The sequence below is a fragment of the Dendrobates tinctorius genome, unplaced genomic scaffold, assembly GCF_039654945.1.
Source record: "Dendrobates tinctorius isolate UK_male_01 unplaced genomic scaffold, ASM3965494v1 ptg000004l, whole genome shotgun sequence".
NCBI classification, from domain to species: domain Eukaryota; kingdom Metazoa; phylum Chordata; class Amphibia; order Anura; family Dendrobatidae; genus Dendrobates; species Dendrobates tinctorius.
In genome coordinates, this window is record NW_027361672.1 from 32,678,682 (window position 1) to 32,822,860 (window position 144,179).

General features: G+C 44.8%; 1 protein-coding gene across 2 annotated transcripts; it reads right to left on the bottom strand.

The window, feature by feature from the left end:
* Positions 1-13,115: 13,115 nt before the first annotated feature.
* LOC141082815 (N-acetyllactosaminide beta-1,6-N-acetylglucosaminyl-transferase-like) lies at positions 13,116-95,593 on the bottom strand. 2 transcript variants are annotated; one of them, XM_073566784.1, is made up of 4 exons: positions 94,495-95,593; positions 39,290-39,379; positions 20,185-20,259; positions 18,895-19,002 (listed from the first exon to the last, which is right to left on the bottom strand). In XM_073566784.1, the coding sequence occupies exons 1-3, from the start codon at positions 95,468-95,470 to the stop codon at positions 20,189-20,191; spliced, it is 1,137 nt and encodes a 378-aa protein (XP_073422885.1). In that variant the 5' UTR covers positions 95,471-95,593; the 3' UTR covers positions 18,895-19,002; positions 20,185-20,188. The 2 variants fall into 2 exon arrangements, with proteins under 2 accessions (XP_073422875.1, XP_073422885.1); XM_073566774.1 differs by lacking the exon at positions 20,185-20,259 and having other exon boundaries at positions 13,116-19,002.
* Between the last annotated feature and the right edge of the window lie 48,586 nt (positions 95,594-144,179).

The window sequence follows — 144,179 nt, forward strand, 5'->3', positions numbered from 1 at the left end:
CTGTATTGCAGTCAAGAAACCCCATTGGCGAACTAAAATCATTAGGCCTAATTTTGGGGTTCAGCCAGGAGGCCCCATTTGCTAATCAAAATCGTTAGGACCAATAGTGTTGTTCAGGCACACTATCTAAGAAAATAAATACTGATTGTTCATTTAATGACAGGTCTGGGCCAAGCTTTTGAAATAGCAGGTTAAAAGAGGGGAAGGGTACATGCAACATGAGGGGGAAAAAGCAAGATTGTGGTGGAAGGGGGAATAGGCTTGGTATTCAACGTGTACGTGAGTTAGGTGTTAATGTTAATGAAAGGTCAACTGAGCAAACACTGTATTGTTCTATCCAAAGACAACTGACAATATCTGTTACTGGATGTGCTGCTCAACTCCCTTTCTTTGGCAGCCGCATCAGAGGTACGCCATGTAGATTAAGGTCAGAAAGAGCATGTGCTCCAGTGGATGGCAAGTGCTGCATCAAGTAACATCTCCTCTGCTTCCTCCACCTTAACAACACACAGTACAATCCTCAGAGGTGGAGGGTGACTCTCGGGGCAAAGAGTGGGAGAACAGAGAGGATGACGATGAGGTTATAAATCCCACTTGGTGTATATCAAGAGGCATGCAGCTGAGTAGCTCAGCAGAGGAGGTGGAGGAGGAGGAAGATGAGGAGGTTACGTTGCAGCTTGTCACACAGACACGGAGTTATGCATCTTCAGCCACAACTGTGGGTGTTGTCAGGACTGGTTGAGAGTCTGTAGTTTGCAGGGGTGGCAAGGGTTGCCATTTTTAGACTGCAAAGGATGGCCCAACTCATGCTATCTGCCAAATTTGCAAAAAAAGACTCAGTAGCAGCAAAAATTGTAATAATTTGACTATTACATACATGGACCACACATGCACGATCAACTTGCCTTAGTTTAGGAATCTCATTGCCCTAAATTATGGACTAGCGGGCCTCGTCAAGCACCGGCTGTCCCATCAACCACATCTGCTGCTTCTTCCTCCAACGTCACCCTGCCAAGTGTTCTCACACAGGTCTCCAGCAGCAGAAACTCCACTTGTTTACTCCCTACAGTTGTGGTGAGTGTGAGCCCGTCAGCTGTTATGGAAGTGAACATGCCTGCTGGTTTTGTTTCACCAAGCACAAAACATCTTTCTCAATCCAAAATATTATCTCTGCCTGCAACTCTCTCACAGTAACACAGAAAAAACACAGTATGACAAACGTGCAAAAATATTCTGTTGTAAAAAATATATATAACAGTAAACAGCAAGTGCTAGTAAAAAGATTATAACAAAAACAGGGTATTTAGTTGATACATTTTTTGCAAAAAACGTATACTAAGCCACCCCACCAATGTCACGGTATACCCATCTCGGAGCAGATGTATTTAAAACCTGATCATGTGAACAGTATCTATATGAGCAGGATTCAGAAAGGCATTGCCTGATACGGGCACGCTGTGCAAGACGGTTTTTTATGTGCATGTCTCACAAGAGAGGGGTGGGAATCTCCCAAAACTTGCATAAGCAAGAAACTAATAGATTAAAAACACATGAGACATGCACAAATGTGAACAAGTCGGTCAGACAGTGTTCACACCACCCAAAGACTGAAACACAGAAAGAACACAGTATGACAAACGTGCAAAAATACTCTGTTGTAAAAAATATATATAAAAGTAAACAGCAAGTGCTAGTAAAAAGATGATAACAAAAACAGGGTATTTAGTTGATACATTTTTTGCAAAAAATGTATACTAAGCCACTCCACCAATGTCACGGTATACCCATCTCAGAGCAGTCCTATCTAATGTATTTAAAACCTGATCATGTGAACAGTACCTATATGAGCAGGATTCAGAAAGGCGCTGCCTGATATGGACACGCTGTGCAAGATGGCTTTTTATGTGCATGTCTCACAAGAGAGGGGCGGGAGTCTCCCAAAACTTGCATAAGCAAGAAACTAATAAATTAAAAACACTTGAAACATGCACAAATGTGAACAAGTCGGTCGGACAGTGTTCACACCACCCAAAGACTGAAACACAGAAAGAACACAGTATGACAAACGTGCAAAAATACTCTGCTGTAAAAAATATATATAACAGTAAACAGCAAGTGCTAGTGAAAAGATGATAACAAAAACAGGGTATTTAGTTTATACGTTTTTTGCAAAAAATATATACTAAGCCACTCCACCAACGTCACGGTATACCCATCTCGGAGCAGTCCTATCTAATGTATTTAAAACCTGTTCATGTGAACAGTACCTATATGAGCAGGATTCAGAAAGGCGCTGCCTGATATGGACACACATAAGCAAGAAACTTATAGATTAAAAACACATGAGACATGCACAATTGTGAACAAGTTAGTCAGACAGTGTTTACACCACCCAAAGACTGAACACACAGAAAGAACACAGTATGGCAAACGTGCAAAACGTCCGACCAACTTGTTCACGTTTGTGCATGTCTCATGTGTTTTTAATCTCACAGTCCAGCAGTTTGTCCTGTTCACCCTACTCCACCCACCCTCTCTCAGCACAGCAGCCAGCCCTCATCCCGCAGCTGTGGGCACTTAAAAGAATGTTTCCTCCTACAGATGCCGAAGCTAAGAGCTTGAACTCCAATATGTTGGCCATGGAAATGCTGCCTTTCTGCCTGGTGGATACAGATGGTTTCAGAAAGTTGATAGCCATTGCAATGCCCCAGTACCAGCTGCCTAGTGACCATTACTTCTCTAAGAAAGCTGTGCCTGCACTACACCAGCATGTCACAGCCAACATCACCTGTTCCCTGAAAAAATCTATGTATGCCAGGGTGCATTTATCCACTGACACCTCGATGAGCAACCATGGGCAGGGGTGTTACATCTCATTGACTGGGCACTAGGTGACTCTGATGGCTGTGGGGGCAGGTGGTCAATGGGCTGCTCCACAAGTCTTGGAAACCCCTAAGCTTGCGAGACAAACCTATGTATATAACACTTCCTCCACTACTTCTGGCTCCTCCATCTCTTCTAGGGCCTCCACCTGTGCCCTCAACCTTTCCCTTAATTAGACACATGTTCCAACAATGCAGAGAGAAACCCCCCCACATTCTTGCTGCGCAGCCAGGACTCACTGCAATCAAGCAGTGTTTAAATAAATGTGCCTTGTTGATCGCAGTTGCACAGCTCAAGAGTCATGGACAGCTATTCAGGCTGCGTTAGAGCAATGGCTGTCTCCACTGAACCTCCAGCCAGAGAAGTCCGTGAGCGATAACGGTGCAAACCTACTGTCGGCCTTTTGCCAGGGCAACCTAAATCATGTGACTTGCATGGCTCACGTCCTCAACCTGGTGGTACAGCAATTTCTCTACCAGTATCCCCCCGGCATGGATGCGCTGCTACAGAAAGTCTGGCCGCTGCATGCTGACTGCTGATGATCGCATCCCACAGATCATTGACGTTCATTGGTACAGAGGTCTTTCGGCCTACTGGTTAACCATTTGATTCTCTATCTTCCGACAAAGTGAAATTCCACTCTGCACATGTTGCAGCGACAGTGGCAGCAGCGATAAGCCCTGGTGCAGTATGTCTTTTTGCATAGCCTTGGCCAATGCAGTACCGACATGGTGCAAATCATGTTTGCAGAGTGGGCACAGATGAAGGACCTCTGCATACTTCTGCACAGTTTCTAAATGGCTAATAAGATGGTTATTGCTAACAATGCTGTCATCAGCATCATTATTCTGGTTATCTACATGCTGGATCACACTTTGAATAGTCTGTGTGATGAGGTGATGGTCCCAGAGGAAGAGGTGGAAACAGAGGAGGATGCATAAGGGATAACAATATCTCTAAGTTCCGGACTGTTGTTGCAGTCAAGTGCCATGGGAGGGTGGTTTACAGCGATCCAGGGGGCTCATGGTACCAGACAAACTGTTAGTGCAGGTGCAAGAGCCAAGGAACAAATGGAGGTGGACAAGGATGAAGAGGTGATAGACGAGCAACAGTCAGGAGATGAAGAGTATAACGATCCCCCCTCTGTTGTCCATGGTTGGTGGGAAGGGATGGAGGAATCAACCTTAAGGGTTATCCATGCCACCAGCACACCATGTAATTGGACGGAGTCCCCTGACTGACTCAGCAACAACCACTACTGCTTGTTTCAGGAAAACACCCATGGAGTCAAAATTGTCAATACTCCTGTAGATTCCCAAAGGTGTATAATTTCCAAAATGGTGTCACTTGAGGGAGGATTCTGTTTTTCTAACATTAAGGGACTCTATATGGAGTTCACAAACTATTTTAGGAAATCTGCTCTTCAGGAGGCAAATAGCGCTCCGTTCCTCCGACTCTCACCGTGTGGCTAAGCAATACTATACAGCCACATATGTGGTATTTCTACATTCAGCAGAAAGTGTGGGACAAATTTTGGGGCCATTTTTACCCATTTTACAGTATGAAAATGTAAAATCTGAGGCTAACACAAAATCTTGGTGGTAAAAATGTAGTTATTTTTTCTCCACTGCCCAATAGAATAAAATCCTGTGACACACCTGTGGTGTCAATATGATCACTTATGCCCTAGATGAATTCATTGAGAGGTGTTGTTTGTTAAATGTGGTTACTTATGGGGGGGTTCTACTGGACAGGCACCTCAGTGGCTCTACCAATGTGACATGGGACTCTCATACCAGTCCAGCTAAATCAGAACTTCAATATGGCACTGCTTCCCTTCTGATGTTTGCACTGTTACTCAGTAGTTTTTGACATCATGCGAGGTATTGTCATAATCAGGAGAAATTGCACAACAAATTTTGGTGTCCATTTTGATCTGTTTCCCTTGTAAAAATTCAAAATTTAGGGCTAAAAAACATTTTTATGAGAAAATATTATTTTTTTTATTTTTAAAGCTCAACATTATAAGCTTCTATGAAGTATCTGGTGGTTCAAGGTGTTTTAGCAAACATCTAGGTAAGTTCCCTGATGGGTTTAGTTTCCAAAATGGTTTCACTTATGGGGGGTTTCCACTGTTTTTGGCACATCAGGGGCTCTCAAAATGAGACATGGAGTCCTCTAATTATTTCAGCAAATTGGGCATTCAGAAAGTCGAATGGAGCTCTTTCCCTTCCAAGCCCTGCCATGCACCCAAACGCCAGTTTTACTCCACATATTGGATAATGTTGAAGAAATTGCACAACAAATTGTATGATGAAATTTCTCTTGTTACTCTTATGAAAATGCAAAATTCATGGTTAAAAAAACATTTTTGTGGGAAAAATTTGATTTTTTTTTTCAATGTTCAACGTTGTAAACATCTGTGAAGCACCTGGGGGTTCAAGATGCTGAGATGTCCAGTTTCCAACATGGTGTCACTTGTTGGAGATTTCCATTGTTTAGGCACATCAGGGGCTCTCCAAATACCACATGGCGTCCACTAATTATGGCAACAAAGTTTACATTCAAAAAATCAACAGTGGTTTTACCCCACATATGGGGTATCAGCGTGCTCAGGAGAAGTTGCACAGCAAATTTTGCAGTACATTTTTTCTGTTACCTTTGTGAAAGTAAAAAAAATGGGTCTAAAGGAACATTTTTGTGAAAAAAGTTAAATGTTTATTTTTTCCTTTAATATTCCATTAATTCCTTTGAAGCACCTGAAGGGTTAATAAACTTCTTGAATGTTGTTTTGAGCACCTTGAGGGGTGCAGTTTTAGAATGGAGTCACTTTTAGGTACTTTCTATCATATAGGCTTTTCAAAGTCACTTCAAATATGAGGTGGTCCCTAAAAAAAAGTTTTGTATATTTTGTTGTGAAAATGAGAAACTGTTGCTCAACTTTTAACCCTTATAACTTCCTAACCAAAACATTATGCTTCAAAAATTGTGCTGATGTAAAGTAGACATGTGAGAAATGTTATTTATTAACTATTTTGTGTGACCTGACTCTTTGATTTAGGGGCAAATTAGAAGTTTGAAAATTGCAAAATTTTCTAAATTTTCACCACATTTCCAATTTTTTCACAAATAAAAGTAAGTCATATCAAAGAAGTTTTACCACTGTCATGGAGTATAATATGTCAGGAGAAAACTTTCTCAGAATCATTGGGATTTGTTAAAGCGTTTCAGAGTTATTACCTCGTAAAGTGACAGTGGTCAGAATTGAAAAAGTTGGTCTGGTCAGGAAAGTAAAACAGGCTTTGGGGTGGAAGGATTAAAAGACTGTGGTTTCATCACAGGGCTAAAAACATATTCAATTTACTCCAAGTAGAACTCAAAGTGCGCTATACATATTTTCCAGGCAATTGGAAGCATTATAATTAAGCGATTTATGAAAATTTATTCAACGAGAATCAAACTTTTGGGGAAAATTCAGCGAAGACAGCAAATTCAAATAAAAAAAAAGATCATGGAATCTTGAACTTTATCAGAAGAATCTCAACTAAAGAGCCCGTTACACATAGCGATATCGCTAGCAATATCACTATAACGTCACTGGTTTTGTGACGTAGCAGCGATATTGCTAGCGATATCGCTATGTGTGATACTTACCTCCGACCGGCTCCCCCAATGGTTATCATTGATCGCGCGAGAACGTCCTGGGCCGTTTCTTGTCGGCCACTTCCTGCGGCGCCGACGAGTGACGCGTGGACGCGGGCGGGAGGACGTATTCATCGCTGCATCTGACAGGTAAGTAGCGACCGCCGACCGCTGCTATGTCACTGGTGAGATCTGCCTGTTTGGCAGCTCACTAGCGACCACTTAGCGATGCACCAGCGATCCTGACCAGGTTGTATCGTGGTCGGGATCGCTGGTGCATCGTTAAGTGTAACAGTACCCTAAGTTCCTGTAAAATCTAGCAACGATAGAGGCATTTTACTACTGGATGCCTGCTACTACTGAGACAATATAATAACTGCTCATGTGGAAGCTGGACAAATGCCACTCACTAATAGTTGACTGGTTTCTGGCATAAAGCTAATCAAGGAACCATTGGTTACAAAATTACAACAAATGTTGTGCAAGATAGTGGTCTCAGTCACCTAGATACAAGAATCTATAATATACAGTATATCTGAAGTTTTTGATCTATTTATCCCACTCACTTCCTCATTGTACAGCTCGGAGACAGTCCCACTTTATGTTAACTTGTGCACTCTAGTGGCAGATGTGACAAAATACATTAAGGTTATGATTTTAAAATTAAATATATCTGAAAACCCAGATATAATAATGTCCCAAAAGCAATATCTGTACTGACCCCTGTATTCAGGTGGCGTCTGTACGTATCTAACAATAGACTATTAGAGCAATGGAGTGCACTAAAAAAATATTTTAACCAATGTGCACACTTTGGTAGGTAAGCACTTTTAGGATTATCATGATTTCTCTTTGAAAATATCACTTACATTTCTCAAAATACAGGAATCACACTTTCAGCGACACACACGTTTTGAATTCAAAATTTGGTTCTAGTTGCACAATTAGCAATGAGGGGTTTATTACAGAACCACCTTGCTTGTATTGTGTGAACATTGAAAAACAAATTCAGCTATTAATGTACTTCTACTGCAGTAAGTCACAGATCAGTCAATTCAATCACACTGAGTGACAGCATGCCCCTACGAATAAGTTGAATCTCGGGTTCCCATTCATAGACTGAAATTCTCTCTCATTTTCAATCTGGTCCATCAGCACTAAAGTAGTACACCACAATCACATTAGATCTTTTTCCATTCCTATGTTTTTCTATCAGCTCTTATCTCTACACAGTACAAACATAAAATGGTGTTCCTTGGTTGGCCCTATATTTTAAGATACTGTCACACTAAGCGATATTGCTAGCAATATCGCTATAACTTGTGACGTTATAGCGATATTACTAGCGATATCGCTGTGTGTGATACTTACCTACAACCTGCTCCCCCGCTGGTAATCGCTGATCGCGCGAGAACGTCCAGGACTGTTTCTCGTAGAATCATAGAATCATAGAATCGTAGAGTTGGAAGGGACCTCCTGGGCCATCTGGTCCAACCCCCTGCTCAAAGCAGGATTCGCTAAATCATCCCAGTCAGATGTCTGTCCAGCCTCTGTTTGAAGACTTCCATTGAAGGAGAACTCACCACTTCTCGTGGCAGCCTGTTCCACTCATTGATCACTCTAACTGTCAAAAAGTTTTTTCTAATATCTAATCTGTGTCTCCTCCCATTCAGTTTCATCCCATTGCTTCTAGTCTTTCCTTGTGCAAATGAGAATAAAGTTGATCCTTCTACAATGTGACAGCCCTTTAGATATTTGTAGACAGCTATTAAGTCTCCTCTCAGTCTTCTCTTTTGCAAACTAAACATTCCCAAATCCTGCAACCTTTCCTCATAAGACAGGGTTTGCAGACCGGTCACCATTCTGGTCGCTCTTTTCTGAACTTGCTCCAGTTTGTTGATGTCTTTTTTAAAATGTGGTGCCCAAAACTGGACACAATATTCCAGATGAGGTCTGACCAAAGAGGAGTAGAGGGGGATAATGACTTCACATGATCTAGACTGTATGCTTCTGTTAATACATCATAGAATTGCATTTGCCTTTTTTGCTGCTGCATCACACTGTTGACTCATATTCAGTCTGTGATCTATTAGTATACCCAAGTCTTTTTCACATGTGCTGTCACTTAGCCCTATTCCTCCCATTCTATATATGCTTTTTTCATTTTTATTGCCCAGATGTAGTACTTTGCATTTCTCCCTGTTAAAAACCATTCTGTTAGTTGCTGCCCACTTCTCCAGTTTATTTAAATCTTTTTGAATCCTCTCTCTCTTCTCTAGTATTAGCTATCCCTCCTAGCTTTGTGTCATCAGCAAATTTAATCAGTTTACCCTCAATTCCTTCATCTAAATCGTTGATAAAGATGTTGAACAATACAGGGCCCAGGACAGAGCCCTGTGGTACCCCACTTGAGACATTCTTCCAACTGGATGTGCAGCCATTTACGACCACTCTTTGGGTCCGATCACTAAGCCAGTTATGAATCCACCTAACAGTTGCCTTGTCCATTCCATACTTAGTCATTTTTTCAATAAGGATTGTATGAGAGACTTTGTCAAATGCTTTGCTGAAGTCAAGATATACTATATCTACAGCATTTCCTTGATCCACCCAATCAGTGATACCATCATAGAAGGAAATTAAGTTAGTCTGACATGACTTATTAGTTACAAACCCATGCTGACTCTGTTTAATCACTTCATTCTTATCCAGGTATTGACATACATGTTGTTTAATAATTTGTTCAAAGATCTTTCCTGGTATAGAAGTCAGACTCACCGGCCTATAGTTGCCTGGGTCCACCTTTTTCCCCTTTTTGAAGATAGGAACAACATTTGCTCTTCTCCAGTCTTCTGGCACTTCTCCTGTTCTCCAAGAATTTTCAAAGATTATGGAGAGGGGTTCAAAAATTTCTTCTGCTATCTCCTTCAGTACTCTGGGGTGTAATTCATCTGGACCTGGAGACTTGAATTCATTTAGGTTAGCTAAGTGTTTCCTCACTATCTTTCTGTTTATAGATATCCTGGATTCTTCTATTCCCTTAATAGGACAGTGAATAACAGTTGATGTTACATTTCCTTTCTGAGAGAAAACATATGCAAAATAGGAATTTAAAAGTTCAGCCTTCTCAACATCATGTCTTACCATTTCATCATTTTCATCCTGTAAAAATCCTATAGCATCTTTGACTTTTCTTTTACTTTTGACATATCCCCAAAATCCTTTAATATTGCTTTTGACATCTCTTGCAAGCCTCAATTCATTTTCAGCTTTTGCTAATCTGATTTGTGCCCTGCAGGTTCTGCAGACAGCATTATATTCTTCTTTAGATATGCCTCCCTCTTTCCATTTTATAAACATTTTTTTCTTCCTTTTTAGCATGTGCTTAAGTTCTGTGTTCATCCATCCTGGTTTCCTTAAATGCTTCCTATTCTTCCCTCTTTTCGGAATTGTTAACAACTGTGCTTTGAGAATTTCAATTTTCAAGATTTCCCATCCTTCCTGGACATTTTTGTCTTTAAGGATATCCAGCCATTGGATCCCCCCAATTCTCTTTCTGAATCCTTTAAAATCTGCCTTTCTGAAATCTAAGCTTGACGTCTGAGTCTTCACAGGTCTTCCGCCTCTAGTTATCCAAAATTCTAAAATAGCATGGTCGCTACCTCCTAGGGTCCCAGCCACTTTTACCTCCTCAACCATTTCCTCCCTGTTTATAAGGATTAGATCCAAGGTAGCAGTTCCCCTTGTTTTCTCCCTTACCTTTTGGAAGATAAAGTTGTCAGCAAGAGAGGATAAGAATTTCCTTGACCTGTTAGTTTTGCCTGAGAGAGATTCGTCGTCAGCTTTCTGCTGGGCTTCCTGTGGAGAGACGAGCGACGAGCGTGGAGCCGGGCGGGAGGACGCAGGATCCCCTAGTGTGACAGGTAAGTAGCGACCCCCGTCCCCAGCGATGTCGCTGGTGAGATCTGCCTGTGTGGCAGCTCACTAGTGACCACTTAGCGATGTACCAGCTATCCTGACCGCGTCATATCGCTGGTCGGGATCGCTGGTACATCGCTAAGTGTGACAGTTATAGTTGCTGTGATATATTTCCCTGTTTAGTTGGGCTAGACAGTGTAAAGTAATTGCTGCCGGGTGCTGCCGCACCTAATGTCATTAACCCAGTGAATGAGTCTTCAGCAGTGTGTGAAATGGTGCTCGGCGTACATATATTTTTTTTGCTCATCCTCGCTAATTGAATTGTAGATTGTTCCACTTTTCGTGGAGCCATGGATTTAAGGAGATTCAAATCAAACTCGATCCTCTGCCGATCGATCCACTCATCTCTATTAATCAGTTGAGTTGGGATTTGTCAACATGGGACCTTCATCAGAACCCTATCTAACACTCCTTGTTTAAATTCCTGTAAAACCTAGCAACCATAGAGGCATGCTACTGCTGGATACCTGCTAATACTAAGACAATATAATAACTGGCATGTGCACGCTGGACAAATGCCACCCAGTCATAGTTGCCTAGTTTCTGGCAGAAAGCTAAACAAGCAATCACTGGTAACGAAATTACAGCAAATGTGATTGTGCAATATAGTGGTCCTGTAACCTTAAAACAGTCATCTATAAGGAATTTCTGAATTTTTCAATCTATTTATCCCACTCACTTCCACATTTTGCAGCTCGGAGACAGTCACACTTCATGCTGACTTGTGCACTTTAGTGGCAGATGTGACAAGATACATTAAAATAATGATATTAAAATTAAATGTATCCCCGATTCACCTCTATCAGCAGAAAAGATCACATATTTTAATTTTATCATTTAGGAATTTAGTGGGTTAATATATAATAAATACTATAAAGGTGACCATGAACTTTAGATAGCTGTTGGCTGCATGCTCATTTGACTGACATGACAGCTATTCAGTTCAACTTCCTATTTAGTCATTAGAGTTCAAGTCCTCTTCCTTTCTGGAGAAACAATTTGCAAATTATATTTAGTTAAACATGCATGTGTTTTCAGTTGAGAGAAGAGAAAAAGTTGGCAGCATTCTGACTCCATAACTAGATTGCGTGTGTGGAGCACTTGAGAGACTGTTTCTGCGGCTCTCTATGTACCATTACTCACGGAGTGATTTCATCAGCTAGTTTGACTTTACTGTAGAGGCGCATATGAAGATTCCAGAAGAAAACTTATTTTCTAACTGAATTCTTGAAGTTCTGTACAATTAGAGTAGGTAAAGAGAACTTATTATGAACCAGAGATGCAAACACACGTGCTTCTTAACATGGCTGACATCCCCAATAAGGAAGAAGGAAGTCACATGGAAAGAGGGAGTGCAACTTCTAAAAGGGGAAAACCCTACTGCAAGGCAGTATAGCAACAACACAGTACTAAAACAATACTGTCTGTATGATTCCTAAATCATGGGACATGACTGACAGGATCAAGTAGTGACTTATCCCCCATGGAAATCCAACTTTTTTTTTTTTTTCATCTGCCAAAATGGTAGTGTCAAAACATCTCCTCATACAGTTGTATGTAAAAGTTTAGGCACAACCTGGTTAAAATACTGATATTGTGAACAATTAAGCAAGTTGAAGATGAAATGATCTCTAAAAGGGCTACAGTTAAAGATGACACAATACCTTTGTGTTTTAGGCAAAAAAAAATGTCATTTTTTGCATTGTAAAAATTGCAAAAAGAAAAATTGGCTGAATGCAAAAGTTTGTGCGCCCTTGGAGATTTGTGTGTTCAGATAACTTTGACCATGGATTCAGACCTTAATTACCCTGTTTGAGTTATGGCTTTTTCACTATCATCATTAGGAAAGGGCAGGTGATCTAAATTTCACAGCTTTATAAAGCCCCAGCCTTCTCTAACCTTGTGCCAAAAAAACAATAGCCATTGGTTCTTCTAAGCAGCTGCCTAGCATTTTGAAAATGAAAATGAAGGAGGCCCTCAAAGCAGGAGAAGGCTATAAAAAGATATCAAAGCATTTTTAAGTTGCCCTTTCATCAGTCCAAATTGTAATTAAGAAGTTGACATGAACACTAGAGGTCAAGATAAGGTCTGGAAGACCAAAAAAAATTTCAGTGAGAGCTGCTTATAGGATTGCTTAGAGAGGCAAATCAGAATCACCACTGAACTGCAAAAGAGCTTCAGAAAAATTAAGCAGACTTGGAGTTGTGGTACAGTACATTATTCTACTGTTCAGAGACACCGAAACAAATATGGCCTTTTTGGATAGGGTGGAAAAATTTTGGCTAAAAACTGGAGTAAACTGCTTAGTTAATGTGGATCATTGTTTTTACAAAAATTATTACACTTATTCTTTTTACCTATTTTGCCTATTATTTTATTTTGTTGAAGAATAAAAACAGTTCCTACCTGGAAACCATCCACAAGCAGACTAACTGATGATACTTTATTATTATTATTTTTGTAGTACATGCGTGATCTTCCAAACCCTGACTCTATATTTACATTGATGCGTGATCCCAAACAGGTTACTGTACTGTTCATGACAAGGCAATGAAAAAGCAAAATATTTACCTATGTACAGTGTATTGTCACCTTCAAGCTGGTCATTAAGGTTATTATTATTATTTATTTATATAGCAACATTGATTCCATGGTGCTGTACATAAGAAGGGATTACATACAAATTACAGATATCACTTACTGTAAACAAACTTACAATGACAGACTGATACAGGGGGGAGAGGACCCTGCCCTTTCCAGCTTACATGCTACAGGATGGTGGGGAAGGAGACAGTAGATTGGTGGATTGCAGCAGTTCCGGTGTTGGTTGAGGCGATATCTCCGGTAGTGGTGAGGAGGTAGTGGGGTCATTGCAGGCTGTAGGCTTTCTTGAAGAGGTGGGTTTTCAGGTTCCGTCTGAAGGATCTGAATGTGGTTGATAGTCGGACATGTTGGGGCAAAGAATTCCAGAGGATGGGGCTATTCGGGAGAAGTCTTGGAGGCGGTTGGGTGAGGAGCAAATAAGTGTGGCGAGAAGGAGGACTTGGGATGACCGGAGATTACGTGAGGGAAGGTATTGGGAGATTAGTTCAGAAACATATGGGGGAGACAGGTTATAGATGGCCTTGTAGGTCAGTATTAGTAATTTGAACTGGATGCGCTGAGGGAATGGAAGCCAGTGAAGAGATTTGCAGAGGGGAGAAGCGGAGGAGTAGCGAGGAAAGAGATGAATTAGTCGGGTGGCAGAGTTAAGGATGGACTGGAGAGGTGCAAGGGTGTTAGCAGGGAGACCACAGAAAAGGATGTTGCAGTAGTCGAGGCGGGAGATGATGAGGGCGTGCACAAGCATTTTAGTAGATTGAGGGTTGAGGAAAGGACGGATTCTGGAAATATTTTTGAGCTGGAGGCGACAGGAGGTATAAAGAGCTTGGATGTGTGGTTTGAAGGACAGGGCAGAGTCCAGGGTTACTCCGAGGCAGCGGACTTCCGGTACTGGGGAAAGCGTGATGTCATTAATTGTGATAGATAGGTCAGGTAAGGAAGATCTGTGAGATGGAGGAAAGATGATGAGTTCAGATTTGTCCACATTGAGCTTGAGGAAGCGAGGATATGGCTGATAGACACTCCAGGATTCTGGACAGCAGAGAGGTGACTTCTGGGCCAGAGAGGTAGATCTGAGTGTCGTCAGCATAAAGGTGGTACTGGAATCCGTGGGACTTTATGAGTTGACCCAGGCCAAGGGTATAAATTGAGAAGAGTAGGGGTCCTAGAACAGAGCCTTGGGGGACTCCAACAGAGAGAGGGTGGGATGAGGAGGTAGAGTGGGAGTGGGAGACGCTGAATGTGCAGTTTGAAAGGTATGAGGAGAGATCCAGTATAGGGCTAGGTCTTTGATGCCAAAGGAGGAGAGGATCTGTAGTAGGAGGCAGTGGTCAACTGTGTTGATTGCAGTGGGCAGGTCTAGAAGCAGGAGTATAGAATATTGTCCGTTTTCTTTGGCTGTAAGTAAGTCATTAGTAATTTTGGTCAGGGCTGTCTCAGTAGAGTGATGGGGGTGGAAACCAGATTGTAGATTGTCAAAGAGCAAGTTAGATGGGCGGAAAGTTCAGCATGGACATGCAGCTCCAGGAGTTTGGAAGTGAATGGGAGCAGTGATATTGGACGATAGCTGGACATAGTGGTTGGGTCGAGGGTTGGCTATTTAAGGATAGGCGTGATTGTGGCATGTTTAAAAGCGGAAGGGAAGGTATCGGACATTAGTGATAGGTTGAAGAGGTGGGTTAGGGATGGGATAAGTGTGGTCGTGAGGTTGGGGAGGAGGTGGGATGGGATGGGGTCAAGTGCACAGGTTGTGAGGTGCGATTTGGAAAAGAGGCGATTAAGCTCCCCTTCAGTGATGTTGGCGAGGGAGGTTATGGGGTTTGGGCATTGGTCTGGTATACAAAGGGGTTGTGATGGATGAATAATGAAGACTTGCCTTGTTTGGTCGATCTTATTTTTGAAGTGCGTGGTAAAGTCCTCAGCAGAGATGAGGGAGGTTGGAGGGGGCAGTGGTGGATGGAGGAAGGAGTTGAAAGTTTTGAATAACTGTTTGGGATTGTAGGATAGGGAAGATACGAGGGTTGTGAAGTAGGCCTGTTTGGCAGAGGCGAGGGCAGATTTGAAAGCGAGTGTTGCCTGTTTGAATGCAATGAAGTCATCTTGCAAATTTGTTTTCTTCCAACGCCGCTCTGCAGCCCTGGACACTTGCCGGAGCTTTTTAGTGGTGTTATTGTGCCAGGGTTGTCTGTTGGTACATCGCATTCTGCCATGAACGAGAGGGGCGACCGTGAGCTGATGCGAGAGTGGCATTGTAGAAAGCAGTGGCACTACCTGTGTCTTAGAATGAGGATATGGTTGCCAGTGGTAAAATAGAGTCAGAGAGCACGTGGGTGTCTAGGTGTGCAAGGTTTCTGCGGGGATGCGCATGTTGCTGGACATGGGTGCCAGGAGATGAGGACAGGGATGAGAAAGTGAGTAGATGGTGGTCAGATAGGGGAAGAGGGGAGGTTGTGAAGTTAGAAAGAGAGCAGAGGTGGGTGAAGACCAGGTCTAATGTATGTCCGTCTGTGTGGGTGGCTGAGGAGGACCACTGAGTAACTCCAAAGGATGAAGTAAGGGACAGGAGTTTGGAGGCTGCTGACTGAAGGGTTAACCTTTTGCCTCAATATGCTGTTATATCTGTCAAGAGGCATTCAAGAAAACATTTTTCGAATTAAGAAAAAATAATTCATATCCTATTAAATATTGTGTATTTGCATTGCCCAATATCCATATTTCTAGGATGATGGAAAACAAAATGCTAATATTTTAGAATTTAGTTCTAATAATTGAGAACATTTTTGAAGTATGAACAATAAGTAATGAAAAAATCTGTTTTAATGCTGTAATAGCCACCAACATCCAACTACTCTAATCAGTAGATGCATATCTAATATTGTGTATTTTGTCATAATATATTAAATGAAATACGAGAAACATAACCTTATGCAAAAGGATACATGCAGGCAAAAAATAGACCAAAGGACACTCACTTGGCTATTGAAAATCACGTTAAAGCTAAAGTACTGAGCAAAAGTTTTAGGCAGGTGTGGAAAAAACTCTACAAAGAATGATTTCAAAAATAGAGGTGTCTGATAGGTTTCAAATTTACTCTGCTGGAGAACAATGATGCCAACATATAGCCAGAAGCACTCCCATTAATATTTTTGTATATGTTTATGTATTGTAGTGTGTATACTCACCTAATGCAGCTTTCACCAGGATCCAGCACTGCGTTGCTCCACTTCTCAGTGACGTCGCCGCTCTGCAGATTTTCTGGGTCACGCTGCTGAAATGGCTTTTCCTATGTAAACCTATGGAACATCAAGACTTACATTGTAAAAGAGACTTCCCGCTGAAACATAGAACATAGAGTGATCTGGATAGACTGCAGAGCGGTGACATCATTGACAAAAAGAGCAGAATGGTGCTGAATCCTGGGGATAGCAACAGTAGGTGAGTATATTAATATACTCACAAGATTCCCTATACACATATACACACATTTAATGAAAAAAAAAAAGATTCATGGGAGTGCTTCTTTAAGAACAATCTTCACTCTATAGAAGTACAAGGAGTCCTGGAAGAGATGATATGGCCCCCACAGAGTCCGGATCTCAATATCATCGAGTCTGTGTAATACAACATGAAGAGGCAGAAGGATTGACAAGCCTATATCCACAAAAGATCTGTGGTTAGATCTCCAAGATATTTGGAACAATCTCCCTGTCAAGTTCTTTCAAAAACTGCATACAGGTCTTTTTAGAAGAATTGCTGCTTTGAAGGCAAAGGGTTTCACACCAAAGATTGATTTGATTTAGTTTTCTCATTTGATCATTCACTTTGCAATTTGTTTATTGCTAAAAATAAACTATTAACACTTCTATTTTAAAGCATTCTTACTTTCCAGCATTTTTCCACAACTGTCTGAAACCAATTAATGGATTGAAGAATACTCACTTTTTCTATATCTGAGTAATCCAACAAGCTCTTGCAGATAAGAATTTTTATGTTCAAGACACAGAACATGCTACTGAGGTGCATTTTCAACACGTATTGTTCACGGTCTGCAACATAAATAAAGCGCCACTCCAGCATTTTTTTATTGCTCCATTGGAGTGGTTTTAAATTTAATTCCCCTGCCTCCATTATTATACTTACTTGCCGCATATCTACATTAAATGGAGGCACATATATAAAAATTCTCCAATCAGTCATATAGCGCTATACACCGGATCAAGGCTCTTTGTGAGCAGAAACATGTTGTGTACCCACGCTATATGTTCCCACTTTTTATGACGCTTGTCATTTTTAGCAATCCCTTTTAATGGACATATAGGGTTTTTTTGTTTATTTTTACTTGTAACCTTTGTGAATAAACCAAACCTTTTGGAATAGCAAAATGTACCCCACCAGTTTGGTTATTCAGTTGGAGACCAGATTGGACCACACACTGGGATTAAACCTTCAAATGGAAGTGCCTCTGGAATTTTATCCATATAATTCTTTATCATTGAAAGATATGTTCTTGAGTGACCATTCCGTGCATCTGAATGGATTTGTTCCTGCAGCAAGTGCATAGATTTCTTCAAAGCCTATTTATTGTAGATGAATGGGACAGATACAGAAATTTGCATCTTTTGCATATGAATATACCCAAAGGCTCTCATCACTTCAAAATGAAAAATAGATGATACATTTACGTGAGTAGCAAACAAGGAGGATTAAGGCAAATGTCCAGTAACAGCTGATCATCCTAGAAGGCAACAGAGTGGTCAAAGAGGCTGCACTAGGAAAAGATAGCTAAAGTAGAGGCGTACATCCATATTGCCTGTGCCAGAGGTGGACAGATCATTGGTGCAACGCGTGCGGCCGCACTGGGGCCCAAGTGGTGAGAGAGTCCATGTATACCTCCAAAGCATGTGCAATTTTGCATTTTTAGGAGATCTTGCACTGCAAATAGCACAAGTTCTTGCACAGTGGCCCTTTTCTGTCTGTGTCCACCAGTGGCCTTTGCAGCTTATTCAAGTACATGGGGACTCAGGGACAGATGGGGTCCCAGTTTAATCTCACAGGGATTTGAAGGCTTAGACCTTTTGCTGCCTTGATGGCCATGATGGTAATAGCTGTCTTTATGTTCCAACCATGTAAGGTGCAAAAACGGTTAAGGACAGCTGTGATATGTTGTTTGAATACCCCAACAGAAATTAATGAGAATTACGGAAACAGTGTAGCAAAGTGAGCCTCACTGTTAGCATACCTCCAAAGTTGCTAAAACAGCCTAGCTCACTGTGCTAAGCCATTTCCAGAAGATGCTAAATGCTTACTCTGTAAAGTGCTGCCATAAAGGTGCTCATAGACATTAGACTTTATTTGAAGAAAATAAATTATTTCAACCAAAACAATCATTCATCAGGTAACACTGATCATGGCCAATGCAGCAAAATGTCAAATAGAGTATATGACTGAAACCAGCTACATTTTCACCCATCCGAGGGCGCTATTCTCTTATTTCTCAGGTCAATAAAAAGGTGTATTGGCAATTGTTAAAAAAAGATCAAGGCAAAATTGAGTGTATGAATACAACCCAAAATAGATTGCTAAGATTAAACAGACAAGACCAACAACATAATAATAAAAATATTAAATATTTATATTTGTACACATTTTGCTAATATTTTACATTTACTTTCCCATCTAAACCAATATGTAATGTTTTTTATAGTAGTTAAAAGAACCAGCTGGGTTGCAGTGTTGTTTCGCTCTGAGATAATGTTTTGCGTCGTATCCTCAGCTCCAGGCATTCCATAGTAGGGGGATAACTAGACAGCTCAAATTTATTGGCAAAAACTCTTGTGGAGTTATACAGCCACGGCAAATCTCCTTCCCCATATACACACACTTGTCTGACATATCGACCTGTAACAATGAGAAACAATGCAAAATATCAGTTATTTACATAGCTGTTAGTATACGATCACTATAACCAGGTCTTGGGAGATTAGAGCTAAGGGATAGTCATACATATAGCAAAATCCCCTCCTCCCCCCTCAAAAAAAGGAAATGTTATTTTATGGTCATTTTGTAGAGTTTATTAAAATAAAAAAATTGGGTTTTGATAACATTTGAAAGTGTAGCTATGAAATAATAAAAAAAATAAGTGTGTGGTATGTATAAAGGTGACATTTAATGATGAGCGGACCCGTGGATGTTCAGGTACGGCAGGTTCGACTAATATAAAGTTAAAAATTGGTTCGGGTCCGAATTTGACCCGGAATCCAAACCCAATACAAGTCAATAGGGACTCTAAATTTAGTGCTGTAAAATGGCTGTAAAATGTTCGTAGTAAGGGCTAGCGGGCTGTAAAAGGAAGCAAAATGAGGGTAAGAGCAGTGCAATTGCAATGCAAACAAAAGGGTATGAGTAGGAAAATGACTCAAATTCCTTAAATTAGTCCATAAACATTGAGGTAATTAGTTTACCCAACAGGCTGGGTAGAATCAATAGAATGCTGTCAGAAGGCTAGATAACACACTGTCCAAAAACAACGTAAAGGCCCCTTTACATTTAGCGATGCACCAGCAATCCCGACCACGATACGACCCAGTCAGGATCGCTGGTGCATCGCTAAATGGTCGCTAGTGAGCTGCCACACAGGCAGATCTCACAGTGACGTAGCGACGCAGCAGCAGTCGTTACTTACCTTTCAGACGCGACGATCCTGACGTCCTCCCGCCCGCGTCCACGCGCCGCTCGTCGGCGCCAGCAGGAAGCCCAGCAGGAAGCGCCCGACGAGAAATGAAGCTGCATGATCTCGTGCGATCAGCGACAGACAGCGGGGGAGCTGGTCCGAGGTAAGTATCACACATAACAATATCGCTAGCAATGTCGCTGCTGTGCCACAAAATCGGTGACGCTTTAGTGACATTGCTAGTGATATCGCTATGTGTAAAACCCCCTTAAGTCAATGTAAACTATTTTTATCAATTGCATGTGTAAATATCCATCCATTCATTGGAACCCACCCAGAGTTAAATCATATTAGTAAGAAAAGCAGATAGCTGTGAGTTGGTGTTATTATTCTCAGAAATTACACCTTACCTGTTCAAAAAGAATCAATGTAGGGTGCACACGTCGTCAAAGTTGTTGGTACCCCTCGCTTAATGACAGAAAAACCTACAATGGTCACAGAAATAACTAGAATCTGACAAAAGTAATGCTAAATCAAAAATCTATGAAAATAAACAAATGAATGTCAGACATTGCTTTTCAAACATGTTTCCACAGATTTTTAAAAAAAATAAAACTCATCAAATAGGCCTGGACAGAAATGATGGTACCCCTGAAAATAATGTGACAAAAGGGACATGATAAATCAAGGTGTGTCCACTAAGTAGCATCACAGGTGTCTAAAATCTTGGAATCAGTGAGTGGGCCTGTATAGAGGGCTTCAAATACTCACTGTGCTCTTTGGTGACATGGTGTGTATCACACTCAACATGAAACAGAGGAAGCAAAGGAAAGAGTTGGCTCAGCAGATTAGAAAGAAAATTATAGACAAACATGTTAAAGGTAAAAGTTATAAGACCATCTTCAAGCAGCTTGATGTTCCTGTGAATACAGTTGCACATATTATTCAGAAATGTAAGCTCCATGGGACTGTAGCCAACCTCCCTGGACGTGGCCGCAGGAGGAAAATTGATGATAAATCAAAGAGACGAATAATACGAATAGTAACAAAAGAGCCCAGAAATATTCTAAACAGATTAAAGGTGAACTTCAAGATCAAGGAACATCAGTATCAGATCACACCATCCGTTGTTGTAAGAGCCAAAGTGGACTTCATTGGAGACGACCAAGGAGGACACCATTATTAAAAGAAAATTATAATAAATCCAGACTGGAAACTACATGTTGACAAACCACAAAGCTTCTGGGAGAATGTCCTATGGACAGATGAGACAAAACTTTTTGGCAAGGCACATCAGCTCAATGTTCCCAGACAGAAAAATGAAGCATATCAAGAAAAGAACACTGTCCCTACTGTGAAACATTGAGGAGGCTCTGTTATGCTTTTGGGCTGCTTTGCTGCATCTGGCACAGGGTGTCTAGAATCTGTGCAGGGTACAAGACTATCAAGAGTTTCTAGAGAGAAATGTGCTGCCCAGTGTCAGAAAGCTTGGCCTCAGTTGCAGGTTATGGGTCTTGCAACGGGATAATGACCCAAAACACACAGCTAAAAACACCCAAGAATGGCTATGAGGAAAACATTGGACTATTTTTAAGTGGTCTTCTATGAGCTCTGAGCTAAGTCCTATTGAGCATATTTGGAAAGAGGTGAAACATGCCGTCTGGAAAAGACAACCTTTAAACTCAGGACAACTGGACAGTTTGCTCTTGAGGAGTGGGCCAAAACACCTGTCGAGAGGTGCAGAAGTCTCAACGACAGTTACAGGAATCATTTGATTGCAGTGATTGCTTCAAAAGTTTGTGCAACAAAATTATTAGGGAACTGGGGGGTCTGCAATACCAAGATAAGGTTATTACACTTGGGGTTATTTAGTTTGGAAAATCGAAGGCTTCGGGGTGATCTTATTACAATGTGTAAATATATGCGGGGACATTACAAAGACCTTTCTAATGATCTTTTTACTCTAAGACCTATGACGGGGACAAGGGGGCATCCTCTACGTCTGGAGGAAAGAAGGTTTAATCATAATTACAGACGCGGATTCTTTACTGTAAGAGCAGTGAGACTATGGAACTCTCTGCCATATGATGTTGTAATGAGTGATTTCCTAGTAAAATTTAAGAAGGGACTGGATGCCTTTCTTGAAAAGTATAACATTACAGGGTATATACACTAGTTTCCTTAATATTGCGTTGATCCAGGGAGCTAGTCTGATTACCGTATGTGGAGTCGGGAAGGAATTTTATTCCCCAATGTGAAGCTTACTGATTGCCACATGGGTTTTTTTGCCTTCCTCTGGATCAACATGTTAGGGCAAGTTAGGATATGATATGGGTTGAACTAGATGGACTTAAAGTCTTCCTTCAACCTTAATAATTATGTTACTATGTTACTATGTTAAAATATTAAGGTAAGGGTACCATCATTTCTGTCCAGGCCTATTTCATGAGTTTTATTTATTTATTTATTTTAAATACTGTGGAAGCATGGTTGAAAAGCAATGTCTGACTTTCATTTGTTCATTTTCATAAATGTTTTATATATTATTACTTTTGTCAGATTCAAGTTATTTTGGTGACCATTGTGGGTTTTCCTGTCATTAAACGAAGGGTACCAACAATTTTGACCACATGTGTATTTTAAACTTATTTACAAATTGTCACAAGGGTACTGATAGCTCAGAACTAATAGAAAGACTACATAGTGACCAAGAGACACATTGCGCTTTTAGTTTCAACGATTTTATTGAAAACATGAATATCTTTTAACATGACAGACATTGATATCAAAGCACGAGGGTCCCCTCACAGGGGGACATATATGAGAGAATAAATGGAAAAATACACAATATCTTCATTATCATAGACTTAGCTTTATAAAACTATAGAATACCAGTCTTAACACAACTAAGTTAGGGTTAATGGGGAAGGGGGGTGTCACGATGACCCGCCCTGTGTGACGCGACCCGCAGCCGGTAACCGAAACTACAAGACACGGCACGTGATACTGTCCTGTGTGACACGGCCAGCTGGCCAGTACTACAACAACAAGACACGGGGAAAGGGGAAACAGTTACAACGGTGGGCCCTGCGATAGGGAAAGGGGGCGTGGAGACATCCTGCACTCCCCTGAGTCAGTGTCCCTAACGCTCCTAATGTTCCCTATGCCGGTTCCGCACCGGGCGCTGATCAGGAACCTGTCGCCCTAGCACACCCTACACCTATCCCTTGCTAGGGAGCTGGGTGGCGCAGGCACTGGCCCCACCGCTGTACTAATACACACTAAGGAAAAACACCAACAGGAAAACACCACTTAGCTTTACTCTGTTGCACTTGCTCCTGGCAACAGAGTCCACCACCAGAATCCAGCTCTCCTCCTGAATAGCTGCCACCAAGCTCTGTCAGAGCTACAAGGAAATCCCCTCTGACTCCATCCACACCAGCACTAAGACAGTGCTGCAAGGAACGCTCTCCAGCTCCTTCCTCCACCAAGGATGGCTGAAATGAACACTATCACCAACACTGATTGCAACACCTGTGACTCTTTTATAGCAGAGCCAGAGCACTCACACCTGCATTATAATCATGTGCACTAACTAAAGAAACCAGAGTGCAATGACGTTCACCACCACCACCAGGGGCAAATTTAGAACAAAAGACACCACAGTGCAATAATCCTAATGGTCACCGGGAGCAAAAACCAAACTTAAGCACAGCTTAAGAAAAAAAAAGGTTACCTGTGCTTTTTATCAGCCCTGATCCAGCATGGATCATGACAGTACCCTCCCCTTAATGAGGGGCCTCTGGACCCTCAAGACCACTCCTCATCAGGGAACCACCCACAGCAGAGACTCCCAGACCCAGAGTTCACCCCAGCAACTACCTGCACGTCAGGTTGATGAAAAACGAGCCTGCTGGAATTGGCAGCATATGTTCTGGAGGCACCACACATCTCTGAATCGCTGAGCTGGGGAACGAGTGGTGTATGTGTATGTTTGGTATGAACTGGTAACACTCCACAACACACTTCCACTGGATGTTTTTTGGTGGCCACCCATACATGCTCGTTCACACACAGGTCCAGACCTGAACGTTTATTGCCACTCGTTCGTTTGTCACCATTTGGAGAAATCTTTCTGGGATTGATAACAGAGGCGTCCCCCATGTCACCACACTCACACCCCCGCACTTCACCAAGGGGTACACCACCCTCCAACCCCTTCCACCACTAGGCCTGCGCCTCCCAGGGTTGGCCAATTGTGAGGGTTGAGACTTGCCCCTACTCTCCTGCAGCACATCTGCTGCTCTCAACGGAGAGGAAGGGGTCCGTTGAGGAGAGACGGCAGAGACATTAGTTCCTAGGCAGCAGCCCTCACACGACTGCCCCCAGCTGACCACTTCCCTCACCCGCCAATCTATTACCGGGTTGTGTCTTTTCAGCCAAGGGAGGTCTAAAATAATAGGTACTGGCATTCCCTCCAAGACGTAGCACGACAAGGACTCCTCATGATGTCCTATACGTAGATGGATATTCTCTACGACGTGGGTCAAGCTCCCCTGGCTCTGTGAAACCAAGTTTATGGCCTGGACGCTAATAGGTTGGGCCAGCGTCCTACACCTCAGACCATGAGTCTGGACAAAGCGAGCATCCACCAGACTGACTCCTGCTCCACTGTCCACAAGCACTGGTATCACCTCCGGTACCCCGCCAGCCAAGACCTCTGCTGACATGGTACCTTGGGAGGGCAAAATGGAGGAAATGTATACTCCCTGGTCACCTCCCTCCAAGCAACCAGGGGAATGCGGCTCCGCAGATGGCACAGATAATTTGGCGCGCAATGGGCAAGCTTCAGGCCATGACCTGTCTACCCACAGTACAAACATGCAGACACCACTCCCCAAACCGCAGGCAGCTCCGAATACAAACTAGCTCCTCCTACTTGCATAGGTTCGTCTGGAGACTTGGCATGAACTGGGCAGGCTCTCATAAAATGGCCAGGCTTCCCACAGGAAAAGCATACCCCCACCATGACGAGCCGCAGACACCCCATTTTTGTATCAACAACACCGGGCTGTCTGGGTTCCTCCGTCCGCACTGGTGGGTCCTCCTCCCTAGCGAGGAATTCAGGGGGCACTGTTATGAATGAGTCACCGAGGAGGAAAAACAAAAACAAGCTAAGCCACAGAAAACCAGAGAGGTTGGTAACTAAGCGGATTGCATACCCCTGAACCTATCCACACAACTAGCAGTAGCCGTGGAGCGTACGTACGATGATCCTAGATGCCTCGTCACAGCCGGAGAACAAACACAGATAGAAAAATAGGCTGAGAAAACGATGGGGCCCACACTAACTTGAAAGGACAGGAAAGGAAAGATGCTGTCTGCAATCATGCACAAAGTCCTGCCAAAAAATGTCCAACACTTTCTGATAACAAAAACCCTGAAGTCTCTAGACTTCAATTCCCTATATCAGCACTCTGGTATATTCTGAAGACAGAGCAAAAAGAAACCAATCTGATCAGGGACAAAAAGCAAACTGGCATAAACAGAGACATAAGAATGGAATTTCAGCAAAGCCCCAGCAGGGGCTGGCTGACCACCAAAACTGAGTAAACCAGACCAAATCTCATGTGAAAAAATAGCAGAGCACACTTAGCTTGAAAAGGCAGGAACAGAACTGGAAACCAGAACCTCAGAGCAGGAAAAATCATCAGCACAAAATTAGGGAGTCGGCTGTCTTAAATCCAGAGACTCCTGATGTCCACTCACAGTCCTCCTCCTCAGGTGGCAGGTCTCTGCAATTTAGATCAGCTTTATTACCTACTGTCACCACTAGAGGGAGCCCGGATAGAGAACTCACGACTCCTCTGTCAACACAGCCAGCTCCACCACCCTCACCAGAAGCCAGAGGTAAACCAGAAAATGAGTTCACAACAGTACCCCCCCTGAGGAGGGGTCACCGAACCCTCATCCATGCCACCAGGCCGATCAGGATGGGCCCAATGAAAAGCACGAACCAATCTATCGGCATGAATGTCAGAAGCAGAGACCCAAGAATTGTCCTCCTGGCCATAACCCTTCCACTTGACTAAATACTGGAGTCTCCGTCTAGCCAGACGAGACTCCAGTATTTTCTCTACCTCATATTCCACATTACCTTTAACCAACACAGGGTCAGGAGCTGCCGCCATAGGAACCACTGGCTCAACAAACCTCTTCAACAGAGACTTAAGAAACACGTTATGGATCTTAAACGTAACTGGAAGAGCCAATCGAAAAGAAACCGGGTTAAGAATCTCCAAAATCCTATAAGGTCCAATAAATCTTGGCTTGAACTTTGGAGACGCAACCTTCATAGAGATATTTTTTGACGGCAACCAAACCATATCACCCACTTTAAACCGGGGACCAATGGTTCTATGCCGGTTGGAAAACCGCTAGGCCTTTTCTTGAGAGAGGGACAACTTATCCACCACTTGGTCCCAAATCTGCTGCATTCTCTCTACCACAGTGTCAACACCTGGGCAGGCTGAAGATTCCACTTGCCCTGAAGAAAATCAAGGATGAAACCCAAAGTTACAGAAAAAGGGCGACATCAATGTGGCAGAACTAGCTCTATTATTCAGGGCGAATTCGGCCAAGGGCAAAAATGAGACTCAATCATCCTGATCAGCAGATATAAAACATCTCAAATAGGACTCCAAAGTCTGGTTTGTTCTCTCAGTCTGCCCATTGGTCTGTGGGTGAAACGCAGAGGAGAAGGATAACTGAATTCCCAGCTTGGAATAAAAAGCTTTCCAAAATCTGGAGACAAACTGGACTCCTCTGTCCGACACAATGTTCTCAAGAATCCCATGCAACCGAACATCTGTTGTAAAAACAAGGGCACCAACTCTGAGGAAGATGGCAGCTTTGGGAGTGGTACAAGATGGACAATCTTACAAAATCTAACACAAATTACCCAGATAACAGTCATTCTCTGAGAGACAGGAAGACCAGAAATAAAATCCATTGAGATATGGGTCCATGGCCTCTTGGGCATCGGCAAGGGCATCAACAACCCACTAGAACGAGAACAGGGTTTAGACCGGGAACAAGTCCCACAAGACTGCACAAAATTCCTGACATCATGAGAAAAGACCGACTCACCAAATGTCTGGTTCCAAAAATACCTGGAAGACCAGCCAACGCGGAGCAATGAACTTCAGACATCACTCTCTTCCTCCATTGGTCAGGAACATACAATTTTCCCATAGGACTACGCTCAGGTTTGTCCTTCTGAAATTCTTCCAGGGCACATCTCAAATCGGGCGAGATGGCAGAAAGAACTACCCCCTCATCTAGGATGGTAGTAGGTTTAGTCACAATAGGAGAATCAGCAAAGAAACTCCTAGAAAGGGCGTCTGCCTTAACATTCTTAGTGCCCGGAAGAAAGGAGACCACAAAATCAAAATGCGTGAAAAACAAGGCCCACCTAGCCTGTCTAGGATTCAAGCGTTTGGCCGACTCCAGGTAAATCAAATTCTTGTGGTCAGTGAGGACCACAACTTGATTTCTAGCTCCCTACAACCAATGTCTCCACTCCCCGAATTCCCACTTCATGGCCAACAATTCCCGATTCCCCACATCATAGTTGCATTCAGATGGGGAGAACTTTCGGGAAAAGAAGGCACAGGGATTCATTTTAGAAGTCACCGGATCTTATTGTGACAAAACAGCTCCTGCACCAATCTCCGAAGCATCTACCTCTACCTGAAATGGAAGTGAGACATCAGGTTGCCGTAAAACCGGAGCAGAAGTGAACCTCCGCTTCAGCTCCTGAAATGCCAAAACAGCCTCTGGAGACCAATTCAGCACATCAGCGCCCTTCTTGGTCAGATCGGTCAGTGGTTTGGCAATACCAGAAAAATTAGCTATAAATTTACGATAAAAATTAGCAAAACCCAAAAACTTCTGGAGAGCCTGCAAAGAAGTGGGTTGAACCCAATCATAAATGCCTTTACCTTGGCCGGGTCCATTTCAGTAGTTGACGGAGACAAAATAAATCCCAAAAATGAAATCCTCTGTACACCAAAAAGGCATTTCGATCCCTTAACATACAGGGAATTCTCCCTCAAAATCCGGAACACAGTCCGAACATGTTCCACATGAGAATCCAAATCACTGGAAAAGATCAGCATATCATCCAAATAGATGATCAAAAACTTATCCACAAAGTCATGGAAAATATCATTCATGAAGGATTGGAAGACAGAAGGGGCATTAGTGAGCCCAAAAGGCATCACCAGGTACTCAAAATGTCCCTCCAGAGTATTAAACGCCGTCTTCCATTCATCCCCATGCTTGATGCGAATAAAATTATACGCCCCCCTGAGGTCAAGCTTAGTAAACCAGCAGGCACCTTTAACTCTGGAGAATAAATAAGAAATCAGGGGTAACGGATACTGATATTTAACCGTAATCTTGTTAAGGGAACGATAGTCAATACAAGGCCTTAATGAACCATCTTTCTTAGCTACGAAAAAAACCCCAGCACCTAAGGGTGAAGAGGATGGTCTAAAATGACCCTTCTCCAACGACTCCTTAATATAAGATCGCATAGCCTCGTGTTCAGGTACAGATAAGTTGAAAAGCCGACCCTTGGGAAATTTACACCCAGGCCTCAACTCAATTGCACAGTCATAACTCCTATGAGGAGGCAGGGACGCAGACTTACTCTCACTAAATACATCATAAAAATCAGCCAAATAGTCAGGAACATCATGAGACTGGGGAGAGGTGGAGAAAACAGGAGTGTCACCAAGAGCACACCGACAGCCCCAACTCACCACAGACACAGATTTCCAATCCAAAACTGGATTATGGATTTGCAACCAGGGAAAACCCAGAACAATAGAATCATGCAAATTATGCAGTACCAAAAATCTACAATTTTCTTGGTGGTCTGGGGTGACCCGCATTATCACCTGGGTCCAAAACTGAGGTTTATTCTCCGTCAAAGGAGCAGTATCAATACCCCTCAAAGGAATAGGCGTCCACAGAGGTATCATGGGAAAACCACAACGTTTAGCAAAATCCAAATCCATCAGATTCAAAGCCGCTCCTGAATCCACAAAAGCCTTGGCGGAAAATGTGGATAAGGAGCAGATCAGAGTAATTGCCAAAAGAAACTTAGGTTGTACACCACCCTCGGCATATGTGTGTGCAAAACGTTTCTCTCGTTTAGGGCAGACAGATATAATATGAGAGGCATCTCCACAGAAAAAACACAGCTTATTACGCCTTCTATACTCAAGACATTGCACCCTAGACAAAACTCTATCACATTGCATAGGTTCAGACGTTTGTTGAAAAGATGGCAACACCTCTCGTGTAGTTTTACGTTCACGTAAACGCCGATCAACTTGAATGGCTAATGACATACAATCGTCAAGACCAGAGGGAACAGGAAATCCCACCATAATATCTTTTACGGTTTCTGATAAACCCTTGCGAAAGAGAGCTGCCAAGGCACCATCATTCCATGTAGTAAGGACCGCCCACTTTCGGAATTTTTGACAGTACATCTCTGCAGAATCCTGACCTTGGTTCAATGCCAAAAGGGCTTTCTCAGCTTGATCAATAGCATTAGGTTCAACATACAACAACCCCAAGGCTTGAAAAAATGCATCCACATTAGTCAGAATAGGATTTTCAGGTGTCAAAGAAAACGCCCAATCCTGGGGATCGCCGTGCAGCAAGGAGATTACAATTTTACCTGCTGCGCAGAGCTCCCCGATGAGTTAGGCTTCAAGGCAAGAAATAATTTAAAATTATTCTTAAAATTCAAAAATTTAGACCGATCCCCAGAAAACACATCAGGAGTAGGGATTTTTGGTTCAACAGCATGTGATTGAGCGAGATAGGCGGAAATTCCCCGCACTTCAGCAGCGAGCTGCTCCACACGATCAGACAATTGCTTAATCTCCATTAAGGAAAAAATCCTCCTACGGCCCCAGAGAAAAAGAGGAAAAAATACATATAAAAAAAAATTCTGACACTTTTTTTTTTTTTACAATTTTTTTTTCCTGCTTTTGAGTACCCTAGAATCTGCGGTATGGCTGGTGATTCTGTTATGAATGAGTCACCGAGGAGGAAAAATAAAAACAAGCTAAGCCACAGAAAACCAGAGAGGTTGGTAACTAAGCGGATTGCAGACCCCTGATCCTATCCACACAACTAGCAGTAGCCATGGAGCGTACCTACGATGATCCTAGATGCCTTGTCACAGCCGGAGAACTAAATGAGCCTAAAGCAAGAAAAGGGGAGATCTAAACTGCCCCAGAGCAGACCCCAAAGCAATAGACAGCCCCCAATCATGTATTGTCGGTGAGACAAGATGAAAACACAAACACAGATAGAAAAATAGGCTGAGCAAACGATGGGGCCCACACTAACTAGAAAGAACAGGAAAGGAAAGATGCTGTCTGCAATCATGCACAAAACCCTGCCAAAAAATGTCCAACACTTTCTAATAACAAAAACCCTGAAGTCGCTAGACTTCAATTCCCTATATCAGCACTCTGGTATATTCTGAAGACAGAGCAAAAAGAGACCATTCTGATCAGGGACAAAAAGCAAACTGGCATAAACAGAGACATGAGAATGGAAATTCAGCACAGCCCAGCCCCAGCAGGGGCTGGCTGACCACCAAAACTGAGTAAACCAGACCAAATCTCATGTGAAAAAATAGCAGAGCACACTGTTATGATTGAGTCACCGAGGAGGAAAAAACAAAAATGCAAGCTCAGCCCAGAAAATCAGAGAGGTTGGAAACTAGCAGATTGCAGACCCCTAATCCTATCACACAAATAGCAGTAGCCGTGGAGTTTTCCTACGGTGATCCTAGACACCTCGTCACAGCCGGAGATCTAATCTAAATAAGCCTAAAGAGAGAAAAGCGAAAAACTGACTGCCCCAGAGCAGATCCCAAAGCAATAGGCAGCCCCCAACATATAATGACGGTGAAGCAAGATGAAAACACTAACACAGATAGAAAGATAGGATGAGCAAACGATGGGACCCAAGCTAACTAAAAAGGACAGGACAGAAAAGCTGCTGTCTGCAATCCGAGAAAACCCTGCTAAAAATATTACCAACACAACTGATAAGCAAAAAGGACCCTGAAGTCACTAGACTTCAACCCCTATATCAGCACTCAGAATATTCTGAAAGCAGAGCAAAAGACAACACTGATCAAGGAATAAGAATCCAGCACACCCCCAGCCGAGAATGGCTGAACTCCAAAACAAGGTAAGCAAAGCCAAAACTAATAAGTTCAATAGCAGAGCAAAAACTTATCTTTGGGAAGCAGGAATCAGACTGGTCTCCAAGAATCCAGCAGAGAAATCACCAGCCACTCAGAAGGGCGTCGGCTGCCTTATATCCAGTCTGAAGTTCCTGTTACCCAGTCACAATCCAACCGATCAGGTGTTTGGTTTCTTTCATCCAAATCAGCCTCACTACCTTCCTTCACCAGAAGAGGGAGATCCTCGGACACAAAAGGTGAATGAACAGATGAGCTCACAACAGCACACTTAGCTTGAGAAGGCAGGAACAGAACTGGAAACCAGAACCTCAGAGAAGGAAAAATAAATTAGGGAGTCGGCTGTCTTAAATCCAGTCAGAGACTCCTGATGTCCACTCACAGTCCTCCTCAGGTGGCAGGTCTCTGCAATTTAGATCAGCTTCATTACCTACTGTCACCACTAGAGGGAGACTAGATGGAGAACTCACGACTCCTCTGTCAACACAGCCAGCTCCACCACCCTCACCAGAGGTAAACCAGAAAATGAGTTCACAACAGGGCACTTTTTGTATACGTCTTTCCCTGAGGCATCTATCCACCCGGATGGCAAGGGACATGGCGGCCTCCAGCGACCTGGGGGCAGCGTACTGCACCAGAGTATCCTGCAACTTTGGAGACAAACCCTGCACAAATTGACTCCTAAGTGCAGGGTCATTCCACTGAGTGTTAGTGGCCCACCTCGGGATTCCGCCAGGGTGACGCCATCAGGATCCCCATACACAAGCACCAAAGCTGCAAAAAACTCGTCCACGGACACCAATGATGGAGAATCGTCCGGTAGGGAGAAGGCCCAGGATTGGGGATCCCCTTTAAGAAGGGACATAATGATTCCCACCCATTGCTCTTCACTCCCTGATGAACGAGGGCGCAGCCTGAAATATAATTTGCAGGCTTGTTGAAACACCAAGAATTGATCTTTCCCTCTAGAAAATTTTTCATGGAGGGATATCTTGGGTTCTGGCTGAGCCTGTCTCTCAACCAAGCCCCCAAAGCCCACCAACTGCTGCAGTTGCTGCACCAACTCACCGCACAGCCCCCTAATCTCCTCAGTAAGGGTCTGCAGCATTTGGGCAAAGGTCTGAACTGGGTCCATGGCTCAGCAGAAAAAAAAAGTTGTTGGTTGGTGATAATGTCACAATGACCCGTCCTGTGTGACGCGACCCGCAGGCCGGTAACTGAAACTACAAGACGCGGCACGTGATACTGTCCTGTGTGACACGGCCAGCCGGCCGGTACTACAACAATAAGACACGGGGAAACAGTTACAACGGTGGGCCCTGCGATAGGGAAAGGGGAAGTGGAGACCTCCTGCACTCCCCAGAGTCAGTGTCCCTAACGCTCCTAACGTTCCCTATGCCGGTTCCGCATTGGGCGCCGATCAGGAACCTGTCGCCCTAGCACACCCTACACCTATCCCTTGCTAGGGAGCTGGGTGTTGCAGGCACTGGCCCCTCCGCTGTACTAATACACACTAAGGAAGAACACAAACAGGGAAACACCACTTAGCTTTATTCTGTTGCACTTGCTCCTGGCAACAGAGTTCACCACCAGAATGCAGCTCTCCTCCTGAATAGCTGCCACCAAGCTCTGTCAGAGCTACAAGGAAATCCCCTCTGACTCCTTCCACACCAGCACTAAGACAGTGCTGCAAGGAACGCTCTCCAGCTCCTTCCTCCACCAAGGATGGTTGAAATGAACACTATCACCAACACTGATTGCAACACCTGTGACTCTTTTATAGCAGAGCCAGAGCACTCACACCTGCATTATAGTCATGTGCACTAACTAAAGAAACCAGAGTGCAATGACGCTCACCACCACCGGGGGCAAATTTAGAACAAAAGACACCACAGTGCAATAATCCTAATGGCCACCGGGGGCAAAAACCAAACTTAAGCACAGCTTAAGGAAAAAAAAAGTTACCTGTGCTTTTTATCAGTCCTGATCCAGCATGGATCATGACAGGGGGAAAGGGGGAGGATGGACAATGAGTGCTGTTATTAAGAAATGAGTCGATGCGAAATAGTGGAACAATCGTTTCAAGTCCTATGTTCAACAGTGATAATAACTATATTTATATATTACATAGATAAAGATATCATTCTAGGAAGATCATCATTATTTTGCGCCTGGATCCAAGGTTCCCAGATACCTCTGAAAACATCAAAATAGTCAGATCTAGTGGCTTCTTTTTTTCGTACAGCATAATTAGGTCAACTCGTATTTTCACCTGAAATATTGACAACATATTAGTTTTCCATTTACTGGCTATGTGGTTTCTAGTTGCCACAGTGATAAAATCAATAAGTCGGCACGTTTTCTTATTGGCATGAATTGGCCTATCCCCTAGAAGTAACACTGTCGGTGTTAGTAGTAGTTTCTTGTTTAGGACAGTGTTGATTGAGGTCACCTCAGTTCACAGGCACTGGTTCTAACGAGTTCAGTTTGAGTACCAGACTGATGAGCAACCTCGAGTCCGGCACTCGGCACTCAACAGTCCAACACTAGACTAATGAGCCTGTGAGCTTCATGTCAATGGACATAAAACAACTGGCATTATCCCCAAAACACTACTTCACTTGCCAACGCAGCAAGGCAAGCGGGAAGAGCCATGGCTAAATGCCAGAAATGGCGCACCTAATGGATCTAATGCATCTTATGGATGCACCATTTCTGTGCGGCTGGAGGCTGGTGTTATAATTCTCAGAGGAGGCTAAAATCCATGGCCTTTTCCAAGCCTATCAGCCCACAGATGACAGCATAGTCTTTGCTGATTATTAAATATAGGGGGTACCCCAAGTCATTTTTCTTGTCCCCTATTAACAACCAGTAAAGGCAATGCAAATAGCTGGGAACTGATATTAATAGGCTGGGAACTTTTATGTATTCTGGCCCCTTTAAAGAATAATAACACCAGCTTACAGCTGTCTGTTTTCCCTCAGAAGGTTTAAAAAATTAAATTATTTATTTATTTTACACAGTCAGGCAGGGTCATGTGTTGCTCCAGCCAATCACAGCCATGACATTACTTGACATGGCTGTGATGGGATGGAGCCAGAAGTGCTCACAGCCTTATTGCCTGTTGATTAGCTGTGCTGCAGGCTTTAAACAAGCTTTATTAGGATCACATACCCAAACAGGAAATCAGACATGCAGTAAGTAGTTCGTGTTCGGGGTTGGGTACCAGATGCTAGAAGTTCAGTATGGTGGGCCGTGACTTCAGCATCCCAGGTTTCCTTCGCTATATCAAGGAGACCCTGTGGATGTCAGCCATACAGAAGTTTGAACGGAGAGAACACAGTAGAAATCTGTGGAACGTTCTTAATAAAGAACAGCAGATATGGTACGAGACAGTCCCAGTCTCAACCATCCTTTTCTATGACCTTCCTAAACATATTCTTCAGTGTTTTATTGAATCTTTCCACAAGGCCGTCCATCTGGGGATGGTACACTGACATCTTCAGTTGTGTAATTTCCAGGGCCTTACACAGTTCCCTCATCACCTTTTTAGGAGTGGCAGAAGGCACTAAAAAAAATAAATAATTAAAGTGCCTTCGCCACTCGGGGTCCACCGTGCGGTGGATGACAAAACCGCTGCTGAGAGAGGCAGAGCACAAAAGCGGTAATATGCACAGGGTTCTAACTCACCCAGGTGCAAAAAGGCAAGCTCTGTTAAATGACACAGAGCTGCAGGGAAAAGTAATACCAAAAGTATCACTGAGCCTGTTAACCGCACAGGATCTCAGCGGCACACGAGCGGTAGCTGGAAACCGGAGTAGTTAAATACAGTCACTACAACCGAGCGGACTTATCGTGTACACGTGTGCTCGGCATCGCAACTGCGCACACCTGGACAGGCTGCAACCGCAAATATCGCAAGCGCGATGCAGGACGCTAAGCTGCTGGAAAGATGGAGCTTGTGCACGCTGGCGCTAGCGCAGGTGCTGACAGAATACCACTCACTCACACAGACGTAATAACCGAGGAAAGGGGTTTCTTAATGAATCAGTCACCATTCCAAGCATCCGTCACCATACACACAGCAGCAGTATAAAATACTAGCGCATGGCATAACGGCCATGCGCACTTTTTATAGCATACGGGACCTGCCGGAAATCTCCAGAGCCCTGAGCTAAGCCAATGAAATCAGGAGCAGGACCTGAGCACCTGACTCCTGGACTCCAATGGGAACTTGTCCCGTGGGCATGTTCAGAAGCTGGGAAAAAGGACTTAGCCTCTGGAGACAAATGTGTGAATCTGGATTCCCGCATAGGCATTATAGAACCCAGATTCCTAACACACCTTCCTGATAAAGGGTGTTCCTTGGTCAGTCAGGATATCCCTCGGTAACCCTGTCTGGGAAAAAACGTAGACCAATTCACAGGCAACATTTTTCGCAGAGGAGCTTCTCTGGAGAACTGCTTCTGGGTATCATGTAGCATAATCAAGTATGAATAATATACATTTATGCCCATGAGTAGATTTAAACAGGGACCAACCAAGTCCATGGCAATTCTCTCAACCACCACTTCTATGATGGCTCATGGCACAAGGGGGCTTTGAAAGTGAGAGGTGGTGGAGGTTAGCTGACCGGTGGGAAAGGACCTGAAATACTTTTCAGCCAATAGAACCTCTCTATGACCCATTCTTGAGTATTGTCATTCCCCAGTTGGCCACCCAAGACATGTGATTGGGCGGTGTCCAACACCCTCTGTCTATAGGGTCTTAGAACCAATAACTCTTCCACTATCTCCTCCTTCATTTTCGTAACCTGGTACGATAAGTCTCCACTCAACATAAAATAGGGAAATCTGGTGTCAGCCCCCAGCTCCTGCAAGGGGTTTATCACTGTGATAAATCCAACAGTGGACCCACTGTGCCCTGACAGTAATTCTCACCCCCAAGTGTACCAAAAGTTCAGTTTTCAGCTTGACATATTCCTTGGCATCTTGCAAGGGTAAGTCATAGTAGGCATTCTGGGACTCCCCCATTAAGTATGGCGCTGGCACTTTTGACCATTGCTCTGGCAGATGCTTCTGCCTCTCAACGAACCTTTCAAAAACAGTCAAAAGGCCTCTATTTTATCACCCTCAGTCATTTTCTTCATTGCTCCTCTTACTGCCTTCTGGATGAAAAAATCATCAGTTCACGTTCGAGTTAGAGTTGCCACCACGGCACAAACCGCCTCTGCCAGTATATGAAACTGCTGCTGCTGTTGGTGAATCTGTTGCAGATGCAGTTTATTTGTCACCTGCTGTGTCAGCTGTTGTTATTGGCTTTCACAAGGTGTTTCACCAGGCCCACCATGCTGTCTAACATTATTTGTTGGCTTATGGCCACCTTCATGCACGACATGCAGCACCACTGTAGCCATCACACGTGTTCTTTGGGAACCCTGCCTGGACTTTTAACGCTGATTGTGGGATTGCTACTCACTTGGGTGCATCGTAAGGCAACACAGGAAGCGTTTCCATTTAAATTTCCATGCTGGTTTATTGGTGCTTCATAAACCAGCCACAAGCAAAGGAAAAGTAAACGGTCTTTCAGTGCAGGCAAAACAAAGTAAACAATTCTTGACAAAGTCTCTTTAGAGCCAGTCCTTGTCACACAGCTCTGTCTGGAGATAACACACGAGGCCTTTTTCCTCCACACACACAGACCAAGGGGTTCTAACAACAGATTCCATTTTAACACGTGAACCACACCTAGAGGTGGTATAGATGGCCAGCCAGACCCGCCCATCTCTCAGACTGCCTGTAAAACCTGGCCCAGATGCATCAAATAAGCCATTTAGTACTATGTGCACTAGAGCCATACACCAGGATTACATCACAGATGACAGCAATCTCTGTGATACATACATCCCATCAACTATTTGTCTGATAGCCACCTCACAATATATATATATGTATATATGTATACAGTATATAATTTTTTTAATAAACTGTTGCAGAAATATTAAGAAATCCTAATACTTAAAGGGAATCTTTCAGCAGGTTTTTGCTATGGAATCTGAGAGAAGCATGGTGTAAGGGGTAGAGATTGTGATCTCAGCGATGTATCACTTACCTGGATGCTTGGTGCAGTTTTGATAGGATCCCTGTTTTCTCTGTTGTAGACGTAGCAGTGGTCAGTATGCTGAGTTGTGTATAACCCCAACCACACCTCCAATTGGCAGCTTCCTGTGTACACTGCACAATGTTAGCAAACTGCCAGTCAGTGGTGGGGGTGAGATTATACAGATTTCTGAATTGGTTTGCATGAAAACTAGTCCTCTAATGATAATCTTTTGTTGATAAAACACTGATTATATCAGCACACAGCTTAGTTAGCACCACATGCCTGGAATCAGGTTCTCTGCACCTACATTATTTTGCTCTCAGATTAAAAATCAAAATCCTGCTGACAGGTTCCCTTTAACAAAGTCAACGACTTACTTTAGAAGCCCAAAATTATGTTGCCTTTGTGTGTGTAATGCAGTGGCGTAACTACAAAGTTATGGGCCCCGGTGCGAACTTTCAAATGAGGCCCCCCATGCCAAAATACACGCACATCTCCGCTCTGTACACCTCGTACACACACGCGGCTCCACTCCGTACACCTCGTACACACGCGACTCCACTCTGTACACCTCGTACACACGCGGCTCCGCTCGTACACATCGTACACAGACGGCTCCGCTCCGTACACCTCATGCACACACAGCTCCACTCCGTACACCTCCTACACACACGGCTCTGTTCCGTCCAAAATTGTACACACACAGCTCTGCTACATCTACCCTGTAACCCTCCCTAATCCCACACATAAACTTACCCTCATCCAGCACCATGGCAACCAGCACAGCAGAGTCCTGCAGACATCGAGGCCCCTGACCATGTGACCCCTGACTCCTCTCCTCCTGTGACCTCATCACAGGTCCTGTGCACGCACATTAGAAAACAGCCTAGCGACGTCATTGCAGGCTGTGAGTGGCTGCTGTCAGTGCAGTGGGTCTCTGTGGGAGGGTGAGGATGGGGTGCATGGGGGGGCGTGGCGGCTCAGTGCAGTGTGGGAAAAATAGACTCCCGGGTGGGACGCGGGTGGGGGGGTCAAAAATGGGACTGTCCCGTGAGAATCGGGACTGTCCCGCGAGAATCGGGACGGTTGGGAGATATGCCTGCCAGGCCCCTGACTTCCCCCGGACCAAGTCGCAGTGGTGACTGCTGCGACCGTGGTAGTTACGCCCCTGGTGTCATGCCATTGTTCAAGTGTATGGCAATATACAATACATATCTCATCTTCAGTAGGAGATGTACAGTGTGTCAAGAAGAAACAGATGGATTTGCATCATGTATGTGTTTCCATATGTTATTTGTGGAAATTTAACCAATCTGTCTCTTATACACGGAGCGAAGTCCAATGGTGCATGCTGCAATTTCTGTACATAGTCACATGGTCCGTGTGGATAATCGGTCATGTAAATAGCGCCCCTGACTATTGGGGATATTTTGTGGATGAAGACAAAACATGGATGGAAAGTATGGTTGTGTAAATTCAGCATATGTCAGCAGTAATTCCTCATGTATGCCCGATGTACACCTGAAAGCTATGATGTATGTCACTCATAGTCAAACAATAAATTCCCGGGATGGTCTCATTGTAAAAAAAAGACAAAGTATATTTTTTACTGCAAGGGTATTTATAAGAACATGAAGCAAATCCTGCTTTCCTAAACACTAAAAAACAATCCATGCATATAGACTTTGGTGACATTACACTTTTTGGGGAATTGTAGGGTAAATGGGTTCTCTGGATGCATCCGGATTATTCCCTGGAGTGCTCCAAATGTGGTGACAATATAAGCTGTAAAGCCCATAATGAAATATTACCTTAAAAAGACAATATAATAATCACGTTTTGTTGTCCTGGTGTTTTATCAGTTATAACACAATAATGATATTTTCTAAGAACTTGAGTGATGACCAATGTAATAGTGTAATGGAAGACAGTTGTCAGTCAGCATCGCACAAGCAGGTGCACATCAATAGTTGAAATTTTAAATAGGCATTTCAAAAAGAAGCCACGGCTCCACCCGGAGGATCAGTGATATCCTGTTCTGCTTTGGTATCAAGTGTCCTGTTATCTTTGACTTTCAAACTACTGTAATAACAATGAAAGTACGTTACCATGGCAACCATCGTGACTGCTGTCATCGCTCCATTTTATCGCTCTGAGATTACCTTCCCATTTAGCGTCTGGCATGGACCCTGGAAAATCTGTTGGAAAAGGAAAGAAAAACATTGTCATAGGAAGAGTACATCACCAGTGCGTATAAATCAGTTGTGTGAAGGAGTTTCCTTTTTCAAAGCAAAAATAATTACATGTGATAAAGAGTAATGCTGTAGATGTCAGCTATCTAGAGCAGTGGCTGGAGCTGAGTTTGATGTGTTTAATTTAACTAAATTAATTTAATAAAATGAACCTTCAACAGTGATTCTTAAATGCAAAGTGTGTCGGTGCTTATGCAACAGAATTGATGGAAATCGATTGGCCACCCATAGTGATGGGCGAACCCAAACAGTAGAGTTTGGGGTTCTTACCGAACACCTAGTGTCTATGCATGGACCCTGAACACGGACTTCTCCAAGTGAGCCAGCAGTTGCGATCTTTTTAACCTTTTTACTGTCGGTCACAGGCATCAGGTGATGAATAAAGAACTGCTCTCATCAGTGTACTCCTGCTGTCATTGATAGCAGCAAGACCAGATAAAGCTGATGAGAGTATTCATCATCCGTCACCTGTGCTATAAATAATTTAAAAAATTACATGGAATCTCTCCTATTCTGGGTAACCAGCGCAGGCAAAACCAACAGCTTCGGGCTGCAACCCCCAGCTGTCAGCTTTATCAGCAATGAATTCCGCTGACCTTATTCATGTAACCGCGAGACTCTGTTGCTGGGCTATCACACGTAGCTCAGTGTCTCTGCTGGCTGCCAGGCTGAACGCTTGCATCATGCCAACGTTCAGCATGGCATCTAGATGTAAGAGAGTTAGACTCGTTGAGGAACAACTGGGTTATGTTCTCCTCGGACAGGTGAGGAATAAGGTTGTTTATTATTTTTGGTCTTTTATAGGAGACATGGAGATCTTAGGATTATCTTCACATTGGACAGGTGATGGATATGGTTGCATGTTATTTTTGGTCTTTTACAGGAGACATGGACATCAATGGATTAGGCGTAAAGGTGAGTATAACTTTGCTTTTTTATTTTTATTTCAAATAAAGGAGTCAGTGTATTTATTTTAAATACAGGTTTTTATTCTTGCTGTGTGATTATTTCAAAATTTACTATGAGGCTACTAAACCCTTCGCTTGATGTCAGCTAACAATACAAAGCTGACATAAACCCTAACCCTATTACTCCACTTGCCACTGGGCAAGTGGGAAGAGTGAGGCTAAGTACCAGATTTGGATGCACCATTTCTGTGGCGGCTGAGAGCTGATGTTTTTAGTGTGGAAGGGGGCTAATATCCATGGCCCTTTCCTAGGCTAATAATATCAGCTTGCATCTGCCTGTTTAGCCTTTGCTGGTTATTGAGTATAGGGGGATCCCGTGTTATTTTTTTGTGGGGGGTTTCCACTATAATAACCAGTAAAGGCTAAGCAAACAGCCATAAACTGATATTAATAGCCTAGGAACCTTTATGGATATTGTCTCCTACCCAGAATATGAACCTCAGCCCCCAACCATTGGTTTTCCCTCTACTGATTATGAAAATAGTGGGGGACCCCCATACACTTTTTATCAATTTTGTTTTATTTATTAACAAGAAGAGTAAGGACACCTGAGTTCATAGCAGCTGTTTCTCTTGCTTTACAAATGCCTGTGCCAGACTGATGAACGCCCACAAGTTCGACACTTGACCCTCCAATATTCAACAGTTCGGCACTGTAACTAGAAACTGAAACTAGATGGCTTGAACTCAAGTAACCTCAGGTTACCAGAGTTCACAGCCACCGGGATTCCCAGCAACTGCGAAGCCCGGAAAACTTACGGGAAAATTTCATGGACATTTTAAGGTTACTAAAGTTTCCAGCTGCTGGAACACCTGGAGGCTGTGAAATAAGGTTACCTTGAGTATGTATTTTACTGTACTTGTTAATAAATAAGAAAAGCAAAAAAAGTCATGGGGTCACCTGTAATTTTCATAAACAGCTGTGGAAAAGCTGAAGGCTGAGGGCTGATGTTAATATTCTGGGAATGGGCAAATTTCCATAAAGGTTCCCAGGCTATAAATATCAACTGACAGCTGCGGGCTGATATTAATAGCTTAGGAAGGGGCCATGGCTATTTGACCCCCTTCTAGAATAAAAAACATTAGCTCTCAGCAGGTCCAAAGATGGTGCACCCATATGCCAATTATGGCACTTAGCCTCGTGCTTCCCACTTGCCCTGTGGCGGTGGCAAGTGATGAAACAGTGTTGGGGTTGATGTTAACTTTGTATTGTCAGCAGACATCAAGCCAAGGCATTAGTAATGGGGAGACATCTATAAGACACACCCATTTCTAACCTCATAGTTAGATTGTAAAAAAAAACCAGCCTAAATAATGTTCTTTAATTGAAATAAAGACACTGCCACCTTTATTTGAATTAAAACTAAAAAAGCAAAGTTATACTCACCTTTACACCTAATCCACTGAAGCCCACGTCCACTGTAAAACATTACAAATAATAAACCACCAAGTTCCTCACCTGTCTGACGTGAATATAATCCTCTGACGCCCATGTCCCTTGTAAAAAAACAAAAATAATAAACAAACATAATCTTCGCCTGTCCGACGAGAAGATAATCTGTGTCTGTCCCACAAAGATCCGGATGATTTGGATAGCGTTCACATCAGTGACGGGACTGCTATCCACACCAACCTGCTCACAATGAGACAGGAACATAATCACGCTCCTGCAGTGTGTAGCGCTGAGCTGAAGTAAGAAAGGTCGCCGGGGTTCATAGATGATCAACCCCACTCATCTCACTAACGGCTCCGCTCACTGGGTGATAAAGTTCTTATGGTTTGATGTCAGCGGCCATAAAACAGCTGACATTAACCTCAAACCTATTATTCGACTTGCCCCATGCACCAGGGCAACTGGGTAGAGTCGAGAAAAGCACCAGAATAGGCTCATCTAATAGACGCACCTTTTCTGGGTTTGCGGGCTGCTATCTTTAGACTGTAGGGGCCCCTTACAGTCTGTTAATTCCTGCCCACAGTTGTCTGTTTTAGGCTACTTTCACACATCCGGTGTTTTGTCTCCGGCGCCATGCGGTGAAAAGCCGTACTGTCGGATCTGGGCTGCAGCGCTGACACCGGATTTACATGCGTCACCTGATACGGCTTTTGCCGGATTTAAAGGAGCCAGCCGCAGAAAGGTATGCTGAACCGGGGGACGAGAGAGTGAGAGAGAGAGAGAGAGAGGGAGAGAGAGAGCGAGAGAGAGAGAGGGGGAGAGAGGGAGGGAGAGGGAGAGAGAGAATTTTGCATTCGCTGGGCACTTGTGGGGTTAAAACTCACAGTGTCCGGGCATGCGCTCTTTAAAAAGCCGTTCTGGCGTTGCAAGAAAACGTATCAGGGAACGTTTTTTGCAGACGCCGGACGGGCATGTTTGCCGTATCCGACAAAAACCGGAGGCGCCGCATGTCCATCTGGCACGATGCGGCGATCATTACATTCTATGTGAAAAAAACGGATCAGATTCCGGATCCGGTTTTTACAATTTTCGCCGCATCGTGCCAGATTACAAAAGACGGATGTGTGAAAGTAGCCTTAGCTTGCATGTTTTCAAAAATGGGGGGAACCACTCTAATCTTGATAACCAGTTATGATAAAACAGACAGCTGAGGGTTGCAGCCTGTGGCTGTAGGTACAGTCATATGTTAAAGTTTGGGCACCCCTATTAATGTTAACCTTTTTTCTTTATAACAATTTTGGTTTTTGCAACAGCTATTTCAGTTTCATATATCTAATAACTGATGGACTCAGTTATATTTCTGGATTCAAATGAGGTTTTATTGTACTAACAGAAAATGTGCAATCTGCATTTAAACAAAATTTGACCGGTGCAAAAGTATGGGCACCTCAACATAAAAGTGACATTAATATTTCGTAGATCCTCCTTTTGCAAAAATAACAGCCTCTAGTTGCTTCCAGTAGCTATTAATGAGTTCCTGGATCCTGGATGAAGGTATTTGTGACCATTCCTGTTTACAAAACAACTCCAGTTCAGTTAAGTTTGATGGTCGCCGAGCATGGACAGCCCGCTTCAAATCATCCCACAGATGTTCAATGATATTCAGGTCTGGGGACAGGGATGGCCATTCCAGAACATTGTAATTGTTCCTCTGCATGAATGCCTGAGTAGATTTGGAGCGGTGTTTTCGATCATTGTCTTGCTGAAATATCCATCCCCTGCGTAACTTCAACTTCGTCACTGATTCTTGCACATTATTGTCAAGAATCTGCTGATACTGAGTTGAATCCATGCGACCCTCAACTTTAAGAAGATTCCCGGTGCCGGCATTGGCCACACAGCCCCAAAGCATGATGGAACCTCCACCAAATTTTACTGTGGGTAGCAAGTGTTTTTCTTGGAATGCTGTGTTTTTTAGCCTCCATGCATAACGCCTTTTTGTATGACCAAACAACTCAATCTTTGTTTCATCAGTCCACAGGACCTACTTCCAAAATGTAACTGGCTTGTCCAAATGTGCTTTTGCATACCTCAGGCGACTCTGTTTGTGGCGTGCTTGCAGAAACGGCTTCTTTCGCATCACTCTCCCATACAGCTTCTCCTTGTGCAAAGTGTGCTGCATTGTTGACTGATGCACAGTGACACCATCTGCAGCAAGATGATGCTGCAGGTCTTTGGAGGTGGTCTGTGGATTGTCCTTGACTGTTCTCACCATTCTTCTTCTCTGCCTTTCTGATATTTTTCTTGGCCTGCCACTTCTGGGCTTAACAAGAACTGTACCTGTGTTCTTCCATTTCCTTACTATGTTCCTCACAGTGGAAACTGACAGGTTAAATCTCTGAGACAACTTTTTGTATCCTTCCCCTGAAAAGCTAAATTGAATAATCTTTGTTTTCAGATCATTTGAGAGTTGTTTTGAGGAGCCCATGATGCCACTCTTCATAGGAGAATCAAATAGGAGAACTACTTGCAAGTGGCCACCTTAAATACCTTTTCTCATGCTTTGATACACCTGGCTATGAAGTTCAAAGCTCAATGAGGTTACAAAACCAATTTAGTGCTTCAGGAAGTCAGTAAAAAGTAGTTAGGAGTGTTCAAATCAAGAAAATGATAAGGGTGCCCATACTTTTGCACGGGTCAAATTTTGTTTAAATGCAGATTGCACATTTTCTGTTAGTACAATAAACCTCATTTGAATCCAGAAATATAACTGAGTCCATCAGTTATTAGATATATGAAACTGAAATAGCTGTTGCAAAAACCAAAATTGTTATAAAGAAAAAAGGTTAACATTAATAGGGGTTCCCAAACTTTAACATATGACTGTATCAGAGGTGTTTCTAGGCTTTCTGGCACCCAGGGCAAGAATTCGGTTTGGCACCCCCCCAAGCACACATGGGATTTGCAGACTTAGTCATGTACCAACGAGCAGCTCTCCCTTATGGTCTCAATGTTCAGTGAAAAACTGAGAGAAGCAAAAGAGAAGCTCGTTGTCACAGGACCATAAGAATGAAAATCGCAAATGAATGAACTGTCCATGTGATGACCACTGGAACCTGCAGAGCTGAATCTTGGCATTGCAGGCTTCTGAATTCTCACAACAAATGCACTGTACAGTTTTTAGGGTTCTCCCTTACCGGTGACAAGAGTACATGGTCATGTCAGCACAAGCATGTGATTTATATACTTCTGGCCACATTCCGACTAGACGTGCCCGGCTTCGCTCCGCTCATTTTCATTGAGTGAGGCCACACATGTCTAGTCAGCATGTGACCGCATGTATGTAAATTACCTGCATGAGAGAATCCTAACAGCGTTCAGTGAGCACTGTGAGAATTAAGAAGTCTGCAGTCACATAGAATGACTGCAGACTCATCACAAACCTGGACAACCCCTTTAATGCTCCTAACATAAATAAAAACATGAGAATAAGTCTGTTTCACATATAATATTTACATTCAGGTACCTTATAGATGACGTCGTCTCTGGAGTCGTTCTCCTTTTCTTCATCTTGTCCAGACCCCATGGTGAGTTTTCTCATCTACAACTGTCTCTGCAGACTTCCGTCTTCTCCTGTCTTCTGCAGCAAATCTCCACATGATGCCCTTAAAGAGAACGGTGTCATTAAAATGCTCCTGAATAAAAATATCTGCAGTACATTGAGCCCCTGAATAAATAATTGCCCCTCACTATATTGTCTGGACAAAATATGACCCCACACTGTCCCTCTTTTGGTACATGATCTTCATACTGACCTCTCCTTTCCAGACTGGGATACCTTTTCACACTGTCCTCTCACACTGTGTCCCCCTATAGGGTCCAGTATATACTGTACTCTCTTATCAAACACTCCCTCCTTGGTATACTGTACCCTCCTGGCTGTACCCTTACACTGTTCCCCCATGCTACTCCCCCACTACTCAGTCTCTATTCTGTGCCCACTCACTTTTCTCCCCCCATACTGTCGCCTCACACTATTCCCCTCCCACTATTCCCCTCCCTCCTCATATTGCCTCCTCTCACATCACCCTGTTCACCATATTGCCTCCTCATATATTTACCCCCTCATTCTCTATACTGTCTGAACCCATCCCCCACTCACCATACTGTGTCTGCACCCATCCCCCATACTGTTTCTTCATACATGCCCTCATACATACATGCTCCTTATTTTGTATCCTCAAATCTCCCCACACCCATTAAATCCCCCATCCCCACTCCAAATTCCCCATACATATTAAATCCCCCATCCCCACTCCAAATTCCCCTACACACATTAAATCTCACTATCCCCACTCCAAATCCCCCATACACATTAAATCCCCCCATTCCCACTCCAAATCTCCCCACACATTAAGCATCCCCCTACTCTACTCCAAATCTCCCCACACATTAAGTAACCCCCAACCCCACTCCAAGTCCACCACACACATTAAGTATCCCCCATCCCTACTCCAAATCTCCCCACACATTAAGTATCCCCCATCCCCACTCCAAATATCCCCACACACATTATATCCCCATCCCCACTCAAAATCTCCCCAAACATTAAATCTCCCCATAACCATGCCAAATGCTGCCACACATTAAGTACCCCCATCCCCACTCCAAATCCCCCACACATTAAATAACCTCCATCCCCATTCCAAATCCCCCCACACATTAAGTACCCCCCATCCCCACTCCAAATCTCCCCACACATTAAGCATCCCCCCATCCCTACTCCAAATCTCCTCACACATGAAGTATCCCCCCATCCCCACTCCAAATCCCCCCACACACACATTATGTACTCCCCTCCTTAATCTTCGGTGGTTTCTTCAGCTCCACAGTGGAGCACTTACCAACGATGCTCTTCGCGCTTCTGGGTGCCGGCGAGTGACGTCAGGAGCATGATCACATGACCTGATTATGCTGCTGGCGTCCCAGTGGTTAGAGCTTCAATTGTAATTGCGTCTGTACAGACACGAGTACAGTTGATCTCTGGGAGCTGGCACCCTGCAGAGGTGACAGCTGACACAGAGAACGTCCGACTCCCAGTCCGGGTGGCGGCAGAATGCAGCCGCCGGGGGAGACACTGCGGACCGCTGCATTAGTTGGCCCGACTGCGACCCCAGCCAGCTGTGCCCGGTGCATATGCCCCGACTGTCCCCCCCAGATACGCCTCTGGTCAGTATTGCCTGTGCTTTTTAGCAAGAATAGAAGAGATCCCAAGTCATTTTTTTATTTATTTATAGCATTGGTACTGGCTAATGAATACTCTCCTCACCCTCGCCTGCTCTCGCTGCTATCAGCGACAGCAGTCATACGCTGATGAGAGTGGTACTCTTTTATCAGCAAGTGCTGTCACAGCTGCTGGCTCACATGCTGTCATCTGCCAGCATGGAACCCCAGCGCTCTGAGCAGCACTAAAGATATTACCAGAGCCCGTGTTTGCCGCATTGTCACACAGATGACAGAGGGGCAAACAACAGATGTTCGGGCCCCCCTTACATTTCAAAGAGGTAGCGGTTCAGGTTCGAGTTGGGGTTCTGTCCTGTTACCTCAACCAAACTTTTTTAAATTATTGGCTGGACCCAAACATCGACGGGTTCGTCCATCACTGGTTACCTACTTTTCGTCCATCACTAGTAACCTGCTGAAGTATCTAATGCTATCTTGGTACTCTTCTGCAGATCAGTCACAAGCTAAGGGCCCCGTCACACATAGCGACGCACCAGCGATCCCAACAACGATATGACCTTGTCAGGATCGCTGGTGTGTCGCTACATGATCGCTGGTGAGCTGCCAAAGAGGCAGATCTCAGCAGCGATCAGGACAGCAATGACGCTGGTAACAAGCGCGCACGTCTCTTAGTTACCCGCTGTGTACGTTAGATACCAGCGCGCTGGTGCAGGGAGCTGGTAACCAAGGTAATCAGTGGGTTTCTAAGCGCCGCGCAGCACTTAGAAACCCACTGTTTACCTTAGATACCAGCTCCCAGCACCAGCGCACTGGTATCTAAGGTACACAGCGGGTAACTAAGTGACGCGCGCCCATAGTTACCCGCGGTTTACATTGGAAACCAGCGTCCAGCTCGCTGATCGCTGGTCTTCTGCCTGCCACACGCAGCGATGTGTGCTGGCCAGTGGGAGACCAACGATCAAAAAAAGGTCCAGGGCATTCGAGCACGATCAGCAATACCCGGCGGGGGGGCCGGTCGCTGATACGTGTCACACACAGCGATATCGCTGGTGAGATCGCTGTTGCATCACAAAACTTGTGACTCAGCAGCGATCTCGCTAGCGATCTTGCTGTGTGTGACGGGGGCTTAAGCGTCATAGGATTTTTACTATATACTGCAGTCCCATGGTGTTGTAGTATACAATATAAGCAATCGACTCAACTTTAGCAACCAGTGCCAGGTAGCTGTTGCCAAAGCAAATAACAACATGGGATTCAGGTGCAGGTAGAAAAGTTAAACTAAGGTTATCAAGGGAATGGGTGGACTGCAGTATCACGACAGGTTAACAAACATAGGAGTGATTCAGTTTCGAAAAAGACAGCATAGGAACAGGATCATATTACATGTACAAAAAATGAATGGACTGTATGTAATTGTCTAATTATCTTTTTACAAGGGGGATTTCTCAATATCTATTCTAGAGGAAAGAAAGTTTTACCATCATCACAGTCTGGAATTCTTAAGCATAAGAGCAGTGAGATTATGGAACTTCCTTCCATATGTTGTTGAGATGGATGATTCATTGAAGAATTTCAAGGAGAGCCTGGATCCCTTTGATGAAAAATATAATGTTACATGTTATGGCCACTAGAATTCTGGTGAAGTGATATTGACAGTGATATAGTCTGACTGCTATATTTGGAGTCGAAAAATATATTTTTCGCCAGTAGGACAATTAGCATCTGTCTCATGAGATTTTTGCTTTCCTTTGAATCAACACTTTGGGATTAAAGGTTGTACCTGATAGACTTGTGTCTTTTTACTCCCTTATTAACTATGTAATTAGGAAGCCCAGATATATTTTAAATGTGCGGAATTCCTGAATTTTTAAAGAAAATTGAATAATTGTGTAAATGCATTGCAGTTGAAATCAGTTGAAATTAGATTGTGAGTTGCTTGTTCCTTGTATCTTTGCACAAAGCTGGCTTCGGTGACATAAAACAATGGCCATTTTTCTTGTTTACACACATTGGAGTGCAGCACACGATATTGTATTATAGGATCTCAGCTAATGTGTGTAAAAGTCACTTTTTAATGTAATTTCTGTATATATATATATATATATATATATATATATATATACACAGTGCCTTGCAAAAGTATTCGACCCCCTCGAACTTTTCAACCTTTTCCCACATATCATGCTTCATAGTAGATACCAAATGCAAATTTTTGGTGAAGAATCAACAAGTGGGACACAGTTGTGAAGTTGAATGAAATTTATTGATTATTTTAAATTTTTGGGGAAATTCAAAAACTGAGAAGTGGGGCCTGCAATATTATTCGTCCCCTTTAACTTAATACTTTGTTGCTTCACCTTTTGCTGCAATTACAGCTGCAAGTCGCTTGGGGTATGTCTCTATCAGTTTTGTACATCGAGAGACTGAAATTCTTGCCCATTCTTCCTTGGCAAACAGCTCGAGCTCAGTGAGGTTGGATGGAGATCGTTTGTGAACAGCAGTTTTCAGCTCTTCCACAGATTCTCGATTGGATTCAGGTCTGGACTTTGACTTGGCCATTCTAACACCTGGCTACGTTTATTTGTGAACCATTCCATTGTAGACTTTGCTTTATGTTTGGAATCATTGTCTTGTTCGAAGACAAATATCCATCCCAGTCTCAGGTCTTTTGCAGATTCCAACAGGATTTCTTCAAGAATGGTCCTGTATTTGGCTCCATCCCTCTTCCCATCAATTTTAACCACCTTCCCTGTCCCTGCTGAAGAAAAGCAGCCCCAAACCATGATGCTGCCACCACCATGTTTGACAGTGGGGATGGTGTGTTCAGGGTAATGAGCTGTGTTGCCTTTACGCCAAACATATCATTTGGCATTGTTGCCAAAAAGTTCGATTTTGGTTTCATCTGACCAGAGCACCTTCTTCCACATGTTTGTTGTGTCTCCCAGGTGGCTTGTTGCAAACTTTAAACAAACACTTTTTATGGATATCTTTGAGAAATGGCTTTCTTCTTGACACTCTTCCATAAAGGCCAGATTTGTGCAGTGTAAGACTGATTGTTGTCCTATGGACAGACTGTCCCACCTCAGCTGTAGATCTCTGTAGTTCATCCAGAGTGATCATAGGCCTCTTGGTTGCATCTCTGATCAGTCTTCTCCTTGTTTGAGATGAAAGTTTAGAGGGACGGCAGGGTCTTGGTAGATTTGCAGTGGTGTGATACTCCTTACATTTCAATATGATGGCTTGCACAGTGCTCCTTGAGATGTTTAAAGTTTTGGAAATCATTTTGTATCCAAATCCGGCTTTAAACTTCTCCACAACAGTATCATAGACCTGCCTGTTGTGTTCCTTGGTCTTCATGATGCTCTCTGTGCATCAAACAGAACCCTGAGACTATCACAGAGCAGGTGCATATATACGGAGACTTGATTATACACAGGTGGATTATATTTATCATCATTAGTCATTTAGGACAACATTGGATCATTCAGAAATCTACAATGAACTTCTGGAGTGAGTTTGCTGTACTGAAAGTAAAGGAGCCGAATAATATTGCACGCCCCACTTTTCAGTTTTTGAATTTCCACAAAAATTTTAAATAACCAATAAATTTCATTCAATTTCACAATTGTGTCCCACTTGTTGTTGATTCGTCACCAAAGATTTACATTTGGTATCTTTAGGTTTGAAGCATGACATGTGGGAAAAGGTTGAAAAGTTCCAGGGGGCTGAGTACTTTCGCTATATATATATATATATATATATATATATATATATACACACACAGTATATACAGTTGTGCTCAGAGTTTACATTCCCTGGCAGAATTTTTGCTTTCTTGGTCTTTTTTCAGAGAATATGAATGATAACACCAGAACTTTTTCTCCACTCGTGGTTAGTGGTTGGGTGAAGCCATACATTGCCAACCTACTGTGTTTTCTCTCTTTAAATCATAATGACAGCTCAAAACATCCAAATGACCCTGATCAACAGTTCACATACCCTGGTGATTTTGGCCTGAAAACATGCACAGAAGTTGACACAAATGGGTTTGAATGGCTGCTAAAGGTAGCTTGTAATCAGACGCTTGCATCTTTCATCCAGCCACTGACGCTTATGGATTATGAGTAATGGGAAAAGCATAAGAATTATCAATGGATCTACGGGAAAAGGTAGTTGAACTGTATAAAACAGGAAAGGGATACAAAAAGATATCCAAGGAATTGATAATGCCAGTCAGCAGCGTTCAAACTGTGATTAACAAATAATAAAGGTTTGAAGTGTGCAGACTCTCAGATTTAATTTGAAATTATTCACATCCTAATTGAAGTAAGGGTTCAGGAATTACACCTCTTTAATATGTAGCTGCTAGTGGACTATTATCTTTTTAATCCATCGTCAATTAAGCAAAGGTCTGGAGATGGTTCTAGGTGTGGTATTTGTATTTGGAAGCTGTTACTCTGAACCCACAACATGTGGACAAAGGAGCTCTCAGTGGAAAAGAAACAGACCATCATCAGGCTGAAAAAAAGCAATAAATCCATCAGAAAGACAGAAGTGTTAGAAGTGGCCAAATCGACAGTTTGGTACATTCTGCAAAAAAAAAGAGTGCACTGGTGAGCTTGGGAATTCAAAAAGGCCTGGACATCCACAGAAGACTGTAGATGATTATAGAATCCTTTCCATTGCGAAGGAAACCCCTTCACAGCATCCACCCAAATGAAGAAAGTAGGTGTTTCAGTATCTAAGTCTACCATAAACAGAAGGCTTCATGTATAATATAGAGGGTTTACCACATGGTGCAAACCATTGGTCAGCATTTAAAATAGAAAGGCCAATTTAGAATTTGCCAAAAAACATCTAACGCCCCAGGGCTCACGTGAGATTGTTATGATACTTGATCCCTGTGTCCAATCAGCACCATTTTCACTGTCCCCCCCTTCGGACTTATAAGTAATCATGAGAGGGTGAGAGAGCAGCTGCAGCTCTAACTTCCTTCATGCTTCAGAAAGAGAATGTACTGTGAGTGCACATTGTAAGGAGAGAATGTGGCAAGCAGAGACCATTCAGGCCCCTGGAAGTGACATCTGTTTGGGGAACGGGCCTGGTCTCTCCTCTCCCTGCTTACTGCGTTCTTTCCTTACAATGTGCACTGACAGTGCGCTCTCTTACTGGCTCATGACTACTCATTAAAGTTGATGAGGGAGCACACTGTCACTGTGCACTGAAAAGAATATGGTACAGTTAAAATGAAGCTCATATTGAGCAAAAGTTGGAATTGGCAACTGATGCATGCTCAAAAGAGCAGGAATTAGCCAAGCCCTAGAAATGTACATCATTGATGCTTCATTTCAGGTTGGAGACGGGGGCGCAAAGAGTGGAATGTCATCAGAATGGAAATAGGCAAAAAAATATATACAGCATATGTGTTAGGCGTCGGGTTCCTGCAGTGGATCAGCAGGAATCCAGAGCCTCACATTCTGCAGTCTCTCAACCACAGAGGAGATTGCTTAGCAGTCTCGGCATCCCAGACACTTTGCCCAGACCTGCTTTGTGGGTCTGGCTGTTGCTGTCGCCTTCGGGTCAGCAATAGCAATGCAGGCTGCTTTACAGCAAAAAGCTCCAGAGACTAAGTCCTCTCATTGTGCTACTGGGCATGCTCACGAGATGATCTCCCATTGGGGAGCAGGAGGCACATGCTCAGGTCCTTCTCCTGATCTCATTGGTCCATCTCAGAGATCTGGAAGGTCTCGGAAGCGCACGCCTATGAAAGGTCCGCATGGCCGCTCGGCCATGGGCTAGTATAGTCTCTAGTTGCTACTGTGTGAATGATGATGGATGCATGAAGCTGCGAATGACTCATTAAGATCCCCTCCCTCTGATATTACGAGTGTTTATAGGGACTTAGCTTTAGAGCCAGTGGCAGGCTACAAGCCGCAACAGCATCCTCCACAGTGCTAGCGTCCGACAGTGCACCTGCTACTGGGCATTGTCGATTAGTGGCAGTGTCTGTCGCCGCTCTGCAGTCTGCAGCTCCTCTCGGCATCCGCAGTTGCGACGCCGCACGCACGGTAGGTCTAGACGGACTCTGACCCTCTGCCTAGGGCCCAGCTCCTGTGACCACATACCGTGCGTGTACTTCTCTGAGACCTGTGAGTACAACAGGCTTAGTATTTATGTTAATGCCTTAGGCGTCTCTGTGAAGCCAGCAGTGTAGCCCAGCGCACACCAGGTGACGTCCAACCCGCGAGCAATAATCCCGCCATATTTAGTGTCCGCCATTATTTAGCAGCAGTGTTAACACCGTCTGCACGGTGGACCCCGAGCGGCGAACGCACTTTATTATTTATTTATTTAGTGCATTCCGCCGTTCCTAACAATATGTATATGGGTCGCCCTCCCAGGGCCGTGGGGTACTCGGTACCGGGCCGGTGTCGGCGGGATGTGCCACAGCAGCGTCGACCCGGTCCGTGACCCTGGGTGCCCAATTAATAGGGGAAGTTTGAATGGTGGAATGTAGTTAATGGAATAGTTTGTGACGCCACCTGTGGTGTTTGGCAAGTGAGGTGTTAAGCCAACGCTGCATGCAGATCCTCTGGGACTGGTGGTGTGGTGCAGCCAAGATGGTGTAGCTCCCCACAGGTGGAGCTGTAGTCCCAGGGCAGTGTAGATGTAGGGGTAGAGGAGAGGCACAAGCGGTGTAGAAGCTGGTACCCAGATGTAGCGATGCTGGGTGCGTTGGCGCAAGAATGAATGGAGAACATCAGGGCTTGTAGTTCCAAAGCTTTACTCACAGTCTGTAGTACATACAGGTGCCTGCCTCCGTGCTGTGTCCTCCAGGTCAGGGACTCAATCAACCTTCAGGCCAGATGGAATGCTCCCTTCCAACGCTCCGCCAACATGTGCCTTTCTGAACGTCTCCTCTTATAGCGCCTTTAAGTGTGAAGTACTCCTAGTACTGAGTTACACTGGAGTGCCTCCTGTCAGATGTTCCCAAGAACTCTACTTGAACGGCAGACAGCTGTAGCCTGCTTCAGGGACTCCTTACTCCTGAGTCCAGGCTCACTTTCCAAGTTGCTGTTGTGCCCCCAAGTCTTAGATGTGAGTAGTGCATTTACAGCTCACTACTCCACCGGTGTCTGCTGTAGGACCATTAGTATCCATACAACCTCGGGGACCGGGCCCCGGCCTTGCATTTAGAGCTTCTAGGCAGGGTTCTCTCCTAACCCATGTCCTCTGTTCCCTTTTACTCCTTCGTTCCGTACTAATCTCTCCTTCTTATGGAAGATCAGGTTTCGGTTCAATGTCTTTCTCCTTCTTTCCTTTCCCGTGCCAGCAGACCCAGGTCACTGAGATCTGCTGCAGCACCTCCTTCCTCCATCCCTCTCCCAGGGATCTTCTTTCCTCACTCCTCTCTGAGTGACTCTCTGACTGACTGACCCGAAATCCTAAACCTTCACGCTCTTTTATGTATTCTAACTCCACCCACCTCCCAGCACGTTTTGTGTTCCAAGCAGGGAGCCACCAAAGGTGCTCTGCTACACTCCAAGCAGGGAGCCGCAAAGTGGCTTTGCTGAACTACCGTGTTGTGTGGGATGCAGGTGTTGGAGCGTGGTCAGGAGCTTCCAACCTACCTGGATGGTGGGGCACCACACCTCAGGAGGAGGTGCAGTACCTCTGTGGCGACTGAGCCTCAGGGGCGCCACATACTCCCTGTGATAAAACACTCTGGGATCGCCTTTGCTGGGGTCAAAGGTCACGTGCGTTCAGCATGAAACCCAGGCGCACAGTCGGGGTCCGGGTATAACTGACACTGGGTCAGGTTTATTAAAGGTGAAAGCAATGCATAAAGGAAATAAAAACATAAAACAAATCCTTGCCTGTCCGGCACTAACTAAACAAGGTACAACCTAACTACCAACTGGCGGGCTTCTCCTGTCCAGCCAAACCACAGTTACGGTGGGCACTGCTTTCATTCACGTGTGTCTCTCACACAGACAGGCTCTTTGTGTCCCCAGGCTGAGACACTCACACAACCACCTGGCATCCTTTTATATCCGCCTCCCATTATTCATTAGTAACCAGGTGATATACTGACCAGACTAGGCCACATAGAAAAGGTATCTGGGCGAGATATACCTGCCCTCATCCACTATTCCCACATGATTCTCACATATCCCCCCCCTCTGCTCAGACCGCTCCGGTCGAGCAATGACACCCGCCAAACAGTGCACTCGGGACAGGGCATCTGCATTCCCCATCTGTACCCCTGGGCAGTGCTCCACCGTAAAAGTGTAGGCCTGCAGGGCAAGGAACCACCAGGTCACCCGGCTATTTTGTTCCTTGTGCAAGTGCATCCACTTGAGAGGGGCATGGTCCGTGATCGGCCTGAACTTTCGGCCCACCAGGTAATATTTGAGGGCCTCTAGAGCCCACTTAATGGCTAGGCACTCTTTTTCTACGACTGCATACTTTTGCTCATGTTTATTCAGCTTCCTGCTGAGATAGAGGACTGGGTGTTCCACTCCGTCCCTCACTTGTGACAGTACGGCCCCGATACCGGTATCCAAGGCATCCGTTTGTACCACAAACTCGCTGCAGAAGTCCGGAGTCACCAATACGGGTTGAGAGCAAAGTGCCCGTTTTAGGCTATGGAAGGCTTCTTCAGCCGCTAAATTCCATTTAATCATGACGGAGTCTTTCCCTTTGGTAAGATCCGTCAGGGGGGTAGCGATGGCTGCAAAATTAGGTATGAACCAGCGATAATAGCCAGCGATCCCCCGGAAGGCTTGCACCTGCTTCTAGTTGACAGGTTGCGGCCAGTCCTGAACCGCTTGAATCTTATCGACCTGGGGTTTAACAATACCCCTCCCAATTACATACCCCAAATACCGGGCTTCTTCTAGCCCGATGTGACATTTCTTGGGGTTTGCGGTTAGACCTGCCTCCCACAGGTCGTCAATCACAGCTTGTACTTTCTGGAGATGAGTCTCCCAGTCCAAGCTGTAAATGACAATGTCATCCAAATAGGCCGAAGCGTACTGCCTATGTGGCCTCAGGACTCGATCCATCAGTCTCTGGAAGGTCGTCGGTGCTCCGTGCAGTCCAAACGGCATATACACATACTGAAATAAAACTTCCGGCGTAGCAAATGCCATCTTTTCTCTGGCAGCCTCCGCCAGAGGGATCTGTCAATACCCCTTTGTTAGGTCTGGGGTCGTAATATACCGGGCTTTTCCTAACCGATCTATTAACTCGTCGACCCGGGGCATAGGGTAGGTATCAAATTTTGAGGTCGCATTCAGTTTCCTGAAGTCATTGCAGAACCGGATGGTGCCGTCCGGTTTAGGAATTAACACAATCGGGCTGGAGCAAGCACTGTGCGATTCCTCAGTGACACCTAACTCTAACATTGCCTTCACTTCTCGGGAAACGGCTTCATGGCGCGCTTCCGGAATTCTGTAGGGTTTCACGTGAACGGTGACACCAGGTTCCATTGCGATGTCATGTTTCATTAGCGTAGTCTGCCCGGGATTTCTGAGAAAAACTTTTGGTTGTGAAGTAGAAACTGCCTGACCTCAGTCTTTTGCCGCTCCGAGAGAGTCTCTGCAACCCGTACCTCCGGTACGGTATGCGAGCAGACGGGACGGGCCAGCTCCGCTGACAAGGCAGACCGATCTTTCCATGGTTTTATCAGATTTTCATGATAAACCTGTTCAGGTTTCCGTTTACCTGCCTGGTATACTTTGTAGTTTACTTCACCAACTCTTTCCTTAATCTCAAAGGGGCCCCGCCACTTTGCTAGGAACTTACTGTCCACTGTGGGGACCAGGATCAACACCCTATCTCCGGGTGCAAACGTACGGATCTTGGCGCCCCTATCATAGATTCTTTTTTGGGCTCCTTGAGCCTGCATCATGTGTTCTTTGACGATAGGCATAACAGCCGCAATACGGTCCTGCATTTGGGATACATGATCTATCACCGTTTTAAACGGAGTGACCTCACTCTCCCAGGTTTCTTTGGCGACGTCTAACAGTCCGCGAGGACGTCGGGCGTACAATAACTCGAAAGGCAAGAATCCCGTGGAAGACTGGGGCACTTCCCTGATGGCAAAAAGCAAATACGGAAGTAAATAGTCCCAGTTCTTCCCATCCTTGTCTATCGCCTTTCTCAGCATCTGCTTCAGAGTTTTATTGAACCGTTCGAACAACCCGTCTGTTTGAGGGTGATACACGGATGTGCGTAACGGTTCGATTTGTAACAAGCGGCAGAGCTCCATCATTACCCTGGACATAAAGGGAGTCTCCTGGTCGGTGAGTATCTGTTTTGGTATACCGACCAGACTAAACACATGCACCTGTTCCTTGGCAATCGTCTTGGTGGCCGTGTTACGCAAAGGCATGGCCTCCGGGTAACGAGTGGCATAATCCAAGAGGACCAGGATATGTTGGTGTCCACGTGCAGACCGTGAAAGGGGCCCAACTAAATCCATCCCAATCCTCTCAAACGGGACCTCAATAATAGGTAGGGGTACCAAAGGGCTACAGAACCGGGGCTTAGGCGCAGAGGTTTGGCAGTCAGGACAAGACTCACAATATACACGAATATCGTGATGCATGCCTGGCCAAACAAAACAGTGTAATATCCTTTCGGTGGTTTTCTGGACTCCCAGGTAGCCTCCCATCACATGTCCGTGGGCCAGGTCCAGCACCTGCTGCCGGTAGGGTTTTGGCACGACTAATAGTTGCACCGTGTCTTCCCCCTTTTTCTCTATCTGATATAGTAAATAATTCTCCAGGACCATGTAAGGATATGCCAGCCTTGAGCCAGGTTCTACGGGTACCCCATTTATCACTTTTACATTTGTCCTAGCCTGAGAAAGGGTAGGATCCTTTATTTGCTCGCTTTGGAAGTCATCTTTCTGAACTTCCAAATCCGGCAAACGGGGAGGTGGACGGCTGTCGGCCTCCTCCTCTTCCCTGGTCTCCTCTGTATCACCCGCCATGACTGAAAATGGGAACTGCAGGTAATTTCCAGCAGACTCTTCCCCCGAGTCTTCCGGGAGGACCTCATCCAGGGGAGCGGGACCCACATGCGCCCTGGGAAAACAACTATGTACACTATTACCCTGGGGCATCAACTGATTCACCCACAATTGCCAGAAGTGGGGAAAGTTCCGGCCCAAGATAACATCATGCAATAACGCAGGGACGAGTCCCACTTTATGTTGCACAGACCCATAGGAAGTAGTAATGCATATGACCGTGGTGTGGTACGAACAGGTGTCTCCATGCACACACGTTACAGAAAATTTGTCTGATGGTCCAGTCGGGGCTGACACCAGACTGGCCTTCACCAGAGTCACCACACTTCCCGAGTCTAACAATGCCACCACATTTTTGCCATCAACAGTTAAATCACACAAGTGTTTTTCCACATCCTTTTGTCCGGCATTCACACTCACTACCCGTGAAACCATAGACATGCGGTTTTTAGAGTCTGTGACGTCGCACTGCATGGGTTCAGTAGTGACCGGACAGTTCGCAGCAATGTGGCCCATCTCTTGGCAGCGGAAACACCTAACGGGCCCCTTGCTTAGACCATAGTTCGTCACTCTCTGTCTCGCATTGCGGGCAGTCCCGGTTTCCTCCCCCACTGTCTTAGGGATTTTTCGTTCTCCCCTACTCCCTGGAACAGTCTTACCGGTTCCACGTGGAGATGATGAAGAACGAGGAGGGGTAGCGTCGTCTCGGAGTCCTTCCTAACGTTCAACCAGATCCACCAGTTGATCTGCCGTCGTAGGATTTCCATGGCTTACCCACTTCCTCAGGGCTGGCGGTAGAGCTATCAGGTACTTGTCCATGACGACTCTCTGGATTATCTCTGGCGCTGTCAGCACCTCGGGTTGTAGCCACTTCTTCGTCACATGGATCAGGTCGAACATCTGTGACCGCTGTGGTTTATCCGGGTAAGTCCATTGATGCACTCTCTGTGCACGGACAGTCGTCGTCACTCCCAGCCGGGCCAAGATCTCGGCTTTCAGTTTGTCAAAGTCCTGCGCGGCTTCAGGTTCTAAGTCATAATAAGCCTTTTGGGCCTCACCGGAAAGAAACGGGGCAATCAGGCCGGCCCATCGTGCCTTCGGCCATTTTTCTCACACCGCCGTCCGTTCAAACGTGGTCAGGTATGCCCCGACATCATCTTTGGTCGTCATCTTCTGCCAGTACCAACTCACGTGAATCACTCTCGACACGGCTTCCAGGTTAACCTCAGGTAAGCTTGCCAGGCGCTGCGCCACCTGCTGGAGAAGCGAACTATCGGTAGCTGTCATGTCCACCAACTCCTTCAATTGGGCCATCATCACCCGATTAGCTTCTTGCTGGACGGCGGTGGACTGTACCAGCGCTTTCACCAGGTCCTCCATGCACATGCTTCCAACGTGATGCTCGCGTTCTCCACCACAATGTGATAAAACACTCCGGGATCGCCTTTGCTGGGGTCAAAGGTCACGTGCGTTCAGCATGAAACCCAAGCGCACAGCCGGGGTTCGGGTATAACTGACACTGGGTCAGGTTTATTAAAGGTGAAAGCAATGCATAAAGGAAATAAAGACATAAAACAAATCCTTGCCTGTCCGGCACTAACTAAACAAGGTACAACCTAACTACCAACTGGCGGGTTTCTCCTGTCCAGCCAAACCACAGTTACCGTGGGCACTGCTTTCATTCACGTGTGTGTCTCACACAGACAGGCTCTCTGTGTCCCCAGGCTGAGACACTCACACAACCACCTGGCATCCTTTTATATCCGCCTCCCATTATTCATTAGTAACCAGGTGATATACTGACCAGACTAGGCCACATAGGAAAGGTATCTGGGCGAGATATACCTGCCCTCATCCACTATTCCCACATGATTCTCACACCCCTGTTAAACACAGCACGTCCGCGGGCTGCAAGGCAAACAAAGTTGACAATACAGGAACATACAAAATTTTGTAATGCTGAATAAACATTTCTTATACTAAACTTCTCAATATGAGAGGCACTCATCCTTGAACGTTGCAAACAATTCTTAGTTAACTATCTAAAGTCTTATTTCAAAAGTGCAAGTTTCATCATTAACCTATTTCTTCATTCATCTTTCCTTTTTCACATTTTCTACCCTTCTGTCATTAGCTTAAAGTGATAACCGCTGATACCTGGTTCATCACCTACATTTTCCAAATCTTCATTCTTTATTCAAATCTCTCATCTCTTTATTAAAACATTCCTACATCTTATATGAAAGCTATCATAAAACACATTATCAAATACTTCACATTAAAACTTTCAATAATTCTTGTAAGTGCTGGACACCGCTCCCAGCCGGGATCTATTGCAGTGTCCTTTGATTGGAGTCATGCTCCAAAGGAGGTAGACATTATCTTCACAAAGTGTCTATGTAAAACCAAGAGAGGGCACCTAAAGAGGTGCAAACTATGTACAATAACAGTTCTGGACCATTCAGCGTTCATGATCTCTGCAGTTTAAGTGTGAAAGCTGCCATTATAACTGGGCAACAACTGGGAAAACAAAACTAAACCATGATGATCAAAAAATAGAAAACAAAAGGCACAATGGTGCAAATATCCTCCTGGGTAACGAGAGTTATTTTAAAGAAGCATCTTGACTAGTTGTTGTCCCCTCCTGGGGTTTTTGGACTGGAACTGCTCCTAGGGGAAATATTTGGGTGGCTTCATCCTGTCGCTGGTTGCTTGCCATAGGGCATGGTGGTGGCAGCTGGCGTGATTGCCACCTAGGGCTTTGGAGCTGTGGTAAAGAGAACCCATGATGCATATCAATGCCCATCAGCTGTTGCTCATCGGTGGGTGGTTCCGCTGCTCTGGTACGAGGCCTGACATCTGGGGAAGACGCAGCCTGTTGGCGCTGGTAAGCGGCTACGCGGGGGCTTTGCAGTCATGTAATCCCAATGTCACTATCCCAAAGCGACCTAGACTCCTCCAAGCCCTGAAGATGCCGGATCGTGTGCGCCTGTTCTAGCCGTACCCTTCTCAGTAGGGACCTCTTCCACCTCCCCATCTCCGACAGCCTAGTGCCCCCAGCTGACTCTTCCAACTGACCCATTTCAAGTTCCCACAAGCCAGCCTCTGACAACGTGAATTCAGGGGGCAACCCATTAGGAGGGCCGGGGTATATACCCGGTGCGTCCAAGTGGTGTGGTCTCTGCTCCGGTGCAGGCATAGTGGCGGTGGACGCCGTTCGCTGGGATGCCGGGGACGGCAGTGGAGCTAATGGTGGCTCTGGGTCTGCAGGGGTCTCTGGAGGGACCGGCGTGGCCGTGCCAGGTCCGGACGGGAGCTCTTCTTCCTCCGCTTCGGCTCCCAGGGCCGTATGCAACTCCTTTGGTGGTGGTGGCAGAGAGGGAACACTATCCGCTGCCAGTGGTATGGCAGCGATCGCAGGCTCCACAAGGTCTGCCTGGAAAAGATCCAGTGCAGCAGCGGCGGGTACTGGTGTCGTGGGTACCGCAGGTGTAGGCCCCTCCTGGGCGCGCTGCAGATTCAAAGTCCATAGCGCTTCATGCCTCAGTTGCAGGCGGCGCGTCAGCTGGGCTATTTCGTCCTCCAGCTGCTGGCGGTACATCTCGGACACTGGGTTGGAGCCTTCAGCCATGGCGCCAGGGAGGTCCAGCATAACCTCCTCGTGCTCCGCAGGCCTCCTCCCTTCTCCTTCCAAGATGGCATTCTGGCGTTCTTCCTGTCTGAGCTCTTTTCCCGCCACTAGCTTCCGTTCCTCCTTTTGGGGCGGCGTCTTCTTCCAGCTCCTCCATACCAAGCCAGTATACGAACCCCTTGGGGGGTGGGCCATGTCGCTATCGCATAGTAATTCAGGCAGGGGAGGCCCAGGACAGTTCGCGGTCTTTTCTTAGGACCTCCCAGGTTGTCACGCCCTTCTTCACCACGCTAGCGGCCATTTTTAACATTCATTTCACAGTCTATCAAATTGGGTCTTCTGCACATTTTCAAAAACTTTAAGTCTCAGGCACACAGAACCCGATGGCATCGGGTCTCGTCATCCTGTTCGTGATGCCAAGTTGGGTCACCCTCCCAGGGCTGTGGGGTACTCGGTACCGGGCCGGTGTCGGCGGGATGTGTCACAGCAGCGGCAACCCGGACCAGGGCCCTGGGCACCCAATTAATATGGGAAGTTTGAATGGTGGAATGTAGTTAATGGAATAGTTCGTGACGCCACCTGTGGTGTTCGGCAAGTGAGGTGTTAAGCCGACGCTGCATGCAGATCCTCTGGGACTGGTGGTGTGGTGCAGCAAAGATGGTGTAGCTCCCCACAGGAGGAGCTGTAGTCCCAGGGCAGTGTAGATGTAGGGGTAGAGGAGAGTTACAAGCGGTGTAGAAGCTGGTACCCAGATGTAGCGGTGCTGGGTGCGTTGGCGCAAGAATGAATGGAGGACACCAGGGCTTGTAGTTCCAAAGCTTTACTCACAGTCTGTAGTACACACCGGGGCCTGCCTCCGTGCTGTGTCCTCCGGGTCAGGGACTCAATCAACCTCCAGGCCAGATGAAATGCTCCCTTCCAACGCTCCACCAACATGTGCCTTTCTGAACGTCTCCTCTTATAGCGCCTTTAAGTGTGAAGTACTCCTAGTACTGAGTTACACTGGAGTGCCTCCTGACAGATGTTCCCAAGAACTCTACTTGTACGGCAGACAGCTGTAGCCTGCTTCGAGGACTCCTTACTCCTGAGTCCCGGCTCACTATCCAAGTTGCTGTTGTGCCCCAAAGTCTTAGATGGGAGTAGTGCATTTACAGCTCACTACTCCACCGGTGTCTGCTGTAGGACCATTAGTATCCATATAACCTCGGGGACCGGGCCCCGGCCTTTCGCTTAGAACTTCTAGGCAGGGTTCTCTCCTAACCCACGTCCTCTGTTCCCATTTACTCCTTCGTTCCATACTAATCTCTCCTTCTTATGGAAGATCAGGTTTCGGTTCAATGTCTTTCTCCATCTTTCCTTTCCCGTGCCAGCAGACCCAGGTCACTGAGATTTGCTGCAGCACCTCCTTCCTCCATCCCTCTCCCAGGGATCTTCTTTCCTCACTCCTCTATGAGTGACTCTCTGACTGACTGACCCGAAATCCTAAACCTTCCCGCTCTTTCATGTATTCTAACTCCACCCACCTCCCAGCATGTTTGGTGTTCCAAGCAGGGAGCCACCAAAGGTGCTCTGCTACACTCCAAGCAGGGAGCCGCAAAGTGGCTTTGCTGAACTACTGTGTTGTGTGGGATGCAGGTGTTGGAGCGTGGTCAGGAGCCTCCAACCTACCTGGATGGTGGGGCATCACACCTCAGGAGGAGGTGCAGTACCTCTGTGGCGACTGAGCCTCAGGGGCGCTACATATATATAACAGTTAGATAGATGAAAGAGGGAACAGTGGGGACTTTCTAATTAAAGTATATTAGAAGAACAATTACATTATTACAATAAATAGACATTTAGGATTACAATCAATATTAGTTTTGGACCACCCCTTTAAATGTGCCCTCAATTATGATTACAGGAATAGACCAAAGGATCTGCGCAATCATAAATTCGCAGAAGATCTGTATTTAGTTCTCTAAGATGTTTGGAACAACATTCCTGTCGAATTACTTCAAAACCTGTGTCCAATCATACCTAAAACAAATGATTCTTTGATACTGTTTTGAAGACAAAGAGTAGTGACTGACAACAAATGTTAATTTGAATTAGATTTGTGTTTTGTTCACCCACTTGCTTTTTATTTTTTTATTTGATCAAAAGGAACTATTAGCACTTCTATTTTTTAATGTGTTTTTACTTTGCCTCATTTTTCCACACCTGCCTATAATACATTTGTGGCGCCCCTGAGGGTTCAGTCGCCACAGAGGTACTGCACCTCCTCCTGAGGTGTAGTATCCCACTTCCCAGGTAAGATGGTAACACCTGACCAGCCTCCATCACCTACATCCAGCACAGACACCATAGAACAGCAGAGCACCCTTTATGGCTGCTGCTTTTGTTCATGAACAGTGCTGGGTGGTGGGTGGAGCTTAGAAACACTAGAGGGGAAAGCTGATAGGAAGTTAGTCAGAATCACCTGAGAGGGAGAGGAAGGCAGAAGTACCCCGCAGGGGGGAGCAGAGAGGAGAACTCTCAACTGTGATAATCCCTGGCGGAGGGATAGGGAGAGAACGTGTTTGCAGCAGCCTCCTGTAAGGTAGACCTGTTGGCAAGGGAAGAGAAGGACGAAAGATCAGTTGTTAGGAAGGAAGATAGATAAGCACGGAACGTGAGGAGGAGAGAGACTGGGGACGAGGTTTAGTGCAGAGCCTTTCCCTAAGTTCATTGCGTCAAGGCCGGGCGCCGGTATCTGAGGCTGTTTGTGATACTAATGATCCTGCAGCAGAAACCGGAGGAATAGGAGTTGAGACCGCTCTATTCCCAAATACTCGAAGACACCGTGGCAACGTTGTGTGAGCCGGGACATGATTGATGGAGTCCCCGAAGCAGACTACAGCCACCTGTCATACGAGTGGAGTTTAAGTAACATCAAGAAGGAGGTACTAGAGTGTAATTCAGAACTGCAAGTACTTCAGATTAGCACTAGAAAGGAGATGTTCAGAAAAGGCACACGCAAGCGAGTGCTGGAAGGGTTAATTTCATCTGCCTGGGAGTTGGCTGAGTCCCTGACCTGGAAGCTGCGTCATTGAAGCGGGCACCTCTCTGTGCCAGAACCGTAAAAGAATTGGAACTGCATTCAGCTGTGTCATTGTCTTTCTCCTGCGCTAACCCACTCAGCACTGCTACATCTCTGTGCCTAACACTACACCATCTACCTCAACGCCTATTACTACTGCCCTGGTACCACAGCTCTGCCTGTGGAGAGCTATTACATCTTTGCTGCGCCCTACCATCTGTCCCAGATGATCTGCACCGCAACGTCGGCTTAACACCTTCCTTGCTGGGCACCACAGGTGGCGTCATGAACTACCTGCCTATAAACTATTTCATTCCACCCATTTTACATTGGCCGCCCAGGGCCACGGACCAGGTCACCGCCACCGTGACACGTCCCTCTGAGACACCGGCCCGGTACCGAGTAATCCCACAGCCCTGGGGGTGATCCACATACCATCACAAAGCTGATATACAAAAATTATACATTCCCTCCATTGTGCTTTGTAATTATAGTACTCATACATTTCAGTAAAGCTTTGAATTTCTGCTACATGATTACACAATTCTGAATGACACAATACGAGTTTCAAGAAGATTTTCTCTCTTCAACACATATTTGCCTTCTTACTGAAAGAATGTCATTTAACTTGCAAAAAGTAAGCTGTATGCTATTTTTGATGTTTTAGGTATATAGAAATATGTATTTTTCTATGATAAATTCACTAGAAAACTGCTTAATATCCTTGAAAAAACAACAGGCAAATATGTTTCTCTGAATGGCTTTCCTACAAAGTCATGTATTTGCATGATGTTGCCTAGCATTGTGACTTGGCTCCATTTATGGATGACACTTTTATTCCTAGTTATAAACTTATAAAATGTATTCATCTGCTCTAATCAAGAGCAGAAGCAGACATAAACAGGCCTGACACCAACAGGCGTGAAACTGGATTGAAGGTAGAGCCCCTCGGCACCAGGAGCCCACTATGCCCAAGTTACAATTGGTGATACCAACTGAACATGTAAGATGGATGTGCGTACTGCATGTATGGAGGGGATTCTGAAGCTAATTCTGATTGCAGCAATTTAACCCTTTAGATGCCATTGTTGTGTCAAATATATGCCAAATATATAATCTAGCATGAGCCAGTGTGATAAATATGGTGCATATGTACACCACCTAGTCTAAATATACTCTAACTATTTGAACTTATGGATTGAGTTAAATCAAGATAAATCAAATTTCAAAATAACTGAAGCATCCTACCTTTGTGTAGATGCCGTAAATTAAAAAAGTTTCTGTAAGGGCAAACTTTTACCGTATACTTCCTCATTAGCATGAAGCTGTTAAATTATGCAGGAAGAAATAATGGTCCCTGAAGTAGACTCATCAATAGCATACCAGGCATATAACATATCACAGGAAATGCAATATTTCCATGCCATATCGATAATAATATTATATCAACACCATCCTCAGATATAATGTGATCAGGGGACATAATCAATTCTGTGGGATCAAACTCCAGGATTTTCGGCCTTGGGGAACCACAGAACTGTAGTATCAGCACAAATTATTAATATGTCATAGTTGTATTTGGTGTGTCTATGATTTTGGAAACATATCGGTAATATTATTCTTACATTCTTTTACTGTTTTGTTTACCCGAAATTCTTCAGCAAATGGGACAATGTGATATACAAATACATCTGCAACCTGTTTTACGAGAATGTGAGGCAGAGCGTAAGTTTACAGAATGACAGGCCAAGTGAGAGGTTGCCAAGTGTATGGCCAAGTGAGAGACAGCAGAACCTCAGTCCAAGTGAGCTGATTCAACTGGCCAAGTGAGAAGCTGCAGAGTGACAGGTTTAGGCCAAGTGGGAGTACAAGTTGGAGTTACAGTTGTGGCCAAAAATATTGACACCCCTGCAATTCTGTCAGATAATACTCAGTTTCTTCCTGAAAATGATTGCAAACACAAATTCTTTGTTATTATTATCTTCATTTAATTTGTCTTAAATGAAAAAACACAAAAAGAATTGTCCTAAAGCCAAATTGGATATAATTCCACACCAAACATAAAAAAGAGGGTGGACAAAAGTATTGGCACTGTTCGAAAAATCATGTGATGCTTCTCTAATATGTGTAATTAACAGCACCTGTAACTTACCTGTGGCACCTAACAGGTGTTGGCAATAACTAAATCACACTTGCAGCCAGTTGACATGGATTAAAGTTGACTCAGCCTCTGTCCTGTGTACTTGTGTGTACCACATTGAGCATGGAGAAAAGAAAGAAGACCAAAGAACTGTCTGAAGACTTGATAAACCAAATTGTGAGGAAACATGAGCAATCTCAAGGCTACAAGTCCGTCTCCAAAGACCTGAATGTTCCTGTGTCTACCGTGCGCAGTGTCATCAAGAAATTTAAAGCCCATGGCACTGTGGCTAACCTTCCTAGATGTGGATGGAAAATAAAAATTGACAAGAGATTTCAACGCAAGATTGTGCGGATGTTGGATAAAGAACCTCGACTAACATCCAAACAAGTTCAAGCTGCCCTGAAGTCCAAGGGTACAACAGTGTCAACCCATACTATCCGTCGGCGCCTGAACGAAAAGGGACTGTATGGTAGGAGACCCAGGAAGACCCCATTTCTTACCCCGAGACATAAAAAAGCCAGGCTGGAGTTTGCCAAAACTTACCTGAAAAAGCCTAAAACGTTTTGGAAGAATGTTCTCTGGTCAGATGAGACAAAAGTAGAGCTTTTTGGGCAAAGGCATCAACATAGAGTTTACCGGAGAAAAAAATAGGCATTCAAAGAAAAGAACACAGTCCCTACAGTCAAACATGGCAGAGGTTCCCTGATGTTTTGGGGTTGCTTTGCTGCCTCTGGCACTGGACTGCTTGACCGTGTGCATGGCATTATGAAGTCTGAAGACTACCAACAAATTTTGCAGCATAATGTAGGGCCCAGTGTGAGAAAGCTGGGTCTCCCTCAGAGGTCATGCGTCTTCCAGCAGGACAATGACCCAAAACACTTCAAAAAGCACTAGAAAATGGTTTGAGAGAAAGCACTGGAGACTTCTAAGATGGTCAGCAATGAGTCCAGACCTGAATCCCATAGAACACCTGTGGAGAGATCTAAAAATGGCAGTTTGGAGAAGGCACCCTTCTAATATCAGGGACCTGGAGCAGTTTGCCAAAGAAGAATGGTCTAAAATTCCAGCAGAGCATTGTAAGAAACTCATTGATGGTTACCGGAAGCGGTTGGTCGCAGTTATTTTGGCTAAAGGTTGTGCAACCAAGTATTAGGCTGAGGGTGCCAATACTTGTGTCTGGCCCATTTTTGGAGTTTTGTGTGAAATGATCAATGTTTTGCTTTTTGCTTCATTCTCTTTTGTGTTTTTTCATTTAAGACAAATTAAATGAAGATAATAATACCAAAGAATTTGTGTTTGCAATCATTTTCAGGAAGAAACTGAGTATTATCTGACAGAATTGCAGGGGTGTCAATACTTTTGGCCACAACTGTAGGACTAGAGATGAGCGACTTTGCCTTTTATAGGGTCGAGTCGGGTTTCATGAAACCCGACTTTCTCAAAAGTCGAGTCGAACGAAATCGGCCGACAATTGGGAAAGGTCGAAGGTCCGACTGAAACACGAAACCCAATGCAAGTCAATGGGGAAGCAAAGTCGGCAGGTAGTGGAGGACAGTAAACACACCTACATGCCGGACCACTTTTTTAAAATGCGTGAAAACTCTCTCTCCCTCTCCGGACGCTGCACATGTCATCTCGCTTCCCACATTGTACGTCCTTGCTTAGTGGCTGAAAAAAGTCACGTGCAAGCATTCTGGGAAATCCGACTTTGGAGCTCGTTTTGCCGACCGCATGGCCGACTTCATGCTGTGGTCGGGTTTCGGTCGGCGAAACCCGACTTTGCCATAAGTCGACGACTTATGAATCTGGCCGACCTGTTTCGCTCAACTCTAGTTAGGACAACTCCAAATGTAATGTACTACCCCACAGAATATCTAGTCCTGTAAACCCTCCAGCTTATACCCCATTTACAGCACTTTCCTGTTATGGAAAAAGACTGGGACTTGGAGACTTTTCTTAGAGGAGTTAAAAAGACTCTGCAGACAGTATCAACTGCCCATTGAGCAAGGGACCAGGTCCCGAAAACCAAGGGTAAGATGCCAAGCCCTGGCCCTGGAAGTTTTTGCCACTCTTCCTTGAGACAATGGTGGAGTCTATGAGGCCTTCAAACAAACCTTAATGCACAAATATAATCTCATCATGGAATTATACAACAAAAGATTCCTGACCTTTCAATGTGGACATAACACAGCTACTTGGCAGCAGTGGATTCAAGGACTATCCATTTCTACCTTTGAGGACCTAAAGGACCTGATGCTTAAAGATTAATTTTGAACATTTGTCCCTTGGAAGTGCAACAGTTTGTCATGGACCAGGAACCCAAAGATGGAAAGTGCAGATTGCAGATGGTTATGTTGCCAATCGAACACCCAAGATGCAGAAGCCAGCAGTTTCCAGTTGGAAAGGGGTTCTACCAATATCCAACACCCTTATCTGTGCCATATGACCTTTAACAGGTCTTGCCCCAGCTCCCATCATTAGGTCTGCATTTGTTTTCCAATGATGTTTTCTGTGCCACAAAGTTGGTCATGTCAGTACTATCTGCCCATATAAAATGAAGAGTACCTCTCCCCCCAAGCCCCGTGTAATTTCTCCAACTTTTTTGTTTGTGGGTGGTAGACAGTAGTGATGGGCGAGCACTAAAATGCTTGGGTGCTCGTTGCTCAGGTCAAGCAAATTGGAATACTCGGGTACTCGGACAGAACAACGAGCCCAATGTAAGTCTATGGGACACCTGAGCAATTTTACCACGATCCCCTCCGGGGTCCTTTCAAGGCCTAAAAACGTCAGAAAATGATGGAAACACTGGTAAAATGCCACGGGAACATCATGGCAACTGCCCCTGGAAGCATTTCTCACTCATAGGTCTCAGCTCTAAACAATGTTGTCAGAGTTTAACGCCCTTTTCACAGGCGCATCAAAAAACCTACTAAAACAAAACCAAAATGGATTTTGCTGGGAAATATGTTAAGGAACATCCTTTCGCGGCTTACTAATTCTCCAACGCATGAAGACGGAAACTCCCTCGACTTGGTCTTCTCTCGGCTTTGTACAGTGGATGATTTTGCAAACTCCCCTCTCCCGCTCTCTGACCACAATCTTCTTTCATTCTCTATCAAGAACTGCCAGGCTGCTCAGGTCACCCCCATTGTCCATATTTATAGAAACATACATGCCATTAACACCCAGAAACTTATGAAGAACTTGCAGTCATCATTGGCCCCTATCTCCTCCCTCTCATGTCCTGATTCTGCATTGAAGCATTACAATGAAACACTTCAAAGTGCCCTGGATGAATTTGCACCCCCTATAAATAGAACACCACAACACAGATGGCGACAATCCTGGCACACCCTGCAAACACACTTCCTGCAGCGGTGCTCCAGGCGCGCCGAACGTCTGTGGAGAAAATCCAATCTACACGGAGATTTCATCCATTATAAGTTTATGCTTCGAACATACAACACTGCCCTTCACCTCTCCAAACAAACCTATTTCAACACCCTCATCACCTCACTGTCTAATAACCCGAAACGTCTCTTTGACACTTTTCATTCTCTACTCAACCCAAGAGTACAGGCCCCAACCACGGAGCTCCGAGCTGACGATCTGGCCAATTACTTCAAAGAAAAAATTGACCAGATTTGACAGGAAATTATCTCCCAATCACCTCATACCATGCACTGTCCTCCCTCCCCCACTGCATCTAGCTCACTCTCTGATTTTGAACCAGTCACAGAAGAAGAAGTAAGCAGGCTCCTTGCATCTTCTCGCCCAACTACTTGCACCAGTGACCCATTTCCATCACATCTCCTCCAGTCCCTTTCCCCTGCTGTCACCCCTCACCTAACTAAAATATTTAACCTCTCTCTCTCTTCTGGTATCTTTCCCTCCTCATTTAAGCATGCCATCATACATCCACTGCTTAAAAAACCATCCCTCGACCAAAACTGTGCCGCTAACTATAGACCTGTCTCTAATCTTCCCTTCATCTCTAAACTCCTGGAACGCCTGGTCCACTCCCGTCTTACCCACTATCTCTTTGATAACTCTCTTCTCGACCCTCTCCAATCCGGTTTCCGCTCTTTACACTCTACTGAAACTGCCCTCACTAAAGTCTCTAATGATCTACTAACAGCTAAATCAAATGGTCATTACTCCATGCTAATTCTCTTGGATCTCTCTGCAGCATTCGACACTGTGGATCATCAGCTCCTCCTCACTATGCTCCATTCCATTGGCCTCAAGGACACCGTTCTCTCCTGGTTCTCCTCCTATCTCTCTGACCGCTCCTTTACTGTATCTTTTGCTGGCTCCTCCTCTCACCTTCCCCTTACTGTTGGGGTTCCTCAAGGATCGGTTCTAGGTCCCCTCCTCTTCTCCTTGTACACTGCCCCTATTGGTCAAACAATCAGTAGATTTGGTTTCCAGTACCATCTCTATGCTGATGACACCCAATTATACGCTTCTTTTTCCTGACATCATGCCAGCCTTTCTAGAAAACACCGGCAATTGTCTAAACGCTGTGTCCAACATCATGTCCTCACTATATCTGAAACTGAACCTGTCAAAGACTGAACTCCTTGTGTTTCCTCCCTCTACTAATGTACCTATACCCGACATTGCCATTTCTGTGTGTGGTTCCACTTTTACTCCCCAGCAACATGCCCGCTGTCTTGGGGTCATACTTGACACCGAGCTTTCCTTCGCCCCCCACATTCGATCACTGGCTCGCTCTTGTCATCTGCACCTCAAAAACATCTCTAGAATTCGACCTTTTCTTACTTTTGACTCTGCAAAAACTCTTATTGTTTCTCTTATTCATTCTCATCTCGACTATTGTAACTCTATTCTAATCGGTCTCCCTCTTACCAAACTCTCCCCTCTCAAATCTGTTTTGAATGCTGCAGCCAGGATCATATTCCTCACCAATCGTTACACCGATGCCTCTACCTTGTGCCAGTCATTACACTGGCTACCCATCCACTCCAGAATTCAGTATAAACTTATTACCCTCACCCACAAAGCCCTCCATGGCTCAGCACCACCCTACATCTCCTCCCTTGTTTCAGTATACCACCCTACCCGCGCCCTTCGCTCTGCTGATGACCTGAGGTTAGCATCCTCAATAATCAGAACCTCCCACTCCCTTGTCCAAGACTTTACACGTGCTGTGCCAATTCTTTGGAATGCACTTCCCAGGTCAATACGATTAGTCCCCAATCTCCACAATTTTAAGCGTGCCCTGAAAACGCATTTATTCAGACTGGCCTACTGCCTCAACACATTAACCTCATCTATCCCTGTGTGGCACAGCCAAAAGTTTTACCATAACCAGGTTCCCCGCATCATGTTCCCACATGCTTTATGCATCCATTAGCCCTCTGTGCCTGTACTGTTACACACTTAACATTATGGCTGGTCCATACAATCAGGGCAACTGTTACCACCCACCTTTCGTGTCTACCTCTTTCCTCATAGACTGTAAGCTTGCGAGCAGGGCCCTCTTTCCTCTTGGTATTTGTTATAATCTATGTGATTATTGTTATGCTGTAATGTCTATTGTCTGTACAAATCCCCTCTGAAATGTAAAGTGCTGCGGAATATGTCGGCACTATAGAAATAAAATTTATTATTATTATTATTATTATCCTTTCCAGGTTAATGACTTCTATCTAAGCCAAAATAATTAAACGAAAACAGAAAGGTTCCTCCACCACTTGTGCTATGTTCACACACAGCGTTTTTGAGGCGTTTTGCAACTTTAGCATTGCTTTCAACCAATACAAATGCATTCACTGGGAAATGTCATTGTAACATTTAACAACCCTAGCTGGCCATGTGGTGTGTGACACATAAGCAGACACATCTTGTTTAATTTATGAAGGGGGGACTCTTAAAGCCACAGAGCCTATTTTTACTGGGGCATCAGGCAGCATTAATCTTCTTAAAGGGCCATTATTAAACAATGTGTCTCCTATGCTGTTATTGCCTATGCAGTGAGTGGATGGGCTGCCAAGAATTACGACGCACCCCATTACCCCATTCACGAGAGGTACAGGAGGGCTTTCTGAAAAAATGTTGCATTGTATGTGTGGCGCCCCTGAGGGTTCAGTCACCACAGAGGTACTGCACCTCCTCCTGAGGTGTGGTACCCCACTATTCAGGTAAGGTGGAGACACCTGACCACATTCCAACACCTGCATCCCACACAACACAGTAGTGTAGCAAAGCACCCTTTGGTGGCTCAATGCTGGGAACACGAAGCATGCTGGGAGGCGGGTGGAGTTAGTTGGCACCAAAAGAGCGGGAAGAGTTTAGGATTTAGTCAGTCTGACAGAGTCAGTGGAAGAGTGAAGATCCCCTGAGTGGGATGGATGAAGGAAGTGCTGTAGCCGACCTCAGTGACCTGGGTCCGCTGGCACAGGAGAGGAACATTGATGGAAAGCCTGACTCTCTCCATAAGAAGGAAGGATTAGTACGGAACGTAAGGAGAGGAGGACTAAGGATTAGGGTTATAGCAGAACCCTTCCCAAGTTCATAGCGCAAGGCCGGGGTCCGGTCCCCGAAGTTGTATGGATACTTATGGTCCTGCAGCAGACACCGGAGGAATAGAAGTTGTCACCACTTTATTTCCACACCAGACTTGGGGGCACAACAGCAACGAGAGTGAGCCGGGACTTAGTAGCAAGGAGTCCCCGAAGTAGAGTTCATAGGAACATCTGACAGGAGGAACTCCAGTGTAACTCAGTACTGTGAGTACTTCACTATAGGCGCAAAAGGGAGACGTTCAGAAAAGGCACATATGTTGGCGGAGTGTTGGAAGGGAGTACTCCATCTTGCCTGGAAGTTGGCTGGGCCCCGGACCTGGAGGGCACAGCATGGATGTGGGTACCTGTATGCACAACAGACTGAGTAAAGCTTTGGATCTACATGCCCTGGTGTCCTCCGCTTATTCCTGTGCCAACCCACGCAGCACTGCTACATCTTTGTGCCTAACACTGCACCATCCACGCCTCTCTCCCCTCACCGTCACTTCTTCTACTCTGCCCTGGGACTACAGCCCTACCTGTGGAGGGCCACACCATCATTGCAGCACTACACCATCTGTCCCAGAGGATCTGCTTGCAGCGTCGGCTTAACATCTCCATTGCCGAACACCACAGGTGGCGTCACAAATCATTTCCTAATAAACTTTATTCCATCACTTGATACCTTTTACATGGGCGCCCAGGGCCACGGACCAGGTCACCACTGCTGTGACATTCCCCTCTGAGAGACCGGCCCGGTACCCAGTACCCCACAGCCCCGGGAGGGTGACCCATATGCAAGACCTGGCCTGCCCCAAAGATACCTGCATCCCAATAAGATTTTCAAGCCACGTACTGGTGTGGTAGGGGCCGGGATTGTGGGGTGGTCCACTGCTTACTCTGTCTGGATGACACAGACACCAGGCGATGCAAGGACGAGGCGGAGACAGATTTCAATAGTAACAGTTCCGGATTTATTTGTCGTCGTCCCGACGACCACAACCACGCACCGCAGCCTCTTTACAGTTCTCTGTCTCCAGGCCCGGGTACCTGCACCTTTGCTCCAGTCGAAGTAACGTCCCTCGCGGATCTTTTGCTGGGGCTGTCCTAGACCAATCTACCGCCAGCGCTTCACCTGCCCGAGGTCGTCGTCCAATCGGTACCCCCAGAGCCTCATCTGTCCTGCGGTCCATCGGGTCAGGGCCACCCCCCTGAATGTCTCTTTGCTGTCTGTCCCCTGGTTGAGCTCCTCTCTTTTCACCGTCTTCTACCGAGCTCCTCCCGGGACTAGCCTGCCTGGATCCCCACCCTGTCCTATTTATCTCCTCTCTCATCAGGAATTCCCTTCCTGGGTTCCTATCTCCCCACCCCCATGACTAAGCGTTTCTCAAGCCATAAGCTGATGTTAAGTCCTAAGCTACTCCCTCCTGCCATCTTGTGGTCATTTCTAGGTACTGCACTTTCCTATCCACCTTTCCCAGCTGTCACCCTTCCATCCTGTCAATCTCCATCTCTAGTGCACAAACCGTCCCCTCCTACTACCAGTCTTGTCTGTCCGTCAAGTCACCTTCCCCACACTCCCCCTCCCATTGTCCATTGTCATCCCGACAATCGTACTCCCTACCTACGACATTCTGAAGCTTGTCCACAGTCTGTTGTCAGACCGGTCGTTGGGCCAAACCCGCTGCCCACGGGGGCCGAACTAAACCAGGAGCACAATGCCCTGAGCAGCCTACTGCTGCTCGCTGGCGCGCACGCCACGTGACAACTGCTTTCAGGTTGGCGAAGTCCACCTGGACTACTCTATGGCGTGTACCTCCCACTACTCTCCCCTTCTACTACCTTCAGCTGTCCGGGACGCCATGACCGAGGCCTTTTGCCTACCGGGTCATCATTGGCGCGCGCCCGTCCTTTTGGGGTGCCCGTGGTGTCGGGGACCTGACTGACGGACCACTGTCTGGTTCGATGTTCTTCGTCTCTACATCCTTCACCTAAAAAGAGTCATGGTCGGCATCTTCGTCACATCTACCTCGTACCCGAAACCTGTTACACACTTTTTTTTCGTTTTACACACTACTCACTAAATCAACTCTTAATATATTATTACTTTTACTTTAATAACCACAGGAGTTACTCAACCGGAGTGACTCCTTTTTCTCTTTCTCTTTTTCTTTGTTTTTCTATTTTTTTTTTTTTCAAACATGTTAACATTGTTTCCAACACAATATTTTCCGCACAGCATCTTTAAAACAAATACCCCCCCTCCCTTTAACACTAGTACTCCCTTCCCCGCATCCCCGCTATATCAGGAGAAAAAGATCAAACAATAAAAGAACATTCTTTGTAACCTGGAAGGAAAACTGTCCTCGTGGCCTGCACAACGGTGCAGCGAATTCCCGACAGTCCGGGCCATCTCCTGATAGCCAGCAGCAAGGGGCCCCACAGCCATGGAGCTCCCGGGATGCAGGGAGTGTCTCTAGGGGTCCTTTTTACGGGGGTTTGTGGCCTTTGGGTTCAGCAATTACGGCTACCGTGTAGTAGCCGCGGGGACAGTACTCTTTGTAGTACGATACCAAGCCCCCCTCTCGCAACGCCCGACCGTGACGGATGGAGGCCACGTTGATGTACACCTTCTGGCCGGTTGCGAGGTCCCGAATGAACCCATATCCCTTCTCCAGATTGGTGTACACGAGCCGCCCCATCGATCGTGAATTCGCCATGCCAGCCTCCCCTCTCTCATGGAGCAGGTTCCAGACCTCATGCTACCTGGCCTTTTTCTTCTGTATGAGCTCCACGACCCAAACGGAGGGTCCGGTTTTGGCCCTGGAGTCCGGTGGGCAGAACACAGCTGGGGTTGAAAGTGGGGCAGAGGCGGCTGTAGATGCCGGCAGCCCAGCATCAGCTGGGGCTGGGCGATGGGCAGGGGCAACCGTGGTTTACGGTAGGTAGGCCACAGAGCCTGACAAGCAGGCCGCAGCTGACTCCGGGGGTGACGCAGATGCGGCGGCGGGGCAGGCCACAACCGGAGTCACACACGGGGCCGGCGTGGCGGCCGGCTTCAGGGAAGGGGCCGCTGCTGGCAGGTGGATTGCAGCTGTGTCGGCCGCGGGCTGGTTCCGCACCGGCGACACCGGAAATGGCGGCGTCAGGTGGAGTGGCTCAAGGACAGGAGCAGGGGCATCGCTCAGCCTGGTGGAGCCCACAGAGCCCTCCGCAGCCGGGTTTGCAGGAGCGCAGGAGACTGCGCGGTGCGGCCGGGTGCTGGGGGCCGCTTGTGGAGCCGCCGGCAGAGCCGGGGGAATTCTCACCTTCCTCAGCGCCGCGGCCTCCGACAGGCCGCCCCACAACTCCTCCCGCAGCCTCCGGTCTTCACCCTGCCGTCCGGCAGGGTTAGCCTCCAGGCTCGTGGGTCCCGCGGAGAGGCTCCCAGGTGACGTCTCCGGCGGCTGCTCCCGCAGGGCGCGCAGTCGCTCCTCTTCTCCGCCCGATGTCTTGAGGACTGTCCTTGATTCCAGAAAGCAGGTCTCCCAACGAGACTCGACCTCCCGACGCCACTCCTGGTGTCCGAGGCCACGGCAACTGTAGCGTCGCATCCTGTCCAGTGGGCAACAGTCGAATGGCGCCAAGCAGCTGCAGCCGGTCTTCTCTCCCGGGCCACTCCCGCTCCTGGGAGGGGCGATGGCCGACTTCTTCACCCATCTGCCCGGGGCCAGTATGGGGGGGCAGCGGTCTTCAGACACACACCACTCCCCCAAGGGGTACGTTGGAGATGGCCCCAGTCCGTCCAGAACAACTGCAAATGCCCGGCGTTGGAGTACCACAGCCATATTGGACAGCTTCTAGTGCCGCCCTGGATCCTCTGATGGCAGCGATGATCCGGAACAAAGTCTCCAATTTATAATCCCCAGGTGAGCAGTCTTGTAATCCACAGGTATTTGTAATCCACAGGGGAGCAGTCCAAGTCCTTTTGGGTTCTTCAGGTACAGGCCTGCCGCGGAAGATGTCGTATTAGCGGCGGCGATCCTGCCGACTACGCCAAATGTGGTAGGGGCCGGGATTGGGGGATGGTCCACTGCTTACCCTGTCTGGATGACACAGACACCAGGTGATGCAAGGACGAGGTGGAGACAGATTTCAATAGTAACATTCCGTATTTATTCATCGTCCTCCTGACGACCACAACCACGCACCGCAGCCTCTTTACAGTTCTCTGTCTCCAGGCCCGGGTACCTGCACCTTTGCTCCGGTCGAAGTAACGTCCCTCGCGGATCTTTTGCTGGGGCTGTCCTAGACCAATCTACCGCCAGCGCTTCACCTGCCCGAGGTCGTCGTCCAATCGGTACCCCCAGGGCCTCGTCTGTCCTGCGGTCCATCGGGTCAGGGCCACCCCCCTGAATGTCTCTTTGCTGTCTGTCCCCTGGTTGAGCTCCTCTCTCTTCACCGTCTTCTACCGAGCTCCTCAGGGACTAGCCTGCCTGGATCCCCACCCTGTCCTATTTATCTCCTCTCTCATCGGGAATTCCCTTCCTGGGTTCCTATCTCCCCGCCCCCATGACTAAGCGTTTCTCAAGCCATAAGCTGATGTTAAGTCCTAAGCTACTCCCTCCTGCCATCTTGTGGTCATTTCTAGGTACTGCACTCTCCTATCCACCTTTCCCAGCTGTCACCCTTCCATCCTGTCAATCTCCATCTCTAGTGCACAAACCGTCCCCTCCTACTACCAGTCACGTCTGTCCGCACAGGAAAATCCACTGCACAGTATTCATTTTGTACTCCTATACTCTTTTCTTATGCAATGACTGCAAGGTCTGCCCTGCTGCCAAGTCATATGTCCTCCAATAACCTTTGAACCAAGGTGCTAGATGGGCACAGGAAAATCCACTTCACCTTATTCATTTTGTACTCCCTTTCTGTTTTCTTATGCATTGACTGCAAGGCCTGCCCTGCTACCAAGTTATATGCACCCCAATAACCCCAGTCCTCCTTGGAAGAAACATGGAGGGAGGCCTCATAAAAAAATGTCCCATTACAAAGGAGTGGGTCTCCTATACTTGTAATGTCCATACACTAAGTGTATTGGCTGGCAAACATTTTCCCCTGTGGGGTACACCTCAACCTTTTCCATAACAAGTATTTTACACCCAGCATAACCACCCACCCTTGTTAAGAAATCGAGACTGGCAGAAGCAGCACGGAACACATTAACCCTGGTGATATACTGTATTGGCGGTGGATGATGAGACGTGGAGAAAGGCCTGATTAAAAAATATGCCCAATTTAAAGGAACGGGTCTCCTAGCCTTGTAATGCCCATATACTAAGTGTATTGACTGGCAAACATTTTCCCTTGTGGGGTACACCTCAACCTTTTCCATAACAAGTATTTTACGCCTAGCATAACCACCCACCCTTGTCAAGAATTCGACACTGGCTGTTGCAGCATGGAACACGTTAACCTTGGTGATTTAGTGGCAGTGGATGATGAGACGTGGAGGAAGACCTCATTAAAAAATAGGCCCAATTTAAAGGAATGGGTCTCCTAGACTTGTAATGCCCATACACTAAGTGTATTGACTGTCAAACATTTTCCCCTGTGGGGAACACCTCAACCTTTTTTAGAACAAGTATTTTACACGCAGCATAACCATCCACCCTTGTTAAGAATTCGACACTGGCTGTAGCAGAATGGAACACGTTAACCTTGGTGATTTAGTGGCAGTGGATGATGAGACGTGGAAGAAGACCTCATTAAAAAATAGGCCCAATTTAAAGGAGCAGGTCTCTAAACTTGTAATGCCCATACACTAAGTGTTTGGGCTGAAAAACATTTCCCCTTGGGGGGGTACATATTTTTTTAAATTTGGTGACAGTAATCATAATATCCTTGCCAAAAAATAGAGTGGCTGGAGCATGATGGAATACGTTCACCCTGGTGTTCGAGTGGTGGTGGATGGTGAGGATGAGAAGGAGGAGGAGGACACCAAATAGCCAAAATCAGGAAGCATGTGTGGGCTTGAAGAGGTGCATGGGAATATGGGTCGCCCCTCACAGGGGTTGTGTCACAGCAGCGCTGACCAGGTCCATGGCCCTGGGCGCCCAATATCAATGGCGGTGATGTCAATAGTGTTATAGCTTTGTTGAATAGTTCGTGATGCCACCCGTGGTGTTTGGCAAGTAAGATGTTGAGCCAACACTGCATGCAGATCCACTGGGACTGATGGTGTGGTGCAGCAAAGATGGTGTAGCTCCCCACAGGTGGAGCTGTAGTCCCAGGGCAGTGTGGGTGCAATGGATGAGGAGAGGCACAGAATGGTATAGATGCTGGTACCCAGATGTAGCGGTGCTGAAGGTGTTAGCAACGAATGAATGGAGGACACCAGGGCTTGTAGTTTCAAAGCTTTACTCACAGTTCGTGGTACCCACTGGTGCCCGCCTCTGTGCCGTGTCCTCCGGGATAGAGACTCAATCAACCTCCTGGACAAGTCAGGGTTCTCCTCTCCAACACTACGCCATCATGTGCCTTTCCTGAAGGACTCCTCTATTGCGCCTTTTAATGTGAAGAGCTCCAGTACCGTAGTTCTCTGGAATTCCTCCTGTCAGATGTTCCTAGAACCTTACTTGTATGACAGACAGCTGTAGCCTCTATCGGGGACTCCTCTCAGAGTCCTGGCTCGCAAATCGGTTGCTGTTGTGTCCCAAGTCTTGGATGGGAGTAGTGCATTTACAGCCAACTACTCCACCGGTGTCTGCTGCAGAGCCATAAGTGTCCATACAACCTCGGGGACCGGGCCCCGGCCTTGCGCTGAGAACCTATAGGTAGGGTTCCTCTTCCAACCCACACCTCCTCTCTGTTCTCCTACTCCTTTGTTCTGCGCTGTTCTTTCTCCCTCTTATGGAAGCTTAGGTTGCAGGTCTACGTCTTTCTCCTTCTCTTCTCTTTCCCTTGCCAGCTGGCTCAGATCACTGAGGCAGCTGCAGCACTCTTTCTAAACTGAACTCAAACTGAACTCAAAACTAACTTCAGAACTGAACTCCTCTCGCCTGACCTCCCGTCAGACTGACCTACTATCCTCAACTTTCCCTCTCTTTTATACTAACTCCACCCACCTCCCAGCACATCATGTATTACGAAACAGGGTTCCACGAAGGGTGCTCTGCTACCCCCAGCCTGAAGCTGCTAGGCGGACTTACTGAACTATCCTGTGTGTGGGATGCAGGTGTTGGAGTGTGGAAAGGAGTTCCCAATCTACCTAGTTGGTGGGGCACTACACCTTAGGAGAAGGTGCAGTACCTCTGTGGCGACTGAGCCTCAGGGGCACCACAAATACACCTCCCAAAAAGACACTACATTGGAGGTTATGTTTCACTCTCATCATTTTGTCGTGTCAAGAAAGCTGGCCCAATCAATCCCTTGTTCATTTTTATAAGTGTCAGACTGTCTGCATTTTCCGTTGACAGGCAAATGCACTTATCTGTGATAATTCAACCAGCGGCACTAAAAACCCGCTCTGACAAAACGCTAGTTGCAGGGCAGGCCAGGACCTCCAAGGCATAGAGAGCCAGTTCATGCCACATGTCCATCTTGAATACCCAATAATTATAAGGCACAGAGTAATCACAGAGGACGTTGGTACAATCAGAAAGGTACTCCCTCAGCATCTTAGAAAACATTCCATTCCTTGTGACATTACCCCGCGCAGCCTCAGGGCCAGAGTGATGGGAGGGTCTGAGAATACTGTCCCAGAACTTTGCTAGTGTTACCCTGCCTCTGCTGGATTGGAGTTGTGTCACTCTCGCCTGTACTCCTTGGTTGTCCAACGAACTGTTATGTCTGCCACCAGCATTTTTAGATGGGAATTTTTTTAATAATTCTGCAACAATGGCACTCTGGCACTGCATCATTTTAGTACACCTGTCTGCCTCTTGAACAAGAGATTGAAAGTTCCCCTTGTTGCGTGGGTCTAAAAGTGTCACTACCCAGTAATGTTACCCAATATTTTAACAATACGAGGGTCACGGGAAAGGCAGCGCAACATAAAGTCAGCCATGTGTGCCAGACTGGTAACAGGCAAGCCTTCCGTGTCCTCACCAACAGGATGACTGACCAAGGTGTCCTCCTCCTCTTCCTCCCTGTCCTCAGGCCATCCACGCTGAACAGACGGTATGACAGTTGTGGTTGTAGTCCCATCTATAGCGCATGAAAGTAGCTTCTGTTCTTCCTCTTCCTCCTCTTTCTCATTGTCAACCAATCCACATTGGGATGACATGAAGCTGGGCTGTGTGTAATCACCCTGTATGGTTCCATGCTCCATGTCCTCGTGCTCCGCCTGCAATGCATCCTTTTTCATTGTGAGCAGAGAGCTTTTCAAAATGCAGATGAGCAGGATGGTGACGCTAATTATGGCGTCATCGCCGCTCACCATCTTGGTGGACTTCTCAAAGTTTTGGAGGATGTTACATCTGTCTGACATCCATGTCCACTCCTGAGGTCTTATGTGTGGAGTTAAACCTGAATAACGAGGGCCTTGTTGATGCTGGTATTTAACAACTGCACTCTTCTGCTCACAAATCCTTTCCAACCTATGCAGTGTAGAGTTCCAATGTGTGGGGACATCACACACCAGTCGGTGAGCAAGAATCTGCAATCGCTGCTGAAGCACAGCAAGGATGGCTAAAGCTGTAGCTGACATTCTAAAATGGGCACACAGGTGGCATACTTTCACCAGATCCGGCAGCTCCGGGTAGTTTTTTAGAAAACGTTGAACAACAAGGCTAAGCATATGGGCCGGGCATGGTGCGTGTGTCAGTTCGCCTCACCTCAGAGCCACCACCAGGTTCCTGCCATTGTCACACACAACCATGCCTGACTGAAGATTCAGCGGTGTCAGCCACACATCTGCCTGCTCTTTCAGAGCTGTCAACAACTCTTCAGTATTGTGCGGTTTGTCACCTAAGCAAATTAGCTTCAGCACAGCATGTTGCCTCTTGGCTTTGGTAGTGCTGAAGTGCTTCCAGCTTGTGACTGATGTGCTCATTTTGGAGCTGGAGGCTGAAGAGGAGGGAGAGGAGTAGGTGCAGGAGCTGTACACAGTGGGGGCCACCCTGATTGACGTAGGGCCTGCAATCCATGGTGTCGGGAGGACATGTTCCATCCCAAGATCTGACTGGATCCCGGCTTCCACTATGTTAACCCAGTGTGTCGTCAGCAAGAAGTACCATCCCTGGCCACAAGCACTTGTCCATGTGTCCATGGTCATGTGTACTTTCCCAGTAACTGCATTGTTGAGGGCATGGGTAATGTTGTGGGACACATGCTTGTGTAATGCCGGGATGGCACAGCGGGAGGAATAGTGGCAGCTGGGGACCGAGTACCTTAGGACGGCCGCCGCAAACAGGTTGCGGAAAGCTTCAGTCTCCACGAGAGTGGGCCAGGCAAGAGGAACGAATCTACAAATGGAAAACTGAACAGCTCTTCGGAGTGTCCGAGTGTGGGATCAGTTGTCTCAGTGCACTCAGCATGGTGGGAGAAAGGAGGAACAGGGTGAGAAATATGCGGTGAAAAATTCATGGCTACTCTGACTTGACCGTGTGGAAGAAAGGGTGCTGGTGGTGGTGGATAAGTAACTGGAAGTATTATCCGCTATCCAACCAACAACCTTTTCAGACTGAAGTATTCTCTCACAAGAAATATGTTTTTGGAAATAATAATCTAATATGTACACATATATTCCCTTATAAAACTTGATTCTTTATTTTCAAAAATATGTCTAAAAACACCAACCTAGTGAAAAATAGTATATACTCAAATATACCAGAATAAAAACTATACTAACAGATACCCTATTTCACACTGCTCTGGCTTCAATAGTGCCATCTTGCAGAGGTCCCCTAGAACTTCAGACACTATGGTCCAGCGAGAAGATGTGGGTGTTTTTGGTGGCCCAATTTCAGTTTGCCCACGGCCTTGGCCTCAGCATGCACCATCACCATCATGTCCACTTCCCCGTCCCTTGCCACATGCCTTGCCCATTGTAAATGGACTAGAATATTATACACGTTTACTACAAATGGCTGAATTGGGAGCGAACTTGTATATGACACGTGTGCGGGAAAACCACACTTTAATCTATTTGGATTGTAGTTAAAAATGTTTTTTGCTTATCAAATTTGTGACAATAAATACGGTAACAGACTGCAAAAACACTAGAATATGTGGGCCTAAAATGGCCAAATTTTTTGCACAGATAAATGAGGCCTGTCACGAAGATATCACACTGCCAAATGTGTTGCCTTTATTTCTTAAAAAGGAAAAATAGTGCTGTATATAATAACTAGAGTGACAGACAGGAAAACACTGAAATACCGGCCTAAAATGGCCAAACTTGTAGCACGCAGATATATGAGACCTGGCACGTAGATACAACACTGCCAAATATGAGGCCTGTATTTTTTTCTTTTTTCTATGCTAAATAGTGCTCTATATAACTAGAATTACAGACAGGGAAACACTAGAATACCAGCCTAAAATGGCCAAACTTGGAACACGCAGATATATGAGGCCTGGAGCTGAATGCGCTGAGCAGGGCTGCGTCTCATCTCTTATACCCCTGATGATGTTGTGAGGCCAGCCAATCACTGCAAGACCACAACAAAGATGGCTGTTGCATTACAGTGCCTGGCAGACAATCCCAGCATGATGATTGGGTCTGTATGTGGGAGGAAGGACCAGAAAAGTAAAGATAAGTGTCTCTGGGCCAGAACCATTGGGACTGTCAATAATGTTGCAGGGGACAGGGTATCTGACCAGGACAGGCGCCATTGTGGGATCTTCCAACCACCTCCCTCCGAATGACTGAGACTGATAAGTTGAATCTAACACTATTACCCGCCGTTTGTTATTGTGTTTTACCGCTATTTACAGCTGAGGACAGCCCGTTACCGTCTTATATTGTTCATCAACCTATCTGTCTTCATGGCACTACTGTGCATGCTGTGTATACCAACTCCCTGCATGGAAAAAGCATTGTTAGTCCTTCTTTCAATTTTTCATATACATAAAAAACACCCGTTAACCCTTGTTCTGCCTCCTGCTCGTCACTGCATCCTATGCACCTGCTAGTATCCTACATCTAAAGACCGCCAAAAATGCTGGGTGGAGACCGGAGTTCCCGCCGAGTAATCCCGGAAATGTTCGGTGCTCGTCGAATACACCGAGTACCGTGATACTCGGGTGAGTAACGAGTAGTGGTGAGCACGTTCACTCATCACTAGTAAACAATCGAAATCCAGTGATAATTTACAGTCCATTGCTGTTGGCTATATTATTACATTGGGTATGAAATACACTGGTGTGGAGATGATGACTCAAGTTTGTCCAGAACTTGTTTTGTCCAAGAATATTATCCTAGGAAAAACTCTGACAGGAATTGGAGGAAAGCTTCAGAAAGCTGACATAAGCATCATCGGGAGCATACTGTTTTTTTGGCATTCCAGACAGTACATACATTGGAAGTGGATCACAAATTAATTCAAGCAGAATTCAGGTACCACTGTCAAGCCCTTGAATCTTCCTGACTGCAAAAAAGTCAGGAGTGCCAGTATTTGTAAGTAACCGGATGTGGAAGATCACAGTCAAAGAGCCTGGAACATCAGACTTTAGGGAATGGGGACAGTTCAGAAATGGTTTCCATACAACAGGTAACATAAGGAGTAATTTTTCTGTGATATGTTGTACTACAATGGTTATATGAGGCAACATTTTGAAAGTTATTTAGAGGGCTTACAAAAGAATGGCACCAGTTTATTATGAGGGATCTTGATAAGAGGTTCCCTTTAAGAACCCGTATATTCATGTCAGACAGAAAGGGGCATTTATCATTACAGCTGGAATATAATTCTTATATAGTCTTTGAGTTTTCTGAAAAATAAAAGACATAGCTTACTCTGTTTGTACATGCTTCACAAAATAAAATAACATCCCATAATATTATATGAAATAAATGGCCATTGCATGAAGGAAAATTGATAATTGAGTGTCCTAACTCTGAGCAGCCTATCTTTTAGGAAAATGCATGACCCATGACCTCTATGTAAACTGTAAAAATGAGGAGTAGGCAGAAAAACATGGTGGAAGAGATCTTTTCATTATATTGAAATTGTTGCACAATATGTGCAGACATCTTTACTTGTTTTATCTCTTTATTTCCTTTATATTACATCGTTCTAATATATGTCTAGCTTTCTATAAGGCTGAGTTCACACGTTGCATTTTTTTCGCGTTTCCGCGGCTGTTTTAACCGCGCGATTTTGCGGCGAAAACGCGAAAAATAAGCATCCCATGCATTCCTATGGGATTCCGCAATGCTGTGCTAATGCTGCGGTTTTTACCGCGGCGGAATCGCTTTGCGGTAAAAACCGCAGCATGCTCATTAATTTGCGGAATCGCGGCGATCCCGCACCCATAGGAATGCATTGTTCCGCTTATTTCCCGCATGTGGCTGTGCCCACCATGCGGAAAGTAAGCAGAACAATTGCGGATGGTACCCATGGTCCGGAGGAGAGGAGACTGTCCTCCGGGCTTTGGGTACCATATCCCCGTAAAAAATAGAATTTAAAATAAAAAATATTGTTATTCTCACCCTCCGACGTCCCGCGCAGCCTTCCCGCTTCTCTTCACGCTCTCGTTCCCAGTAGTCCTTTGCGAAAATGCTCGCGATGACGTCCGTTCTCGCGGGATCGCGAAGTCTCGCGGTCATTCGCGCGACGTCATCGCGAATTACCGCGAGAACTGACGTCATCGCGGGCATTTTCGCAAAGGATTACTGGGAACGGATGCGCGGGACGTCGGAGGATAAGAATAACACCGTTTTTTATTTTTTTTTTACATTCTATATTTTACTACTGATGCTGCATAGGCGGCCTCAGTAGTAAAAAGTTGGTCACACTCGTCAAACACTATGTTTGACGAGTGTGACCAACCTGTCAATCAGTTCTCCAAGCGATGCTACAGATCACTTGGAAAACGCTAGCATTTTGCAAGCTAAATACGCTTGCAAAATGCTAGTTTTTCCGCGGGAAAATCGCGGGAATTTAAAATGCGATTTTCCCGCGGACTGGAATTCCGGAATTCTCGCGGTAATTTCCGCGAGAGTTCCGGTACGTGTGCACTTAGCCTTAATGTTACCTTTGCTACCTTTAATTTTTTGCACTTCAGCAAAACCAAACATTGTTTTCATTCCAACCAAGCCTTACTGGTGGTCAGACATAAGAACTGTTAGGAGTGGCGGAAGGCACTAAATAAAAATATAATTAAAGTGCCTTCGCCACTCGGGGTCCACCGTCCGGAAGCTGGAAAAACCGCAGCTAAGTGAAGGCAGAGCAATCTGGCGGCAGTGTGCAAAGGGTTAAACTGCATCCAATTGCACTAAGCAAGCTCTGTTACAATCACAGAGGCTGCAAGCAAAAAGCAAACACAGAAACGCTGAGTCTGTTTAAGGTCACAGACCCTCAGCGATGCACACGCGGTATTTATGGTCACAGGAGTAGCCTTAGACAGCAGGACTACTCTGTCTAGACCTACCGTAGAGACAAGTGTGTGTGGCGTTGCAACTGCGAACGCCCGGCAGGACTGCAAACGCAGTGCGGCGATAATTGCGCCGCTGGCGCAATGCAGACGCTAAGCTGCTGAGGTAGATGGAGCAAATGCGCGCTGGCGCTAGCGCTGCTACTGGCAGAACTCAAACACTCACACAGACGTAGTATCAGAGGAATGGGGGTTTCAAATGAGTCATTCACCAGTCCAAGCATCCATCAACAAACATACAGCAGCAAGTATGAATATACTAGCGCATGGCGGAACAGCCATGCGCGCTTTTTATAGCGAACGGGACCTTCCGGAAATCTCCAAGGCTCCAGGAAGAGTCAATGGGATTTGACACAGGACCTGAGCACCTGATTCCCGAACTCCAATGGGAGTTCGTCCCATGAGCATGCTCAGATGAGGGAACAAAGGACTTAGCCTCTGGAGAGAGTTGCCACAGGGCAATCTCCACTGCAATCTCTTCTGCAGCAGGAAAAACGCAGGAGACTGCAGAATGTGAGGATCTAGATTTCAGCAAAGGAGAGGCAGAAATCTGACTCCTAACAAGAACATTTGGCTCCTTGAAAGTTTTAAAGTGTTTGATCAATGATTACTATGAATATATGAATAGGGAGATAAATAATTAACTCCTACATTTTGAATAGACTTATGATAATCTTTTTGTTATTGAACTTGCTATCATAGACATTGGGTGTTAGACATAAAAATCAGTTGTTGGGTAGTACTGGCACTTCTTAAAAGGAATGTGACAGCAGGATTTCACCCCCAACTTCCATTACCAAACAGTAGTTTCTGACCACATGTAAGGTGCTGGCATATTCAGGAGAAATTGGACCCTGCTTTCCATTGTGAAAAATTCTTACTACCCTTGTAGAAATTGAAAATTTGTGGCTAAAGCAACATTTTCATGGAAAAAAAAGTAATATTTATTTTGATACCCCGATATTCTGAAATTCTGTAAAGCACCCGTAGACACAAGATGGTCATCACACTCATCTATGAATTTCATGAAGGGTGTTGTTTCCAAAATGGGGCTACTTGTGTTTTTTTTTGTTGTTGCTGTTTTGCAATGTAAGGGGCTCTACAATTGCAACAGGACATCGACAATCTATTCCAGACAAATCTACCCTCCGAAAATCGCGCTCCTTCACATCCAAGCCCTGACATGTGCTCAAACAAATGTTTCCAACCACATATAGGGTATCTGTGTAGTCAATAAAAATTACATAACAAATTATGGTATTTTTTTTTATCTTTTTACAACATTTAGGGCTCCAAAGACATTTAATTAAAAAAAGAAACAATTTTCTTTTCTAAATGTGGTTTTGAATATGTTGAAGGGTGCAGACTTTAAAATTGGCTATTGTTTCAGATATTTTAACATATAGTCACTTCATAAGTGAAGTGATGCCTAAAAATTTAAATTTTTATACATTTCTTTGAAAAAATGAAAAACTTCTACTAAACTTTTAACTATTCTAGCAAAAAAAGAAAGTTATTTCAAGAATGATGTTGATGGACGATACAGTGGGTACGGAAAGTATTCAGACCCCTTTAAATTTTTCACTCTTTGTTTCATTGCAGCCATTTGATAAATTCAAAAAAGTTCTTTTTTATTCTCATTATTGCATACTCTGCATCTCATCTTGACGGGAAAAAACAGAAATGTTGAAATTTTTGCAAATCTATTGAAAAAAAAAGTAAAATATCACATGGTCATTAGTGCAGCTTTCCTTACAAATTGGCCAGCACTTCTGTCCATACAATTGGTGCTGATGGAGGAACAAGTGACCAGACCTAGTCATCAGCCTCCTCCAATTGTAATAGCTTTCGTGGAGTAGCGAAATGTAGGATTCGGTGTGCATTGCTGCCCATTCAATAAAGTACTACTCTCCTGAGAGCCTGTAGTACTGGTTATTTTATCAAAACATTGGGAGCAGCAAAGCAAACCGAACCCTATATGTTTTTACTCCATGAACACTAGTTTATTGATGGACCAGCAAGGATCCAGACTTGGATCACTTGTATGACTCCCATATTGAATACCTTTACTTGGTTCTTACAGGTGTTGTGGTCACAACAATATAAGGTGAGAGTTAATTCTTTAGGGGACAAGAGATCTGAACAATTTAAAGAAGTTGTCCACTACTTGGACAGCTTCTTATCATACCCCATGCTTGGCCCCGAGAAAATAAAATAGTTTATATTCATCTCGCGTGCCAGCGCCGTTCCCGCAGTGTCAGCACTCGCTCTCCTCGGGGCTCCCGTGCTGTTGTTGTGACACGTCACCCAGGTGCCCAATGAGCATGTGCATCACTGTTTCCACCTTCTGTAAAATTGGACATAAAGAACAAGTCAGAGATGAGCTATAGCCCGAACTTCTTGTTCATGTTCAATTTGTATGAAGGTGGAGACAGTGACGCCAGCGCTAACTGGAGTCCGGGGTCATATTATGATTGTAATATATATGCTAAGAATAGAATGTTTTATAAATATAGGATTTTGATAACTTTTTCACAACAAATACCTTTTACTGAAGGATGAAGGAAACATAAGCACTTTCTAGGCAGATAGATATAGATAAAAATGGTTAATTAGGAACTAAGAATGTCTATAGTAGTGGCGAACCTTAGTTTGGCGGTTGTCACTAAAGAATTTTTGATACTGTGTATAGGGTCAGATTGTGTCCAGATCTGGTGGCGAACCTGATAGGCAAAAGCGGTTGCCCCAGTAGCACTTTAAAAATGGCAAGAATTAGGTAGCACTTAGGACTATAAGATAGTATTGGGACATAGGTTGTTGTTACCAATATGTTATGCAACATTCAAGTCATAGTCCTCTCCTTAAGAGAAGATGTTTTATACCGTTAATTTAAAAAGCAGAATTGTATGTTCCAGTAAGATCTTGTTTTCTCATTTGTTTACAGCCCGCGGACATGCTGCAGTTAACGGGGGGGTATGTGGCACCCCTAGGGTTCAGTCGCCACAGAGGTACTGCACCTCCTCCTGAGGTGTAGTATCCCAATTCCCAGGTAATATGGTAACACCTGACCAGACTCCAGCACCTACATCCAGCACAGACACCTTAGAACAGCAGAGCACCCTTTATGGCAGCTGCTTTGGTTCATGAAGGGTGCTGGGTGGTGGGTAGAGCTTAGAAACACTAGATGGGAAAGCTGACAGGAAGTTCAGGGAGTTCCCCTAATGGGGGAAGGAGGGAAAGGACGTAGATGCAGCAGCCTCCTGTAAGCTGGAGCTGCTTGCAAGGAAAGAGAAAGAAGGAAGGATCAGTTGTTCAGAAGGAAGACAGATAAGAACGGACCGTGAGGAGGAGAGAGATTGGGGAATAGGGCTAGTGCAGAGTCCTTTCCTAAGTTTAATGCTCCAAGGCCAGGCGCCGGTATCTGAGGCTGTGTGTGATACTAATGATCCTACAACAGAAACTGGAGGAATAGAAGTTGTGACCACTTTATTCCCACCTAAGACTCGAAGACGCAGCAGCAACAGGTGTGAGCCGGGACATGATTGTATGGAGTCCCCGAACAGGCTACAGCTGCCCGTCATACGAGTGGAGTTATAAGTAACATCAATAAGGAGGAACTTGAGTGTAATTCAGAACTACAAGTACTTCAGATTAGCGCTAGAAAGGAGACGTTCAGAAAAGGCACACGAGAGTGCTGGAAGGGTTAATTCCATCTGCCTGGGAGTTGGCTGAGCCCCTGATCTGGAGACAGTGGCATTGAAGCGGGCACCTGTCTGTGCCAGAAACATGAGTAAAAGAATTGGAACTGCACTCAGCTGTGTCATTGCCTTCTTCCTGCGCTAATCCACTCAGCACTGCTACACCTCTGTGCCTAACACTACACCATCTACCTCAACACCAACTATTACTGCCCTGGGACTACAGCTCTGCCTGGAGAGCCATTCCACCTTTGCTGCCTTATACCATCTGTCCCAGAGGATCTGCACCACAGCGTCGGCTTAACACCTTCATTGCCGGGTGCCACAGGTGGCGTCACGAATTATCTACATAGAAACTTTATCCAATTCCACCTATTTTACATGGGCGCCTAGGGCCATGGACCGGGTCGCCGCCACCGCGACGCATCCCTTTGAGACACTGGCCCGGTACCGAGTGAACCCCACACCTGCTCTGGGGGCGATCCATAAGCAGTGATCAGGATAATCTTTTTGTCCAATCACTACACCAATACTTCCATCATGTGTCAGCCACTGCGCCATATATTTTAAGTTTATACTTTAAGATAGGCCTCCTCCATAATCCAAACCCCCAAATTCCATCTCAAAGCCTGTTCTTGTGCTGCACCAGATCTCTAGAATGCCTATCGCTCTCCCACATCCATGCATGCCATAAAAACACATCTTTTTAAGTGAGTCTACCACATTTCAAAAATTGACTCCTCTCTTTTTATCACCACTATTCTTCATAAACTTTTCCCTTCTTTAAATAGTATACCCCCCGTCCATGCACCCTAATGTACTAAAAGTTGTGTTTTGGCTTCGGCAATCCCCTCTCTTAGCTGCAGTTTGTTTCATAAAAAAAATGCTGTGCTTTATTCTACCTTCCTGGGTTCAGCAGTGAATCTTCACCACTGATTCCAGCACCTGTTATTGTCTGCAGAAAAAAAGTCACGTCTACAGTACTGAAGCCAATCTGTGAGCTCAGCGGCTCGTGACATCATCTTGGGAAGACCCACTAAGATCAATTTTTGACTGCAGCTGGGGGACAAGATTTTTCTGAAGCTGGAAAATCTCTTTAAATGAAATCTTTCACCAGGTTTTTGCCATGTAATCTAAGAGCAAAGACTGATTCCACACATTAAACTGTCAATCAGTGATTTTGGCGAGGTTATACAGAGCTCAGCATTCAGAGAACTGGTAGTTCTGTAGCAGATAAAACAATGATTTGGCAAAAAAAATACATTGAACACAACAGTATGTGATAGATCATTAGAATCAGTATCTCAGCGCTTACATTATGATAAATGGAGTAGTAAAAATCTGATAACAGATTCCATTTAAATTCAGTGCATATAAAAATACTGAATGGATGACTGTTGTAGCTTCTAGTAATCATTTTCTGTTTGTCAAGGAAATAGTATTGGCACAGTGCTTTGAATGCAACCAGTAGCGTAGCTACCGGGTGGGGCAGAGAGGGCGGTCGCCCCGGGCCCCGAGCTCTGAGGGGGCCCACCGGAGCTACGCTACTGTAACTGTATCGGTGTGCACAGCGCGCCCATACAGTTACATTCTGCGGCAGAGCAGGGAGAATCGATCTCCCTACTCTGCCACCCAGCCGCTATGGGCCCCTGAGAAGGCGGTGAGGGGCCCCGGTGCCAGCAGTGCGCCCCCCACTCACAGCCAGCAATGTCGTCCTGGGCTATTCTGTGCGCACAGGACCTGTGATGAGGTCACAGGAGGGGCGGAGTCAGGGGGTCACATGATCAGGGGCTTCAACAGCTGCAGGGCTCTGTTGTGCTGGTTGTCATGGTGCTGGATGAGGTGAAGTAAGTTTCTGTGTGGGCTCAGGAGGGGTTTACAGGGTGGATGTAGCAGAGCTGTGTGTGTATGAGGTGTACAGAGTGGAGCCGTGTGTGTAGAATGGTGTACAGAGCAGAGATATGCATGTATGAGGTGTACAGAGGAGCGGAGCCGTTTGTGTATGGAGCGGAGCCAAGTGTGTACGGGTCGGGGTGTACAGAGCAGAGCCGTGTGTGTGCGGGGTGTACGGAGTGGAGCTGTGTGTGCAATGTGTACGGATTGGAGACGTATGTGTACGAGGTGTATGGTGTGGAGCTACGTGTGTACGGGGTGTGCGGAGCAGAGCCGTGTGTGTACAAGGTGTACGGAGCGGAGCCGCATGTGTACAGAGTGTACGGAGCAGAGCCGCATGTGTACAGCGTGTACGGAGCAGAGCCGCGTGTGTACAGCGTGTACGGAGCAGTGCCGCGTGTGTACGGGGTGTACGGAGCAGAGCCGCATGTGTACAAGTGCATGGAGCAGAGCCAGGTGTGTACAAGGTGTACGGAGCGGAGCCGCGTTTGTACAGCGTGTACGTAGCAGAGGTGCGTGTGTACAGCGTGTACATAGCAGAGGTGCATGTGTACAAGGTGTACAAAGCAGAGCCGTGTGTGTTTAGGGGGTGTGGAGCAGAGTTGTGTGTGTATAGGGGGTATCAGGTACAGTAATAAGGACACATACGGCAGCAGCGACTCAGCATTGGGGTATCAGGTGCAGTAATAGGGACACATACGGCAGCAGCGGCTCAGCAACGGAGTATCAGGTGCGCTAATAGGGACACATACGGCAGCGGCGGCTCAGCATTGGGGTATCAGGTGCAGTAATAGGGACACATACGGCAGCAGCGGCTCAGTATTGGGGTATCAGGTGCAGTAATAGGGACACATACGGCAGCAGCAGCTCAGTATTGGGGTATCAGGTGCAGTAATAGCGAAACATACGGCAGCGGCGGCTCAGCATTGGGGTATCAGGTGCAGTAAAAGGGACACATACGGCAGCGACGGCTCAACATTGGGGTATCAGGTGCGGTAATAGGGACACATACGGCAGCGGCGGCTCAGCATTGGGGTAACAGGTGCAGTAATAGGGACACATACGGCAGCAGCAGAGGCTCAGTATTGGGGTATTAGGTGTAGTAATAGGGACACATACAGCAGCAGCGGCTCAGTATTGGGGTATCAAGTGCAATAATAGGGACACATACGACAGCGGCGGCTCAGCATTGGGGTATCAGGTGCAGTAATAGGGACACATACGGCAGCAGTGGCTCAGTATTGGGGTATCAGCAGGATGAGGGGTTTGTGCAGGTTGGAGATACAGTAGATGGTGATGGGGCTGGAATATGAGAAGTGAAACGTGACGTTGTTGTATTCTCTGTAGCAGAGTCGTGGCTGGAGGAGTTGTCATGTCGGTCTGGGCCAGATGGAAAAGACGTGAAAAGTGACCGATTCCAACAGAAAGAACGTCAGCGGTAAGACACCAACTATACCTGTGCAGTAATCACATGTTTTGTAGGACTGGTATTTACCACTGACCATATTGTGGTAATATCCATGTTGGTCTTTATATAGGGATTATTTTCAGTAACAGCGCAGTCATCTCCTACATCCACTGTTAGGGTGCGTCACCGAGTTGTAATCACAGTTACCTAGTTAGGGACCCACTCAGAAGTTTTGCCCCCCCTGAACCGAAACCCTAGCTACGCCTCTGAATGCAACACAGAACTATTAATCTAAATGTGTCCTATTTATGGTATAGCCACGTTTTAACCGCAATTTTAAATGGAAGGAATCAAATTCCATTGCCATATTTATAACAAACCAAGGGCATTGAAACCTCTACTGTATTAGCCTTAGAGGATTTTACAATCTATAGCAAGCTACTTGGTAGAGCCTTTTATTATGCTTACCAGGTATTCTATTCAGCGTCACCCAGTAATGCTCGTCTGGGCTGTAAGTGTCCTTAGACCACTTCAGTAGATCCGAGGCTCTCTGATCTTCTAGAATAAATTTTGTGAAGTCCCTTGTCAGGGCGACATATGCAGACCCAAAGTATATGGTGATATTGTGAGGAGGGGGAGGCTTTGTAATGTTGGTCCTCAGCATATTTGAATGAACTATATCCTCACGATAAACATATTTGGTCCGGGAGACAGCATGACCTGGGGGCAGGACCCCGGGAGTGATATTTTTCCCATTAAATTTTTTTAAATGTCGCACAATCTCCTGGTTTGTCTTCAATGGGAAATCCTGGCCACAGGTATTGATCACATACTTCCACCGCACCTCTGATTTCAGCAGATCTTTCATGCAGTTCAGATCAGCCTGCAGTCTGGATATTCCAGCATAAACCACAGGCTCCATTTTCGAGGCGAGAAAAGCATTCGGAAAGCAATTTATAAAATCATCTACCGCCTGGAAGTAGTCGGTGCTGGACTTCTCATCCACATGGATACAGTATATATTTTGGGGCATATAGATAGCTCTAAATAATCTCTTGAATGTATTGAATTCCTTGTGCAGTACAATTGTGTAGGCTAGAGGAAAATCCGCTTCTTCGGCCGAGAGAGGAGCTGTGATGTAATGGTTGTGGATTAGGTATTCTTCCGTACATTTCATTCTTTTCAGAGGAGTTGTTGAATAATTTACCCAAATAAAAGAATTTTTTTGTTTGGTTAATTTGTCACAGGCGATCTGTAATAGAGAGGCATCGTTGGAAAACTGAAGTCTGTGTAAGTTAATCTGTCCATTGAATTGATTGAAATTACAAAGGAACAATAGCACAACTCCCAACGTCACCACAAAGACGAATAAATGAAAATACAGAGTCATTCTCCTGTGGGTCATGTAGACATAGAGCTTGTCACGGTTGTTCAGAAACCTCATATTCCTCTAGCTGTGTGTTCCAGGTGTCATCATTTTATTCCTCGTTTCCTGGGAAGGATGTTTATCAGCTTGTATCCCAGTCAATCTGTTTCCTCGGAAAGCTCTGCTATAATACTGCCCAGGCTTCTGGGACCGACTACTTGCATATTAATTCAGGACTCCTGCTATTGGTGACTCTAGCATGAATGACTGGCAGATGTTTCCTCCTTTTCTTTTGCAATAAGGTCAAATTACATGCTAAAACACTACTGCACAAAGACCTTACGGAACACCGTGCGAATAGCTGAAATGATTTTGCTGTCTAAATATTGATACATGTCCTCTCTATTCCACTGTTTGGTAATTTTTCAGGAGCTTTATACTCAGCATTTGGAAACATGAATAGTGATCCAGTTTCATTACTTCTGATATCTCTACTGAGAAATGAAAATTCTAATTAAGAGGGGTGCACTAAAAATGACAACGATATGAGTCACTGAGGGTTGATATCCAAAGTAAACGTTACCTACACTGTTTAAATGTAATTACGGGAAAATTTCATCAGCTTTAAAGTTGTACACTTTGGTTCTACTTCGTTGAGGAAGAAAGTGGTGAAAACCTTAAAGAATTTGCATATGGATTCCATTTTTTGTTTTTAGCATAAACCAGGAGATAATCCTAATCTACTGCTTGTTTATTCTAATCTAATGCTATGGGAAAAATCATAATTATATTATTATCCCAATAGAAGCTATTAGTGAGGGGAAAGTGTGCTCGGCACTGCTCGATACTCGATCGAGCATCGGGGTGCTTGATCGAGCAATGAGCAGTGCAGAGTGTCGGGTGGTGCTCGCGTGCTTAGATCCCCCGTAAGTGAATTATCTGAGCAGGGGAGAGAAAAGAAAGAGAGATTCCATCCTCCGGAAAAATGCTTGCGTTTGCCATTCACTTTCATTATGCTTGCTACTTGAGTCCAATCTACTTGCTTAGAGTACCGCACACTCAAGCATTTCAGTACTCGATCAACACTAATGGTTATATCACAACCTGACATCTAGTATAAACAAAGCTATAGACTTTTGATTTCAGATGGACAAAATGGTGGATTTAGACCACTGCCTCCCACCTTTTTGTGACAGAAGACAGCCAAAAAGAAGATATCTGTGCAAATGTTAATCTACTTTGCTGGAATTTTTGGTCATTGTCAGGTGCAGCCTTTGAAATACTTTTCTTCATTAATTCAACAGGTGTGTAGCATGGGACAATGGTCTAAAAATAAATTCAAATGCATTCAGTTGAGACAAGCCCAAGTTACAGAATAAAGCTGTCACAGGGTTATCGTGACAGTGTGGAGCCAGAAAACTGCAGCGTCTGGTTGGTCCTACTCCGGTGCTGAGATGAAGCACTTCTCCTTCATTTCAATGGTGTTTGTTCCTTATGGAAGTACTGGGGTTAATCGACCATGTTGGAAATCGCTGTGCTCGCAGCTGAGCTCGGTTAGCCACTCATTTCCCCTTTATAATTTGGGCTCTGATACAAATCCTTGTGAGAGCTAGCATTTGCTGCATGGCTAAAGGAGGGAGAGGAGTTCATATGAAAAGGAGAGTTGGAGGAGTTATCAGTGACTGTTGCTTGGTTTGTATGTGTGGTACTGGGTCTTCCTTGGCTTACTCTGCACAATCCTGTAGTGGATTGGCAAACTCAGGAAGTAGTAAAATGGAGTGTGTATTGTAAAGGACACTGCTTGGGTACTAGGTTTGTTAGGGTTGATACCCAGTCTGTGCCTAGTTACCTGTAGGATTTTGGGGATGTGTTCTAGAAGCCGGGTCGCCAAGAACTCCCTCCCCATCGTCCTTATAATTGTACCATTAATCTCGTTCCTGGTGCTAAGCTGCCCAAGAGCAGACTCTATAATATCAATGGTCCAGAGAGACAGGCTATGAAGGACCACATTGAGGAAAGCCTGGCAAAAGGTCATATCAGGCCAATCTCATCCCCCATTGACACAGGGTTCTTTTTTTAAAGAAAAAAAATGGGGGGTTACACCCTTGCCTGGATTTCTGTGAACTAAATACAATCACTGTCCATGATCCTTATCCACTCCCTCTCATTCCAGGCCTCAGATTGTAGCGGCAAAATGGTTCTATAAGATGGACCTCAGGGGGCGTATAATCTCTTCCGCATTAAAGAGTGAGTGTAAAACAGAGTTCAATACACCTGAGAGACACTATGAGAATCTGGTGATGCCTTTTAGGTTGACGAACGAGCCCGTCATCTTTCAACACTTTGTAAATTTTATCTTTAGTCACCTCGCAGGCAGATTCGTGGTTATCTATCTGGATGACATATAATTATTCATCTGATCTTGGAGTCTCACCAGGTACATGTCATGCAGGTCTTACATATACTCCAAGACAATAAATTATATGTTGAGGAGATCCCTTTCCTAGGATATATGTTGTCTTCCACTGGTTTTCACATGGATCCGGTGCAAGTCCGGGCAGTATTAGATTGGGATCGTCCTCAGGACTTGAAGGCGTTACAAAGGTTTTTAGGTTTTGCCAGCTACTACCGTAGGCTCATAAAGAACTTTTTGATAGTAGCAAACCTCTTACAGATATGACCAGGAAGGGGTCGGATTTCTCCAAGTGGTTTAGTCCTGCCAGCGAGGCATTTGATATGTTGAAGAGGTGTTTTTCTTCTGCAACGATTCTTATACAGCCTGATGTCTCTCAGCTTTTTATCGTTGAGGTCGATGCGTCTGAGGTGGGAGTCGGGGTTGTATTGTCGCAGGGTACGTCTCCTGGTAAATGGCAACCATGCGCTTATTTGTCTAAGAAACTGTCACCTGCTGAGAAAAATTATGACATTGGTAACGGGAAACTCATAGCAATCAAATGGACTTTTGAAGAGTGGCGTCATTTTTTGGAAGTAGTGGTTCACCCAGTTATGGTAATCACGGATCATAAGAATCTGCTATATTTGGAATTGGCAAAACGTCTAACAGCTCGACAGGCAAGATGGGCATTGTTCTTTACCAGGTTTAACTTTTTTCACATACATGCTGGGGAACAAAAGCAATAAGGCAGATGCCTTATCCTGTTGCTTTCCTGGGGGATGAAATAAGTGTGAAACAGTACATATTCTTCAAAAAGGGGTGGTTATGGTGTCTATGTGCTCCGATCTGGAAAGAGAGGTTGTTGACACTTAGGGGGATGCCCCTGCTGTCTGTCCACTTGGTAAACTGTTTCCTCCTGTTAATCTCTGTCTTAGAGCCCTTAGCGAACATCACAATTCTGTGTTGGCCGGACACCCTGGTAATAAAGCCACCACTGATCTGCTTACTCTGCATTATTGGTCACCAAGTACTGGTGGTGGTAAATAGATTCATTAAAATGTCTCATTTTATCGATTTACCAGCATTACCAATTGCCAAATCCTTGGCGCAAGTCTTTCTCAGGGAAATAATTAGATTACATTGGATCCTGACCAATATTGCTTCTGATTGGGGGTACCGTTTGTCTCCAAGTTTTGGAGGGCATTTTGCGCCTGTCTGGGGATCCATTTGTAATTTTCTGCCACATTTCAATAGCAGTTTAATGGGCAAACTGAACGGGTTAACCAGAATCTAGAGAAGTATCTCAGGTGTTTTGTACCTGAAAATCAGGAAGATTGGGTTACCTGTTTACCATTAGCCAAATTCACTGTAAATAATCGTTGTCAGGAATCGACAGGTAAGTCCCAGTTTTTCAGGGCATATGGGTTCTATCCTCAGTTTAGTTCATTTAATAGCAGTCGCTCTTCTGGATTACCAGAAGAGGAGCGGTTTTCATCTTCTATTACTACCACATGGCAGAGGGTTATGAATAATTTGAGGAAGATGGGATGGGATCCAAATATGAGTGTGGCTGATCGGAAACCTTTGGTGGGTCCAATCAAACAAAAAGCAGCATTCTGTAGCGCTACAGCATGCAAACATGAAATTGAAATATGAAAATTGTATTGCATTACTGTACTAGAATGCTTAGTGCTTAAATTGGTCAGTTCATGCGTATCCGGCAGCCACGATAAGGTGATTCTCATTGCCAGGACCTAATGCCTATCCTCTCTTAGACTGAAATCTAAACCTCTATGGGAATCTAATGTGAATCCTCTCTTAGACTGAAGTCTATATCTCTATGGAGTAGTAGGATCCTGCTGCAATTAAAAACACCTGAGGCTAAGGTGCGGAGTGCTCAGTCAGAAGACTAATACATACAAATATAAAAAAAACTGACTATCGCATCCAAACATAAATTATGTCTGAACAGGTGCTTACCTAGAGAAGCCAACTCATATACAATCAAAAAAAGAGCAGCACTCTGTAGCACTATAGCATTCAAACATGAAATATGAAATGCGAAAATTGAATTGCATTACTGCACTAGAAATATGAAAAATTGAGAATGCTTAGCGCATAAATTGGCCAATTTATGTGTACCCGGCAGCCACAATAAGGCGATTCTCGTTGTTAGGACCTAATGCCTATCCTCTCTTAGACTGAAGTCTAAACCTCTATGGGAACCTAATGTGAATCCTCTCTTAGACTAAAGTCTATATTTCAATGGAGGGGTAGGACCCTGCTGCAAATAAAAATGCCTGAGGCTAAGGGGCGGCATGCTCAGTCAGAAGGCTAATACATATAAATATCAAAAAACTTACAGTCACATCCAAGCATAAATTAGGTCTGAACAGGTGCTTGCCTAAAGTAGCCAACTCATATAAAATCAAACAAAAAGCAGCACTCTGTAGGGCTATAGCATGCAGAAGTGCTCAGTCAGAAGGCTTAATATATGCAAATATTATCGTGGCTGCCGGATACACATGAATTGTCCAATTTATGCGCTAAGCATTCTCAATTTTTCATATTTCTAGTGCAGTAATGCAGTTCAATTTTCATATTTGCATGCTATAGTGCTACAGAGTGTTGCTTGTTGTTTGATTGTATATCAGTTGGTTACTCTAGTTAAGCACCTGTTCAGACCTAATTTGTGTTTGGATGTGACGGCAGTTTTTTATATGTCTTTGTTGGGTCCAGACCTGTCTGTTGGTGACTTGGTGTGGCTATCCTCAAGGAACATTAAGCTGAAGGTTCCGTTTTTGAAATTGGTTCCCAGGTTTATCGGTCCTTATAAGATTGTAACCGTCCTCAATCCCATAGCATTTCGCCTGGTTTTACCACCTACTGTACCTTTTGGATCCATAATATATTTCATCGATCTCTCCTCAAAAAATATGTTGCATCTTCAGTACCATCACCTCTACCACCATGTCCTGTCATTGTCGATGGAAACTTGGAGTTTCAGATTGCGAAGATCTTGGATTCTCGTCTTGTTTGTACCTGGTACATTGGAGGGGGTAAGGTCCTGAGGAGAGGATGTGGGTACCAGCATCTGATGTTCATGCGGCCAGACTGGTCTGGGCTTTTCATGTGGAACACCCCGATAAGCCTGGTCCTGAAGTTCCTTAGGTCCCTCATAGAAGGGGTGGTACTGTCCGCAACAGTGTGGAGCCAGAAGATCGCAGTGTCTAATTGCTCCTACTTTGGCGCTGGGAAGAAACACTTCTCCTTCACTTTATTTTAATGATGTTTGTTCCTTTTGACAGAAAAGTGGTTAATCGGCCATGTTGGAAATCCCTGTGTTCGCAGCTGAGCTCAGTTAGCCACTCCTTTCCCCATTATAATCTGGGCTCTGATACAGATGCTTGTCAGAGCTAGCATTTGCTGCATGGCTAACGGAGGGAGAGGATTTCATATGAGAAGGAGAGTTGGAGGCAGGGGCTGGCTGGCATTTTTCAGCCTGGCAGGAAATATGTGGCGCCCCTGAGGCTTCAGTCGCCACAGAGGTACTGAACCTTCTCCTAAGGTGTAGTGCCCCACCATCCAGGTAAGGTGGAAACTCCTGACCACACTCCACACCTGCATTCCACACACAAGACAGTTCAGTGGGGCCACCTAACAGCTTCATGCTGGGGGTTAGCAGAGCACCCCTTGTGGAACCCTGCTTCGTAACACAAGATGTGCTGGGAGGCGGGTGGAGTAAGATGATACAAAAGAGTGGGAAGAGTGACAGTTAGAGGTTAGTTGGTTAGAGGAGAGAGAAGAGAGAAGATGGGTGTCTGAGGGACGTGCTGCAGCAGGTCCCAGTGATCTGGGCTGCTGGCACGAGAAAGACCAGAGAAAGAGACTGATAAGATTGATAACCTAACCTTCCATAAGAGAGAGTGAACAGATCGGAACGAAGGAGAATAGAAGGACGGTGGGAAGCAGGTTGAGAAAGAGAGAGAACCCTTCCAGTCCAGAGAGCGCAAAGGCCGGGGCCCGGTCCCCGAGGTTGATTGGATCTTTATGTCCGGCAACAGACACCGGAGGAGTAGTGAGCCGCTAACGCCTTGCTCCCATCATAGACTTGGGACACAACAGCAACTGAATAGAGAGCCGGGACGCAGTGAGGAGTCCCCGAAGCAGACTACAGCTGTCTGTCATACAAGTAAAGACTAGGAACACCTAGAGAGAGACATTCCAGGGTAACTAACTACTGGAGTGCTTCGCACCTAAAGGCACATTGGAGGAGTCGTTCAGTAAGGTACATGTTGGCGGAGTGTGGAAGGGAGAATCCTACCCTGCCTTGAAGTTGGCTGGAGCCCTGACCTAGAAAACACAGTACGGAGAAAGGCAGTTGTGTGAACTGCAAACAGTGAGTAAAGCTTTGGAACCGCATACTTTGGTGTCCTCCAGTTATTCCAGCATCGCTACATCTGGGTAACATCATCCATACCATTCTGCGCCTCTCCTCATCCATTGCACCTACACTGCCCTGGGACTACAGCTCCACCTGTGGGGAGCTATACCATCTCTGCTGCATCACACCATCAGTCCCAGCGGATCTGCATGCAGCGTTGGCTTACCATCTTACTTGCCAAACACCACGGGTGGCGTCACGAACTATTCATATAAACTTTAACACCATTAACATCACCGCCATTGATATTGGGTGCCCAGGGCCATGGACCGGGTCACCGCTGCTGTGACACATTCCCGCCTTGACACCAGCCCGGTACCGAGTACCCCCGCTGCCCTGGGTGTGCGAGGGTGACCCAAATCACAAGGCAGTGGCCCTCGAGTTGCAGTGGCTCTCCTTTTCCCTGCTCATCTCTGGCCATTGCATTAGAGCAGCAGAGATAGCAGGCTTTAAAAACAGGCTGGTACGTAGATATGGGAACAGTAAGGAGCTTGCTGCATAGATATGGGAGCAGAACTGAGCTTACTCCAGAGATAGGAGCAGAACAGAGCTTACTACAGAAATATGGGAGCAGAACAGAGCTTACTCCAGAGATATGGGATCAGAACAGAGCTTACTCCAAAGATTTCGGAGCAGAACAGAGCTTACTCTAGAGATATGGGAGCAGAACAGAGCTTACTACAAAGAAAATGGACCAAGACCGAGCTTACTATACAGATAAGGGAGCAGAATCAAGCTTACTACAGAGATATGGGAGCAGAACCAAGCTTACTTCAAAGATATGGGAGCAGAACCGAGCTTACTGCAGAGATATGGATCAGAACGGAGAATACTCCAGAGATATGGGAGCAGAACGGAGCTTACTACAGAGATATGGCACAGAACCGAGCTTACTACAGATATATTTGAGCCGAACTAAGCTTACTACAGCGGTATTGGAGTAGAACCCAGCTTACTACAAAGTTAAGGGAGCAGGACCGAGCTTACTTCAGAGAAAAAGGAGCAGAACCGAGCTTAGTACAGAGATTTGGAGCAGAACTTCGCTTACTCCAGAAATATGGGAGCAGAACAGAGCTATGGGAGCAGAACCATGCTTACTATAGAGATATGGGATATATATATAGTATAGATAGTGCAATGGCCCCAGTTCCCACCATAAATATAGTGCGATGGCCCCATTTGCCCATATATATATATAGTATGATGGCCCCAGTTCTGCCCATATATCTATTATGATGGCCCCAGTTCTCCCCACATATCTAGTATGATGGCGCCAGTTCTCCTCACATATATAGTATGATGGCCCCAGTTCTCCCCATATATAGTATAATAGCCTCAATTCTCCCATATATATAGTAGGGTGGCTCCAGTTCTCCATATTAAAAATAATGAAGTTTATACTCGCCTCATCCTGATTCCGCGCACTGCAGCCTCCATTTTCTCTTCCGGTCCACAGAGCAGCATGAGACAATAATGTCATCACGCCGCCTGCGTGAGCACTCTGAAGTCTCAGGAAGCTGCGGTCTGCAGCTTATTAGACAGACCAGGACTTCCACTAGGAATTTCGGGGCGCCATACTGACAAAATTTTCGGGATCCCTTGAGACTCCGCCCTGGTTCCACACATGCTCTGCCTCCACTGTCCCATGACCCACTCTTGGACAAACGCAACTTCACCACCACATCCTCACCAATCAAATATTAACAGTTCCCATCAAAGACCAGATCACATTCATAACCAGCAGCTTTTGTTCTGGCCAAAATAATTTTTAAGCTGATACCACAACACGGTAGATTCTTTCGGCTGGGCCCTACTCTAAACTATTACAAATAAATATATATTCATGTATTTTTCTTTAAGGGAATGGTTGTTTACATTTTTTTAAACAACCATTAATACCACATACAAGGGACAAATATCGTCACACCATGACCAGACCACATATTACCACCATATAGTGACTGAATAATACCACATACAAGGAACAAATACTGCCATACCTTGTCCAGACCTCATATTACCACTACATAGTGACCGAATAATACCACATACAAGGAACAAATACCGCCACACCTTGGTCAAACCACATATGACCACCACATAGTGACCAAATAATACCACATACAAGGAACAAATACCGCCGCACCATGGCCAGACCATATATTACCACCACATAGTAAAAGAATAATACTACATACAATGAACAAATAGAGTCACACCATGACCAGACCATATATTACCACCACATAGTGACTGAATACTACAATACTGATCATTAATTTTAAAAAAACACAATACTAAGTGCCATTGTATACAGGAACTCTGTATTTACTGTCAGTGTACAGGTAATACAGTGATCACTGGTGATATTATACACAGAAGCTCTGTATATAGTTTCAGTATACAGGTAAAGGTAATACAGTGATCACCAGTGACATTATGGACTGGACCGATGTACAGTATATAGTGTATAGTGTAATTGTACAGGTAATACAGTGATTAAGGTTAGACGGCTGTGCACAGCTCCCGACCCCAGCGTGATAGACTGTGATGCGGCTGTGTCTGCTGCTGGCTGCGTCACAGTACAGCAGACACTGCTGCACACAATTTGCTGTGTGGCTGGCCCTGTACAGCTGCTGGGGGAGCGGCCCAGGGGGCATTTACTTCACTGCCACCTGGCCCAGCCTGCCCCTGGTTGGAGGAGTTATCAGTGACTGTTGCTTGGTTAGTATGTGTGGTAATTCCCTATCCTTCTCTATTTTGGTTCATTCCCCTACCTCCACAACCCGTCGCCTTCCTCTGTTATATGTGAGTGAATATTTTGTATGCCTGGAGTTTTCTATTAACCCTTGTTTGTGTTGCCATGTTTGTCGGGTTGGTGTACTATGGTGCACAGTATTGCCCCTCTTCCCTGGGTGGGGGAAGAGAACAAACAGTGGGCTAATTCTGGAGATAAGGCAAGGGTGGAGGCCCCGGCCGGCATCTTTACCTTCAGAAGTATCCCGGGGACGAGGGCGAGCTAGGGCACCCCTAGTGATAGGACAAGGAAGGAGCCCTTGGTCCAAGGTCACCCAACAGCTGTGTCATCACAAAAGCGTTTTCCCAAAATAGCAAGTTATTCACTATCCTTAGGATACTGGATAACTTGCTGATAGCTGGAGGTCTGATCACTGGTTCAGCAAAGATATCGAGATCAGGGCTCCAAAATTCCCATCTTGCATGGAACGCAGGTGCGCATGCTCAGCCACTGCTCCATACACTGTCAATAGGACAGTCAAAGGTAGACGACCTCTGATTTCCTGTGCCTATATATGAGACTGCTCTGATTCCCAGTGTTTAGACCTTCAGTGTTCAACAAGTTTTTCTCTATCAAACAGATAAGGGATATCTTCAGACTTTGGGAAATCCCATCTAAGTGTAAAAATAAGGACCGGATTGGGGGTACCTCTCTCGCGCCGGCTCCGGAACTGTCAGGGCTGTCACCTTTGTTTGGGGAAAAGCTTAGTAACTCGGACTGACCTTTACAGTCGACAACAGGGGCGTGGCTAAGATAAAAGAGTCTGGGCGCGGGAAAGATCGAGGAGATGTGGCTGGAAGATGCAGCGTGCAGTAGGGAACGTTTTGTGCTCCGTCTTCTGAGCACCGTGACAGTGCAGGTCAGCGCTATAGATTGCCTGTGGCCAGGTACAGCGACTGTGACCAGAGACCTGCCATCTGCCTGTTGGCTCCGGCAACTGAAGGTGCCAAATGATCCGGGCCATTTGTTACCGCACGCGTGCCGCCTAAGAAAGACCGGGTGACTCACCTAGAACTGTGCTCTTCCTTACCCGCATTCTTCTGTCGAGATACGTTAAGCTCCGGTGTTGTTGGAGACTGCACAGTGCACTGCACTCCGCATGACGAACCCTGGACCCCGCACAAAACATCGAGGACTCACCGCCACCGCCGGGAACTGGATCTTCAACGCCGTTAGGACGACACCGGAATCATCACGCGCTAATTGCGTTGGCCCCACTGTTTGAACCTAGGACTCTGCGGTCAGGAAGCTGTCGGATTGATAAGTAAAACCTTCATGAACAGTTGCTATAGTTATTACTATTGCTACCTCACCCTGCATGTCTACTGTGCTCATAACATTTGCCATACCCCTGCCTCTCCCTTCTCCTCCCTGTATGGAGTATCCCCCTGTTTAAAGGGAATCTGTCACCTAATTTTCGGCCTATCAGCTGCGGCCACAGCCATCAGGGGCTTATCTACAGCATTCTGTAATGCTCTAGATAAGCCCCTGATGAAATCTGAAAGATAAGAAAAACACGTTAGATTATACTCACGGGGGGGCGGGTGCAGTGGGTGTTGCGGTCCAGTCCGGCGCCTCCCATCTTCATACGATGATGTCCTCATCCTTGCTTCTCCCTTGGCTCCTGCGCACGCGTACTTTCTCTGCCCTGTTGAGGGCAGAGTAAATTACTGCAGTGCGCAGGCACCGGGAAAGGTCAGAGAACTCCGGCGCCTGCGCACTGCAGTACTCTGCTCTGCCCTCAATAGGGCAGAGAAAGTACGCCTGCACAGGAGTTGAGGGAGAAGCAAGGAGGAGGACATCATCGCATGAAGATGGGAGGGGCTGCCGGACAGGACGGCGACACCCATCGGACCGGACTGAACGCCAGGGTGAGTATAATCTAACTCTTTTTTCTTATCTTTCAGGTTACATCAGGGGCTTATCTACAGCATTAGAGAATGCTGTAGAAAAGCCCCTGATGGCGGTGGCTGCTGCTGATAGTCCAAAAATGGGGTGACAGATCCCCTTTAAGTAAAATTAACATTAACCCTTGCTCTGCCTGTTGTCTCTTACTGCATCCGCCAAACCTGCTCACATAAGGCAGAGAGTCATATGTCAATTGACTGCAATATATCATTGTAGGATATGACAATGCTGATCAAAAGGCCAACTTTCACAGACCAACCATTAACGTTTTTTAGAAAGTAGCATTAGAAATATCTAATGTTTGGCAGTAGGCAAGAGTCTAGGAAATAAGATGAAAACTATCATACAGTACTACTTTACTGGTTGAAGGAATTGTAGGTCAAGAAATTGTAAGTATCTGAAAGGGAACCTCTCGATATGAAAATACAGTCCAATTTGCAGGCCGCATGTTATAGAACAGCTGAAGCTGAAAAGATTGATACATAGTTTTATGAGAAAAGATTCAGTATAACATGTGCTCTGCTCTTTCTGGGATTTTCGGTCCTGTAAGTGACTGACAGCTTTCTTTCTGTCAATACTGAGATCGCTATCAATCACTTAAAGGGCCGCTCACTGGACCAAAAATCTCATAAAGATCATAGCTTTAAATGATGAAAACACGGAATACACTGAATCTTTTCTGATAAACTGTATATCAATCTTCTCTGCTCCTCCTGCTCTGTAACACGGTACCCACAATTTGGATGGCATTTTCTTAGTGTCAGGTTCTCTTGAAAGCATAAATGCCTTTTACCAAAACACAGGAAGTGTAGAGCAGAATAAATAGGTCTACATTTTCTATTAGTCAAGTCAGGTTGACCATCATAGTAGGTAACTTTTGTAGTAGCTAGAGAATGCAATTGGTTGATGATCTTGTTTGAAAACAATGCTTCACAAATCACTAAATTTAAGGAATAATTATGCTTTCCATCATTAAGACGCTTTGCACTGGACGTCAGTTTTTGCTTCCATTTGAGATGTATTTCACAATTATTCCCTAATACATGCCTCAACAGACGTTTACACAGTACGCGAACAGTTTGGCATTGAAAAAAATATAAGACATGATGTGTCTTTTTCTTCTGATTATCTATAGAAAAGCACAGCAGACTACACTTTCTTACAGAAAAGGGAAATATACAGTATATACACAAAATCGGCCATTGTTTTCCAAAGTGACACGTTTTTTGGCATATACTGGGTGCACAAGGGCCTATGGATAAGTTCTGTTCTACATGCGCAACAAGAGCTTTCCTGCTGCATAGGCTAGAAAAAAAAGAAAAGTGTGAACAGATCTGAACCGTAAATAAATGGATACTCCTGTTACATAATGTTATGATAAGCAGGGCCGGTTTTAGGCAAAGTGGGGCCCTAGGCAAAGTTTAAAATGGGGCCCCAAATGCTAACATATTGCACATCACACAGAAGCATTTCGGTAGTATTTACATGCGCTGAGTTCAGGCGCTAAACAAGCGTGATCTACAATATTGAAATCGTTCAACACTTGTTTCCCGGCCTCTTTCCACCGTCTGAGAAAGAATGATGGAGGCAGAACAATCACTATTAGATCAATCTGTCCGCATACAGTATCATGTTATCATAAGCACATCTACAGTTTACACCGGCGATGTGCTGCTGGGAACAATGATTTTTGTTTCGGCATAAACAATCCAATCACTCGATGAATATGCAGCATTTTGCATGTTTAGTATAATACACCCCATAGTCCTCCATATAATATAATGTGCCCCATAGTCCTCCATATTGTATAATACACTCCCTATAGTCCTACATATATTAAAATACACTCCTCAGTCTTCCACATAGTATAATTCTTCTGTCCTCACTAAATGAAGCAGAATTCATGTAGCTATACAGGCAGCTGAACCGCTATACCGGGTCCAATAAGGAGACTGTGGTTGAATCTGTGCTTTTATTGAACGTGATGGTATATTGATGCGGTGAAACTACAAGCAAACATATATATATATATATATATATATACACACTCAGTCAATACAGGGTACATCAGGATTCATATATACATAATACATTACAAGTCAACGTCTGCACTAATAGCTAGCCAGTGGAAGGACTAATCAACCAGGCTAATATGAAACAGGAATTAGATACAAGAAGCATAAATACGTACCAGCGATGCTATCACAAGGGGAGAAGAGTGAGATTCTTCCTGAATGCAGGCTGAAGGAAAATGGAGAACTGGAGGGAAAGTACCATAATCCTTTGCAAAAGGCTACCAGAATGCACTGCAAAACTTACCAGAATGCACTGCAACGGAGGGCAAAGTACAAGCATCAAAGTGAAAGTAAAATAACACAATAACACTGCAGTTATGACTCTGGTCACTAGAGGGAGCCAGAAACACTGAAAACATTAACAAGCAGATAATCAAGGATTATAAATTAGATGTTGGAGACAGAACAATAATACACTCCTCATAGTGCTCCATATAGTCTAATGCACTGCCAAAGTCATCCATGTAGTACAATTCACTTCCAATAGTAGAATGCACCCCATAGTTCTTCATATAGTATAATGTATTCCCCATAGTCCTCAATACAGGATAATGCAGCCCACATATAGTATAATGCAGCCACCCCATAGAGCATAATGCAGCCACCCCACAGAGTATAATGTAACCCCCCATAGAATATAATGCAGCCTCCCTTATATAGTATAATGTAGCCCCCTCATAGAGTATGATGCAATCACCCCTCATAGAATATAATAAATATAATATAGCCCCCATAGAATATAATGTAGCCCCGAATAGAATATAATACAGCCCACCTCCCCAGAGAATATAATGTAGCCCCATTAAAGAGTATCATGCAATCCACCCTCAAAAAATCTAATACAGCCCCCCATAGAATATAGTGTAGCCCCCATAGAATATAATGTAGCCCCCCATAGAATATAACGTAGCCCCCCATAGTGTATAACACAGCCACATATTATATAACACAGCCTCCCCCATAGAATATAATATACCCCCAATAGTATATAACACAGCCCACATAGTGTATAACACAGCCCACATAGTGTATAACACAGCCACATAGTATATAACACAGCCACGTAGTATATAACACAGCCACATAGTATATCACTGCCACGTAGTATATAACATATCCATTTAGTATATAACACAGCCATGTAGTATATAACACAGACCACATAGTATATAACACAGCCCACATGGTATATAACACAGCCACATAGTATATAACACTGCCCACATAATATATAGCACAGCCACATAGTATATAACACAGCCACATAGTATATAGCACAGCCTACATAGTATATAACACAGTCCACATAGTATATAACACAGCCACGTAGTATATAACACAGCCACATAGTATATCACTGCCACGTAGTATATAACATATCCATTTAGTATATAACACAGCCATGTAGTATATAACACAGACCACATAGTATATAACACAGCCCACATGGTATATAACACAGCCACATAGTATATAACACTGCCCACATAATATATAGCACAGCCACATAGTATATAACACAGCCACATAGTATATAGCACAGCCTACATAGTATATAACACAGTCCACATAGTATATAACACAGCCATATAGTATATAACACTGCCCACATAGTATATAACACAGCCCACACAGTATATAATAGTATGTAACACAGCCCACATCCCCCCCTGAGAATGGCCCCACAGTCCAGTACTCATTGTTATATTAAAAAAAAACAATCCTCTCCTCATGCCCACGCTGCTCCAGGCTCCTGTCTCAGTGGCTGCACTGCCTGGCACACAGTGAGTGCGCGATGATGTCATCGTGCACCTGTAGTGTCAGATGCAGAGCGGGGAATGATGGGAGAGGGAGCATCTGCTGACGCTCTTTCCTCCATCATTGCTTTGAACTGTACCGGCAGATGCTGGTATAGTTCAATGCGGAGGCTCGTTGAGTTGGTGCTGGGGGCAGGCAGGCCCCCCACCTCACAGGCCCCATAGCGGCTGCGTTATGTGCCACTAGCTGGGGGCCCCTGGGGAAGCGGGGGCCCTAGGCAGCTGCCTGGTATGCCTGCCCTTAACCTAAATATTTGGTTTACATCTGTACTTTTAAGCCAAAACCAGGAGTGGATAAGAAATACAGAAGTGGTGACGTGTTTCTATTATACTTAACAATGTTTTGAACTCTTGACTTTCAGGCTCCATATCTCACCATCCACTACTGATTTAATCGTGAGACTACCATTATTTTATAGACAATCATCTTGGCTATCTCATACATAAATTTGACTTGCAACTTCTTAGCATATTATTAGTTATTGCTCTGCCTACCTCCACGTATGACGCTGTGTGGATTCCAGCAAACGGCTAAACCCTTCTTCCACTTCCCAGTAAAAAGACTGTATGGATTCTTAAGTCTATATTTATTGAGTTGATGATGTGAACTTGGTAACAGTGAACAACAATGGTGGATGATATTGTGACGGATGATATAGTGGATGATAATGGGTAAAAACTACAAGGAAATAAACAGAGTATCAGTACTGGCAGAGTGCAATTACATCAGTAACTAACATTACAGAGGCTGCACAGTAATATTACAACACAGCTATGGCAAAGTACATGCTGCAACACTATCCTGCTCTATCCAGAAATGCAACCTATCTATAAGCAGTGTAAAAGCATTAACTAAACTAACAGATACAGAGACTACACAGAGGCTGTCTAACACAGACAAATAAATGCATTAGAGTCTCACCGAAATCCGCTGGTCAGGAGGAGAGATTGAAGTGAAGAGAGAGAGCCAGGACACTAGTGTATCACTAAGAAAATCCTGGGAATGATGTATACAAATCTTGTTCTTCCCCAAGGAAGCTAAAGGGGCAGTACTAACCAGAACACACTGCTCCTTAAGGGAAAAATTCTTTCTTGTACACAGAGACAAGATAAATGAGTAACTAATGACCTCTAAAGGCTGTAACTGGTACTAAGCTATGAATTTTAGCTTGCTGCTCATAAATGGGCAGAACAGTTATGCAGATTCTTGTCATGTCGCTGCATTGTTACTGTATTGCTCCTAAAGATCAAAATTTTAATTTTTATTATTTTGTTAATATTTTGTAAATCCACCTTTTGCTTTCAACACTGCTTGAAGCCTTCTGGACATGCTCTCGATCAGATTCAAACATGTGTAAAGGTCGGCCAGGGCAGTAGTCGTGGCTGAGCTTATCAAACTTTGCGGGACCTGAACTCCCTTTACATAAAAATCACATTTCACTTTCAGCTTACTTGCCTCTCCATTCTCTGTGCTGTCAGGGTTCTTCCTTTGCTCTCTAAGGTCACCTTTGGCCATTTGTGAAATAACAGAGACACTGTCCAGTTGTAACTCAAAGTGCAAAACTTTACTCTCATGTCTTCGCAGCATATCCAGGTTCCACATTACGCATCACTCCAACTTTCCCTTCACTTCTCTCCCTGTCACACGGCTCGAGATCGGGTTGTATCATATTGTATGTTTTCTCGGCGTCCTCCCTGTCCAGACTCACTGTCACTGGGTGTTCCCTCAGCCATTTCACCTCGGATCTGAGGGCATCAGCCCATGCTATGACCTTCCACATGGTGAGCAAACTGCCCGCCTGTCCTGCCGTGTCTTCTCCTGTATCTTATACACTTGTAGCTCCTGCAGTTATGACTACTGTCCCACTCGCTCTGGATATTGGGGCTCTTGCTTGAACACGTTACGGGGTATCTAAGTTGCCCAGGCTATTAGCCTATGGGCATCCTCGCCCTTCTGCCTCTATTCAGGAAGCTCCCTTCCTCTAACCACAGTGACCCCTCCTACAGTTATCTTTTTACACTCTTATCAAGGCTACATTATGCTCCCTATTTACATCTAGTGGACTAACATTAATAGTACACTTTACCTGTATGATACATAAATTACAACACATTTACACATACAGAGGAATGAAATATAACTATATATACACTCACTGGCCACTTTATTAGGTACACCTGTCCAACTGTGTGTTAAGACTTAATTTCTAATCAGCCAATTACATGGCGGCAACTCAGTGCATTTAGGCATGTAGACATGGTCAAGACAATCTCCTGCAGTTCAAACCGAGCATCAGTATGGGGAAGAAAGGTGATTTGAGTGCCTTTGAACGTGGCATGATTGTTGGTGCCAGAAGGGCTGGTCTGAGTATTTCAGAAACTGCTGATCTACTGGGATTTTCACGCACAACCATCTCTAGGGTTTACAGAGAATGGTCCGAAAAAGAAAAAAAATCCAGTGAGCGGCAGTTCTGTGGCCGGAAATGCCTTGTTGATGCCAGAGGTCAGAGGAGAATGGGCATACTGGTTCGAGCTGATAGAAAGGCAACAGTGACTCAAATTGCCACCCGTTACAACCAAGGTAGGCAGAAGAGCATCTCTGAACGCACAGTGCGTCGAACTTTGAGGCAGATGGGCTACAGCAGCAGAAGACCACACTGGGTACCACTCCTCTCAGCTAAGAACAGGAAACTGAGGCTACAATTTGCACAAGCTCATCGAAATTGGACAGTAGAAGATTGGAAAAACGTTGCCTGGTCTGATGAGTCTCGATTTCTGCTGCGACATTCGGATGGTAGGGTCAGAATTTGGCGTAAACAACATGAAAGCATGGATCCATCCTGCCTTGTATCAACGGTTCAGGCTGGTGGTGGTGGTGTCATGGTGTGGGGAATTTTTTCTTGGCACTCTTTGGGCCCCTTGGTACCAATTGAGCATCGTTGCAACGCCACAGCCTACCTGAGTATTGTTGCTGACCATGTCCATCCCTTTATGACCACAATGTACCCAACATCTGATGGCTACTTTCAGCAGGATAATGCGCCATGTCATAAAGCTCGAATCATCTCAGATTGGTTTCTTGAACATGACAATGAGTTCACTGTACTCAAATGGCCTCCTCAGTCACCAGATCTCAATCCAATAGAGCATCTTTGGGATGTGGTGGAACGGGAGATTCGCATCAGGGATGTGCAGCCGACAAATCTGCGCCAACTGTGTGATGCCATCATGTCAATATGGTCCAAAATCTCTGAGGAATGCTTCCAGCACCTTGTTGAATCTCTGCCACGAAGAATTGAGGCAGTTCTGAAGGCAAAAGGGGGTCCAACCCGTTACTAGCATGGTGTACCTAATAAAGTGGCCAGTGAGTGTATATATATACAGTATTTACACTTTAGACTGGGGGACATGCTCAGGGGTTTAAACGGCTACTGTAACCCTCTTACACATGTGTCAACCAAAATTTGATCTCAGGTCTCTTCTACACGTTCCCAAAGTTGTTGGATACTAGTCGACTCACTTAGGCTACATTCACACATCAGTTTTTAAGCATTGCGCGATGTGGCGAAAAATGTAAAAGCCGGATCCGGCGCCGGTTGCCACCGGATCCGGCTTTTTTCCCATAGACCAGCATTATCGCCGCATTGCGCCTGATGGCCATGCGTTGTGTCCGGCTTTTGCCAGATAAAGCAAAAAATGCCTGTCTGGCATCTGCAAAAAACGTTCCCTGCAACGTTTTTTGAATGCGCCGGACCGCTTTTTTCCACTGCGCATGCCCGAAGACTCTCTTGCCCTCTCCCTCTCCTGTACCGTCTCCGGCCTAAACAGATGATTCGGCGGGCTGCGGCTTCTACCGGATCAGGTTTGACAACTTTTCGCTGCAGCCTGCCGGATTTAAAAAACTGAAGTCTGAAAGTAGCCTTAGGTATGTATACAGCTTTTTCTTTAATTCTACACACAAGTGTTTGATTGGGTTGAGGTCTGGGTACTGTGGGAGCCATTTCAGCATCACTACGTCATTGTCATTTGACCATTTCTTTGCTAATCTCGACATATGCTTCATGTTGTTGTCCTGTTGGAACACTGAATAATACAAAATACAACCTGTTCCCACATTCCTTAATAGCTCCGTGTATTATTAGTTTCCCAAGTGAAAGGTCACTGGTTTGAATATAGGAGCAGCCATGAAGACGATTTCCTAAGAAAAGAGAAACAGCATAATCCAGCTCATTGATAGCAGTCTCTTGGTCAAGAAAATTGCCAAACTGTATCATGTGAGTTACATGACAGTTGGAAGAATACCAAATGAAGTCCGTCCATCCATTCAGAAGCCAAAAGGTGGACATCCAGGCAAAATATCGGAATCAACAAGTCTTCTAATCCTAAAGACTATCAGTTCCGGCGTGACAAACACTGCAGTGGAGGTGGCTTGTATGCTCCATAATAGCACATATGCGACTCACATTACACAAGTCTGGAATGGTGGCCCAAAAAAAGGTGAACAAGCCTCAACTTCAATACTGTCATAAGAAGTGTTGGTTCGAGTTTGCAAGCAAGTACAAAAAGTGGACATTTATAAGTTTAAAATGGGTGACTTGGAGCGATGACACAAAGATCAATAAACTATGCTCTGATAGGTGCAAATGGGTCTGAAAGAAACTAGGGAAAAAGGGTCAAATGGACTGAGAAATTGAAGGAAATGTCAAGTTCGATGGAGGAAGCCTGATGATATAGGGTTGTTTCACAGCCAGAGCATTGGATACTTGACCAGGATCAATGATGGTCTCAATGCTGAGCTATATGTGAGTATCATACAATATGAGTTACTTCAAGCACTCAAGTACTATGAGTATGAAAAGGATGACATATTGTTCCAACAGGACAACAACATGAAGCATATGTCGAGACTGGCGAAGAAATGGTTCAATAACAATGAACTAGAGGTCCTTGAATGGGCCCCACAGTTCCCAGACCTCAACCCAATCAAACACTTGTGGGTAGAATTGAAGAAAAACTGCAAGTTTAAGTATGGGCTATCCAAGATGATTTGTTGTGAGTTCATTTTCCCCTTCACCATTGAGGTCTGATGAACTCCCTCTTCTGGTGAAGGAAGGTAGTAAGGCTGATTACCAAGCACCTGGGCAGGATGATGATGACTGGGTGACTGGAATTACTGACTGGATATAAGGCAGCCGACGCCCTTCTGCCTTGCTGGTCATCTCTCTGAGGGATTCTAGGAGACCAGTCTGATTCCTGCTCCTCAAAAGCTAAGTTTTCTGCTCTACTTTTTGCATTTGTGTTTTGGTTTTGTTTTGCATTGTTTTCCTTGATTTCTGCCATTCCCTGCTGGGGTGAGCTGAATTCCTTTTTGCTCGGTCTTCAGAAAATACCTGAGTACTGATATAGTCTTTTTGAAGCCTAGCGTCTTCAGGGCTTTTTTCCCTATCAGCTGTTGGCTCTTGTTTTGATAGGGTTTTGGCGGATTACAGACAGCAGCTTTTCTATCCTGTCCTATCTAGTTAGCTTGGGCCCCATCATTTGCTCAGCCTATCTTTCTATCTGTGTGAGTGTTTTTTCACCTTGCTTCGCCGTCATTATATGTTGAGGGCTGCCTATTGCTTTGGGGTCTGCTCTGGGGCAGTTTAGATTTCCCTTTCTGTCTTTAGGCTATGTAGTTCTCCGGCTGTGATCGAGGGGTCTAGGGCACCGTAGGAACCCCCCATGGCTACTGCTAGCTGTTGTTGATAGGTTCAGGGGTCTGCAATCCGATAGCTGCCAACTTCTCTGGTTTTCTGGACTTAGCTAGTATTTCTGTTTTTGCCTCCTACGGTGACTCATTCATAACAGAATCACCAGCCATACAGCAGATCCTAGGGTACTCAATAGCAGGAAAGAATTGTAAAAAAAAAAAAGCAATTGTCTGATTGTGTGGAGCAGCTCGCTGCGGAAGTGCGGGGAATTTCCGCCTACCTTGCTCATTCACATGCTGCTGAACCAAAGATCCCTACTCCTGATGTGTTTTTTGGGGATCGGTCTAAATTTTTGAATTTCAAAAATAATTGTAAATTATTTTTTGCCTTGAAGCCTAACTCGTCAGGGAGCTCCGCGCAGCAGGTTAAAATTGTCATCTCTTTGCTGCGTGGCGATCCCCAGGATTGGGCGTTTTCTTTGAAACCAGATGATCCTATTCTGACTAATGTGAACGCATTTTTTCAAGCCTTGGGGATGTTGTATGACGAACCTAATGCTATTGATCAGGCTGTAAAGACCCTGTTGGCATTGAGCATTGTACTGTCAAAAATTCCGAAAGTGAGCGGTCCTTACTACCTGGAATGATAATGCCTTGGCAGCTCTCTTTCGGAAGGGTTTGTCAGAAGCCGTGAAGGATACTATGGTGGGATTTCCTGTTCCCTCTGGTCTTGACGATTCTATGTCATTAGCCATTCAGGTTGATCGGCGTTTGCGTGAACGCAGGACTGCACGAGAGGTGTTGCCACCTGTTGAACAAATGTCTGAACCTATGCAATGTGATAGAGTTTTGTCCAGGGAGCAACGTCAGGAGTTCAGAAGGCGTAATAAGCTGTGTTTTTTTTGTGGAGATGCCTCGCATATTATTTCTGTCTGTCCTAAACGAGAGAAACGTTTTGCACACACGTTTTCTGTGGGTGGTGTTCAACCTAAGTTTCTTCTGGCAATTACTCTGATCTGCTCCCTGTCCACATTTTCCGCCAAGGCTTTTGTGGATTCAGGAGCAGCCCTGAACCTAATGGACTTGGATTTTGCTAAACGTTGTGGATTTCCTATGACACCTCTGCGGACGCCTATCCCTTTGAGGGGGATTGATGCTACTCTTTTGGCGAAAAATAAACCTCAGTTTTGGACCCAGGTGGTAATGCGGGTCGCCCCAGACCATCAAGAAAATTGCAGATTTTTGGTGTTGCATAATTTGCATGATACCATTGTTCTGGGGTTTCCCTGGTTGCAAATTCATAATCCAGTTTTGGTTTGGAAATCTGTGTCTGTGGTGAGTTGGGGTTGTCGGTGTGCCCTTAGTGAGGCTCCGTTTTTTTCCACCGCTCCTCAGTCGCATGATGTTCCTGACTATTTGGCGGACTTTTATGATGTATTTAGTGAGAATGAGTCTGCGTCTTTGCCTCCTCATAGGAGTTATGACTGTGCAATTGAACTAAGCCCGGGGTGTAAATTTCGGGGTGTAAACTTGTACCCGAGCACGAGGCTGTGCGATCCTATATTAAGGAGGCATTGGAGAAGGGTCATATTAGACCATCCTCTTCACCCTTAGGTGCTGGGTTTTTTTTCCTGGCCAAAAAGGATGTTTCATTAAGGCCTTGTATTGATTATCGTGCCCTCAACAAAATTACTATTAAATATCAGTATCCGTTACCCCTGATTTCGGATCTATTCTCCAGAGTTAAAGGTGCTTGCTGGTTTACCAAGCTTGACCTCAGGGGGGCGTATAATCTTATCCGCATTAAGCATGGGGATGAATGGAAGACGGCGTTTAATACTCCGGAGGGACATTTTGAGTACCTGGTGATGGCTTTTGGGCTCACTAATGCCCCTTCTGTCTTCCAGTGCTTCATGAACGATATTTTCCGAGACTTTGTGGATAAATTTTTGATTATCTATCTGGATGATATTTTGATCTTCTCCAAGGATTGGGATTCTCATGTGGAACATGTTCGGACTGTGTTCCGGATCTTGAGAGAGAATTCCCTGTATGTCAGAGGATCGAAATGCCTTTTTGGGGTACAGAGGATTTCTTTTTTGGGATTTATTTTGTCTCCGTCAACTATTGAAATGGACCCGGCCAAGGTACAGGCCATCTATGATTGGGTTCAGCCCACTTCTTTGAAGGCCCTCCAGAAGTTTTTGGGTTTTTGCTAATTTTTATCGGAAATTTATAGCAAAATTTTCTAGTATTGCCAAGCCATTGACTGATCTGACTAAGAAGGGTGCTGATGTGTTGAATTGGTCTCCGGAGGCTGTGTCTTCCTTTCAGGAGCTGAAGCGAAGATTCACTTCTGCCCCGGTTTTGCGGCAACCTGATGTCTCACTCCCGTTCCAGGTAGAGGTGGACGCTTCTGAGATTGGTGCAGGAGCTGTTTTGTCCCAAAAGGATCCTGTAACATCTAAAATGAATCCCTGTGCTTTCTTTTCCCGAAAGTTCTCTCCATCTGAACATAACTATGATGTGGGGAATCGGGAACTGTTAGCCATGAAATGGGCATTTGAGGAGTGGAGACATTGGTTGGAGGGAGCTAAACATGAAGTCGTGGTCCTCACTGACCACAAGAATTTGATTTACCTGGAGTCGGCCAAACGCTTGAACCCTAGACAGGCTTAGGTGGGCCTTGTTTTTTACACGTTTTGATTTTGTGGTCTCTTTTCTTCCTGGCACTAAGAATGTCAAGGCTGACGCTCTCTCTAGGAGCTTCTTTGCTGATTCTCCTGTGATGACCAAGCCTGCTACCATCTTAGGCGAAGGGGTAGTTCTTTCTGCCATCTCGCCCGATTTGAGACGTGCTCTGGAAGAGTTCCAGGAGGACAAATCTGAGCATTGTCCCAGTGGAAAGTTGTATATTCCTGACCAGTGGAAGAAGAGAGTGATGTCTGAAGTTCATTGCTCTGCATTGGCTGGTCATCCAGGTATTTTTGGTACTAGAGATCTGGTGAGTCGGTCTTTTTGGTGGCCCGCCTTGTCTCGTGATGTCAGGAATTTTGTGCAGTCCTGTGGAACTTGCTCGAGGGTCTAAACCTTGTTCTCGCTCTAGTGGGTTGTTGATGCCTTTGCCGGTTCCCAGGAGGCCATGGACCCATATTTCAATGGATTTCATCTCTGATATGCCTGTCTCTCAGAGAATGACTGTTATTTGGGTGATTTGTGATAGGTTCTCTAAGATGGTTCATCTTGTACCACTCCCTAAGTTGCCATCTTCCTCTGAGTTGGTGCCCCTGTTTTTGCAACAGGTGGTTCGCTTGCACGGGATTCCTGAGAACATTGTATCTGACAGAGGAGTTCAGTTTGTGTCTAGAATTTGGAGGACTTTCTGTTCCAAGCTGGGAATTCAGTTGTCCTTCTCTGCTTTTCACCCTCAGACCAATGGGCAGACGGAGAGAACAAACCAGACCTTGGAGTCGTGTTTGAGATGTTTTATTTCCGCTGATCAGGATGATTGGGTTTCATTTTTGCCCTTGGCCGAATTTGCTTTAAATAATAGAGCTAGTTCTGCCACTTTGATGTCACCTTTTTTTTCTAACTTTGGGTTTCATCCTCGATTTTCTTCAGGGCAGGTGGAGCCTTCTGCCTGCCCAGGTGTTGACACTGTGGTGGAGAGAATGCACCAGATCTGGGACCAAGTGGTGGATAAGTTATCTCTCTCCCAGGAAAAAGCCCAGCGGTTTTCCAACCGACATAGGACCATTGGTCCCCAGTTTAAGGTTGGTGATATGGTTTGGTTATCATCAAAAAATATCGCTATGAAGGTGGCTTCTCCTAAGTTTAAGCCTAGATTTATTGGACCTTACAAGATTTTGGAGATTATTAATCCGGTCTCTTTTCATTTGGCTCTTCCTGTTACATTTAAAATCCATAATGTGTTTCTGTTAAATATTAATAATCCGTTAATTTCTTATTACACCCAGTTCTGTACATTGCTTTAGCTTACACGACATAGGCTATTTTTAAGCTTGGCTCATGGTAGAAAGACAGCTCCATATATGTAGAGACCACGTGCTTTAGAAGACGTATATAATTCATGGCTAACTGTAGAGGTCGCTCGTTCCTTCCTTCACCATCATGAGAGACAGACGCAAGATGACATAACTCAACAGCTGGTATGTTACTTTATTACGAAGAAGCCGAACTGAGAGACAGAAGCCATTTGCTATTCAGGATCTCGGAGAGAAGAAGGATACATGTTGCTTTCGCCATTTGGGATCTCAGAGCATGATCTAATGGACAATTTCTCTTTCACCTATTTTTATTCACCTGTTTTTCTGTAATAACCTTTCTTTGATGGAAGAAACCAAATAAACCACTATATTTTTATCTGGTAACTAGTCCTGAGTATTTTACAGGATACGCATTATTTTACATTGGAGAGCCAGCCAGATCTGAATTTTTGTACTTTTTTGCGGATTTCCCTCAACTTGCACACACGGGGGATTGGACTTTGCTAACGTCAAATCATATGTGCAAGTTATCGGGAATTCCACTACTTACAAGAATTTAACAGAACCTAGAAGTAAGAAGTACCAGATAGATTGAGAAGTACTACAAGTGCCAAAAGTACCAGACCTAAGCCAGACGTGTGAAGACAGGAACCCAGCGTTGTCCATCAAAGGAGCTGAGACATTTCAAGGTAAGATAAAATGGATGTCATTAATTGTCTTGCTAAGCAGAGTAAATTGAAATTTAAGTCTGTAGACAATTCTAATTCAGAAGTTTTATGGTTAAGTTTATATGCCGAGTGTGAACTCGAGAATCAGAGGTTAGATTCTAAGTTTTTCAATAGAGAAAGAGAGAGATTAAAAAATATTCTACAGATGGTAGATATATTTCATAGATCTGTGTCAGAGAAATCTAAAAATGATTGTGTAGAGGATAGTGATATTCCCGAGATTCACTGTAATGTGGAGAAACAGTTACAAGTAGTAGCAGCTATTGAAGGTGACCTTGCAGACGTGGAACAAGATGGAGAAGTAGGAGGAGACTTCAGAACTGACGTAGAGGACGTACAAGGGAAAGACGTACCACTAAAAATAGAAGACTCACAGGCCCAAATCCGAAGTAGCGTGAGGAAGGATTTGATAAAAATATGCCAAATAATTCCTGCTTATGACAACAAAATAGATGTTTATAGAAACTCTGAGATCTTTGAAAGTTGTACTGATAACTTTGATTTATCTAACGAGGAGAAGAATCAGTTGTTCAAAATGTGGATCCCTGTAAATTTTGCTAGGAGATTGTCTTTAAAGTTATCTGGTGAGACACATGAGAATTTAACTGATAAGGACAGATTAAAAATTCTCATTTTTTGTTCATCAAATGAAAATCATCCAGATATTGATATTCTTCAAAAATTAAGGATTGGTCGGAAGGAATGTATTTTTACGTTCATGTCCATATATGAACGTTTGTATAGAATGCTGAGTGAGAATGTCAAAACACCGTCCCTCATAAGGAGTTTTGTAAGCAAATTTTGGTTTCTAAATCCTGCATCTCGTGTTATTGCGTCACAAAAAGATTCTTTGTTTGAATGTGCGCAATTTCTTGATTTTGCCAGAAAACACGAGAATCGTGAGAGGAAAGTAAATTGTGCTAATTTTGTAAAGACAGGCAGAGTAAAATCTTATCAGAAGCCTGTATTAGCAAAGCCTTCTAAAATGAGATTTCCCCAAAATCAAATCTACGAAGAAAGAAAAAGAAAATCACATGTTTGTTATAAACCATATGGAATGATGCAAAAGAACACCGAAAAGACACAAATTGAATTAAGAAAAATGATGAGTTCTGATTTTCTTTCTGTAACAAAGATGGCCGAATTTAACAGACAGAAACAGGTGGTGAGTGACATCATGGCCTGTAAACTGAATACTCTGCTCCAAGAATCTATTAGCTTTAAAATGGCAAGAACCTTTCAGGATATTTTTTGCAGAGAAATAAGTATGGGTGTAGGAATTGGTTAGAAAAAGTAATATATATATTGTGTAACAGTGTTATACAATTAGTGAGTTATATGTAATTATTTTATAGAGTATAATCCTGTAGTTTTATGGTTTGTGGATATATACATAGTCATACAGTATATATATATAGTGTTTGTAGAAGTAGAAATAGTAGAACTGTATTTTTTAATGAAAATTAAAATCTACATCAGTAATAATATTTAGAATTATATGATATTAACCTTATTTTTTATGTTTCCTTAGAATTTTCATTTCAAAGCAGGACTTAATCGAGAAAAATTCTCTTCCAAGGATTTATGCCTTTATTTACACAGGAAGTTGCAATAATTGCATGATTTTATATATCTAACCCTTAAAAGGAAATAACCAATTGCTTTTTAAAATGTTCTGGGTGTGTGCTTTTTTACTGCATGGTTTGAATGACAACCTCAACAGGTGAAAATTTCAACCTTGTTCTAATAATAAGTATACCAGACCAGTATACTATGTCCCTGTTCCTTAGGAAAAGAATTTTCAAGGGGGTCTCAACTTTTGCAAACCAATGGAATTTTTTTTCCAGGCCTAAATGTCAAGTATAGCTATACATATATATTTATGTCATGTGTATTTGGAGGAATATTCAAAGAAATATTAAGAGACTAAATTGAAATAGTTTACAATGCATTGATAATTAGGATAATTTGGGTTAAAATACGTGTATTCATCACACTTTCTGAGTGACAGTGACTGAGTGTATGAGCAGCTGCTGAGCGAGTAATGTGATACGTTTGTGAGACCTCAGGATCCTGAATGCATGAGAGAAAGGAAAAAAAAAACCCCCAAAGCTTTTATCTTTAGGAAATTATTAGAATATTAAGATACATAATGAAATATTATCTACACAACATATATTTCTGTATTTCTATAGTAATTATTATTTCTTGATTTAGTTAATTGTGGATAAGTGCAATCGCACAACAAAATAGAAAATAGTTTAGGAAGAAAATCTATTCTTTCCTTATCAGCTTTAGCTCTTTTAAACAGGCACCAGCACAGAGCCTGGTATTCACCAGCTGCATCTGGGAATAGTGGACCTTCCTTCTCTGTCCAAGTGTGTTAATCTTAACCTACATTTGAATTAATTTTTCCAAAGGATAATTTTATGATATTCAAATTAATTTTGATGGTTACACATCTTCAGACAAATAATGGTATAAGCAAGTATAAATTCACATAATTTATACATTAATTATTTTTAATTTTGGTTTTGATAAATGAATTATTTCATGAAACAATATTTTTTGGTATTAAGGGGGAAATATGTTTTTTATCCTGACTACATAATCACATTTGATTAATACCTCTTCTTCACACATTTTAATAGGAAAAAAAAAAAATATTAATAAGGTACAATGGTATAAGTATTGGGTATAATAACAAGTATTATAAAGAGTCATTTCTTTACACTAAGAGGAATTACATGCAAAGTTGCATGATTTGAATATTTTGATAACACAAGTTTATGACAATTATGAAATAATCCAGATCATGGAAATATTAAGGGTATATGTTACTGAAGACATAACTACACTGCATCAACATAAAGGCCTTATTCTTATTTTTATTTTTATTCTTATTTTTCATTATTTTTAATTCTTTCACCAATATTTAGTAAAGTAATATCTATTGAGAATATTGCTTCATTAAATATAGCAATTATATGGTTCTATTACTAAGGAAAATGTTTCACTTCTGAGTTATATGCAACAATTCTTTTATTCATTCATTCGCTCACTCATATATTCTTATTTTGGTTCATGGCTTTACATTCCTACATATTATTAGTATAATGAATATATTCCTTATTAATAAAGATGATAACACTGGTTACATAAAACACAGTGACACCTATGGGTTGAAAAAGGTAATTACACCTATGACATAAAAAAATGTTCTATCACATAAAAAAAAAATGGATAATAATGTATTATCACTTATTATTGGTTTATTATTTCAAATATTGAAATCCATATACAGTACAAATTCTGATAATAATTATATGGATATTACTGATTGCTATGGTACGCTGTGATATTATGGGATAGGGAAATTACCAGATTTGGTATAGAATAGGGAATGAAGACTTCAAGCAAGATACTGAAATTATGTTAATAAAGACTTTTCACATTTCTAAACTTCATTGATTTTTATCAGTTGCAAGAAGAAGAATGCCGCGATCCAGAAATCCCAGAAGGTAACAAAGCTATGATTACTGAGTAATAGACTGTGTTAATTACAAATGCAGTATCCACCACCGACAGTCACAATTAAAGTGTCTAACCTGACAACCAGAGGACGATGATCCTATGATGCTGAGATGAACGGTGTTATCACGTTCATATCAAGTTCCAGAGGTTTTCAATCACCTGAAAAGCTTCGATGAAAGCTGGTGAACAATGAAGGTAATTGTCAGGAAGCTACAACCCTGACATATGTCCTGTGCATTAGGACAAGGACTGGTTATGGTGCTATGTTTAGCAAGGAAGAGTCATTTTAACCCTTGCTTTGCTGACCAAAGACGTCACACCTGTTCAAAGACCAGTACCGATGGAGGATTCCAGAATATGCAAGGCGAGCCAATGTAAGCCCAGGTTTTTAAAGATGACACTGCACAGATATTAAAGCTGCATAGACTTTGTTTTCATATTAACATTTGAAATTATGGACTTTGATTTGATACACAACACATCTATATGCTATAAGAAAACTGTATTTTTAAAAGAACCAAGAAGAAGACAGAAGACATCAAAATGAAGACCAGATGACACCAGATGATGATGACTGGACCTGAGATGCTTCAATTTAGACTTAGGGAAGTATAATTATACATATTTTATATGAATATTGTTCACGGCTTACCATAACATGAATTCACATCAATTATGTCATTGAGTACTTATAACGGTAATCTGATATTATTATTATTATTATTATTATTATTGATATTAAATTATTTTGTCAAAGAAGAAGAAAAGAAGAAAGAAGATCTTGTTATATTTGAGGGTTCCAATTAATGTCTGTCTCCCTCAAAAGGGGGAATTGTTAAATATTAATAATCCGTTAATTTCTTATTACACCCAGTTCTGTACATTGCTTTAGCTTACACGACATAGGCTATTTTTAAGCTTGGCTCATGGTAGAAAGACAGCTCCATATATGTAGAGACCACGTGCTTTAGAAGACGTATATAATTCATGGCTAACTGTAGAGGTCGCTCGTTCCTTCCTTCACCATCATGAGAGACAGACGCAAGATGACATAACTCAACAGCTGGTATGTTACTTTATTACGAAGAAGCCGAACTGAGAGACAGAAGCCATTTGCTATTCAGGATCTCGGAGAGAAGAAGGATACATGTTGCTTTCGCCATTTGGGATCTCAGAGCATGATCTAATGGACAATTTCTCTTTCACCTATTTTTATTCACCTGTTTTTCTGTAATAACCTTTCTTTGATGGAAGAAACCAAATAAACCACTATATTTTTATCTGGTAACTAGTCCTGAGTATTTTACAGGATACGCATTATTTTACAGTTTCATAAGTCCTTGTTGAAGAGGTTTGTTGGACCAGTAGTTCCTGGGGTGACACCTCCGGACCCTGTATTGGTTGAAGGTAACATGGAATATGAGGTAGAGAAGATACTGGATTCCCGTCTGGCTAGACAGAGACTCCAGTATTTGGTTAAGTGGAAGGGTTATGGTCAGGAGGATAATTCCTGGGTCTCTGCCTCTGATATTCATGATGAATTTTATAAGCTGATTGTCTGGCTGCGGCCAGAGCCTTTGTAATTCCCTCGCTCTAGTGCGCCTAATAGCCAGTGCACAACAAGTAGCCCGTCCGGCAACTAATTATTCTAGGTGCAGTTCCCTGACTGACCTGAGGGTAAAGGGAGTGCCAGAGAGCTGCAAGTTCCAAAGCAGAACCAAAAAGTGGGATATACATAAATCCCGGCAGTTTGTAACACAGTGTTGGCAGCGGTGGGATAACTATAATAAGCCCCCCTGCGGTAAATTGATAGGTCAAGACTAGCTTGCTGTTTTTCATCACATTGTGGCAGTGGTGGGATAACTAAGATAAGCCCCCCTGCACATGTGATAGCCGTGTGCAGCCAAAGGTCATAACCCCCTATTCGTGACAAAAGCCAAAAGTTTAAAGCATTGTTAACCTTTTCATCTTCACTGTAAATGGGTGTTCTTAAATTTGAAAGTTACTCCTATCTAAAGGATAAGAGATAACTTTCCAATTGCTGGAGGTCCAACCACTGTGACCTTCACCGATCCAGATGGAGGTTGATCATGCACACTGCCTCTCCATTCATTCTAATAGGAGCACTGAAAATCGGATGAGTATTACGCTCCCATTAAGAATGAATGAAGCAGTAGTGCATCTGATTGACCTTTGCTGCATTCAGACAGGGATCTTTAGAACCTGAGCACTTGGGATCATTGGTGGCCACAGTGATTGGACCCCCAAGTGATTGGAAAGTTATCCCCTATCCCCTTGATAGGGGTCCAACTTTAAACTTCAGAGCAACCCTTTAACTAGCACTGCTGTCCCTTCATTCTAAGAATCGTGGGGGTCTGGACAGTCAGGAAGGTGTGAAATTTCCTCTGAAAACTTCTTTAAAGTAATAATGCACCTGATCATTAGCAAATTTTATTCTCCATTTTTTGGTGTGCATCAAGCTGACCTAGTGTAAGAATGTACAGAGTCTTGAAAAAATATTCATACCAGTGAATTTTTCCACATTTTTTTCATGTTATACCCACAAATTTAAATAGATTTTATTTAGATTTTATATGATATACCAACATAAAGTAGCAAGTATTTGTGATATTTACAGGAAATGATACATGGTTTTCTAAATATTTTAAAACTATAAATCTGAATATTGTGTTGTGCATTGGTATTCAACTCCCTGTACTCCTAACTAAAATCTTGAGTGAAGAATTGCCTCAAGAAGTCTCATAAAGAGTAAATTGAGTCCATCTGTGTGCAATTTATTCTCAGTATAACTACAGCTGTTCTGTGAAGGTGTCAGAGGTTTGTTTGAAAACATTAGGGATCCAACAGCGTCATGAAAACCAAGGAACGCATCAGACAAGTCAGGGATAAAGTTGTTGAGAAGAGTAAAGCAGGGTTGTTTTATAAAATAATAGCCCAAGTTCTGAACATCTCACAGAGCAATGTTCAATTCATCATCCACAAATGTAAGAAGTATAGCACAACTACAAACCTGGAAACCTGGAAAGACGTGACCTATACTGACATCCCAAGCAAGAAGAACACTAATCAGAGAAGCAGTCAAAAAGCCCATGGTCATTCTGAAGGAGCTGCAGAGATCCACAGGTCAGGTGGGAGAATCTGTCCACAGGACAAATATTAGGGCTCATACTCACTTGCGAGAGACTATGTATGAGCCCTTAGTCATACACTCCACAATACTGGCCTATATGGAAGAATGGCAAGAAGAAAGCTAATCTGTCAGTGCAGAGTGTTATTAAACAGGTTATTACCACCTGTGGCCTAATTACCCATAGCCATACATGTTAAGGGCACACTTTGACATTAAAGGGGTGGTCAGGCACCTAAAATGTATTTTCTAACTATTATGAGTGTTTCAGCTCTCTGGTAATTGCTTAGATATGACACACAGGCACAGGGTTTTTATATCAAAACAGAATAAAATTTGTTAGACTTCATAAACCTTAAAGCTCCAAAAATTAAAACAGCCTTTCTTCAGCACATATGAACAACAAAGCAGTCCTTTTTTCAGCACAAATGAATAACAAAACAGTCCTTTTTCTGGGTAAGGCAAAACACCAACTTTGCATTACAAGCACTTTTCTGTCTCTAGTATAGAGCTGTCCACAACTATCCTTCCCCTGTTCCAACACAACAATCTCTGCTAAGCTATTCAAAGTTTCCTGTTATTAGACCTGTAAAATCCGGACTGGAGTATGGAAGCGACTATTCCCACCCAGGCTTTTTTGGTCACTCCTAACTCGTAAACCAAAATCCAGTCAAAATAAAAACCATATCAGTAACATATACCTGCCATAGAACCTTACCTCCTGCTTTCTTACATACCCCCCTGCCACAGTTGGGGCTGGGAACTATCTGTCAATAAACAATGTACCTTTGACAGAGCATTCACATTTCCATGTAGCCATGTAGGTCTATGCTTTATAATTGAGTAATTCTTTTCACATGGGAAATCTTTCTACTCAAGCAGACTATCAGGTTGTTCCTCCCCATTTATCCCCTTGGACATGACATCTTCTATCCTGTCATCCGATGCCTCTGTCTATATTATAATCGCTTTGGAGAAATGCTGCGCTACCACCACTGGTTTCCTATAGAAGGCCTGTTTAAGCTCCTGAAATGGCCTGTCAGCCACTGGAGACCACTTAAAGGGAATCTGTCACTTATTTTTAGCCCTATGAGCTGCTGCCACTGACACCAGGGGCTTATCTACAGCATTCTGTAATGCTGTAAACAAGCCCCCGATGTAACCTGAAAGATAAGAAAAACGAGTTAGATTATACTCACCCAGTGGTCCGGTCCGATGGGTGTCACGGTCCGGTCCGGCGCCTCCCAGGCGCCGGGAAAGGTCAGAGAGGTCCGGCGCCTGCGCACTGCAGTAATTTACTCTGCCCTCAACAGGGCAGATAAAGTACACCTGCGCAGGAACTGCGGCAGAAGTAAGAAGGAGGACATCATTGCTAGAAGATGGGAGGCGCCAGACCGCGACACCCACCGCACCCGACCGCACCCCCAGGTGAGTATAATCTAACTTGTTTTTCTTCTCTTTCAGGTTACATCGGGGGCTTATCTACAGCATTACAGAATGCTGTAGATAAGCTCCTGATGTTGGTTTCAGCAGCTCATAGGGCTAAAAATAGGTGACAGATTCCCTTTAACCATAACTGATTTTGTTCCATTTTGGAGATCAGTTAAATGCACTACTATTGCAGAAAAGTTTGGTACAAACCACCTTAATAGCCTACAATTCCTAGGAATGCTCTGCCCTGTTTTATGGGTTGGTCAAGGCCAGCTTTGTATCTCATCTTCTGGTGTGTTTAAAGAATTCAATAGGGATTTAAATTAACCAGAGTGTGAGGCTCGTGGTAATTTCGAGAACATGTCCCTTTTTTCGTGTAACAATTTCTGATGCTGCTGTTTTTGGAATGGCAGCAAAGTTTCTTCCACTTTGACACCCTCAGTGTTGACTTCTGACTGGGCCAACAAGTGAGCGGTTTTGAGCGGGTTCCTATCCTTCCAGGGTTTTAGTAGATTGATATGAAATATCGAGAAGGGCTTCTTTTTCCCTGTTCAGTGCATTTTATATTTGACCTCTCACACCTTTTCCACAACCTCACATTGTCCCTGCCAAATGGCAAGAAACTTGCTCTCCACTGTGGCTACTAGCACAAGTACCCAATCCCCTGGCTCAAATTCTCTCACACAAGCTGACCTATTATACCCCTTGGATTGATCTACTTGTGCCTTGAGGAGACACTCATTTACCTGGGCCCTCACTTTGATACAGCAGATCATTTTGCATGGCAAAATAAGAAAAGCGATTATCGGTTCGGCTCCTGAGGAACACCATTAAACACCATTACAGCTTCCAGAGCAGTTTTACCTGTTAGGACACCTCCAGGTCAGGAATATCGGCTTCAAGGGATGCTTCCTTATCCTCCTCTCTAGCCAATACAGTGAAAGGAAATTCACGGGTTCCATCACGTGACCTTGTTACCCTAACCGACACCTGGTTGCTTACCGGTCTACTGGTTGAAAGCGATAGCTTTAGCCCACAGATCCAAGAACAACGGAAAAACTCATCCAATAACAATAGTATGCAATAAGTCCACAACAATTCCTACTTTGTGGGACACGGAACCAAAATCTGTGTATGTCAACCTGGGCCCTGGTATAGTTCTTGGTGTCTCCATGGCTACACCTCAACTCCAGCCCCTTCCTAGGGACTAGAACATGCAGAAGAGCTGATAAATGGGTTCACTATCACTCTTTTCACCATCAGTACCTGAGAGCAGGTCTCAGCCTGCAGCCATTTTTATGCCAGGTGCAACAGGTCGAACATCTGGTACCTGGGAGGCTTGTCCTTGTGGTAGCACCAGAGGTGCACCCGTTGTGCCCTGACTTCCAGCGTTACACGCAAACATGCTAAAATCTACACCTTTAGCTTTCAGTACTCCATGACATCCTGTAGGGCAAGGTTGTAGTACACTTTCCTAGGTTCCACAGTAAGGTACTGTACTAGGACCATCATCCCATTGCGCTGGGGACAGATTTTCCCTGTCCACCACCCTCTCAAAGACAGGAAAGTCTCAACTTGATTCTTCACAGTCATTTTCTGTACTCTTCACCTCACACGGGTACTGTCAATTTGGTTTGCAGGAGGTACCTTCGCTCTGACCTGGACAATTTCTGTCAGGAGAGTAATCTGCTTTTGATACTGTTGTTGCTGCTGAAATTGCACATGCTGCATAATGGCCTGAGTCAATTAGTTGACAAGCTCCTCCATGCTTTCAGACCATATTTGCAACGGTGTAGCTGCCTTTACCCAGGACATTCAGACTTTAAATTGTAATCATCTGTGCTCTTTGGGACTGCGACCGCATTGAAACACCAATTTCGGAGATTTCAGCTCTTTGGTAGAATCTTGGATTAGGACAGGCACATGGTTTTTATATCAAAATATAATAAAGTTTATTGTCCTTTAAAAACTTTACAGCTATAAAAAATAAAAAAGCCTTTCTGGAGCACATATGAAAAACAAAACAGTCCTTTCTCTGGGTAAGGCAAAACAAATCAATCATTCTCACCATCTTGGCATTACAAACACTTTTCAGTCTCTAGCATAGACTATCCACCATGTTTTTATCCAGCTTCAACACAACATATACTCTGCCCAGCTGCCTGTTATTAGACTGGAGTATGGTAGTGGCTTTTCCCACTCATGCTCTTTTGATCGCTCCTAAATCCCAGGAACAAAATCCAGTGAAAATAAAAACCATTTCAGTAACACATACAGTACCTGTCATTTGACCTTGCCTCCGGCTTCCTTTCTCTATCTACAGGGTGGGCAATTTATATGGATACACCTAAATAAAATGGGAATGGTTGGTGATATCAACGTCCTGTTTGTGGCACATTAGTATATGGGAGGGGAGAAACTTTTCAAGATGGGTGGTGACCATGGCGGCCATCTTGAAGTCAGCCATTTTGTATCCAACTTTGTTTTTTCCAATGGGAAGAGAGTCATGTGACACATCAAACTTATTGAGAATTTCACAAGAAAAACAATGTTGTGCTTGGTTTTAACATAACTTTATTCTTTCATGAGTTATTTACAAGTTTATGACCACTTATAAAATGTGTTCAAAGTGCTTCCCATTGTGTTGGATTGTCATTGAAACCCTCTTCTCCCACTCTTGACACACTCTTGTGTTTCTCTCTAAAAATACCGTACATCTCAACCAATAAAATCAGAATTCACTTGAGACAACTCATTGTCTTTGTCCTTTTGATTTCTCCAGCCATAAACCTCCAAGATACAATTTGGCAGCAGACAATTAAGATGACAACACACATATCTTGCATGCCCTTTTGGGGAGGAGGACTCCTGTAGAGTGTCTGTGCTGGAACCAGGGGGCCGCCATCTGGGTTCCTGAAGGAACGGTACCAAGGGGGCAATGAAGGAGAGGGCACGACTGGAGGTGACAGGGAAACGGGGCGGGGCGAGTAAAAAAGGAGCAGGGAGCGTGCTGAGAGTTCAGTTGGCAGAGAGGCTGACAGGAGACAGGAAGCCGTGGAGGAGAGAAAGCCAGCTTAACCGACGTTGTTCCACAGGGAGACCGTCGGGGGTCTGTGGAGGATAAGCGATGAACTCACCGACAAGAGACTTGTGCTTTACTCGAATCCGGGGTCGCCCCCGACCCACAGTCAGCCACAGCCATTACCGCTGTTCCTCGCTCTGGTGCGGCAGGTCCGCGACCCCGAGCCGTCGCTGAGATTTCACATCAGCCCGCTGCAGCGGCTTTCCCACTGCCTCCCTGCCTCAGCCCGCGGCTGCGGCCTCTTCATCACCGACGGCAGTGGACGCCATCTCGTCACAGTCGGCAGTTGAGGCCTACTCCCCGTCTACAGAGGAACCCTTAGCGTAGGCCTGCCAACGGTCACTTCTGGAAACTGCGACACAACCTCGCTTTGGCACGGGAGCCTGATAAGACTTTCTGCAAGTCCTACCACGCTATGTTTACAGGGGGTCATCTCCACAAAGGACTACTCCAGGGCCTGTTGCACCCCCAGCTTCAGGATTACTTCAGGGCCCGTTGTGCACCCAGCTTCAGGATTACCCCAGGGCCTGTTGCGCCCCAGCGGCAAAGAACCATCAGGGCCTGGTGTGTCCCCAGCTTCAGGAATACTTCAGGGCCTGTTGCGCCCCAACAGCACAGATCCTACAGGGCCTGTTGTGCCCCCAGCTGCAAGATTATTTCAGGGCCTGTTGCGCCCCAACAGCAAAGATCCTTTAGGGCCTGTTGTGCCCCAACTCCTCCTGGGTGCTGAGATGCCCAGGGGTCACGGCCATTCTTCAGCAGCTGAACTTAGCGGCAGCGGCGTCAAAGCAGCCACATCCGCGATGCCGAAGCAGATGCACCAGCGACACCGAAGGGTGTCCGGAAGGATAAGTTGACTTTAGGAGATAAGGACCCATAGTCGGCCATCGCGAGGCCCATAATAGCCGGCTTTGCCGGGTTACTCGCATTCTTAATAAGAAAAGTATTGTTATTGTTGTTGAGTCCCTGCGTGGACGTTTGTTCTTATCCCTTTTTGGTTGCTCAGCATAGCCCTTGCGGCTTCAGTTCATAAACGTTACTTTCCCAAAATCACACTCAGTCTCGTGTCTCGTCACTGCATCCTGAGAACCTGCTGGTACCTACACCCCAACATCTCGAGTGCAGTTCCTGCTTCTTCTGACTGCAGCATGTGGCTGGGCAAAACAGCAATTAGATGTGATGTCATCGTGCCACCTAATATTCTCCATGTTCTCCTAACCTGTGTCAGGCCTCAGGCCTCAAGCTGCCTGTTACTCACCTGAGCAAGTAGCAGAGCAGGGAGCCAAGGGCTCTCTTTTCTGGCACACATTTTAACTCTATCTGCTTCTTAAAAATGCAGAAAAATTGCCTACTGTGAATCTGGGTGGATCCTTTTTACCTGAAGGTCCTTCTTATCACAGCTACTACCAAGTTAGTGCATTTTTTGGAATTAGTGCTTACTAAATCATCTAAAATAGAAATGTCAAATCTTCCAAAACACACAGCTATATGTGACTCATACAGAAGGTAACACACCCTGTCCACAAACAAAAGCTTTTCAGGTTGTTCCTTAACATTGTTCATTGTATAGCATTTACATAGTAGCTAACAAAAAAAATATACACATAAAAGTAAATATTATATAGATATGAAATTTAAGCTGGCATTAAATAGGAATGTCTTCAAATACAAGTGTTATTTTGCTACTGGTTCTTTTGTGATATATTGCATTGTTGTCATTGCAAGGAGAAGCAACTTAAAAAAGTTATAGACATTTTTCAGAAGTAAGTCACGTAATATGGGATAGTGAAGAGGAAAATGTCTTACTTGCTTTTTTTGACCTAGTGTATACAAGGAAGTAAGGCCAGTCTGGAATTGAAATTGAGCCCTAGCATTTTGAAATGATCACATGGTGCCTAAAGTTGTTATGGCAACACAGAGGCTTGACAAAGGCTTTCTTGACTGCAGTGTTCCTCGGCCAATCAGATGCCGATTGGGAAGGTGGAGAGAAGCCGGTAGGGACCCAACTGTCCAACTAGTCCACAGCGCTGTCTTGGTTCTTGATGAGTTTTAAAGTATGTTTTAATCTGAAACGATGCAGCGTTTTTTTATGATTCAAAAATACCTGGCTGAGATCATACAGCCAGTTTCTGATACATGCAGTTCACTTATCGGGCAGCATGTATCACTTGACAAGTTCACTTTAATAAAACTTTGTTAATAATTTATATGAACCCCACAATGATGACAAATACAACTCATCCCAAAAAAACAAGCCCTCACATAACTATTGTGTTGAAAAAATAACTGGTATGGCATTAAGGCCCAAACTGGCTGTGATGCCAAGGGGTTAATCCTGGTTCCCTGTCCAGTCTACCACAGCCTTGGTCTCCTCATCTAACTTGTTTAGCAGTGGGTTTGTACAGGTGACATAAGGTGGCACAATGATATCACTGCACTGCGATACCCAATGGCCTCTCATAGTGCCAGCCTCCAACAGGCCGCAAGCCTGAACCTGAGTTCTGCTGGAGTAAGTGGCAGACCAGGAAGCAGATGGCTCTATGCCCCCTCCATCTGTTATTAGTAATAATTAACTGTTAGGTGCCCACGATCTGGAACTAGCAGCGCTTTGAACGCAGCGTATGTTCGCTGCGTCCAAAGCGCTGCCTTCTATTGAATGCAGGTAAATTCTGAAGTGTTCACTGAACCATTTGGATTTACCACATTCAATACATTCTATTGATGTAATTTCTGTTGCGGATGCGGAGACTAGCGTCTTTACAAGAGAAATTGGCATGCTGTGATCTTGAAAGACGTGCCATATGTCAGTCTCCGCTGGTGATCTGCAGGAGACTATGCACACATAGTGGGCATATTCTGCCACAGCTGTCTGTTGTGGGTTTGAAGCTGCATAAATATGCAGCATCAAACCCACAGCAGTTCCTGATCATGGCACATACCGTTAATAGTCATGCAGGCCCATCTGGCATTTGTTAGATTTTGTGCTTATGCTTTTATGCTTAAAGGGAATTTGTCACCTCGTTTTTGGCCTATGAGATGCGGCCACTGCCATCAGGGGCTTATCTACAGCATTCTGTAATGCTGTAGATAAGCCCCCAATGTAACCTGAAAGATAAGAAAAACGAGTTAGATTATACTCACCTTGGGGTCCGGTCCGATGGGTGTCATGGTCCGGCGCTTCCCATCTTCTAGCGATGACATCCTCCTTCTTACTTCTTGCACGGCTCATGCGCAGGCGTACTTCATCTGCCCTGTTGAGGGCAGAGTAAAGTACTGCAGTTCCCAGGTGCCGGGAAAGGTCAGAGATGTCTAAATTCTGCCCCCATGTCTGCATTCTGCCCCATGTCTGCATTCTGCCCCTGTGGCGCCCCTGAGGCTCAGTCGCCACAGAGGTACTGCACTGTTATGAATGAGTCACCGGAGGAGGAAAAAACAAAAATACAAGTTAAGTCCAGAAAACCGGAGAGGTTGGTAGCTAGCGGATTGCAGACCCCTGATCCTATTCACAACAACTAACAGTAGCCGTGGGGTGTTCCTACGGTGGTCCTAGACACCTCGTTCACAGCCGGAGAACTAAATAAACCTAAAGAAAGAAAGGGGAAATCTAAACTGCCCCAGAGCAGACCCCAAAGCAATAGATAGCCCCCAACATGTATTGACGGTGAAAACAGATGAAAACACAAACACAGACAGAAAGACAGGCTGAGCAAACGATGGGGCCCTCACTAACTAGATAGGACAGGAAAGAAAAGCAACTGTCTGCAATCACGAAAAAACCCTGCCAAAAATAATGTCCAACATGTCTGATAGAAAAGGCCCTGAAGTCACTAGACTTCAAAATCACTATATCAGCACTCAGGTATATTCTGAAAATAGAGCAAAGAGATCAACTGATCAGAGACAAAAATGGAGTTCAGCCAGTCCCAACCAGGGCTGGCTGAACACAAACACTAAGTAAACCAGACAAAATCTCATGGAACAATAGCAGAGAAAAAACTTAGCTTTAGTAGACAGGACTAAACTGGAGGCCAGAGCTCAGAGCAGAGAGGATCACCAGCAACCCAGCAGGGCGTCGGCGGCCTTATATCCACTCAGAGATTCCGGATGTCCAATCACACTCCACCTGTTCAGATGACAGGTTTTTCCCATCCAAATCAATTTCACTACCTCCTTTCACCAGCAGAGGGAGTTCATCGGACATCAAAGGTGAAGGAGAAAATGAGCTCATAACACTGCACCTTCTCCTAAGGTGTAGTGCCCCACCACCTAGGTAAGTTGGGAACTCCTTTCCACACTCCAACACCTGCACCCCACACACAGGATAGTTCAGCAAAGGACCACATTGCGGCTCCATGCTTAGAGGGTAGCAGAGCACCTTTCGTGGGTCCTTGCTTCGTAACATGAGATGTGCTGGGAGGTGGGTGGAGTTGAGATATGTAAAAGGGTTGGGAAGGTTTAGAATGGAGGTTCAGTCGGGAGGTCTATCTGACAGAGGGTCAGAGAGAAAGGAAGCCACTTGGGAGGAGTGGGGATCCCTGGAAGAAGGGATGGAGGAAGGAGTGCTGCAGCTGCCTCAGTGACCTGAGCCAGCTGGCACGGGAAAGAAACTGTTGTGAGTTCATTTTTCCCTTCACCATTGAGGTCTGATGAACTCCCTCCTCTAGTGAAGGAAGGTAGTGAGACTGATTACCAAACACCTGGGCAGCTAGATGATGACTGGGTGGCTGGAATTGAGGACTGGATATAAGGCTGCCGACGCCCTTCTTCCTGGCTGGTGATTTTCCTGCTGGATTCTTGGAGACCAGTCTGATTCCTGCATCTCAAACCTAAGTTTTTCTGCTCTGCTTAGTACTCCTCAGTTTAGTTTTTGTTTTGCCTTGTTTTTTGGGAGTTCTGCCATCCCCGGCCGGGGGTGAGCTGAATTCCATTTTTGTCTCTGATCTGTTGATATTTTGCTCTGTCTTCAGAATATACCTGAGTGCTGATATAGTCTTTTGAAGCCTAGCGACTTCAGGGCCTGTTTTTCCTATCAGTCGGTTGGCTCATTTTGATAGGGTTTTTGCGGATAGCAGACAGCAGCTTTCCTATCCTGTCCTATGTAGTTAGCTTGGGCCCCATCATTTGCTCAACCTATCTTTCTATCTGTGTTAGTGTTTTCATCTTGCTTCACCGTCATTATATGTTGGGGGCTGCCTATTGCTTTGGAGTCTGCTCTGGGGCAGTTTAGTTTTTCCCCTTTCTGTCTTTAGGCTATATAGTTCTCCGGCTGTGATCGAGGGGTCTAGGGCACCGTAGGAACCCCCCACGGCTACTGCTAGTTGTTGTGGATAGGTTCAGGGGTCTGCAATCCGATAGCTGCCAACCTCTCTGGTTTTTCTGGACTTAGCTGGTTTTTTGTTTTTTCCTCCTACGGTGACTCATCATAACAGGAACAGAAAGAGAAAGACGTAGAACTGCAACCTAAGCTTCCATAAGAGAGAGAAGGAACAGCGCGGAACAAAGGAGTAGAACAGAGAGGAGTTGTGGGTTGGAAGAGGAACCCTGCCTATAGGTTCTCAGCGCAAGGCCGGGGCCCAGTCCCCGAGGTTGTATGGACACTTATGGTTCTGCAGCAGACACCGGTGGAGTAGTTGGCTGTAAATGCACTACTCCCATCCAAGACTTGGGGCACAACAGCAACAGAATAGAGAGCCAGGACTCCAGAGAAGGGAGTCCCCAAGAGAGGCTACAGCTGTCTGTCATACAAGTAGCATTGTTAGGAACATCTGACAGGAGGAACTTCAGAGTACCGCAGTACTGGAGCTCTTCACACTACAAGACGCAATAGAGGAATCGTTCAGGAGAGGTACATGTTGGCGGGGTGTTGGAGAGGAGAATCCTGACTTGCCCGGGAGGTTGATTGAGTCTCTGTCCCGGATGACACGGCACGGAGGCAGGCGCCAGTGTGTGCCACGAACTGTGAATAAAGCTTTGGAACTGCAAGCTCTGGTGTCCTCCATTCATTTGTGCACCAACACCGTCAGCACTGCTACATCTGTGTACCAACATTCTTCCCATCGCCTGCGCCTATACACTGCCCTGGGGTTACAGCTTCACCTGTGGGGAGCTACACCATCTATCCTGCAACACACCATCAGCCTCAGAGGATCTGCACGCAGCATTGGCTTAACATCTTGCTTGCCAAACACCACAGGTGGCGTCACGAACTATCACATAAACTATATCTCAAACCACCATTGATTTGGGCGCTCAGGGCCACGGACTGGGTCACAGCTGCTGTGACATATCCCACTGACACCGGCCCGGTACCGGGTACCCCACAGCCCTGGGAGGGCGACCCACCCCCATGTCTGCATTCTGGCCCCATCATGTCTTGCAATCTGCCCCCATCGTGTCCAGCATTCTGCCCCCATCATGTCTGCATTCTGCCCCCATATTCGAATTCTGCCCCCATGTCTGCATTCTGTCCCAATATCTGCCATCTGCCTCATGCCCACATCATATCTTCCATCTGTCTCGGGCCCCCTGGATCATCGCTTTCAATTTAGAAAAAAAGTTCTTCTTACCTGGCCACGCTCCAGCGGCGACGCTCCCTCCACGCAGCTGAAGCGCACACTCAATTGGCTGGTGGCTGTTAACTATTGACGTGCGGGCCGGCGGGCCCGCATGTCTATAGCGTTCAGCTGCCGCAGCGCCACTACGGGCCCAGTTTAGCCTGCCGGTAGGGGCCCGGTGAGCAGATGAGACGGGGCCCAATGCGGGCCCTCTCTGCCCACCGGGCCCCATACGGCAGTCAGGGCAGTAATTCCCTGATTATTCCCATAGTCCTAGTTCAAAATTGGCTGAGTCACTTCAGTGATTCATTAATAACATATTCTTAAATGGTATGGTGCCATAAAAGAGGGAAGTGAAAAGAAGATTTAAGTTTAAAGCATATATATTTATTTATAAATAAGTAAAATACGTGAAGTAAAAGACAAGGGGGGAACCTCCAAATGCAGAGGGAGACTGTGCCCAGCACTAGTTTATCAACTAGTCAACGCCCCTTTTTGTGAAGAAGCATCTGCAAAACGGCACCCGTTGGGCGTGGGGAAGGTGACCCTGCACACCATCCCCTGTGCACAGTTGTGCGATATTTTCATCAGCAGCAGCCAGGTAACCATTCCAATACATTATGCCTTTCCTTTTCATCCATATTTATCATGGTGGTATATCAATTGTTTAGTGCTGAGCTCACTCCCCAGTATTGAATAGCAAACATTGGCTTGCATTACTGGTGACATAATATAACCGCCTCATTTATTTCTTTAAGGGCACCCAGATATTTTTTGTACTTCATTTATTCTCTGTACTTGCTGCTATATACTTGCACTGTGCACGTTAGCTATTTAGCTTGTTTATCTATATTCCTTTTTAACAACTTAGGATTAATTTAGACATACCTACAACATTGTGCTGATATGTCAACAAGTTGAAAAACTAGTGCTGGGCACAGTCTCCCCCTGCATTTGGAGGTTCCCCCCTTTGTGTTTTGTCATTTACTTCATGTATTGTACTTATTTATAAATATATATATATGTTTTAAACTTAAATCTTCTTTTCAATTCCTTCTATTATGGCACCATACCATTTAAGAATATGTAGCGGCGGCCATGTGGCTTACAATCCCCCTTCAATTGACGTATTAGGTCCAATGATGAATACCAGAAATATACTGCTCAAAAAAATAAAGGGAACACTATTCCATTTGCAACAGGCTTTTTGTGTTCCCTTTATTTCTTTGAGCAGTATATATGGAGGGTCTGCCCTAAAAAATAAAATCTAGCATCAACGAATTCTGCTCTTACTTCCTTACATTACCATCCGAAAGGTTAACCCACTCATTTACAGGGGTATGGACTCAAACGCGAATTTTACATTCTTATGATGAGCTGAAAACAAAACTCTCCCTCCAGTCTCTTACATTTTTTCCAATACATTAAGATTAGGCACGTTGCCTCATCATTATTCCACGGTCTACAGACCTACATTCCAACTTCCTTCGAGAGACTATGCAAGAATAGTTTAACCAGGGGCGAACCCTGACAACTTGGGGCCCCTGTGCAAGAAATGTGTCTGGGCCCCCTTCCTTTTATGGTGTCAAAGCTACATGTGTATATACATACAAATATATATATATATAGCTAGATAGATAGATATTATATAGCCACACACATACATGTATATATATTACACAGTCTCCTTTATTATGTACAGTCATATGTTAAAGTTTGGGCACCCCTATTAATGTTAACCTTTTTTCTTTATAACAATTTTGGTTTTTGCAACAGCTATTTCCGTTTCATATATCTAATAACTGATGGACTCAGTTATATTTCTGGATTCAAATGAGGTTTATTGTACTAACAGAAAATGTGCAATCTGCATTTAAACAAAATTTGACCAGTGCAAAAGTATGGGCACCTCAACATTAAAGTGACATTAATATTTCGTAGATCCTCCTTTTGCAAAAAAAACAGCCTCTAGATGCTTCCTGTAGCTATTAATGAGTTCCTGGATCCTGGATGAAAGTATTTGGGACCATTCCTGTTTACAAAACAATTCCAGTTCAGTTAAGTTTGATGGTCGCCGAGCATGGACAGCCCGCTTCAAATCATCCCACAGATGTTCAATGATATTCAGGTCTGGGGACTGGGATGGCCATTCCAGAACATTGTAATTGTTCCTCTGTGTCATGATTTGTAGTCTTGCCCTGTCCTGTATTTTGTATAATAGGTCATTTAACTTTCCTCTGATTCATTTGCTGTAAATTAACCATGTCTCCTTCCCCCAATACTTTGCAATGTCTTGTGATGTACCGGGACCATAATCTAATTTAGGCTTGTGTCAACAGCTAGTGGAACTTTGGCTATTGTTTTCCTAAGCAGAAGATAACCTACAATACACATCCTGTAGACTAAGTGGAGCCCTTACATTTCTAGAATCTTCTGATGGACCAAACCATTGAATAGTAGGTGTGACCCCTACCCCCCTTCAGATGGACTGATCCCAGGAGCCCTGACAATACATTCTTGCTTTAAGATCAGATGTGAGTTGGATGCTAAAAGAGAAGGGCGAGGCTGTCTGAGGAAGCTTCGGCCTCTGTGTGATCGTGGTGGATTTCTGGGACTCTTAAAGGACTATGGTTTTGTGATCTGGCACAAGGATTGTCAGGAGGTGCCCCCGAATCAGTTTCCTGTGGACTTATTTTGGGACTCTGCAAATTACCTTCGTGTTGTTCCTGTTTTTTGGTCAATAAATCTGTTGGATTATTCCCAGGCCTGTTGTCCCTCCTTGCTCTGGAGAATACTCCCGTCACAAACTGGTGGCAGCGGTGGGATCAGAGCAGAAGAAATGGAGGACAACGGCCCATCAACTTCTGGAACCAGAGCCTCAGAGTACAAGAACTGGACTGCAAAGAACCTACAAACAAAGGCCCGTGAACTGGGAGTCAGCTGCAAGGGACTCTCCAAGGAGCAGCTGATTGAAGCTTTGGAAGCAGTTCGCCTGCAAGATGATGCTGAGGAAGGATCCTCACAGCAAAGAGAGGAAAGGCGGCAGTCGGAGGTAAATACCCAAAAAAGTCAGTGGGTTGTGTGGTACGAGGAGGAGATGGCCTTACTGGGAGAAGAGGCTACCATAGAAGATAAGAGGGAGGTCATGCGCACAGCCAAGGAGAGGCAGCGCAGGATGGAGGAGAGGGCAATGCTGGAGAGGGAGATCGCTTTGGAGGCAGCGAGAAGCTCCAGACAGACTGTACCCACAGCATCCCCCATGAGGGAACTCCCCAGAGTGTCCCGCAAAGACTTCAAGCCGTTTAATGAGGCTTCCGGTGACATTGAGGGCTTCTTCCTGGACTTTGAGCATCAGTGTCGATTAATGGAAGTCCCGGAAAGGGAGCGCGTCCGACATCTTGTGGGGCTCTTAGAGGGTGGAGCTGCCGCAGCCTATAGAGCTATGGACCCTCGGTGGAACTGTGAGTATGCAGAGATTAAACGGACTGTTCTAGAACATTATGCTGTGACCCCAGACACTTACAGGACCCAGTTTCGTACTTTAGCCTGTAATGAGGAAGTGTCTTTCAAGATGTATGCCCACAGACTCAAACAAATATGTAATCGCTGGCTGGAGGCAGAGGAGGCCTTAACCTGGAACACCTGTCTCCAGGTTATCATAAAAGAACAATTTTTTGCCCAGTGCCCCGCTGAGATCAGGGAATGGGTGCGTGAGAGGAAACCTGCTACAGTGGAAGAAGCTGCATCTCTCGCTGATGAGGCTCTCACCATCAAGCCTCGGTGGAGAGTTCTGTTGGAGGATGGAGAGAGGCCTACCAGCTCCACAACACCGGTGGCCCCCAGTTCTTCTGTCCCCATTGTTCCCCGTTCCTCTGAGCCACCACCTCGTGTTGATACCTGTGTTAATGTGCCTCCTGTTGCTTCCACTGCGTTTTCTGGAATACGACGAGGAGAGGAAGTAGCAGAGCGCAGGTGTTATGGTTGTGGGCATCCGGGGCATCTGCAGGCCTCATGTCCAGCCAGCTCATGGAGGAATCGTCCTCAAACCCCTACAGCACCTTCAGGTGGGAGCCGACCGGCAGGTTCCCTTACTCCTCGCCCAAGAGGACGCATTGGATGGAGTGAGACACAGCACAGATGCTATCGATGTGGGCAGCCTGGGCATCTGCAAGCCTCCTGCCCAGCTGTTCAAATGAGGATTGATCCTGTACCCAATCATATTATTAATTATGTACAGCCAAGTGCCATGGAGGAAGACGTGTCACCACTAAGTGAGGACTGGCCTAGTGCCTCACCCACCCATGTTGCACCACTAGGAGTTTATGGTGTGCGACCCGCAGCTATGACGACTTCAGCTCATCGAGGTAAGCACTTGCAGGAGGTCGTGCTGGATGGACAAAGACTTGTTGGATTTTGTGACTCAGGGGCTTTCCTCACGCTGGCTGATCCCCGAGTGGTTCGGCCTGAGGCAATCCATAGAGGACCTGGAATTGTCATTGAACTGGCTGGTGGACAATGGAGGACTATTCCCACAGCCACTGTGGATCTGAACTTTGGTTTTGGGGTCAGGCGATGTTTGGTTGGGGTGATGGGTGGTCTGCCTGCAGCTGTTCTCCTGGGCAATGATGTGGGAAAGCTACGATGCCAATTCGTGGCTGCATGAAGCCACATGTAAGTTACGCCATGCCTGTGTGTACTTAACCAGTGACCTGTAGAGGTCCCTAGTACGTACACAAATTAGGAGGGGAAGGGATTGTCATGATTTGTAGTCTTGCCCTGTCCTGTATTTTGTATAATAGGTCATTTAACTTTCCTCTGATTCATTTGCTGTAAATTAACCATGTCTCCTTCCCCCAATACTTTGCAATGTCTTGTGATGTACCGGGACCATAATCTAATTTAGGCTTGTGTCAACAGCTAGTGGAACTTTGGCTATTGTTTTCCTAAGCAGAAGATAACCTACAATACACATCCTGTAGACTAAGTGGAGCCCTTACATTTCTAGAATCTTCTGATGGACCAAACCATTGAATAGTAGGTGTGACCCCTACCCCCCTTCAGATGGACTGATCCCAGGAGCCCTGACAATACATTCTTGCTTTAAGATCAGATGTGAGTTGGATGCTAAAAGAGAAGGGCGAGGCTGTCTGAGGAAGCTTCGGCCTCTGTGTGATCGTG

Excerpts from the sequence above, each read along its gene's own strand:
- LOC141082815 (XM_073566774.1), bottom strand. The coding sequence starts at position 95,470 with ATGAGGTTTCTGAACAACCGTGACAAGCTCTATGTCTACATGACCCAC. Across the intron at positions 39,380-94,494 it reads GACGCTGAATAGAATACCTG|ATTTTCCAGGGTCCATGCCA; the intron begins GTAAGCATAATA and ends CTTTTCCAACAG. Across the intron at positions 19,003-39,289 it reads CAGTCACGATGGTTGCCATG|GTCGATATGTCAGACAAGTG; the intron begins GTAACGTACTTT and ends TCATTGTTACAG.